Here is a 121,896-nt window from a genome sequence, read left to right as displayed (position 1 = left end):
ATACAATCAACTTTCACTTTCAAGCACCAAATGGGTTCTCTTTAGTCCACTTAAAAGTGCTGCCACCCGTGGATTCTAGAGATCATTCTCTGTTCAAAGCCTAGCCGTGGTGGCACAGTGTGCCAAACTGTACAAATGCAGGAAAGCCGAATGAACCTTCAGATGGATTAGAACAATTTACGTTTGGGAGGACAGAATTTGACCCATGGCATCAATGGAGAAGGCCATCAATCTAAGCATGCAATAGGGGATTCTACTGATTTGTTTGAGGACCTGCTGAACAGTGGTACAAAATACAAAAAAGTCCACGTTATTTGTTTTCTTTTTATTTATTTGTTAAATCAAACAGCAACCAAGCTTTATTCTCTGTAAATCTTGTTATGTATCTATATAGAACAAAGAAAACATTTAGGAAATCATAGACCTGTGATGTTCTTGGGCCAGGGTGTACCTTCAGGCAACAAAAAAGGAAAAAGGCAACAAAAGCAACAAAGGAAGAAGGCACAAAGGAAGATCTGGGGTGCTGTGGAGGGACTGATTTGGTCAGCAGGGGAGAAGGTGCATGGGTGGGTCTGCTTACACTAAGGTGTAGCCTAGAGTGACAGCTACACCTTAGTTTAACAGGAGCTGGGTAACATGGATCAGAGATAATCCTGCCCTGGAGTACCATAACTTTGAACTATCTAATGAGTGGTTAAAACTAATTTCAGGTGCTAATGTGCAGCCGATCCAGGTGTTAAGAGCTCCAGGAGCCGCCCAAAATTACCATGTAGCAAGGCCCTTAGTTGTCTGTGCAAAGCATTTTTCATTTGTAAATAAAAATAGAAAGTCTCCATGGGATTTTTACAAACATCCCAGCAGTTTTGCTAACATGTTATGCCAGTTTCTTTTGATCCTGATTCTATGCCTTCCCCCTAGAGGAACTCAGATCCACTTTTTCTTCTTTTTTTTTTTCCTTCTGAGGTGAAAAGTGTTTTTCATTAGAGAAAACAGATGCATCCCATCATGGATGGCTGAAGTCTGCAGATTCACATCCTCCTTTCATTCCAAAAAAGGCAAATTCACAATGCCACTCCTACTTCTATTGAAGAGTCAGTCAGCTTGCCTGCACAAACATCAATGTTAAGTCAAGTTACTGCCTTCCTGATTTCTTATGTAGAGTACTGTATATTTGTTCCTCTTAAATCAATTGCCTTACAAATGAGGCAAGAAAAGAACACACCCACCTGGTAGAACACTCTCAATATTGTTAAAAAGTTTTTAAAAAAAGCCAAGACAGGTTTGTGTGATCACTGATCAGTACGTTCAGCTAATGATGAAAAACTGCCCCTCATTTCTACAAAATTTGTACAATGCCCATTTCCACTCCCCTCTAACCACACACAGACTTGTAACCACTTGCACTGCCACAGTTCATATTTGACTTGTAACTTTCTAACCTATGGAATATAGAAGTTCATTTTAGCGTTTAATCAAGAAAAAAATACTTCTTTAATCCTCAAGCATTATTTATGCCAGGAGTGTTATATCTGTAGCTTGTAATGGCTTTCCAAGTGCAATGCAAACCAGATATGATAGTAGAAAAATTCATTAAAACACAAGTTAATAAGAAAAACGTTAGTGCACATCCTCAATGCTCATTCAGACCATTTATCAGTCTGACTTCCTTAAGAAGAACTGTACTCAATTAGTTATCATATCAGAAACATAGTCATGCAAAATCAATTTTTAGAGGTTTCTTCCCCTTCCACTTTGCTTGAACTGTCATGATAAGAAATAGAAAAACCTGCAAAATATCAACTCTGTAGTTTTCAGACAATTATAATTCACAGGAAGGAAACAAAAAGCTTTTTTGGCTCCTATTAATATTGTCATTTCAAGGCTATATTTTAAATACTTTTTTTCCTCCAAATTAAACACTTTTCCCTAGAGAAAATATACCAATTATTTCGAAACTCGGCAAAGTAAAAACACAGAAGTCAACTGTCCAAAATTAACATTTAAAAACTTGTCAAAGAAAGAAACCACAAGCATTTAATAAGCACATAACTGAAATTATTCATCACCATCACGAGGTGTTAAATAAGAAGCTGAAACAAGAAACTAGTTAAATTCCATTCTGAAAACATTCACTGTGAGTTTGCATAAATCCCCCTTTATTTCCTTGTGAAGTTTTTTAAGGTTTTTTTTCCCCTTGCTAGGAGCCTGATGAAACTGAAATGTCAAGTGAGGGTTGCTTTATATCATGTTCTGTCAATCAAAGTAAGGGAGGCTTTATGCATCTGTTGCTAGTATATTGGCACTTTTTGAAGAGTGTTTCGGTGGGAGCGAGAATAAATAAAGATCCTTCAGGCACTTTCTCATTTATGGATGAGGAATCAAAGCAGTCTGAAACTTCATTTTCAGCCTGATACCCTGAAGATTGTTGGCTGATAATTCTGGATGGAACAGCTTATCTGGGAGGATTAGGGAGAACATGGGCTTCCTATTACTGCTGGCTTCAGCCTATTCAGCTGGGCAGACTTTGTCACACAGTATCTGTGCCTTTACATATGTCACTAATCTTATCTATATCTTTTCAGCTCCTCCTGTTGGAGCTGTGGTTTCCCGTGCCTAAACCTCCCATTTCTTCATTATACCAGCTGTATAGGCATTAGCCTTCTCTAACAGCCTTTCTGCACCATGTCATTCAGTAATGGCTAGTAATGCAAAGGTATGAGAAGGTAATGGTAGTGCTTTATCTCAGATCTTACAGGTCTCACATCAGTATATTAAATGCTTACCACCTTTCCCTCCCTGCACCAAAAAAATCTCACATTTAAGACCAAATCCGCTTAACAAAATGAAATCATCTCAAAAATAGGATATCTTTGTAAACATTAGAAATAATGAAAATGTATGATTTAGGGCAATGCTTTTGCCTTGCACTATAAAGTGTGTATAGTATACAGGCTATACTAGTTTTTAAGTTAGAAAACAAATCCATCATCAGGACCAACGCTCATTTTGAAGAGCCACATTTTTTTCAACATCCTCCAAAATACAAACTTTGTTAGTTAATGGGTCAAATTATGCTCATCTCTTTCATGTGAAAAGTCACAATCAGGTTAACAGAGAGGCCAGTCTGGACTTCCCTACATTACATAGACCTTAGTAAAGAAAAAGCCTCTTATTATTGCCACCCTATTACAGGGACAGGGAGCTGCACTAGTTTGGCCCTGCCATGACACCTGGGCTAATAAAAGTAGAACAGCTATACCTAAGAGATTTCTTGTTGCTCTCCCTGTCTGTTGTTTTAGAGAAAAATCCTGTCCGTTCAGCCATGGAAATCTATTTCAGAGGTACCAGTTCCCATCTGCCCTCACTTCTCCAAGCCACATGTGCTGAGGGAAGCAGAGCAGTGTCATAACATTGGTTACTCTCTTCCTTTTCTTTCTCTGTACTGATCTTTACCTGTCATTCCCTCTTTCTTCAGTCCCTTTCTCCAAAATAAAGTATAAAATAAATGAACACATAAAAAAGAAGATATGGAACTAACAAGGCATGACCCCCAGTTATTTTTCCTGTACATTGTGTCCCTTCTTTAGGTCTTTCTAATTTGCCTTTTTGAGCTTTACATTTTATGTTTTCATTTCTACCTAGAAGAAATTTTACATTCTGTGCTCTCCCCTATGCCTGATGAAGGGTGTGCCAGAAAGCTTGCAAATAAATAAAATAATTTGTTTGCAAATATCTAGTTGATCTAATAAAAGATATCACCTCCTGCACAAGTTTTGATTCCTTGAGCTTTACAAAGCACCTAACAAAATGGACCCCTGTCTCCTTATCTTGATAGAGTCCTATAGTGATATCACAATACAAATAAGAAGAATACTCATCACTGAACTCTAATTAATAACTGGATGGAACAATCTGACTCATTATTTGCAACAAGTCAGTCAATCAGCTCTATGTGCTACTAATTTAAAATTCCATAAAACCTTCCCCTTTTTTGTTTTTTCTTTTCTTCCCCCTTTATTTTTTAAAAACTGCCCAGACTTTTGTTTTATTTTAAATTGCTGAGTTATTAAGGATCTTTATCATGTCTGTTCCCTCAAGGTTGAAACAATAAGCTTTATCTGAAACAGACAAACATAATTTCTCTTCTTCATAAATGAATGCCTTGAATGTCATGCTTTCCCCACCCCACAACTGCTAGCCCAGTCAGGGCCGTGTCATTTAGCATAGGCCTATTTTTTATTCTGTGACAAGCAGGAGCAACAAGAAGTATAACCTATATCCCAAAGCTGTACAAGTGCTGCTGAATTGGGGACAGCCCAAGAATGCCATGGTTTTTTTGCCTGCAACCTGAGGAACCTCAGTGCTGGGAACTGCAGGAAATAATGTTACAGTAATGGAAGGTTTCCTTGACTACTTGCAGGACTTCTGAGATTTCCAAAACCCCTTACTGTGGGCCCTGCAAGTAATAGTTCATTTCCGCTGTACATAGGACATTCATGATCACTCAAGGACTTGGAGAAGACAGTTTTAGATTATCTATATACTGTACATCTATATCTATATATTTGCCATTTGACTCCAGTTGATTAGTTTATCCCTTATCTCTTGTGCATGAACATTTTCAAAACATAGTGAGCCAAAATGAACCCTGATGATAGCATGCAACTGTTCTACTTCAGAAGCCACCCTACAGAGGAACTGTAACTCAGGAAGTCACAGCTGTTCCACAGAGTGTGTTCTATTGATTTCAATGGGATTGGGGTCAGGCTGCACACCACAGCACCTCTTGAAAAGTGAAGTTTACTTTGTGCCTCTGACTCAGTCAGTTATTCTGCTACTGAAGAGAGGGCATAAAACCAAGCAAGCATTCAGCTAAGTAAGCATCTACCTCTATGCCATCCTCCTCATAGCTGTGAGCATCCAGAGAACAGGGTTTGCACTTGGTACCAGGCTTACACTATGAATCGAGTTCTAAGAAAATCTTGCAAGGGAAGAGAGATATAGGGCTTTATTCCTCTGCTTAGCCACTTCAAATAAAGGCATAATCTAGCCCAGAATGGTACATATAAACACAGACAAAGGAGTAGAAAAAATTAAGTAGTTATGGGAAACCATCTTGTAATCTGACCTAGCCTAGAAAAATTTCTCAGATGAAAGCACTTCATGGAGCTGCCATGTATTCTAAGAACTGACTAAGAATTGTGAGGTAGGATTTTTGATTCTTTTCCTACACTGCTACTAATTTTCTATGTGATCTTGCACAAATCACTTAACCTTTCTATGGCTCATTTATGTATTGATAGAAAGGCAATCAGATGTTAATCTAACTCACAGCAGGATGGTGCAAATTAATTCTGCACTGCCTGGCATCTTTTGCAACTATTTACACTGAAGTAAAATGAATGTAAAATGCTTTGTAGCATTATTTAGCCTCACTTTGCACAGATTACCTATAAGGCAGCAGAGACCCTTGGGCTAGGGACAGACATTAAAAAATCCTGAGCCTGAATTGATTCAATCTTTGCAGGTTAGTCTAACCTTGCTAGGCTAAACCAGCTTGTACCCATGAGGCATGGACTGAAAAAATGCAGGCACATGTCTGCATTCGCTCAGGCTAGAAGCCAGGGGGCACTAGAGCAGCCCTCTTGCCCCTTCTACAATGCTGAGCTGAGGAGGGATGTAGCCAGGCCCTGGCAGGACACTCTGATTAGGGAGCATTCCACCTCCCCCCCACCTCCCTCCTGACCAGTCCAGCAGGGAATTGATAACACAGTGTTTATGACCCCTAACTTAGTGTTTGTCACCCCATTAAGAAAACAACAGAGGAATATTGCCAGCTACCTGTTGATTCTGCCTTTGTCCCATCTGCCACAGCACAGAGCGTAGCCAGCATGTGGTCTGCTAGCTAATGCTGTGTGTCAATGTAAGGCAGATGGAACAGGACAATCCTTGGTTGGGGGCGGGGGGAACAGAAGCCAGGCAGATGCCTGCAGTCTCTGCCAGAGCTGAGCCAGGGAGCAGAGGGCCTGCCCTTCAGCAGGATCAGAGAGCCCTGCCCAGCCCAGAGAGCATGCTGGGATGCTGGGGGAGTCTGATTTAACTTAAACCAGCAAGGGGTCTGGGATAGACATTGCATAAACCAGTTTGACTCAAATCAGTTAAGTCTGATAGTACATTCAACCAGGTTTATCGCAAACCGGTTTCAGCCATTTTCAAACAGGTTTATGTGCACTGAACATCTGTTCTGTTACATGTTTAAACCAGTTTCTAATCACGTAAACCAGTTTATGTGTAATGTCTGTTCCTACCCTTAAAGTGCAAATTAGTTCATCATTAACAAAAGCTGCATATCAGGATGTAGAGATGACAGCAAAAACTTTCAGCTATTCTTAGCAATTTTATTATTGTCAAAATTTCAAAATGGGAGGCCTGTGCAAAAATAAAGACCCAGTTTTGTATATGTCAATGAAAACTGGGTGCATGTATGCAGAAATATTGATTAACTGCCTAACTAGGTACAGGTGAACTGAGTCACTTCCTTTACAATAACTGTGTGCGCATATGCAGGGGAACAACTGCATGCATATGGTATACAATACCCCCAGTTTTGAATATCTGTCCTTAACACTAGTTCTTTCAAGAATAAATCAATGTGGATTTTAGGGCAATTTTCCATTAAAAACTTGAGTTTGAAGTATAACATCATGCCATTTAGTACTATATAGTTTAATTTTAGAGGGTATGACTTCATTTTGCATCACATAGAGCTATGAAGTGTATGATATGATATGTTTAGCTCAGTATTGGACAGATCTAGTAATCAGAATGAGAAAATACTAGTCAAGAGACCAAGGTTTCCTTCCTCACTAGATTGCTGTATGACTTAAAAAACCCTAACTGTGTACTTATTCCATATCTATCTACAACTGAAGAAATTCCTAAATCAGTTATTATATTCACTTGTCAAAGACTATCCTAACTTATATGTCTATGCATTTGTATACATAGATTTACATTCACAATGAACATTTAAACAGCAGAATGGGTAAGCAAAAGTACAGGTGTCTCTTTGTATATGCAAAGGACAGGTTTTGCAAGCTGGTATACAGAGACTGGCACAGGAGTCTCTCAGAAAACATAGCCTAGAGAATAAAAAAATGATGGGTAATAATTAGAAAATTTTGCAAAGAAACAGTGACATACTGAGTACTTGTAAAGTATTTAATGCCAACCTTTTAGGATGATCAAAGAACATGGAGATGAAATTATGTACTAACATATTATTTTTAGGCTGGTACCCTCAACAGGATGACTCTTTTTCTATGAGATATTTTTATTCTTGTTCAGAATCTCATGCAGTGCTAAGGGGTCACACATTCCAGTCACTGAAGCTGATGAACTCAAGCCAACAGAGCAAACTGGCATTGTCATACAACAAAAGACACCAATCTTGTCTGTTTGTCTGAGTCACATAATGACTTCATCCTGTACTAACAGCAAAATGTCCACCAATTAATAGTAAGGCTGTGCGAAGCTTTGGGTGTTAATTCGATTCGGAGGAGATTTGGTCTGATTCAGCAGCTGAATCTCTGAATCCAAATTGAATCAGGAGACCAATAAAAAGGTCTGAATTGATTCAGAAAAGATTCAGACAACTTTGGAGATTCAGGCAGTCCCCACTTGCCACCGCAGGGAGCTGGATCTGGACTCCAAACTGGTAAGTAGGGGGAAGGATGGGGGTGGCTGAAGGAGAGGGGAGGGGACCATGGGGGGACCCCCGCCAGGCCCCATCCCCTGCCTGCTCCCCCAGCCTCCCCAAGTGCCACTCGACCCCTGCCGCACCCCATGGCTGCCCTGCCCGGCCCCCACTTCCAGTTCTTTAAAAAAACAAAAAAACCCCACTCACCAGCTCCTGACAGGTGGGTGTCAATCCCTGCTGCCCCCCACTACCCTGCGCTGCATGGGTGGGGACTCTGCCATGAGCCCCCATCCCCCACCTGCTTTCCCAGCCCTGTCAATGTCTGCTCCGCCTGGCCCCAGAGTCCCAGCTCTTTAAAAAAAAAAAGCCCCACACTCATCGGCTGCTGCCATCAGGCCTTGTGGGGGCTCATGGAACAACCCTCCCATGCAGCACAGGGCAATGGGGGGCAGCAGGGTTCACCCCCTCTCCTGGAAGGAGCTGGTGAGTGGGGGCTTTTTTCTTTTTTAAAGAGTTGTAAGATGAGGCTGGAAGAGCAGGTGGGGGATGGGGACTCATGATAGAGCCCCCCACACAGCATGGAGCAGTGCGGGACAGTGGGGATCGTCCACCCGCCTGGCAGCTAGCTAGTGAGTGCTGGGCTTTTTTTTTTTAAAGAGCTGGGATGCTGGGGCCAGGTGAGGCAGCCATTGACACAGCTGTGAGAGTGGGAGGGGGATAGGGCCTGTTGGATTAGGAGATTCAGCTGATTTGGCAGCAGCCGAATCCCCGAATCAGATTTGGCTGAATCAATTCAGGACAGTGATTCGAATCACCAAATCAAATCACTGTCCCTCAAATTGGCTGAATTCAAATCCAAAATGTATACTAGCTGCTTCACATAGGCCTAATTAATAGCTCAAGATTAGATCTTTTATGTTTTAGGAACCATGGGGGAGGGTGATATGCCCAACTGCCTTTTCAAATGAACCTCAGAAACTTTATCACCAGGAATAATTCATTTTTTATAAGATGGAAATGATTAAATATAAATGTTCAAAGCCAAGTGATAGTTTGTGGTGGGGACCTTTTTTACCTCTAAGATGCTTTAAAACTCTGATGAATTAGGAAGAAAACAAACAGAACAAGTACTTCTTTCTTTTTAGTTTGCTTTTGCAAACCATTCCAGAACATTTATCTGTAAAACCTCCATACTTTTAAATGATCAAAGCAGCATGTGATCCAATCAGGTCAACAACTGCAACAAGCCAGAACAACACAAATACACTTAAACTCCCTGTTTACTAAAGATGTTCACTGAAGATAATGATGCACAAGTCCCAAGACATTTGAAGAAAAATAAATAACTAGAAAGTAAGGCAGCTTGATTATGCCTATAATAAGTAAGATCTTTCTTCTTCTCTGTCTTTTTGTGTTTCATAAGGACTAAGCTACTTTGAGGGGCAGAGGGCTCTGGAATTTAATTTCTGCTTTAAAGGTCTGGTTACCAGCATGAAAGTCTAGCTTGGTTTTGTTGAAACTTTAGACACCTTTAACACTATTCCAGGAAACTTCTTTTGCTTGCTGCTAAAATCCTTACATATTTATATTAATGTTAACTTAGCTGTAGCCCATGCTAGAAAAGACTAGATGCTGTCAGAATATCTTAGCTCTGAGTTTATTATCATTTGAGTCAGAAAAAATAAATGTGTTTAATGGAAAAACATGAAAATAATAGTGATGATGATAATGATGATAAAAAAGGCATTGTTGAATTTATTTCTAAAGAGGACAAATAAAGCTACTATATAATATTTTGGGATTTCATTGGCTTGTTGGCCAAAAGTTAAACATGTACTTAAGTGACTTGGGTCCTATATCACCAATATGGCCCATTTCTCCTCAGATTAAATAGGGTTCCTGTTGTAGTTTAAGGTCTGATGAAAGCTTTAATGGCATTTTACTGCTCATTCAAGTCCTAGAACCATCACTAACAGTGAACAGTTTGTAGTGCATTGAAATATGACTGATTAAAGGAAATGGTTTTTGTATCACAAAATAAATAAAACTAAAGAGGTGTTCATATAAACATTGCTTGATTTGTGTAGGGTATGTTTTGAAAGATAACCTTTCCTACAAACAGAAAAGGCAACTTTTTATCTGCTTGACCATGAAGCCTTTAGAAATAGCATAGAAAGACCTCCTAGCTATCCGTCATCCAACATATATCTTCCACATACAGCAAATGTAATCTTTTTACCCTCTCAATGACTAAACCTTCAAGGCAATGAATTTCATGTCTTTCAGCACCTTACAGAATAAAGAAGCAAGTGCAGTTAGTGCCAAATATACCTTGAAATTTCTTACATTTAACTTAAAATATTTTTCTAGTCCTGCTAGAATGGTTCAGCTCCAATGATAACAAATCTCACACCCACATATATTGGGTGGGTCCCTAGAATCTCACATTTATAAATAAAAATTAATCTGTATGTCATCAGCTCCAGTCTTCAATGGCATCTGCATAAGTGTGGTTTACAATTTTTTACCATCATAATGCAAGTAAAAAAAAACCTTAGATGATGGAATAGAGTAAAAATAACTATTCAGTGAATATTTCAGATCCCAAAATACCAGTCAGTATTTGTTTGTTTGTTTTGTTCAGTGATAGTGGGTTTAATTAATTTTACTGCTTGGGAAAATAAAAGACCAGCAACTGATCTAGAATGTCATGTGAGCTAACTAGAGTGAAATTCACTTCTTCTGTTCAAGGGAAGCCAGGCATAGGCATAAATATCACTTAAGTGCAACTTAAGTCTTCAAAAGAGTGTGTAAGTAGTGCTTAGACCTTGTGCTGATCTTCTGCACAAAATTCAGACTCTTTGGATTAGTCTGTAAGGTGCAAATCTGCCCTGCTCAATTGCAGATAAACATAGCTGGCTACCTCTAGGGAAAAGTGTGCAAAAATGCCCCATTCTGAATAGAAAAGGCTGTCAAGACCTGCTCAAATGTATGTAACCCTACTGATTACATAGCTACAACAACTAAAAAAAAGTTTCCTCAACACTCGAAGTTCTGGATTTTAAGGGCTGGTCCAGCTCCCACTGAAGTCAATGGCAAAATTCTCATTCATTTCAGTGAGGTAAGACTGACCTCTGTTTGCACCCACTAAGGTCACACAGAGGATGAGTATCTCCAACTTGGCAGTCTCTGCAACCTTTATTTATATTTAGTTTCCCCCCCACATGCTTACAAATTTCCAGGTGAAATCTTCCCCACCTCCTCCCTGCATATATTCTCTCTCTCATACATACACACATGTCTAAATATATCTAGTCTTGGCAACACACAATTTTCAGCCAGTAAAGCATGAAGATAAACACAGGATGAAAATGTTTGCACTATTTTGTTGTGTTTTTTAATTTGTAAGTTATAGTAAAATTCAGTTGCATTCATACTAAAAGTTTTCAATGTATCATCAGAGTGCATAATTTGTTTTTTTCTTACTGAAGAACTTTTTTCAGGGTACTCTTATATATTTCTTTACTAGCAGCAATGCTAGCAAACAAATGCTAGTGACCCTCAAACCCTATTTACTATACTATCAAATGGCATTCCCTTATGTAGAAATTTAGAAAAATGACTTGGCCATTTTTTAAAGAACTTTTGCTGTAGGGGATATATATATGTATCAGATTCCACTTTAAAGCTATTAAAATAGTAGCATCTATCTATCTATCTATCTATCTATCTATCTATCTATAGATAGATGGATGCTGTTGTAGATCTAGAACTTCAGCATTTTTGTATTCTAATAGCTTTAAAGTGGAATCTGATACAAATCTTTACACAAATTGGTAAGCCTATTTGTCTCAATGCTTTATTATTTGTGTAGTTAAGACTGTACATGAGACCAGTTCCCAGATAATGTTATGAATTTAAGGTTCAGCACCTTTGGATAAATTCTCTTCCATATAGAAGGCCAACACAAACTCCTGGCAATATTCATATATAGCTTCAGTTGCCAAAATAGGGCTTAACTGAGACTTAGGTGGAACATACGCCTTGGAATAGTCCTCTACAAAGGTGAACTTCATCTGAAAAAGATTAAGACATACTTTGCATAAATATTAATAGCTACAGACTGCCTGTCTTCTCCTTGACCATTGTTTATTGAATCTGAGTAAGAGTTTGAGACTCTGATTATATTTTGCTGGTTTTTTTCTTTTCATTTCACTGAAGTGCAAATACAGTTGTGAAGGACTATGCAGCATTAGATATATGAAATACAAGCGTCTTGGCAATGAACAATAAAAAGAGAAAGGACTTCAGAATCAGATCTACTCATCTACTTCTCAATGGTCTCCTCTGGCTTCCAAAGTCATTAATATATTTCCATGGGGAGAAATAGTACCAATGAAAATATCTGTGCATGTGTGTAATGTATATACAAGTATATTGTATGTACATACATGCACACACACATGCCTTCCCTGGCAAGTTTTGTTGAATGCTTGATAAGTTTAGAAATACCGTATCTTAATACTTACTACAGTTTGGGACAAACAAATAATTCACAATGAATATTTAATTGATGATGTTGTTTCATTTTCACAAATAGAATACCTGAGAACAGATTGCAATTTCCTCAGAATCATCTGTTATTCGAAATTACTTTAAACATTTAACCCTGTAGATTAATCAAGAATGGTTACCTGCAAATATTTAATATTTGAGTTGGGTTGGTTTGTTGTGATAAGACAGATAAGTCACAAGGTATTGTTTCTATTCACTCATTGGAACAACAGGCAAATACTTCTGGCAGAAATATTTACACATGAGAATGTAACATTTAGTTTCAATGAATACCCATGCATGTGATATTGAAGTTTGCTTTCTGTGACCATTTGTACCAGTAAAAGTCAATCATTCAAATGCTTCTAGAAAGCAAACACAAAAGGGGATTGTGATTATGATTATCATGTAGCCACAACAAAATATAATCACATTTTTAAACAGTGGAATGAATTAACAATATGCCATTTGTAGGGGTGGTAAGAGAAGTCAAGGTCATAAAGACAAGGCAAAATAGTAGATAATTTGCATGCTACTTCCCCCCCCCACCTTTATTTATTTTAATTTTTTTTACAGTTAGAAACTTCTACTAATGTGAGAAAAGCCCTTACAAAATTACAGAATAGACCTCCCACAGTAGCAACAAACAGGATCCAACAATATTAGGCACTCTAGCTCACTTTAGCAAGGATAGAAGTTAATTAGACCTCTATTTTTCCTGTTTTATTTCATTACACATTTCAATAAGAGATCATATTGAAGCTTCAACTGTTTTGGAGGAACTATAACAGTTACTCATAAAAGTATTGAATAGATTTTGCCTACAGAGTATGAAATTTTTAGGAACTTGGGCATAGGTGGTTGGGAAACGTCACCTGATAATTGGGCAAAGTCCAGGGACTATGGTCAGAGGGAGCCAGAAGTCAAAACTAGGGTCACGGTAAGCCAGGAGTTGAGACCAGGTACCTGAACTGAAGCAAGGATGAGCTAATAGTTATAGACAGAGTTCAAAAAGCAAGTCAGGGAAGCACAGAGGGGTCAGGAGCAAGTTCCAAAGTCTCCCTAGACATTGAACTGCTGGCCAGGACAGGTAGGATTGATTGCCCTAATTGTCCAGTTAGGACCAAGAAGGAGGCCTAGGGCTCTGATCTGGTCTTGCTGCAGGTGGGGCCTCTTTCTCTGCAGCCTCAGGAGTTGGGTTGTCATGATCATTCAGTTGGGACCAGCTGGGCCCTGATCTAAGCTTGTTATAACACCAGTCCTAGGCACTGACTCTGGGTGGGGGTGTGAAAAGAATAGGAGACATGCTGCTGGCACTGATACAACTATTCTGGCTGTGGCACAGCCACTGATGCTGCCCTGTGCACAACTGCTGCCCAAAACACTGAAGCAACCAGTTACATCTCTGAGCTTAGAGACACAGGCTGCCTATACAATTTTTAAATGGCCGTGAGAGCACTTTATCTAAATCTCATCGAATGAACTTTAGATAAAGCAACCCACAGCCATTTTAAAATGTGAAGCCATTTAATACATGTGATGGTGACATGTTTTAATTAGAGTAGTTGTCTGGGAATGGCTCTAATTAAAACAACCCACCCCACCTGCTCCATCTCTGAGCATGTGTATAGGCCACCACAGTGGCAGAACCCTGTCTCCTGTCTTGCTATGTCTTCAGAGGCATGAGTTGGAGTACTGCAACACACTTCTGCCAAGCCAGTTGGCCCAGCTTTAAATGAATATCTAGTTTTTCAGGCTGGGGAATCAAAGGGACTCAGATGCAATTCTAGCCACATCATTCCATTGTAGACTGTTGGTTATAGGAACTGGAGTGCCAAAACCATGTTGGTTTGATGAGTTACTGGGTTCAGAAGGACCTTTACCCTTGACTGCATAGCTAGGCACAGAAGAAAAACAGAAGCAGATGGAATGATACCCACATGGAAAGAAAAAGCAGCAAGACCTAGCTCTTCTGTGTAGCTACTGATAAAATATATAACTTTATTTTTATGCATATAGGGCTGTGGCCACATGGAGTAGGTAGGAGAGAGGGAACCAAGTCTTCAAAGGGGAAACCTTTGCAATGTGTGCATCTTTCTTATTGGCTTAATTCCTTTTCAGTGAGCCGTAATGCACCACTATTACTGCCGAAGTGTAACTTACTCTTCTTGGATGTCTCACGTGCATGTACCAGCCAGCTAGGAAGCCAAAAGCAATCAGAAAAGGAGCTAGCTATGTTCCCAGTCCATGTTCATGGAGATGGACCCTGAAAAAAATGTAGAGGTACATCTGGTATACACAAAAAATCTATGAGGACTACATTTTCCCATAGATGATGTGGGAACATCTAGTTTATATGAGGAAAACAGTGTCTTGTGTGACATCACCCTAGTGGACTCTACACCACTACCAGCTTCACATCTAAGAGTTTTTGTGGCAGAATTCTCTACATATTCACACTTCTGTTTTTTTGAGGAAGTGTGATTTTTAAAACTAAGATTTTATATTTTTTTCCCCCCTGCCATACCTCTTCACACACTTTGGGGTGAATACAGGTCCTGGAAAAGTGGTCTGATGAATATATCAGATTATGAAAGTTCAAATTGGTGCCAATTAACCATTCAGACCTGAACACTCACATTGTATGGGTGGATTAAAACTAAAATTGAGTCTAGAGCTGTTCCTGGGCTCCCCCTACACTAGCAAGTAACAAGCTCCTGCAGTTACAAGTTGCAGTTACACCAGCTGATGGGACTTGCAGCCATGGCAACTGGGATCCAGAATCTGCAGCTGGATGGACTCTTGCTATCAGCAGCAGCAGAGCACTGCCAAGACCCAGAGTCTATAGCCATGGGGCACTGATGGGGCTAAAAGTCCCCTCAGCTATGGGACTACCAGGCCGGGCTACGTGTGCTGCACTCCTGTGGCTGGGAGCCCTGTTAGCTGACAGGCCTCACACCCACAGGGACAAACCCTGCTATATGTGCAAATTAAAGCTGGATAGAAACCAGCTATAAAGTTACTACACACTTTCCAACAATAACTTTATAGCTGGCTGGGCCTTTTTAAGGTGCAATAGTGAAACTTGCGTGAGTAGCTGGTCTAAATTAATTGCACAATTAACCTGGTAATTGTATGATACATGTAACATGTAAAGGGAGCCTTTACAGAAAGGAATCCTCCACTGGCTGGATCCAACAAGTTTACAAACCCCTCCCTCCCCCTCTCCTTTTAGCCATTAAACCAGTGATTCTCAATGAGGGTGCCATGGAGGGATGCCCTGAGATTCTTTCAAGGGTGCCCAGCAATGTTAGTACTGTTAGGTATGCAAACATGATTCACAAGATAAATCCAGAGATTTCAAATAGAAATCCATGCTGTTAAAAACACTCTGATCCATGGTGGTCTTTCTGAATTCTTTGCAAAAGCAAGACTATATTATTTTTCCATACTCAAAAAATATTAAAAAAGAACAAGTGTAAACTAAGAGCTAGCATTTTATAAGGGGTGCCTTGAGTCTAAAAATGTTGACAACTACTGCATTAGATGGATGCAAAATGGCTGTAGCATGGCTGAGAATTTGGCCCATATTTTCCTATGCTGTAGGACTGTGCTCAGACAGGTATACCATTTACGAAGCTTGTGAAAAATTAGACACTTCCCCCAGCAGTAGTTGTTCTTGCCTTCGTTTTGTGCTATGGGATCCTCTCTCCATTTCTGGACTGGCTTCCCCTTCAGTATTCTGTTAACTGCAGTTAGGACCTGACAGCTAGTTTTGTTTATTCCTTACGATCATACTGAAATCAAAGGATGTCCCATAAAACACCACCTGAGAGTATGCAGAGACAGCCAATCAACAGCAGTGATTAGCAAGTCAACAGCATTTTAGCAATGTCACTAACCCATCAAAAGCAATTTTGCTGATGCAGTTTTCCTGCGCTCTGTCCTACAAATGCTGCCTGTTTCTGTTTCTCAAACTTTGTCCAATGCAGGATTTAAAGTGTAATATTAACACGTTAGATAATAAATGCTGGCTACATCTACACATTTATTGTGTAGATGTAGCCAGTATTTAACTGCCTAATTAGCTCTGCAGTGAAGTTTCAGTAGTTACACATGCCTGCTGTAGCTCTGTGTGGCCCTGTTAGGCCACAGGAAACCAATTAACTCTGCTGTAGGTTAGTACTTGTAAACACAAGTGCTATCCTATTACGGCATTCTTCAGCGTGCAGCAAGGCACGTGTATATGCTGATGGGGCTGGTTGGGGCATGAGGGTGCTTCAGTGCAGGGATGCCTGCTGGCTAGCCTTGCCCTGAAGCACCCTTGTGCCCCAGCCAGCCCCTCTGCAGCATGTTGAGCAGGGTCAGAGCAGCCCCAGGCTGGCAGGCTGTCCTCCTCACTCCTACTAGCTGGGGCTGCTCCAATGCAGCTCAGCGTATTGCGGTCCCAGGTGAACATGTAAACACAGTGCCTGGCAGCAATAAACTCCAGTGCAATATGTACCAAAGTTTATTGCATCACATTAATTTCACGTGTAGATGCGCCCGCTAACATATTTTAAAAGTCCATTGTCCAGAAGGCACCAAAATTCAGATTAACAACATTAATTAGGTGTTGGATAAACCTCACCCAGATTTGACCTCAATGAATTACGTGCCTAACCTGCTTAGGCATTTAGGCAAATCCTAATAGCTACCTATATTTCTAAACATAATCCGTGTCTACCCCAACCCCATACTGTTGGAGGGAACATTTAAAAATGCAACCTGAGCACGCCCAGTGGAATGATGAGCAGTGAGACCCTCTTAAACATGCTGAGTATAGAAATGGTGATAGCTGGCAGCCATGTTGGATGTAGGGAGACATAGTTAGCCATGTTAGTCTGAAGTCAAGTAGATGGCAGAGTAGATTTGCACCTTATAAACTAACCAAAGTATCTATCTATCTATCTATCTATCTATCTATCTATCTATCTATCTATCTATCTATCTATCTATCTATCTATCTATCTATCTATCTATCTATCTATCTATCTATCTATCTATCGCACACGCTTTCATGAGCTGTAGCTCACTTCATCAGATGCTGTGAAAGGATGTGCAGAAAGCAGAGTATAAGAAGGATACATATTAGAATACAAAAGACAAGCAGGGGGAAAAGGCAGATATAGGCAGGAGAGGGAGATGGGGGCAATGCTGGGAGAGACAAGCAAACAGATGTTAAGCTCTTAAGAACAAAGGAGTCATCAAAGTTAACCCAGGTAATGGGATATGAATCCATGGGCTAGGAATAGACATTACACATAAACCTGTTTAGGTGATCAGAAACTGGTTTAAACCTGTAACAGAACAGATGTTCAGTGCATATAAACTGGTTTGAAAATGGCGGAAATTGGTTTAAGATAAACCTAGTTGAATGTAGTATCAGACTTAACTGATTTGGGTCAAACCGGTTTATACAATATCTGTCCCAGGTCCCTTGCTGGTTTAAGATAAATCAGACACCCCTTGCATCCCAGCATGTTCTTTGGGCTGGGCGGAGATCTCTGCTCCACAGCAGGTACTCTCTGCTTCTCCCCTCTGCTCTAGGGCAGGATCTCTCTGCTCCTCCCCTCTGCTCCCTGGCTGGAGCTCCAGAGACTGCAGGCTGCTTCTCTCCTCCCCTCACCACTCCCTGCTAAACAGGAATTCCCCCTTCCCCTCTGTCTTGCTGAGGAGTTGTCTGTGTAGCTAGCAGACCACATGCTGGCTATGGTCTGTCCTGAATCAACAGGTAGACTCAACAGGCAGAACCAACAAGTAGCTGGTAATGTCCCTCTGTTGTTTTCTTAATGGGGTGATAAACAGTGTTATCAATTCCCTAGCGGGATAATCAGAGCTCCTGCCGGAGCCTGGCCAGACCCCCCTCAGTTCCATGCTGTGGAAGGGAGGGCTGCTCTAGCGCCCCGCGGCTTCTAGCCTCAGCCACTACAGGTATGTGCCTGCATTTCTGGGATGTTTGTTCAATTACAAAACTGATTTAGCCTAACCAGGTTAGACTAACCTGCAATGATTGAATCAATTCAGGCCCAGGCTTTTTGAATGTCTATTCCTAGCCATAGTATCTATTTAAGCTATGCTTAACACAAACCAGTCTGTAGATGATTTCTTATGCTGCAATTTCCCATTCAAATTAGTTTTTAAAAGTTTACTGTCTGAGAACAGCTACCCTCAGATCAGCAATGGAGTGTCTAAGGAGGTTAAAGTGTTCTGCCACAGACTGGAGTGTCTTTCTGCAGCTGATGTCAGAGTGGTGTTCATTCATTCTGTAGCATAGAAATCATCCAGTCTGTCCAAAGTAGACAGCAGAGGGACACTATAAGTAGGTGATAGCATATATGACATTGGCGGGTTACAAGTGAACAAAACTCGTACGTTATCATCCATGTTATTTGGTCCAGTGATTATGTGGTCTGTATTGGTGTTGTGGCACAGAAGGCATTTGGGTCCATTGCGAGGCCTGGTGTCTTGCTGAGACTGAGTTAGGTAGTATATTGCTTGAGAGATGCTGTTTTAGGTTGTGGGGCTGTCTGTAAGCCAGGACAGGTTTGTTCCCCATAACTACTTTGAGATGGTCATTCTTTTGAAGGAGGAGTTGGAGATCAATATGTGTATCATATCATAATGTTCAATCCAGGGGTTGCAGCTGACCCCCAGAGAGACTCTGTTGTTCTTGTCTCAGGATTAGTACTGTAGTAGGTCAGAGCAGAGTCTGAGCCTGGCTTTGCAAGTTTGAGTGACCACAGTTTTGGGGTTGTATTGTAATTGTAGGAATCCTTGCTCCAGATTCTGAACAGCCTCATTGGGTATACCACACATTTCCAGCAAACAGCTCCTATAAGTACATGGGAGAAAGATAAGCTCAGTTCTACTGGAAGCCTCCATGAAAAGGGGAGCAGCTTTCTGGAAGCTTTCTGCCACTGACCACAGCAAGAAGCTTATCTGTTCACTCTTTGTTGTTTATAAGCTGCTAATAGCAATTATTGTGGAACCAAGTATAATATTTGGGTCACATATATGTTAATATTGTAGGTACTATTATTTATAATAATGTATGCTGAGTGCTGTGGCTGGGTTCCTGAGATCCACCCTTACAAGAATACTAAACTGTAACTCCTGGTTTTATTATCCAAGTTGTGGGTAAACCTTGTGGCAGCTGAGGGCTAGAGTCGAGTTTTGCCAGAAGCCTCTGTGAAGAAGGGAGCAGTTTTCTGCCAAGGGGTGACCACAGCAGGAACTTATCTGTTTATTCTTTGTTGTTTATAGAGTAATAAGACCTGAAACCAGAGTAGAGGTATCCAGGAGCAGTTGCTTTTCCTGTTTCCCCGTCACGGACACAGAATACTAGAAGGGTGCCTGTAGACATGCTGCGGAGCTGCTCCAGTGCGCTGCAATTACACTTGAATAATTGAGTCTGCTGGAGCTTGGTAATTACTGTGCTCCAATCAGCCTCCATATCTTGTATATTAGCATCCCTGTGCTTTAAAATGGTGACAGGGCTACTTGAACTAAACCTCATCAAACAAACTTTAGTTCACATGCCCCCTCTGCCATTCTGAAGCAGGGGGATATTAATGCATAAGATGCTGGGGCACTTTAATTAGAGTGGCTCTTGGAGCTGCTATAATTAAATTGCCCCCTCCCCCACCTCCAGAGCACGTGTAAAAGTGCCTGAAGTTCTCAAGGACTTTACATTCCTGGCTTATAGTGTATTCTCCACAAAGAAATAATATAACATTGTCACAGGGCACCTCAGTGCTCCTGCTCCTAGAGAGGAGAAGCTGCCAGGGAGAAAGAGAGCCCTGGCAGAACATAACGAGCACAGCTGCGGGTTGCCAGGGCAACTAATGTGAGTCAGCTGGCCAGAAGGGGGCAGGGCCTGGCCCTTTTAAAGCCCAGGGCTGAGGCCAAGCTGGCAGTTCCCTGCCAGCAGTCAGAGGGGCAGGAGCTCCTGCAGTTAGGATGGGAGGACAAGCCTAACAGCAAGTATAGCTTGCGAGAGCTCCAGAGGCTGGAGCAATGATATGGAGTTATAGCCAGGAGGCTCGAGTTTATGTTCAGGCTTTGATATTACACCGGTGGTTTGGGCGAGGCTGTAGGGGTTGGAGGAGGCCTCATAGGGGGCTCATGGTAAAGTGAGGACCCCGGCGCCAGTGAGGACACATTAGGCCCTGAGAGTTGCAGGGCAGAGTTGTGGGGTCAGTTAAGCTCAGAGAGGAGCGGCTGAACCTCATAGGGACCCACAGAGGGTGGGGCCCTAGCGCCAGTGAGGGTGCAGGTTTCTCAGGGGGAACCCCAGTGGTATGGGAACCCCAGTGCCAGTGAAGGCACAGCACCAGTGAAGGTGCAGTTTGCGGTAATGAGCGCAACTAGTGGGTTGCGGGCGGGGAACATAGACCCTGGGTTGTGTGCGGGGTACGTAGACCCCAGCCCCAGAGAGGAGCCGCTTTGAGATGCCCAGTGCGGGCACGATGAGCCCCAGAGAGGGGGCCAGATTATTAGGAAGCCCAGTAGGGGCACAGCAAGCCTCAGAGAGAGGGGGCCATATTATTAGGAAGCCCAGTGCGGGCACGGTGAGCCTCTGAAACAGGGCTAGCGCTGCAGAAAACCCCGGAGCAGGGTGGAGTGCTGCGGTTGCCCCAGTGAGAGGGGGTAGTGGCACGGGGAGCCCTGGAAGAAGGGGGTAGCAGCGCGGTGGGCCCGAGAGTCGGGGGCGTTACCGAGAAGTCCCCAGAGTGGGCGCAGAAAGCCCCAGACGGGGGGCTGTATTTTAGAAGCCTGAGTTCGGGCGACACTACAGAGAAGGCCCCAGAGAGGGGCAACGTTATAGGGAGGCCCCGAGTGGGCTCGAAGAGCCCAAGAGAGGGCAGCACAGAAGAGGAGGCCCCAGAGAGTGGGGCGAGAGTACATAGAGGAGGCCCGAGAGACGGGCCGTGTACATATAGAGAGACATACCAGCGTCTATCCCATCAGCAAGGCTTGGGGCATGGTATTAGGGGTTGGTAGGAGCCACGCGTAGCCCATAAGGCTAGGGTGCCTGGGGAGCACCCATCATACCAGGAGACCCCCAGGGGGTCCAGGAACCCACAGGGACAGAGGTCCCAGCTAACCGTGCCCAGGGAGTCGTAAGGCAGCCTCCCAACTTTATCTAACCACCAAAGACGTGGCGGGCGAGAATTTGAGGGTGCCCTTGGGCCGACTTGGCACGGTGAGGGGGCCGTAAGGAGATCACAGCCCTCCTGAAGGACCCCACCATGACAAACATATATATTCTGATTCTCCATATTTCCTTTATAGAATTTTCATTTATTACCTGTTATCCATTTGTCACTATAGGAAAAGAAGTTGTCAATTTTAGACAATTTCTTGTTTCATTATTAGTCACTGAGGCAACTTTAATCACTAGGACCCTACAATAGATGCTGTTGGTCCATATAGTGAACCCAGAGAGTTGGGCATTCTACACTGTAGAATATTTTAATATTATAAAATCCTGTCTGTCTGTCCATAACACTTTATTCATGCTCTGATTGGCTGACAGAAACAGCCAATCAGGGTGCTCCAAGCATGGGGGAGTGCCACCATTATTCCGAAGCAGTGCTAAGGACTGGACAGAGGGTGGGGGGGCCTCTCCCTGCAAGAGGCAGAACAGGAGCAGCATGGGGCAGTAGGTGGCACCATTCCATCCCAGCCACCTCCCCTCTTCCACCCTCTGTCATTCTTGATGGACAATTGGCTAGTCTTTATATAAACACCAAAATATCTTTGTAAATCCAATTCACAGACTTTAAACGAGGGACCATTGGTTTTTAACACAGCTAGTATACATTAAAGGCATTGTGCCTTGTCTACATGAGACATTTCAAACACGTTAGTTAGCACGGTTTAACTAACACATGCTTCAATCATCTTAAATTATAGTCTACCCAAGGCATTAAAAGCTAATGGAATTTTCCTCTTGAGTAATTATATGACATGCTCATTTAGGTTCTCCAGGAAAAAAAGAAATAGAAACCACAAAGCCTATCCCCAACCACACGGATATAGTGATTCTTTTTGGCCATAACTGAAATCCACTCTCAAATATGTGGTTGGGTAAGCTGTACCCAGACTTGACTGTATAATGCTTATTTTGGGATTTCTTCATAATGACTATTGTGTTGACCACCCAGCCTGCATAGACAAAGTGCATAAATCTGAAAAATATTCCCATTTACAGTCAAACCCACTGCCCCTGCTTGGACTCCGCCCTCCTATGACTCCTCCTCAACCAATTCTAAAAGGTTGGCTATCAATTAATTCCTTAAAAACATACAAAAATAATAAAAAAGCATCTGCAGCACTCATATGGCATAAGCAGTTTACTAAGGCATTACAGTACTGTGTCATGCAGGCTGTTAAAGAAAATCTGGTAGTCTGGTGATAATGTGTATATTCATTCAGTGTAAATGACTAAGTTCAAAAAACCATACAATGAATCATGGTTGCAAGGCCAGACTTGCTTTGATTAACTACACTGGTATAATGAAATCCAACAGAGCAATCACTGAAACATTTAGCTCCAAATGTAAATCTTCTTGAACTCTGAAAAAAGCATGTTAGGCAATAAGAGGTGGTGTATAATACAGCCATATTTCATATAATGAAAAGTGGAGGCAGTTGTAAAGAAAAGGGAATGTTAAAAAGTTGTTATGCTGTGTTTGGCAAGAATGAGTCATTTTAAATGTGTCAATCATGATAATCCAACATATTTTTAATCTAAAGGTCAATAGAAGCAGTTTCTATACTGGTACAATAGTTATGCCAAATATGAAAGCAAGCATTTATAAGATGATTTCAAGTATTAATACAGTACCATAATGTGTCTTGGAGAATTAATCTCAGCTTTAAATTGAAGGGCATAGATTGATCAAGGTAAGAGAATTTTATTAAAAAATGTACTGATATAACCTGTGACACTTTCATTTCAGCAAGGCTGCCGTGTTGAATTCCCATATCTCAGGCACGTCTTACTATATAGATGAAGGCTGTTCATTTCTACCAGGATACAGAGTTGCTTTGTCTGTAAGAAATCTAGGTTCCACCTTCAAAGCTTAATCTATGAAAGTTTCTTCATATGGCCACTGGCCAGGTATCTGGACATGATGGTCTATGTTTTTTTCCATGAAGACACATGTGCTTTTTACTGTTAATAAGAGATTACATGCATCAAGAGGAATCTGGTCTCCAAGGAGCTCCTTTCAACATACAAATTAAAACAGGAAAGGTTTTTGTGTTATTATTTCTTTACTCTTCTGACCCTCTCAGCCTTGCACTTATCTAGAGGACAAGAAAATAGCTATTTCTTTTAATAATTAGTCAAATTATTATTATTATTTGGGAATGAATTTTACAGTGAAACTTTTGGAACCGTTTGGTTTTGGATTGCATACTTATGAACGATTTCACAAATTTTATATTGAGACATAACATTGCTAGAAGGCAAATCCTGCCCCCCGCCATTACTGCAACAGGAAAGCATGTTTATTATACAATGAGAAATCAAAGCTATACAATAAACCCTCAGCATGGTGTGCAGACTTTCTCCAGAGGCTCCTTATGTAGCCCAATACAGGGAGAACCTGGACTGCAAGCCCGGGGTGTGGAAGACTGGAGGAAATAGCTCTGTTCAGAGAATTTTTCTCCCTATTTCAGCTGGTAGGTAAGGGGCTTGCTCAGACCCAGTTTATACTGCCTCCTTGCCCAGATTATGACTGCTCCTGGGAAAGAAGTCCTGGCCACGTGCTCCCACATTGCATGCACCCAGCAACTGATAGCTGGCTTAGAGCTCTAGTACTACTCTCATGTCCTACCTCAGAGGAGACACTCAAAGTAATGCAGAGGTGAGTAGTTGGGACCATTCTAAGCTATTTATACGGCTTACCTGCCAGGCTTTGGCACAGAGTAAGAGTTAGTGGGTGAGGTTTGTTTCTCCGTGGTGGTCCTACTCCTGATATTCTGTAGAGTGCACCAGCTGCCAGGACCTGGATTCCTGCAAAGAATTCTTCTTTCCTACCAATCTCTCCAAAATCCTACTAAAATATTCAGTTACAGGATTTGCCCCAGTGTGAAACAATTGCTGCATTCACACCCAGTACATGATGAAGTTAGTAAAGTTATAACCATTTACACTGGGAACAAATATTGCTGCTATGCTATATGGAGCATACATATCACTTAGATATTTAAATTGACATCGAACATGATGGGCTGAAAATGCATACATAAAAGATGTCACAGAACATTATAACAATCACTGCAGTATCTATAGTGTGATCTGGAGTGTTTGGGATCACTTCTGTAAAATACTCTGGCATTTATTTTAAAATAGAGCTCACAACCTGAATGGAATCTTCTTTCAAAATGGGCTCATTTTAAGAAATGGACACTGGAGATAAATGTATCAGTACCCTATGAATTAAAATGTTCTGTTCTACATGCCAGGCTGACCATGTAGGGTAGCAATGCTAGGACCAAGTCAATTGATTTCAGTGGGAATGTGCATGCTAATTTATGTTGTAACAATTCTATATCCATTGTATTGAGTCCAAAGGACCTGACACATCACCAACAGAAGAGCCTCACACATAGTGTAGCATATGAATTAAGACATTGAATCAAAATGGTTCCAGTGACATTGTGCTGTGTTTGAATGAGTGGTGGTCTTGACAGCGTGTCAATAGGAGGGTGGGAATTTTTAAAATGAACATTTCTCTGAATTAAATAGGCATTCTATCACTAACCTCCTTTGTTACAATTAAGCATTATAACACACTCAGGACAAAGGACCATTTTGTTTTACAAATTGTGGCCAAAGTTTTCAAAATTGGGTACCTAAAGTTAGTCACTTGGATCCATACTTACCAATCTAAACAAGCAGCCTGGTTTTTCGGAGGTACCTATGTTCTGTTGATTTCCCCAAGAGCTCAAGGAAATCAGAGTCTACGCTATACAGTTTGCTGCTAAAATACTGTACACACAATTCCCTCTCAAATTTTGTTTCCCTATCAATATAGAACTTGCTACTAGTCAATAGGGAGATTAAGGGGAACTTTGATTTCAGTGTCCTTTCTAACAAACATCTGGGCTGCACAACTTTCCATTTTTCATTTTAATTATTTGCAAATGTGCTGCAGCACTTACTTTGTAATCACCAAGTTCTTTGCTGAGTTTAGCCCCTAGTCCTTCGTTACCAACTATCAATGCTATTCTGACCCTTCCTGTTACACCCTGATTCTGCAGTTACTGTTGTATTGGCATGGAACCCCAGTGAGCAGAGTCCCTAGGCTCACCCATTTAATCTGTATCTACTGAAGGTATGTACATACATTTGGACAGCAAGATGAGACTTAAGGGTCTTATTTAAGACAACCAAGTGCTTCTAGAAAAGCTGTGTGAGAGTGTACAGGATTCCCTACATACATTTAATTGCTAGAACAGAGCATTTTCTTGAAGACATCAGAGGACAAAATTTCCAATTCAGAAAAGCATGTTAGCTTAAGCTGGAGTCTGTCCCTGGTTAGAAAAAAATTTAAGCATGTCCTTAATTTTAAGCACATGCTTAAGTCTAACTAAAGCCATGGGACTTTAGCACATACAGTGAGGATGGGCCAGATCGAGGCCTGCATTTTATTTTACTAAATAAATGCCATAGGCACATGACTTTTTCTTATTAAAACCAAAAAACAAACCAACTCAGCCATCCCATCTCAATAACTTGATTAGTCTACTTCTTAACACTAAAGGATGTCCTCACCTGCCTCTAATTTGTATAAATGGTAGCATGTGATGAAACTGAGCAGCCTCCAAGCGACAAATACAGCTCATTTGAAATGTGTATCATGAGCATGTTTTGCTCTTCCCTCTGGCACAACACAGACAGAAAAGCAGGGACCGCACAGAAGGGGTGTAACATGCACCTCCAGCAGTAGTGAGGGTAACAGAGACCTCTACTGGTTAAGAATGGAAAGCCATGCTTGTATGACTTCTAGTCTGGGGTCTACTGGCTTATTGTGAACTCTTTTCAGAGCAACACTTCTGCTTTCTTATGAACATCTAACATATTTTTATGGTGAGGCACTTCTCTCTCCCCTGTCTCAATAGGATGCTGCTTCTTCCAAATCATGATGGTTACTTTAGGTATGACTGAAGTTGTTGATAACGGATTCCTCTAGAACACAAGTTTTCATAAATCCCATTCTGTCATGTGGATCAGGTGGATTATAGCTGTTATACATTTAGTTTGACCAATGAACAGTGAAAATGTGTCAACATTCTAAAATTAAAAAAAATATTAGGAGGTTTAGATCAGAGGATTGCAGCAATACAGAGGTAGAGTACAGTAAAATGAATTACTGCTTTCCTGTCTTATAGTGACAGCAGATTAGAGCAGTGGAAAAAAGTACAAATCCCAGCAGAATAACATATCTGTGATAAACCTCCAAGAGCCCCAATGGTGGAATAATCTCAGATCAGGCACCAATTTATGGGGTAAATTTAACAGGCCTTGGAATCTGCAATGGGAAAAATCAGCATGAGCAGCAGCTAAGTAGGTAACAGTGACTTCTGCCAGTTGTAATGATGTGTATATGCCCCTCAGGTCCCTTAAGTGATTATGCCAATATCTGCAGCATTAGGGTTGGACACCTATTAATCAGAATGAACAAACCTTCAGATCTTTACTGTGAAGAATCATGAACTGGGGGACTAAATATAGGCAAACAAATCCAATAACTTTATCCTTACAGCGGAGTGACATAAGCAAATATAAATCCCACTTGTGTTATTATAATGCCTGCCAAGCTAATTGAGAACACATTCATTTCTTTAACTAAATTAATTACTGTTACAATTATATGACCCCAAGGTCATCTCCTTTAAGAGATGCCCAGCACTTGAATTAACTATTCAACTCTTCACAGTAAGTGGCCTCAGCCAATCAATGCCAGATAAATACTGTTGAAATATGCATTTAATTATCCTAGCACTTTAGCTTTTAACATCTTTTCTTTGCAAGCAGTTTTTATTTGCTAATTTATTCAGGGTGTGTGAGGCATTTCTTGGTTTAGTTAGGTCATATTCTAAAATAACAAAATTTTGATCCTCAAGGAGAATCACAGCCGCCCTTGCAGTCAAACTGTGTTACGACCAGCCTGTTCTCTTGCTGTAAAAGGGCTGCACTCTGCAGAGTAGGTTTTTACCCACATCCTTTTTTCCCCTCTTTTTGACAGCAGAAAGCTAACACTGCCAGCTAATTTGAAGCAGTTCAAAAACTGCCTCTCTTTGATATTGTTTACAGCTCTAGCTACTAACAAAATGCCTACCCAATGAAGGATACACATTTTTCCAAGCCATGAAATTCCATTAGAGGATCAAAATAACATGCAAAATGTCAACAAAATCCCCATCAACTGTTTTTATAAACTGTTTTCTTTTGAAATGCTGAGATTTCATTTACCAGATCCTCCTTCCCTTAGAAGACAACTGCCCCCTGCAACTAAGGACCACAGACCAGATTCTGTCAGCCTTACTTGGCTGAAATTCACTCTTGCGCAGACAGCTACTACAACATCTACGCACCATATAAACCCAGTTTAAGTCACATATGCCAACCTTGTGTTCGATCTCTGCCCAAGAGGAAATTTCCCATCAGCTAAAAAACACAGTGGGTACATCTATACGAAATATTTACTGCAGAGCTGTCTAATTAGCTCTGCAGTAAAGTCTCAGCATCTATACATGTGGCCCCATTAGGCTACAGGAAACTAATTAACTCCACCATAGGTAAGTACTTATAAACACAAGTACTATGACAGTACCTATGACAGTGTTCTTTGGTGCGCAGCAATGCACGAGTGGATGCTGATGGGGCTTGCTGGGCATGAGAGTGGCTCAGTGCGGGGGCTGCCTGCTGGCTAGCCCCACGCTGGAGCACACTCACGCCCCAAGTCAGCTCCTCTGCAGAACAGTGAACCAGGTTGGAGGAGCCCCAGGCTTGCAGGTTGACTCCTAGGACCCCCTGCCAGCTGTGGCTGCTACAATGTGGCTCAGTATGCTGTGGTTTTGGGCACATGTGTAAACACAGTGCTTGGGAGCAATAAACTCAGGTGCAGTATGCACTGGAGTTCACTGTAGCACATTAATTTCACATGTAGATGTGCCCAATGAATTTTTACTCTTCTTGATGCTACTCGCTGTAAGAATGGCAGAATCTAGCTCTTAGCTATATATTAGTGTGAAGCTGGGGTAGAGACAGAGTCACCAATTATCTACATCAGGATAAGTAAGACAGCAAATTGGCCCCACATTCAAAACAATTCTAGCAAAACTGCAAATTACATTCTTTTATCAATGTCCTGCTTTTGGCTCATATATGTAAATAAACAAATACATACATAAATTGTAATATATAAAAAAAGACCCACATTCTGCAATTATTTGGAATCTAATTTGCATGAATATTAATTCTTTTAAACAAGAGAATAAAAATGATGACACCCTGCAGACTAGCAGGCTTCCTACCTTCAGAAAAGAAATGGTTCATTAATTTTTAAACAAGAGACATTCATTATTATGCTTTCTGTGACAAGACTTTGATTTTTTTTATAAATGATGACCATAATTAAGCTTCTCATAATGAACATTGCTATTACTAAACAGAACAATTTATATAATGTCTTCACTCTATGAGACTTAAGTTTTCTTACTGAAGAGAAAAATCAGATAAATGACTGAGTTTACAGGATAATGCTATTACATGTAACAATATTTCATATATGGGCCATATTCATTTTCAGACAAAGCTTAAGTCAGCCAGTAGTGGCTCTTTCTAAAGAACCTAAGGATTTAGGCCTAAGTTTATTCACAAAGAAGAAAATGGCAAGAAATACAGAAATTAAGGACCCCAATCCTGAAAACCTTTATACTTAAGTAACAACTTCATATATATAAATAATTTGAAGGAATTCAAAGCACCTAATCTGGGCTCAGTAGGATTTCTCAATCTGTAAAGTTGCGTGTCTGTTGTTTATGGCATCAGATCTTAAGGTTCCTACTAGCAACAGTCAAATAACCATATTAAAGGCTAGGAACAGACACTTCATTTGTCTTGGGACAAGTTGTGCTTGTTTATCTCAGAACAGAAATGTCCTAGGATTGGCATGTACACATATCACCTTTCTAATCAGAGTTTAGTAAGTGACAGTGGACATCTGCTTTTCTGCTTTTGATTCAATGATACAACCCCAGGAGAAGCATTCAGACACATTTTGAGACAAACTGTTAGCACCTTCTATCCCATGAACCATTTGAGGGAAAAAACAAACATACATGTCTGAATGATTGCACCTTGTCCCAGGATAAAATCATTTACCCTAGGACAAATGTGACTTCTGTTTGTTGCCACAGTGACAATTATTTATGAATATGAGGTTTTGATTCAAGTACTATTAAAGCCTTTAGTGTCTGTGTAGAGCTTTGGAGGTAGCCTGCCTGAACTAACCATGTACACACATTTGCTATGAAAGAAAAGTATTCAATCTGTAAGTGCTTTCTCCAAACTTTGGTTTCTCTAGTCATATACAAGAATGTGGATGTGTGTAGACCACCACCTGAGAACCAAACCCCAACACATGAAATTTCATGAACACTCCAGAAACTGCTGATTATTTGCTCACACTATCTGTTGAATATATTCAGCTTGGCTCACAAGTGTTTAATGAAACTTAAAAAAAACGGCAAATTTTGCTGATTTTAGTAATTACTAAATATTATTCAACCAACTCCTGTTCTCAGAGAACTGCTGATTAGTTATATTGCACACATGTGGCACATTCTGTTGCTGTTTTTCTGATTAAATATGTGGCTTAATATTACTGTTTATGTTGTTAAATGTTTCACAAAATAATAGCAGGTGAAATTTTTAATAGTGCCTATGTGACTTAGGTGTGTGACAGGATCAGGGTTCAGGGGTGGCCACCATGCTCCCTGGTGGTCACTTGACCACTGTCCCCACTCAGGCTCCCCAAGGTACCCTCCCTTTCTACCTTTCCTGCCACACGTTGATGTTATTTGTAAGGTTTTGGGAAACTGCCATCAGGGCCCCAGAGTGATCCCAGTTTAGCTGTATTCTGCCCCTCAGGCATTACGCAATGGCACTCGTGGCCCAATTAGTGCCTCAAGGCACCAGTTGCCTTATGAGCTATTCATGGTCTCCTTCCAGCCCTGTAGTCATGTCCATACCTCATAGAAGTTGCTTTAAGTTGTCCACTGGGCCCCCTGGCCCATACATTACACTCCAGTCTGCCTGCCAAGCCTCTGATCCTGGCAAGGCTCTCTTCCCTGGGCCGCTGGCCCTAATTCCTATCAGCCTGCCATGCACCTGGCCATGGTGATACTTTCCTCTTTCCCTGGGTCCCTATCCCTAGTTTAGCTTCTGCCCCTTCCACCAGGTTTTAGCAGCTTAAGCCAGCTATGATTTCTGTGCCACTGCCATGGCCTTGAGCCCTCCTGGCCTTGGCCTAGTTCCCCCAGCTTTCCATGGTGCCTGACTCCAGGCTGGGCTGCTGTGGTGGACTCCCAGCCCCCTGGGGTCCCTGACCTCAGGCTGGGCTGCTTATAATGCCCCCAGCCTTCAGGACCCCGGATCCTGGGCTGGGCTGCTCTCAGTGCTCGAGTCCTCAGCTCTCTGGGTCCCTAACCCCAGGCCAGGCTGCTCACCGTGCCCCTAGCCCTCAGCCTTCTGAGGCCCCAACCCCAGGCTGGACTACCTGGCATTAGCCTTAGGTCTCTCAGCTTCAGCCCAACTTGTCTCAGCCCTCTGGGTGCCTGATCTCAAGCTAAGTTGCTTGCTACTGAATGCCCCACAGGCATGGTCTCCACACCTCCCCCATAGCCCAGTAATCCGGTTAGCCTAAGAATGTAAACACAAACACAACAGCTATACAAAAACCCTCCCCACACTGGGTCACTCTTTCCCCACAGGCTAGGGACAGAAGTTATGCATAAACCAGTTTAAGTCATCAGAAACTGGTTTAAACCTGTAACAGGGAAAGGCAGCAGAGTGGAGATCCCTGAGCACACAGTGAGCAGCCTACTCCTGCCCTGTGCACAACTCAGGGGGGGACACATGCCTCCCATGCCTTCCCTGGGGGGTAAGCGCAGCAGTGGGGAACTACTCCCCCCACCTCGCACCCTGGATGAGCCACCTGAGGCTTTGTCCCGCTCCGTACCCCAGCCCCGGGTCCCATGCACCACCCAAACTGGGCAGCGCCCCCAGTCCCTTCCACTGCCCTTCTCCCTCCATCCCCACTGGGGCCTCGATCTGGCCCCCACATGCCTCTTCCCTCCCCCATGCCCCTTCCTTATTTACCTGCAGGGAGCTGCTCTTCATGCTGCCCAGTTGTATTCCTGGCTACATGCATCTTGGTGCCTCAAGCGGGACCCCTTGAAGGTGAGAATGCTGCTTGCCTGCAAAGGGAAATCCACTATTTCCTGAGGGAACCCAGGCATCTGGGGAGTCCCTGATTGGCATGGGCCTTTGGGCCCGGACCCCGGGTGTTAATCTACCTACGCATTTTAGAATAAGAAGCATTTTCCAGAAATCATGTTCGCTTATACAAAGGGCATATTCACTCATACAGTTACAGTTGTAGGTCCTCTGGCTTTGAAAGAAAGTTTTAGCAAGTGTTTGGAAGTAAGACTGAAAACACACAAGCCTGCCACAATCTGTTATTGTTGGTAACAAGAACTTTATTTTACAGAATGTCCTACACTGAGGGTATGACCAGAATAAGGTTTTTCACAACCATTTTGCCCACAGATTAAAATCCTGATTTAGACAGGACAGAACAAGATGTACTTCAACACAAGTTTGCTGATTAGCATAAACTGTAGAAGGAAGGCTATGCTTTATCTCCACACATCTGAACCTATTTACACTAGGATTTTCAAAATGTGTTAAAAACACCTTGCCTAGATGTGCTCAAAATTTTCTTTGTCCCTGGACAGATGATCACATACCTCAGTTCAATGCACTTCACTTTTGTATGCCAATGTAAATTAAATTAGGATCAGAAACAGACAGACACGTATCTATCCCAGGTTGAAGAGCATAGTAGAGATGGGTATTGTCTAGCCTCCCCACTGGATTGCGGGGAAATAATTTACCATTTAGCAGTCACCATGGGTGACACAGACAGATGAAACCTAGTTTGGTATACTTTACACTACATGAGTTTTACTCCTGATTCATTCAAGGGTAATCCTACACTGAGGGAGGTGAGGTACCTGTGTTAGTGCTTTATGTCATCTCTCTGCTGCTTTTTTATGCTGGAGAAATGCCAATTATGCTAGCATAAATTCATTGTCTCTCCAGTATCATATTACATTTTTACAAAACTGTGAAGGCTTGTGATAATATTTTGAAAAAAAAATCATAGTTTTACCTTAACAAAGTGTTTTTAGATCCCACTGATGTCAATGAAATTATAGGGTACTTTGCAGTCTTCCATTGGGATTTAACAAAGACAGAAAGCAAGCATCTGGAATAAGGAAACAAACAGTGTGACAAGTGAAAGAAACATTTGGAAATGCTCTCAGTACCCACAGTCTAGGTATTAGTGACTGGGAGCTCAACCCAGATAAAGTTCAAAAGCAAAGAAAGCATGACTCAAAATCAGATGAACCAATGTTTCCTTAAGCAGTTTGATAGTGTTTTTGGGACCCATCATGCCTCAGCTTGTATAGTGATGGAGGAAAATAAGGGGCCTTAAGACACCCTCCTACCTCATTTGTGGGCTACTCATACCACAAGTACCTGTGGAAGTGGAAGCAGTTTCTGCTTCAGTCATTACCTTACCCAGTACAAATTGGCAGAGCTACCAATTCAGGGGTCAGAATACCTGGGGCTAGGTGCTAAGGAAAGTAGTCTAACTCAAAGACAGGCCAGGCACAGGATATTTTCCCTACTGCCAGAGCAAAGTGGGACTAAAAGGCAAATTATGATGCCAAGTCAGCACAGCCATTTTATTAGGGATCCAGGCAAAAACCATGATTCATCCCTTTGAGATGGAACTTTGAATAAGATTTTGCTTGATCATTTTTTCTAGCAATTATAAGAGTGGGACACGTGAAGAGTCAGTGGATACGGGGTGGATACAAACAAAAAATAAACTTGTCCACTTAGCATCGGTTTTCAGATGGTAGCACAGAGTTTTTGTCATTTGTCAAATGTAATGTTCAGAAGATAACTCAGGGTGAAGAAACAGCACAGATTTTGAAATCTCCTAACACTGATTAAAAATTAAGCAAAAACTGAGGCACCACAGTGGCTTACTGTGTTTAACCAAAAGGAAGTGGTTCACATTGACATCTTTGTGTGCGTTAGGCAGGATAGTCCACACGGTAATATTTTAAGTGTACTGTTTTGGCTTAGTTGACAAATAGGCAAAACCCTATTCGTTGTGGCTAGTACAGCCACCAGCAGCATCAAAAACTATGGTATGATTGAGTCAAATGGGAACGGCTTGAAAACAAGAATATATATTTAGACTATTAATTTAGACAATTATTCTGGCCTCACTAGTGGAATAATACAGCACAGTTAAAGAGTTCTTGGGTAGAGAACATTTGTTAAATACTCTTGTGACTGTTGCTGCCACTCAGTCTACTATATCAGCTATACTGCAAAAGTACATCTGCTCCAATTTCTGAGAACTTTAGGATGCTACTTTATTCATAGAACAACAAGCAGTCTTTTAATTGCAGCAAAACTGTATAAATTGTCTGAAAGCAATTTATAATAAGCCAACTACTGGTGCACTGATGTCCCTGACAGAGGCTGAGTCTATTACGGATCTAATTTAACAAATATACAAAAGGTTCATTTTATTAATAGAGTTATACTTGTGCTACTAGGATGAAATGTTTAAATGAAGAGTGACCAAGAGGAAGAAAAATGTTAGTGGCCAAAAAGCTTTAAGTGTTGTTTATCAGAAAGGATAATCTTGCTTTGGTGATATTATTTTTTAAAAACATCAAGGAGTCAATTCATTTTTTCAGCTGGTAATGTTGACATTGTTGTGACAAACCATACTGAATGGTACAGCAAATAAGTACCAGAAAACAGATGTTTAATTCTATCAAAGAATTCAGAATTATAATGATCATACTAGCTTGTATGGGTGAAACGCAATACTCTTACACAAAGCCATGTAACAGAGCTTTCTGTTAGGCACTAAGCTAGAAACCTGGTGGGATTTCCAACTTCACTCTGTGCAAGGCAGCTCCAAATACCATTAAATATGAATAGGAACAGACCCTATTTCCCCTCCTTATCTTGTCCTTATCCTTGAAGATAACAGTTATCAAATCTGTGCTTGGGCATAGCTCAGCACCAAAGATGTTGAGGATTTTTTCCCTGAAACAGTTTTCACTGGAAAATGTCAGCTTGACAAAACTGAAACGTTTAATAAGAGCGTATCATTAGGAACCAAACTTTTGCCCAGAAAGTCTTTGCAGGTCTAAACCAGAAAATCCAAAATAAAATCCTAAACAGAAAATGATCCCGTGGTTAGGCCGCCTGAGTGGGATACTGATGACCTATGTCCAAGTTCTGCTCCAAATCATGCAAAGCAGGAAGATGAACACTGGTTCACCAACACATGAATTGAGGTTCCCTGACCATTAGCTCTTCTAGGATGGCTTCTCTTGTTAGTCAGTGGGCCAAGGTTCAGTGGCTAGGGCATTCTCTAGGCATGTAGGAGACTCAGGCCCCCTCTACACATTATATCTATAAGCTTCTTAACTGTGCAATAAATTTAGACTGGCTACACACGTAAATTAGCTATGGCAGTTTAAAAACATCCAACCAGCTATAAAGTTATTGCTCAAAAAAAAAAAAAAAAAAAAGTGTATATCATGCAATGTACTTTATAGCCGCTTTCTATCCAGCTTAAATTTGCATGTGTAGGCAGTCTGTAGCTGAGACTGTGGAGTGCAACACTAAGGTTGGAAGATCACAGCTGCTACGATTTCCCAGATGCAGGGGTTCTCCATGTAGTGGCTTGGCAATCGTAGCAGCTGTGATCTCCAAACCATTGTGATCTCCGCACCACAGGGTGCTCCACACACCCTCCCTGGGCTGGGAGATTGCAGCAGCACCCCACAGCTGCTGGGACTGAGTCCTGCAGCTGATGGGACTGTCAGCCTTGGCTGCATGTGGTCCCTGTGGTTGGTAGCCCCATCAGCAGAGGGCACTCCCAGCCACAGGAGTCTGTTTCTTGCCCATGGAGGGAGAGTCTAGGATCAGGCTTCCCCTGAACTTGCAATAAGGCACAATGGGATCTAATGTGTGATCCCACAATAATGCCTCCTGCCATGCATGTGTAGAGGGGGCCTCAGAGTCAAGACCATGGCCTGAATTAAGATAATAAGGCCTTGAACCTGGGCCTTCTCGGTCTTTGGGGACTGCTGTGATATTTCCTACTTTCTCCAGTTTTAAGAAAAAGAAATAAAAAAGTGTTGGCATCATCCTGATATGCAGTTTCCAAAAGTTGGATGAGATGCAAAAGTGGATTCCTACCCAGTTTTCTCCACACCGTCATCCAGGGATAGTACTGCTCCTCTTTGTGTGGGCATGCAGACCTGCTGCATGTCTGAAGCTTGTCACAGGAGTCTGTGTTTGCACCAGAGGTGAATTTTGATAAAAGGAAACAGCTAAGAGCACTGTAATAAAGCTAATAGGGAAAGAACAAGACAGCATCAAATCAGAAACCTTCCAACAGGAATAGACAAAAATAATTCTTTTACATGACTGGAAATAAAATAAACTGACATTGTTGTGCCTCATTCCTTTATTTCTGTCCAGGAGAAAGCAAAATGCCAAGAAAGTCAAAATGTACTTGTCTAAATCTATTGAACTCTTAGAACACAGAGGGAGGTATACTAGCTTTTAAAACCTATGCTTTACAAACAATGGGCTTTTCATTCCAGGCTTTCATTTTGCTACTCAGCCCACAAAGCACTCTGCTGATTAACAAGATTATCATTTGTTGCCATGGTTGGGAGGTCCTCTGTGTGGAAGCCCCCAAACCCAGCCACTTTAACCTCACTGCAGTGAGGTCCTAAACAACAAAGACAAGATAGAAACCTAGCTCTCTTCTTCTGGGCCAAGAGGTTTCCTTTTAGGGAAGTGAGCAGTATGTAGGCCCTCCAAGCCTGTATACTTTAGCTGCACAGCACTTCTACCATCTTCTGGCCAAGGAGAGTAACTAAGTAGTGGGGAAAGTGAGATGGGGCAAAGCACACAAAACATCAGAATGCCCAAGTGCTGCCCCCGAGGCAGACGTGCTCACTCCTGTGCTCCCAACCCCTAGATGCCACCAGCCCTCTTCCCTTCCACCCACCAAATCCTCCCTCCATTGAGAAGACTCCTTCCCTGAGTGTGCATCCTTCCCTTGTCTGCCTGTCTACATACCCAAACCCTTTTACACAGGTGCAGAAAAAAAGAATCAGCTGATCTGTGTCAAAAGCCAGACCTCAGCCTGCCTCCTGGAATTGGCTTAAAGCTGTGGCTGGCTGACTGGCAGGGTAGGAAGGTGAGTAAAATCCACCTGATTTGCTCTCGAAGCTTGGGGTGGAAGGGCCAGATGGAGCTCCAGGACACCTCTCACTGCTCAGCAGGTGGGCAGAGCAGCACCTAATGGCAAGGGAATAAAATTGTAGCTGCTTCCTCCCCAGCCAGGTTAGCCCAAGATGCTAGTAAGGTCCTTATTTAGCAAAGCACTTAAGCATATGCTTTTCTTTAAGCATCGAGGAATCTTATCCATATTCAGCAAAGATCAAAGTTTACATTTTAAGCATGCTTTTAGGTTCCATTGAAGTTAAGGGGTTTAAGCACTTGCTTCAGCATTTTGCTGTTGGGGATGGGATTACGACTTAAAACCAAGCCTGTGCTTTAGAACAGCACAATAGGATTTTTGCCTTTGAGATTATTACCTAGCAGTCAAACATATTCAAGTAGTTCTTCACCAGGAATTTCTACAGATTTCTACAAATTCTGCTGAAAAACAGGATGAATAAAACCTGGAATACAGGGAGGTACTCAATTATTATTACTGTAGAAAAGCACATTCAAAAACAGGTTTGACATTATTCCAGGTTTGTGATCATGTGAATTTTGTGGGAGGGAGGAAAGGAATGGAATTAAATAACGCACACCTGCAGGTTTTACAAAACCTCATAGTTTACAAAAAGAAAAACATGTTTTGCCATTGAAAAGTCTTCCATTTAATTAATGCTTGTAAATAAATCACTTTGAAGGTAGGAAGTGGTATATGCAGTGGTGCAAATTAAAGGTGAAATTCAGTCCTCTGCAGAATGGCTATATAAGGCTTTTGCACAAAGAGCTCAAAACAGGGAAGAAATGGGACTTAAATGGCAGGTGAGACTTGTATGAAACCTCTTCAAGGGGGTAAACGGTATCCTAAAAGTATAATGCTACATTATTGCTCCAGGCTTATAAATGTTGGCTTGCTTTATTTTACTAAAACCAAGACTATTCTACATTTCTCACTCTGTTTAGTTTTGAAAACACTGATTGTTCACTCCAGTTGAACTAATAAAAGCACATCCTTCAGCAGTACACACAGTCTTTCCAGGAAGGAAGTTAATTATTTGGAGAACCCCAGGCTGGAGTTAGAGAAAAACCCCAACCTCATAGTGTCCCCTACTATACTTATGCTTGGAATATTGAAGCAGTGAATTGTTACCTAACCTATTTTCATGCTCTTTATATTAGTGGGTTGTCATTTGGTCCTGTATATTCTGCTACTTCAGGTTCTTTTTTCTCAATACCTCATACATAACAAGCTCAAAGGGTCTACCTTATATATAAAGTCTTTTAATGAAGAAATATTTTTAAATTTCCCTAACAGTAAGTTCAGAAATACATCAGGAAAAAAACCCTTTTAGATAAAAAAAAATTCCAGAAAGAAGAAAACATGTCAGGGTTAAAAAGAAAAAGTAACTCACATAATCTTTAATTTTCAATGAGTTGTACAGCTAGTTATAAGCACAGGCCTGCAAACATAGCCATGCAAACATAACTCTGCATGGTAATATGGAACTTTATTTCAGCAAAAATCCCCGAATAGAAAGACTGTAGGACTAAGCCCATAAACAGACTTAGTCCTACAGTCTATTTAAGAAGACTGCACTTCTTAAATATATATACATTCAGAACAGGTTTAACCAGAACTGAATATATTAATACATTCTTCCAGGAAGGAGAGGAAAACAGTAAGGAAGTCAATCTGGTGCCACAAGTTTATCTTCACATTAGAAGGCCTTTGCTTTGCCGATTTCCCTCGTTCTGTAACAGTTTAACATGATAATTCTGTTATTTGTTAATATTTGACCCCCCGGTAAGAAAATTCCTGTTCCCCCTATATTTCTTTTACATTTCATTAAAATATGTCTTTGTGACCAGCCATGTTGTTTTAAGACTCACTTGAGGCATAGATGTTATCCTTGCTAAGTATATGTGGGACAAATGCACATACTGACGAACTGCCAAGTCATTAAGGCTGAAAACCCTAATCATACACTGAGAAAAGGAAGTACTTTATTGACTATGATATCATGAATCAGTGATTCGAACCATGTTCTGTGGGCTGCTATTGGTTCGAAAACTATTCCTAGTGGTCTGACAGATGAAATAATTTTAGAACCAAATAATTGACTGTTTGGAGTTGGACAGGGAGGCAGTCCAAGAGGGTATTTTAGTATGTATTTGTAAGAGTAAAAAGATTAACTATAGATACATGGAGCAATTATATTTATATCTACCTAACTTTGGTCTAAGTGCCAAACTGTACATATGTTCAGGGACTTTAGATTGGGCAAAATAGCTAGCCCAATCTAACTTAGTTCATCTGAGGAGGTACATTACATAGATTGGGTTAACCTATGCCCTATCTAACCTAGTGTGTGTACATGTTCAGAGTGAATCCCTGGGGCTGGGAAAGCCCAGCTGCTCAGCTCAACCCTGGGGCTTCACTTTTCCTACCCCCCTGCCTACCCTGACTGGGCTATTGCTAGACCCATGACTCCCTACCACTGGGCACACAACCCCACCCCTCCTCCAACCCACATTGATCCACCAGCCCCTCCTGATCCCACCTAAATCCCTCCACCCCCCAGACCCGCCTACCCAAACTGATCCTACCCTCTCCTCCCCCCTATCCCAACTGACTTAGATTGTGTTCTAGGTGTGGCTCCCAGCATTGGCTAACATGTGCACAAGCAGAGACCTGATATACATCATTCAACTTGCTTTCCTGTAAACACATGGATGTATGTGTTCTTAGATAAGTACATGACAGTATTGGTTTTAGTGCTGGAACAAGAAGGAGCTATTAGCAAAGCAATGTGTTCACATCGGTCTTTTTTTACTTTTGAGATGCACTTTCATAGATTCATAGATGTTAGGGTCAGAAGGGACCTCAATAGATTATCGAGTCCGACCCCCTGCATGGCAGGAAAGAGTGCTGGGTTTAGATGACCCCAGCTAGATGCCTCTTGAAGACCCCCAGGGTAGGGGAGAGCATTACCTCCCTTGGGAGCCCATTCCAGACTTTGGCCATTGTAACTGAGAAGTTCTTCCTAATGTCTAGTCTAAATCTGCTCTCTGTTAGATTGTGGCCATTATTTCTCGTAACCCCCGGGGGCGCCTTGGTGAGTAAAGCCTCACCAATTCCCTTCTGTGCCCCCATGATGAACTTATAGGCAGCCACAAGGTCTCCTCTCAACCTTCTCTTGCAGAGGCTGAAGAGGTCCAGGTGCCCTAGTCTCTCCTCATAGGACTTGGCCTGCAAGCCCTTAACCATACGAGTGGCCCTTCTCTGGACCCTCTCCAGGTTATCCACATCCCTCTTGAAGTGCGGCGCCCAAAATTGCACGCAGTATTCCAACTGCGGTCTGACCAGTGCCCGATAGAGGGGAAGTATCACCTCCTTGGTTCTGTTCGTCATGCATCTGCTGATGCACGATAAAGTGCCATTAGCTTTCCTGATGACTTTGTCACACTGCCGACTCATGTGCATCTTGGAGTCCACTAGGACTCCAAGATCCTTTTCCATTTCCATGCCACCAAGCAGGTCATTTCCTAGGCAGTAGGTATGCTGGACATTTTTCCTCCCTAGGTGCAGCACTTTGCATTTCTCCTTGTTGAATTGCATTCTGTTGTTTTCTGCCCATATGTCCAACCTATCCAGGTCTGCTTGTAGTTGTTCCCTGCCCTCCAGTGTGTCCACTTCTCCCCACAGTTTTGTGTCATCTGCAGACTTGGACAGAGTACACTTCACTCCCTCGTCCAAGTTGCTGATGAAGACTTTCATCCTATCAGTCCTAGGACTGAGCCCTGCGGGACCCCACTGCCCACACCCTTCCAGGTCGATACCGACCCTTCCACTACGACTCTCTGGGTACGACCCTCTAGCCAATTCGCCACCCACCAGACCGTGCAGTCATCCAAGTCACAGACTCTTAACTTGTTCACCAGTATGGTGTGGGATACTGTATCGAAGGCCTTCCTGAAGTCTAAGTAAACAACATCTACCCCAACTCCTGCATCCAGGTGTTTTGTAACCTGGTCATAAAAAGAGACTAGATTAGTCAGGCATGATCTATCTGCTACGAACCCATGCTGGTTTCCCCTCAGCATAATTTTTCCTGCCGGGCTCTCGCAAATGTGAGCCTTGATAATTTTTTTAAAGACTTTGCCAAGGATGGAGGTGGCCTATAGTTGCCTGGGTCCTCCTTCCTCCCCTTCTTGAAAATGGGAACCACATTGGTCCTTTTCCAGTCCTCCGGGACCTGGCCCGTGCGCCATGAGTGCTCAAATATTCCTGCCAGTGGCTGTGCAATAACGTCAGCCAGTGCCTTCAGTACCCTCGGATGGAGCTCATCCGGGCCTGCCAACTTAAACGCATCCAGTTCCTTCAAGTACCTCTGCACCATCTCAGGGTCTATGCTTGGTAGTCTGGCGCCCTGCTGCTGCCTCTCTACAATCCCAGTGAGAGACTTGTCTTGCCCCTCGTTTAGGAACACAGAGGCAAAGAACTCATTGAGGAGTTCAGCCTTGTCCCCCCTGTCCGTCACCAATTGCTTATGCCCATCTAGTAGGGGTCCTATTCCACCCTGGGCCTTCCTTTTACTCCCTATATATCTAAAAAACAAAACATTGTTGCATATGGAATAATTATTTCCATATGAAGGAAATCCAACATGATGATATGCCCTCACTCAAAAAGATAATGTGATATCATTTTAAAAATGATATGACCTCAGTCAGAATCTTGGGTCTAAGTTATAAGGCTCTTCATAGTTTGAGAGTTGACCATGTCATCAGCTCTCTAAAACATACATCTGACATAGAAAAAGACAAATAAGCTATTAATTGCAGATGGGAACACCTAGGACAAAAATTTAAAAGAAATAAGTTATATTTGCTTTTTACATTTCCTGAAACAGGAGTGTAACCTTCTGTGCCTCCTTCCCCAAGCGTTGCACATCTGGGTTTCTTTCGAACCTTTCCATAGTCTCTTCGGCTGCATGGCCAGGCTACTGAGAGTAGCCTTGGGTCAGCTCCCCAGGGGTCTTGTCTGCCATGTTTTTGATGGTAAATGGTATTCTAGTGGGAGGATGGTGTCTGGTCCCATCTCCCCTGGTACTCTTCCTTGGTCATCCTCGAGGCTATTGCTTCTTGGGGCTCCACCTCCCCTACACCCCATCTAATGCAACCATGATGTTGTCCGTCGGGGTTGGTGTTCTGGCCCTCACTGACGCTTGGTTTCGTAGGGGCTGCAGCCTTGGGCTACAGGTGGTACTTGTACCAAGTGTCTGCTTAGGCCCTTCTGTGCTTCCCAGTTCACGTGGTGCCTGACTTCGCTTGGGCCTCAAACCGCCTCATCATGTTGTTTCCTCCCCGGGTTTGGTAGCTGGCATCTGGCGTCCACATCCAAGTTCCATCTCCGTCTGCTGGTGTCCCGGTCACTGTTGTTGCTGGCTTCAGTCCACGTCAGCCTTGTAAGCAACTCCTTCAGCCCCCACTGGCCTGGCTTGCTGTCTGTGCTCCCCTCTCTGGGACACCATGTTCCCTCCTCTTCAGGGTCCTCTGGGCTCTGTGGGCCAGCTGGGGATGCTACTTCCCCACAGCTTCCTTCCTGCCAGGCTTTTTATCCCAGGGCTGGGTGGCCACCCAGCCAATCACCCCCGGCATGCTTTTACAAAGCGAGCCCAAACAGACGCAGGAGCCGTTCCTGGCTCCTCCTGGCTCCCTGCAGGTTTTTCCTTTGATCTTTGTCTGTGGTGGCTCCAGCCACTGCAGTTTCACTTTCACCACTATCGGCTGCCAATGCAGTGTCCTGCCACCTCTCTCCTGCCTCCAGTAAGTTTCTTCCACAAGAAGAAATAGAAAAATACCTTTCTAGGCATTTTCAGTAGCTGTTGTTTAGCACATAGATACAAAGCACCTTTAAGATAGAAATGTGTCTGGGTTTAATTTTAGAATATGAAAATGTAGCACTTGTACTGTTGAAACATGTGGGGATGATTCTGCTACCACTTACTTCAGCATTCTCTCTTACACTGGCATAAGTCAGGGAGAACATAACAGTAGAAATCAACTGAGTTACATCAAGGTAAAACTTATGCTAATCAGGTCTCCTGGCTTTCCATCGTCTTATTATAGGATGATAAGCAACTCTATTCGTGCTATAATCCCTTCCTCTCCCATAACACAAAATTGTGCCCTTAGATACCAGAAAGAAACTGTGCCTTTGTCAATAAGACCATATGCAGGAGGCTTATGGAAGGATTTGACCCAACATTCTCAGTTCTGTTTTTACTTACCCATACAATTCAGAATGATTTTTATTGCAAAAGTAACTGTTCATTCACTTCCCTCATTCTGTTCTTGAGCTAACTTGTTAAATTAATCCTGTCTTCATTTATTTTATAGTGTCTTCATGTTTAAATGCTGATTTTGTGAACATCTGTTTCAATCACAGTTGCAAACCAATTACTTTTATGAGCCGTACATATTTTAGATAGATTTACTATTGACCTTTGTTGGGAAATTGAATGTTTTTGTTGTTACTAACATTTCTATAATTGATACTGTTGTTACTGCCACCAGGGTACTTCTTTTAAATGAAATATTGTGTCTTGGCTGATGTTCTCACTTAAACATATTAAATCAGATAAATATTATTTAACTTCTCTTGGCTTTGAAACAAAAAGTATGATTAAACCCTTCAGTACAAGGCAAATATAAAGTGCCCCTCAGTTCAAATCCACAGCCACAGTTTAAGTTCTTTATTTTCTTAAATCATATTATTTCTTCACTTTACTTGTCATTAAAAATACTACTAATAAATTACATCATTTATCTTCTTAAGTAACTGTTGACAAATCCAACAATCAAACTAAGAGCAGCCAAATTTCTACTCACTTTAAATTGTTCTTCTCCAGGCTCAGGAAAACAGTGCTGAAGAATTTGACCTCCAGTGTCTAGAGAAATTATTTGATTCACTCCCAGTGTGACAAATATATAGTTAAAAGTGAAGATTTTGTTTCATAGTGTAGTCTGACAACAGTGAGAAAATGTTCAAAATGCCTCCAAATGTAATGAGCAGGTTGGATGAATTTATCTCTTCATCCTGGAGCAGGCTGATGGTTTGACCAATCTACAAAGTTTTATGAAGAAACCAATTGGCTAACAGCACTAACTATTACTTAAGTTGCCTGACCTTTTAGATTGTAAAACCAAGTTTTCAGTTGCTTGGAAAAGTTGCCAAACTTTAAGCTGAAATTTTACATGATAGGTCCTATTTAACCTTGATTTTTTTGAAAACTTTCAGACTAAATAATTCAGGTTTTTCCAAGAAGGAGTACAAGGAAAAAATAGGCTCTTTTTTCCATGTTAAAAATTCTGGAAACACTAGACTTTGAAGCAAGGTCTTGAAATTTGGCTGTATGAAAGCCTTTGTGTCAGGGATGTGTTTTGCCATCCTCATAAAAAATCCATCTAATTTTGGTACATACTTAGTAGAGACTTCTTTAAGCTTAGAAGCTTACATTTACAACTATCCTGAAGTCACTGAACTTCCCTGAGGCTAGAGGCATAGTGAACTCCTTTGGTGCCCTAGGGAGAGATGGAAGGGGAATGGGGAAATTATGTCAATATTAAGAAAGCAAGGGGGAGACTTGGGTTCTTTGTACTCCAGCAGCCGCTGCTACTGCTATGGCTTTTGCTGTGGTAGTGAAGGCTTGGGTTGCTGTGGCTGTGCTTGGCCTCACCAAACACTGATACAGCAGCTTGCAGTGTAGGCTGCCAGTCTGGCACCCCTTCTAAATTAGTACCTAGGGCTGGAGTCCACTTACCCACCCCTATGCTCACTGCTGCTTGAGGTTCTCAGAGCTCCTAGTGGTGATCAGCCTATGCCTATAGAGTAGTGGCCCATGTTTCAACCCCTCACGTGCGACCACAAGTGTACTTGTAACATCCCATCACTTGGGCACGAAATTATGTTGTAAAGGGGGGATGTTGTCTGTAGAACCCTTGCCTCATTGACTGCAGAAGTTTAAAGGTATAAAGACAATGAGGCATGGAACAGCAGGAGGAGAAAGGAGTGTCATGATCAAAGCAGCTGTGTGCTGCTCTGAAGAAACAGTGGGTAACAAATGAGTGTCCCCGGGCTGGTTGAGTTGTTGGCCGGCCCACTTGTCTCTGGGCTAACCGCCTGCCTACCTCTCCTGCCATGCCTTTGATGCAACAATTGAAAGTTGATAACAAGGTGGGAGGCTGCCCATTTGCTTTCACTGATACTAAGGGCCTATACAGAGCTCCAAACCTCCCCTTACACCATGTCCCATGCCTTGCAGATGGCATCCATGACCTAACAACCAGCCTATGATCCAGTGCCCCACACTAGGGTTCTCATTCCCATGCCCTCACTCCATTGCCTCAGGTCAGGACTCTCACTCCCTCACACTGGAGCTAGCAATCCCTTTGCCTGCACGTTGGAACTCTCAATCCCTGTGTCCTCGCACTGGGCTCTCAATCTCACTTCCACTCGGGGCTCCCATCCCCTGCCTTTTCCCCGAGTTCCTTACCTGGCTTGGGACCCTCTTGGTCCCCTCATGACCCCACGCTGGGGCCTCCCCCCCTGCCCAACAGTGGGCCTCAATCCCCTTTGCCCCTGTAGCCTCACATCCAGCTACTTCTTGGAACTCAGAACCCCACCCCCTTGGAGCCTCACACATGGATCCCTTAGTGTGCCTCAGGCCTCACTGTGGACCTGGGCTGTCTCTGGCCCCTTCACATGACCAGGACCCTGCCTCAGGCTCCACACAGTAATCTGGGCCCTTGCTTTGTTCTTGGGGTACGCTCCCCATGTCTTTCCCCTCCACGGGGTAACCGACAAGGCAATGGGGGCTGAGGCTTTTTGGTGCTCCATACTCACCCTTCACTGGGGAGGCATGCGCGTGGCATTTTCTGGACACTGCCCCACCACCGGCAGTCCCACCACACCATCCAGCTCCAGCAGGGTGTAGTTTTAGGTCATGCTCTAGGACCAGGAACCTCCTGCCATCCCCATAGTTCCTGCCCTGTACCTCCAAGATGTTACATGAGCAGCAGCTCCAGCTTGGTGATGTCCTCCCCTTGGCTACTAACAGTAAACTGCTGGCTCCATGGCTCAGGGCCTGCTTTTATCACAAACAGCTGGGCCCTATTCCCAATCAGGCAGTTGTGCCTCATTGGGACAGCAGCCACCTGCAGGCTGCTCTGCTGTTTGCTTATACTCCTGTGAGTAACAGAGCACAACTCAGGCTCTATTTTTCCCTGTCATTGCCATGGCATTCCTAGGTCATAACAGTGAATTCAATTAGTCCTCATTGATAGTTATGAGTCACATGTTCATGATTTGCTGAGTGGATAATTTGAGATTTGAAGAAATGCTAAACATTTACAACTGCAACCAATGTCAAAGTGATGTACTTGGAGCATATCGAGTGCCATATAAAGCCAACTATTATGAAAAATTAAGGGGAACAGTACCAGAGTTAAAGTTGATCTCTACAGCATAAATTTGGACCTGGTTCTAGATTCATGCCCAAGCCCTGCCCTCCCCCCATGTATCCAACTATAAATTGTTATTCACCTAAGGTGTCAAAATCAGCTGGACATGATGCTGGTCACATCATTCCATAGTTCTTCCACAACTAGACAAATTGGTATGCCTTATTTACACTACCCCAAAGGGCAGATAGTCTTAGAAAATCATTTCATCTTTTTGACTCTCAAAAAAAAATGAAAATCAAGTCTTGGTTTCTGAAATCAGGCACCCAAAATTAGTCAGTAGTTTTACTTTAATCTCTGTAGCATAAGAAAGTTCCCCATCTGTAAAATGGGGATAATATCTCCTTGGAAGTATGTGTTAAGACACAAAAGAATAATATTTTGAAACTTTCAGAATCTATAGTGATGAGCACCATAGAAAACTCCATGCAGAAATAATTCCTGAACAGTTTTCAGATTAGTTTCAGATTTATCAGGACTCATGAACTAAATATTCTCCTTGGTTCACCAGCCCCCAGGTATGTGAACCTTCTCAATGAATTGTAAAATTCATCTATCAATAGGTATTTGGGAAAGGAATTGGGAGGTGAATAGGTCAGTTGAAGGATATGGAACTGAAAGATATCTGGATATAGGTTGATTAGTATTACTTGTATTACTGAGCACTTAAATATAAGGAATGACAAATTATTTTATACCTAGTTTATTTGTTAATTTAAAAATTATTGTGCATTTCACTTTTTGAAAAAAAAGTACTTAAAAATGGATATTTTGCTATATTTCCAATTAAACAATTGCCCTTGGCAGATGTTACATTTTATGACAAGATGTATAACCAGAACAAAACTGACAACATGCCATGCATTCAGCAAATTTATGGAGCTAAAAAGATGTTCTACATTATATGTGGAACATCTTTGTAGTGGTTTGTATGGTGCCTTAAATCCAACATGTAGCATACCCCTCTCCATGCCAACAGTCAGTTGGCCCAGTCCAATTGTCAGAATAGCTATTGGAGCAGCCCAGGGTCTTCAACTGGAGCTGTCCAGGGATCTGCAAGAGCTATGTGGGTGACTCTAATGGCTCCCTCTGCTCAGAAAGTTCAAAGCTGTGTGATGGAGTCCTGCATGTGGGGTGCCAGTGGGCTTTGAACTTTCTGGTGCAAGTGGAACTTAGGATCATGATCCTGGGCTCCATCTCTGCTGGCAAATAGAAAGGACACAATTGGAATCTGATCCTTGATCTCAAAGTCGCACATCCTGTCACGCACATAATGTTGGGATTGGAGATCAGATGTCCCACTCCATCCTTCAGCAATGCAGGAAATGGTCCCTCTAGTATATTTGCAAATGCTTTGTTCCATTTAATTTTAGAAATCAAAAGAGGAATGTCTGAAGCCAATGTTAGGGAAACTATATCACAGCTTAATACATAACTCACTGCCCATATGATTTTTAACTGAATTTAGTTTTTCCCTTTCTGAATTGTATCTTCTTAATGGTGGTTATTCCTCCTAAATAAGTTGTTTATCAAATATATACTGTGAAAATGCCTCTTGAATCCATTCCTGAATCTTTCACACTGCTTGAGAATTCTCAAACTTCAGTTTGATCATTTTTGCTGCTCTTCTCTGAACTTTCTCCAAATCAAGTATACTTTTATTAATGAGATGCCAATGCTGGATGTGATATTCTAGATATAGTTGTACGCAGCTTTACAGCATCAGGTCTATATTCATGCACAAATTATGTCCTAGTCAATACTGCAGTCATATTGCTTTTAAAAATGCACAGCTACATTGCTCATAACTGATTAAATCAATTGATGGCTATAACTTTCTCCCTGAAAGCTGTGTCTCTTCAGATTTTGCTGAAAAGAAATGGGGGACAGAGTCTCAACTACTATTAATTGGGGTAGTCTTCAGTTGAAATGTGTTGGTTTGCACTAGGTAAGAATCTATTTCTGAGAGAAAATGCAGCTTTCACTTTATAATTTGATGTCATTAAGTTCTCACAAGTATGTGAGCAAGCAGCATAGCATAAAATATGCACCTATATATGTTCAGAGGTAATGAGTAACAGTTTAATTATAAAAGAAACCCGTTTGAAAATGTATTGTCAATAATACACATCAAGTAAGACTTTTGATTTCCTGATTGCATAAACTAAAAATATCCTAAAACATGCTAAATATACACTATAGTAAGTTGCATTAAGAAAAAATTCTTGGCGAGGTATCATAAGGCATACATGAGCATAAAATCTAATAAAATATATAAATAAAAAGTCCAATACTTGAAATGATCCCTTGTAATTTTAAAGCACATATGAATTAAAATGTAAGGCCACTGTAATAAAGAATTTACACTGGAACAACTAAATATTTTTAACTGGTGATAACAGTAGCAACAGAAATTCACTAGCAGTAACACAGCTGTTACAGACTTTTTAAAGAGATTTTTAGAATACTTGAAACACTACTCATGATCAAGCCTAGATAGGATACAGAATGCATGCAAATGTCAGTTAGGATACCTATACATGTGCTTGGGGGTGAGTAGTTGGGGGAGCGTTTTAGATAGAACGGTTCCTAGAGAGCTGCTCTAATTAAAATGCCTCACTGTCATGTGTATTAGGCCCCTGTGGGTTTGAAAATGGCAGTGGGATGCTTTATTTAAAACTCATTCAATGAGGTTTAGATAAAGTATCCCAGTGGTCATTTTTAAACCCACAAGGGCTTATACACATGACAACGAAGCCACGCTGGAGCATTCTAATTAGAACATGGAGCAGATTCAATTAATCGAGTCGCTCTGATGTGTTCTAATTAGAACATGAACCAGCATGTGTATAGGCAGCCTTAATGACCAATCAGTTGGTACAGACTTAGCAATGTTGCTAGGGCCAGATTAATGTGTAGGCAAACTAGGCACTTGCCTAGGGCCCTAAGTGAAGAAGGGGCCCAGTTGTGTTTATTTTACATATTATAATTATGAAAAAAAGTAGGGGCCCATGAGTTTATCTGCCTAGGGCCCACTAAAGTGTTAATTCAGCCCTGAAAGTTGCAGTTGTGGTTCCCAAATAACACCCAAGGAAACACTTGGATTTTATTCCCATCTGCTGCTATGCAGTAGTTTAAAAAGAAGTCAACTAAGTTTAGTAGAGTTTAGTAGAAATTAAGTTTCAGGTAATTTTATATAATCCACTAGAAGACACTGCAGTAATCTGAGAAGGCAAAGGGTATTCTCAGAATTCTATTATTCCAAAAAAGGGAAAGGCATTTATAAATGTATTACCATAATTCAAAAAACTAAGTTCTCATCCAAGAAGAAGCCAAGTGCCTCTGGAAGAGTGCTGAGCACTCTCTATACACACTGAGGGTTTGTGGTCTCCTCAGAACCTGGCTTCTACTGTGATGCAGGGTCCATGAGGGCTTTCATTCCAGGTCCACCTCTAATTTGGTGCCCAGAGCTTGTGCCTCATCTGCCCACCCCTAGTTAAGTTACTAGCGTACATCAAAATCACTTAGATATTTTGCCTGGGGAGTGAGGGGCAAACCATAACACCATGTTTGACTGGTACCACCTTAGTTGGGGAGGCATGTGCACCCCCAGTTAGCAACTGGGGGGGGTTCCCCCACAGCCAATCTCAGTGACTGGGTGGGGGAGTCCCGCGGTTGATTGCTAGATGGCCGATCTCTGTGCCTGATTGTTGCAGCTGCTTCTGCGAGTGGCTGCAGCCACTTCTGGAAGTGCAATGGCACTCCACTCCCCAGCTGGCACTTGCAGAGGGGGCACCAGTGCTCTCGCCTGCCCGCCTGCCCCCCTGCCCATTGCCTAAGTGGCGAGTGTGGCCAATCAGGGGGTGAACCGGTGCTCTCAGGGGGTGCATATGCACCCGCTATGCATTGCCACTGCATAACACACCTTTTTAGGATTAAAAGTCCTGTATGCGTTCTTGAAGTGTTGTTTCATTTCTGGTTTTAACAACCACAACAACAACAAGACAGCCTTCAAAAAATCTGACAAAACAACAATAAAGAGCACTACCACATAATTAAAGAAGCTGAATAATATAAATCCTGATAAATAATACAGGAAAAATAAAACTTGGCAGCAACAGTTACCAGACAGGCAGTGAGTTAGGTTAATTTTAATATAGCGGAGATTTTTTCCTTAGTCCAGGAGAACTCTATTTCCCTTCTAATAACTGGCCAGTTGCTTTTAAACCAATAGGGATGGAGAGAAGACTAAAAATAGAGAATTTTTACATAATGTACATTATAAGATAAAACAAATCAATAATACTTAGCTCCCTGAGTATGATCCAATGGATATACATTAAAATTTAAAAGATGGTAGTTAAAAATCATACTCACGGAGATCAAATTATCTCCATGACCTTAAACATTCTTTGACCAAAAAGCATAAAGGCAAATATGGGAAAACCATTAAAAATGTGTTGAATTAGCAGCGATAGAACATTTCAAAACATCAGGTTTAAAGAGAGTAAGAATAATTCTCCTTGGAAGGTGAATGAGAGAAAATGGAAAGGTTCCAGAGTAGAGTCTGGTATGCAGCTGAATCAGAGAGACAAGGAGTGCCTCTTCATGAAGTTACTTCAAAGCAATAAACTCCAGAGCTGCAGTAAACTGCACCTGGGATCAGCGTCTACACGTGTGCCCAGGACAGCAGCAATTTGAGTCAGGGTCAAGCAATTTATACCAGGGCTAGGGGCATGGGTGGGGGGGTTAGCTCTGGACTCCAGGTAGTGGTGTTGGGTGGCATCGAGGCTGGCTGAGGCATGAGGGTATTAAGTGTGGAGCCATGTGACCAGGGGAAGACAGAAATCTGACCCTATGCTAGCTGGGCTGACTAGATGCAATTTATGCCCACAGTCAGCATCTATATGTGCATTTAATCAAAGTTAATTATCTTGCAATAAAATAGTACTGTCTCCACTGTAAGATAGTACATTTTATGGTGGTGTTAATTAGTTTACTGTAGCCGAACAGCATTGCAGGTGTAGACGGTGACGCTTTACTCCGCAGCTAATTAGTCTACTCTGCAGTTAAGCACACATGTAGACACTGCTGATGAAGCTGAGATCTTCAAAGCTGCTTTAGAGACTTAGGCATTGAATTCCCGTTTATTTAACTGGGTGTCCCTAACCAGTCCCCTAATCAGTTTTGAATACCTCAGGCTATATAAATTTCAATTACTGATTCCTTGCATCCCAGACACATTGATAGCTGATTAGACAGCTCCTTCCAGAATATTTTTCAAAATGACAGTGAATAAAGGCATATAACTTTTACAACAAACATAAAACATGTTGCAAGCAAGACAGTGATGCTGGCTATAATTTATTTTCCCCTCAAACAAAAACCACCATGTTATACCCTCCATTTTTTCAGGTCACTGATGTTTTGATAAGACTGTGGTTTATTTTCAGTTTAACCCAAGAAATCAAGATCTCAGCAACAAAATTATAAACATCATGAGCTAAATTCTGAGACCATGAGAATGAGGATACTATCCCATTTCCCACAGCTGTCTCCATATAGGCAGACACCTATGCCTATTAGGAGCTAATTTCGGTATGTGGATATTGTGCGGGCCAGGCCCCGATCCCGCCCTCGTCGCCATGCGCGGCAGTGATTCCGATCCCATTCTGGCCTCCATGGGCAAGCCGGGGGCGAACCGGGGTCTTACCGGACCCGTCTCCGGTGCACAAGGGCTGTGGCCGGCAGCCCGGACACGCGGGGTGGGAGAGAGCCGCGGAGCGGTTTAGCGCACGCGAGTTAGAATTAGTCACGGAGGCGTAACGGTTGATTGAAAAGATTGTTTACTTACACCCAAAGATGGTATCGGTGTAGGCTGGACAAGTTTCCAGGCACAGCTCCCGCTTGAACCCTCGTTGGAGGACTCTGACAAAACGATTGCTCCCACGGAGTTTGCTAGGCTCCGTGGGTCCGGTTAAGTTGGGTTTGAAAAGCTTCCCCGGAGTTATTCAGGCTCCGCGGGTCCGATACGTTTTTCCCCCGGAGTTTGCTAGGCTCTGCGGGGTCCGAAATTACAGGAAAGGGATACGTCTAGGATTGCGCTCGGCGACGGGGAGAGGCGAGAAGCGAAAGCTCCGTAGGCTCAGTTCTATTGCCTCTCTCTGCCTGCTTAGGGGAGGCGCGCCAGGTCCGCGAGGGTCCACAGCGCTTGGAGATCTTCACACAGAATCTCTCTCTCTTCCTCCCTCCTCCGGCTTGGGCGGAAACTACCCAAGCCTTTTGTACGGCTAGCAAGCCAATCGCTAACCGCCACGTGTGCCTAAATTAGGAATCGGCCAATAACATGGCGCGGATCCTAATACAAATGGCGGGAACTTCTTTGCAACATGTATCACTACAGTGCAAGAAAGAGATGCACACTGCAAAGAAGCTGCAATCCAGCGGGAAATCCCCCGCTGCACCAGAGTTCTCTCTAGCAGCAGAGAACTCTACCGTGCAAAGAAAGCGACAAATTTGGCGGGAAATAATTTAGCGGTGCCGAAGCGCGCACACAGACAAAAAAATCACAACTTTGGGTTGTGACAGATATAACTTAAGCTTACTTAAACAGCCTATCCCTCTCCACAACTAAAAAACAGCCATCAGACAGAGAAGCAACAGCCTGTTGGCATGGAGTCATGCAAACAGGAAAGAGAACAGAAGCTGTAGAACCACCCATTTTCAGGTCTCAGCTAAGCCACAAAGGTAAGTTGTAGAAGCCTTGAAGCACTGTGTCAAGAAACATCAGTTTGCTCTCTACCCATCCTAGAATTAAACAGAATTGTATGCCTTCTTCACACCAGCCAGCTCCACAGATGATATTCTCTCTGTCCTACCCTTAGGATCTCAGAGGGAAAGGAAGCGGAGAACAAGCAGTCTTAACCAATTTTTACATGATGGGAGAGTACAATAGGGAGCCCCAACAGCTCTGCTCCCTTCTTGCCAAAACCTCCTATGAAAAAGTTTAGCTGGCTCCTCTCTGCTCCTCTCACTTCAAGTCTAGACCAAAAAATTGAGACAGAAATGCCCCTGTGGCTGGATCTTCCCTTGTCTGGCAGAAGGATGACCTAAAGGATTAGTGTAGCTGTTTTAGGTGTAATGCATGTGGCTGAAGGGTGCTGAGTTTGAGGTAAGGGAAAAGATGTGCATTTAGAGGAAACACGAGCTAGCTGTTTTGGGGTCGAGTGCTGTCAAATTTGGATTAGAGAAGGTGCACAAAAGTAACAGAGGTGAAGTTCACCGGGTTACAGCTAACTAATGTGGAACCAGGAAGTACATAATTAATTGAAGCTGGGGTCTTTAGGTGAATAAATTAATTGATGTGAGACTCAGAGACAGGTACATTTGGCTCTAGAGGGGCCCAGAATTAATTAACTGAGATTTGAGGAAAATCTGAGCCCTTCAGTTCATCATCCAGTACTTTTTAAACTCAAATATATGCAAACTTAACAAACTGAAGGTGTTACATGAAAAATACTGGGGACCGCAACACCTCAAGACACAGGTTACAATTCCCACTACAAACCATCTCAGACAGAAGGGAGTCTAAACGTGCTTTCCATTTCCAAACCATGCTGCTCTGCTCTTCAGTGAAGCTTTGCCAGCTATGTTACAGTACAGTGACAAGGACATCAAGCACACTTGCTATATCCCAGCATCAGATGCAAACCCCAATTATCTGACTGGCCTTCTAAATCACAGAGTACAATTTGCACATGTAATTCATTCTGTGGGTGTAAAACTGAAGAGGTAAATGAGGGAGGTCAGGCCTCAACCCTTTAGAAGAAAAAACCCAGAAAGTAAATTATCATTGCAAAAATTAGTAAGATTAAAAAGGAAATACAGCTGAGGGAAAATGCCAATCTTTTTAATTATGCAAAATGAAGTAATATAAAATGACAGTGTAGTTTAGACTACTCTACATAGTATTTTCTGCATAATAACTAAAACCATAATGGTTACTGTGGTAATTAAATGAATGTTTTGTATCACTAAAATGAGGAGCATCTCTAACTATGCCTATTCAAGAATTTCTCAGAAGCAGGATATTGCTATTTGGGTTCCTTCTCCATACTAGATTGCCTCACTGCATTTACACTCCTGTGCAGTCATCCTCCTCCAGTTTTCTTTCTGTTTGAAACTAGACTCAGCTTATTCCAGCCATATCTCTGCCTTAGTCACCAATTCCTCCATGGAGTCAGATCCTCTCTCACCATGGAGAATGAAGTAGGGAACATCAGTCCCAGGTCAGGTATTGGCTCAGCTGACCTCATGCAAACTCCAGGCACAAATTCCCTGGGGCCTGTCCTTCCTTGGTCTTCCAGAGTCAACATATACCTCATTTTCCTTCCCTAGAAGCAACTCTGTCATGTCAGGGTCTTCAACATCACCTCTACCTGGGAAGACTCTCTCCCCTTTATGGGAGCTGTCCAACTCTGCATCAGCTAGCTGGGAAGTACCTACTGCCTGAGGTTCCTGAAAAAGACTGACTCTCCCTCCCTGGTTTGCAATCTTTTTAGTCCCCAGGAGGGTGGAGATGGAAGTTTTGAAAGGTCCACTACCTGCTTTGCTGATGTAAGTCTTCTGTTACAAGGAAGGGTTTTCTAACTCTGCCACAAGTAGAAGCCTTCAGTCACCTCCTAAAGTTCATACAAAGACCATATTTTTCTTTCCTTGTTATAAATCTAAGACTATTCCATTTTTCCAGCTGCTAGAATGACATATCCATGGTTTTATGAGTATTTTAAATGCATACCTACTGTCATTCAGGCTTTCTTAAGGTTTCCCTGAATACATGGTTTGCATGAATCAGGCAAGCTGTGAATAAGGTTTATCATTACCATTTCCTGTGCTCTGGAAATAAAGAGATGAAATTATAAAATTATTTCAAATCTTTGAAATACTACAGTCTGAAATATAGTTGTTAGCTGGAGGCCTAATGCAAAGTCCTTTGAAATCCATGGGGCTGGATCAGGCCCTGAAAAAAGAAAGGAGGAAAAGAATTAATTGATGAGAAAGACAACTTGTAGAAAAAGAAAGCAAATCAAAGAACAAAATGGAAATTCAGAGCTCAATTATATTGTCAATTACATCCATGTAAATCTAGACTGACTATTAATTTGAATGTCCTCTGTCCTCATTCTGCTCTTCAGCCTGGTATCTTACTACCAATGATTTGTTCAGAAGTAAGTATGTTTTGTGTCTACACAACCTTTCCATCTCACTAAATTCACCAGGTCACGCTAACTCATTGCCCTTAAAGATGAGTTCCCTGGCCTCCTCCATCTCCTGTTTCTCACCTGCCATGACTTAATGTTGCATTAAGGGAGGCTTCTCATAGGGGCTGGGCGATTTATTCCTTGGTAGCTTTTACTTCTTTGCCCTCACCCTATGGGTGTACCCCCTCTTTAAGAGGGTCTTAGTTGCCTTAGGGGCTACAATTGTAATATCTAGACATCCCCATAGTCATGCCCATGCCTTGCAGATGACTCATTTGCCCCTTGTAGGGGAATCTCTCAATCCCAAATAGACACTGGTCCCCTTAGACTCCAACCCTTGTTGAGACTTCAGTCTTCTCAGACTCTTCCCCTTTTATCTGATTGAGCCCCCTCAGCCCAGGTCCACTGCCTCAGACTCTGGATTCCTGGGCCCCAGCCCTACACATCTCTGACCAGCGCTAGTCTCACAAGCATGGAGTATCCCTGGCACCCTGCTCCATTTCTCCCACACCTCCCCTATAGCCGCAATAAACACACAAAGGGTTAAACAACTGGTTCTAACTCAAACTCAACCTCCTCAGGGCCATAACTACTGTCAGCTTCATAAGGAGTGGCCTTGATTCCTCCGGCCCAAGAATACCACATTTCCCCTGGCAACCAGCTCTGTCTGCCATCTTCCCCTACAGGTCTGGACTGCTTGTTATGTAAGCTCAGAAACTGGGTTTATATGCAGCAAAGCCCTGCCCCTTCTGGTCAACTGACTGTTCCTCCTAGAGATGTTCCCAGCAGTTCCTACTCAGTTTAATGAGTTCTTGGGCTATTCTTGCTCTACAGCCTTCCCAAGGTTTTTAGCAGGCCCAGGCCTCATGGCTGGGGGTCTTGTTGGGACTTGCTGTTGCAGCAGTCTGTCCCCACAATTGCAATTAACAGGATTGGTTTTACAGCCACAAAGATGGCATGAAATGTTCATTCAAGGGCCCATTGTCTAGAGTACCCATGCATAAACAAGGTCAATCAACTAACTACATACATGAGGAGCATCTCCATGACCATTCAAGAGTTTCCCAGACACAGGATATTGCTGTTTGAGTTCCATACCAGCCTGCCTGGCTGTGCTTGCACTCCTCATTCATCCTCCTCAATTAACTGCATACTTGAATCCTACAGCTCTCTAGGTATCAGTGCTTTAAAAAAAAGTTTTTACTTGCGTTAAACTAACAGTTCACTTGTTTGGTTGATTTTAGTAGATCATCTATATTATGTATATTAGAAAACAATGGTACAGGCCCAAACACGTCTATATAAATTTAACCCACCCCAGTTTTCTGATCTCAGTGAGCACATCTATACATAGCAGCTGGGACAGGTCTCCCAGCCATGTAGAGATTGGGATGTGTCCTGATCTTCATGTGGCTGGGAGGCAGGGTCCTGCTGTCCCAGGATAGCTCTCCCTGCCCCTTGTGGCCTTTTGCTGCCTAGGCTTACAGGGAGTAATTTGCTCCTGGTCAGCATCTACATGTACATTTTGGCAAATTAGTTTAATGTGCCAATTTCTAGTACTTGTATCTACAGGTACTAGAAAATGGTGCATTAGATGGTGCATTACTAATTGCTGCGCATGTGTAGATAGTGGTGCTTTACCATGCCTTAGATTTGTTTAATGCACAGTGAAGTGTGATGCACCCAGTATGATTTACTTAAGCAACAAGTCAGACATATTGGAACTACTCTCATAACTGGCCAAAAACAGTTCTAACTTAAATCCATCACTCACCTATGAAACTTCTCTGAGGTCAGATTCTATACAATTCTAGACTCACCAGACTGTTGTTTTTGTTTTTTAACAATTTGGCATCTGCTTCATATTTTTATAAGTTTAGTGAGCATTTCTATAATTTAAATATCAAACTCTCATTGATTCCCATGTTTGCTTTAATAGCCGTAGAACATGACTCTCCCTTAAAAGTAATTCAAATTCAAAGAACCAAAGGTCTAAAGACCTTTTAAGGTATTAAAGACCACCTGTAGCTTAAAAAAAGGTGGCTAACATGATATTTGCAGATGAAAGAGAGGAAGAATGATTTAGAGGCAAAGGCATGGGGCTGGGATTCAAGATATCTCTTCTGTTCAATTCCCAGCTCTGCCACACGCTTTCAGTAAGGCTTCTAAAAAGTCATTTATTTTCTCTTTCCTTCAGCTGCCCTCACCTTGTCTGGAAAAAGTGAACAACTTTTTGTTTCTCTTATCCTTTGTCTGTCTTGTCTATTTAGACTGTAAGCTATTCAGGGCATGGACTATATTATAGTCCATATACTATACTATAGTCCGATATACTATATATTATATCCTACTATATGTATGTACAGCGCCTAACACAATAGTATGGTGAACTTGGTGAAATCTTTAGATGCTACTATGTTATATACATAACAGCAATAATAAATGGTAATTAGCATACATAAGCCTAGTTGGATCTGGGATTCTTTTCTTTTCTTGTTAGTTAGTTGGGAAATTAACCATCAGAGTATGGATTATTCTTTTTTTTCCAACATATGTTTTGATATATCGATAAAAATTATGTTAAAAGAGCAATATTCAAGTTGTTCAGTCAAATGCTCAGAAGTTAGGAAACACCCAATAAAAGGTTCCCTGCTCCCTGTGAAATGCATTATGATGCCATATTTGTGTGATTAGGTGCTATTCATTAAGGCTGGCCAGAAAATAAGAACTTAATTCCATGAAAAATGGTGAGGTTTTTCTCATAATTTTTTCTTCTGTCTCAGAAGAAAAAGAAACTAGAACTTGGGAATGTTTCCCTCAATGAGAGAGGGAGGTCAGGAGGTCATCACATCCAACCCCCCTCAAAGCATCCCCATCTAGGCCATCCCAGCCCAGCTTTGTCCAGCTGGGTCTTATAAACTTCCAAGGATGGAGATTCCACAACTTGTCTGGGCAATCTGTTCCAGTTCTTTACTAGCCTGTTCATGAGAGTTTTCCCTAATATCTAATCTAAATTTCCCTTACTGCAAGTTGAGACCATTGCTCCTTGTTATGTGATCCACCATCAGTGAGAACAGTCTAGCTCCAGTGAAGGCACTGTGCATGCTGAATGTAAAGGAATCTTTGAAGAATTTAGCTGCAATGCCCCACTAATCTGAGCATTTGTAAAGTAGTTTGGGGCAGTTTTTACGGGGAAAAAGCAGAAGGCATGTCAATGGTACACAAGCAGAACTTTTTCTTCATCTTATTCTCAGGCCCCTGATGGATGTTTCACTTAAGACATAATTAACTGGTTAATCACCAGGGATCTGGGTTTTCTGTTTTCCACAGAAAAACAGAGTAAACCATGGATTTTACCTTTTACCGGAGGCAAATGTAGATTTCTTGTTTTACCAGAGAAACCCACAGATTTTGCAGTTTTGCAATGAGCTCCCTGCAGGCTGGCAGAGTTTCAGCCTGCAGGGAGCTGGGAGGGAACAGGAGGAGGGCGGTCAGGCAGGTGGCACCATGTGCATATGTATATACATAGCCCCAGGAAGCCTGGAAAGCAGCTCCCACAGGTAAGTGTGTGTGTGCAGCGGGAAAGGGGGTGGAGAGGGGGATTGAGGCCCCTTTAGGGAAGGACGGAGGGAGATGTTGCCCAGCTGGGCGGTGCATGGGGCTTGGGGACGCAACGCACGGCTGCAGGGCCCAGTGGGGAGCAGGACGGGGCCGCGGGTGGCTCATCCAAGGGAGGGGGAGGACCAACTCCCTGCTGCTGCATGCACTCCCAAGGGGCAGGGGGAACCCACATGCCCCAGACCTGTGTGCAGGGTGGGCACAGGCTGCACATTCAGGTTCCCACCCTGCTTCCTTCCCTCGGGGTCTCCACAGCCCAGCAGGCATGGCTTGTTATGGCAGGGAACAGTGGAGCTTCGCGGGGATCTCCTTGCTGCTGCAAACTCTGTGCTGCCCTGGCGATGTGCCCTCTGTGGGGCTGGGGGAGCCCTGGCAGCTGGAGGTCCCCTCCAATGGGGCTGGGGGATCAGGGGCTGTGGGGCCTGTGCGGGGAAGTGAGAGGCATGAGCAGGGCCAGGCGGGTGTGGGTGGGGAGTGAAGGGAACCAGCAGGGCCGGGGGTAGGGCTGTGGGGGGCCTTCAATTTTAATAACAGATTTTGGGGGTTTATTAGAGAACGTGTGGTTTTTTATTGGAGACTTTGTGATTTTTGTATCAGGGAAAACCAGGATCCCTGTTAAACATATCTTAACTAGTGACCCGACCACACATTCATTCAATTAATGGTGTGATAAAACAAGGAAGAAGTCACAAATTATTACACTAAATATGCATCATAAACTTTGTGGCTGGTTCCCACCATGCCTTAAATTAAACTTGTGGCCAGTGCTCCCAGCCTTGGGAGTACATCAGACCCCTCAAGACTCTCCCAGCTGGGAGCCCCAATCAGCTGACTGAGGCTCCTAGCCAGAGGAGCATGTCAGAGACTCCCCTATGCTCCCATGGCTAGAAACCCTGATCAGCTGGCCTGGACTCTCAGCTGCCAGAGCACACAGGAGCCACCCTTGTGACATGCTGGTATAGGGGGAGTCCAGAGGCACAATCTTTGGGAACACACATCAGACCCCATCACACCTTTAACATCTGTCAGCAGCCTCAGAAGTAGCTGAACCATTTTTGCTAAAACTTTCTTCTTAAAAATGTGTGTGTGTGGGGGGGGGGGAGAGGTATTGGTGGTGAGGAGCGGGGCATCAGCCTGAGTTAGACACCTGCAAGGAAACTTTTAGTTCAAACATCTAAAGTGTATCAAACTTTAAGCCAGTAGAAACAAGGTCTTCATTTAAACTAAGTAAAAATAGGGTCTTATAAGGGAAGTGTCAGCCAAGCTAAAATACGAGTGCTGCTACCTACTCTGCAGCTAATAAATAGGACTCCATGACAGCAATGCCTGTTCCAGAAGGAAAGAGGACTTTCAGCAAGCCCGTTTTGTCATTTCAACTATCCCTATTAAACAGCTGCACTCCTATGCTACTGCTGTGATGTTCTTACAGAGTAGCAAAAGCTAATCATAATTACACAATGTTATTTCCCCCACTTCTTTCACCTTACTGGCACTTGAGGCATCGAGAGTATTATCTGTGCCAACCTCCAAGAATCCTAAAATTATATCCTAACCGGCATCCTTCTTTTGGCAACTGGCCGGGCCAGTTAATTTGCCTTCTAAAAACGGATCCCTTACAACTGTAGCTATGCCCGTCTCCTATTCATCTTTCAGCTTTAGATAGATGAGTGAGAATGTAGAAGACACATAGTTAGCACAGATACATGTTGTAGATATGCCTCTCAATAAATTGCTTTAACAATTTTGCTTTATCTGTGGGCCACACAATCTTGCCAGATATAGAACTTATCTCTGATAGATAAGAATAACAGAGATGTTAAGACCCTCTTGACTGCATTTATAATGTAAAATAGTTTCTATTTTTCAGACACCAATAACCTTTTATACTTCCTATTAGCAATTTCTTGTTCACCCCCCCCATCCCTTTAAATGGAAACACAAGTCTGCCATTTAATAAAACCCCAATAATGATTCTGCTTTAAAGGACAAGGGCTAATCACTTGCTGCTTAACATTCCAGCCACATGACAGTGGAGAAGAATAAATCAGTTAAACAGCAAGATGCAACACAACTAATTTTCATGTAAAAGGGGGTGATTGCCTTTTTTTTTAAACCATTGTGATGTTTTTTTAAGCTGTTAAAGCCCAAACATCCTCGTCTATCAGTTTATGAATTATTAATAAAAAAAGAGAGAAAAGAGGCTTTCTTTTTCTAAATATCATCTGCTAAGCCACCACAGACTGAAGTGCCTCACACTGATTCCTGATTTACATAGTCCCAGTTGGAAGTTAATGAAGACTGCTGAGCCACCTTTCAACATGCAGATAAACCTTCATGTATTTAAAAGCAGGGAATATGTGCTTGTTGCTGGCAAATTATTCATCTAAGATCTGAAGTTTCTGACACCGCCTGCGTCAGATAAACTGTCACCCAAATTGCAAACTAATTAGTGATTCAAACATTTTCGAGCTGATTGATGACAGAATAATTTACGCTTGTTTCTCAGTTTCCAGCTGGCACAGGCTGCTGACTGGAGCCCTAATTAACGCTAGTACATCAGTCATGTTCTGCCAAGGCAGCACATACAATTAAAAGGCAGTTTAAATGGAATATCACATTAAAAAGGCTGGTAGATGCAAATGTGAGGAAACAGCACTTTAGGAAGAAATGACAACAGAACCCCACAAACCAAAACAGAATGGAACAGGATTTTTTTTTTTTAAATGGAGAAATAAATTGTATGCCATATAGGATATTTAACAAAATAAAACAATGGAAGAGGCAGAATATGCATCTTAAATGGGTTGTTTTCTAAAGAATTTATACCAAGATATGTACCTAATACCTTTCCTTCTCATAATCAGTAGGACAATGAATATACACTGGTATTTTGGCCAGATGAATTTAAAACACGTACGCATAAAGCAGAAGGTGATGGAAGCAGCTCCACTGGATATTTAGTAGGTTGTTATAAGACAGTACATTGGCCTCATTCCAAGTTCTTGTAAAGGTATTATATTATGGTAGCCTTTAAACTTGCCTTATGTAACTAAAGGCCTGATCCAAAGTCCAGTGAAGTCAATAGGGTTTATCATTATAAATAAAAAGGGAAAAACAGCAAAAATTCATGTAACATTATCTATTTAGTTAAAACCAACACATTTTTAAAAGATATGGTAATGTCGCATAGTGAGTATTGAATGGTTTCTGTGGCATTCCTCCAAGCAAGTGCAAAATACCTTTAGGGGAGCTGGACGTTCCATGGCAATTCTATAAAGGACCGTCATTGCTATGTAGATACAGCTTGGGGCCTGAATCTGCATCAAATGCTGTTGGCAATCAGATGTTGTAGAAAATCGCAGCCTTCTGTGGCTCTGAAGCCAGGCATTGCTTTTATTTAATTAGGCCTATATCATCATATCTGTGCTAGAAGCAAAGTACCTGTATATCAGTTATTCTCAATCTATCAGCAGGCAGATCTATAGCTCTAGGAAGAAATACAATTTGCCATCTCAGTAATGAGAAATGATGACAGGTATAATCTCTGTTTTTATTTACATTTGAACTAGAACTGTGCTAACAGTTTGGCTGCATTGCATTTTGTTTTAAACTGATGATCAAGCTGAGGACAAAAACAGTACTTCCCGACAAAATGCAGAATCGGTGTTAAAACCACAGTGCCAGACCATCATTGTAATGTATGATATGTATTTGATGACGCTGGTTTATCTTACTCCAATGTGACCTCCGCGGTGGGGGTAGACAGTGGTGGTGGTGAAGTTTTCATGAATATAAACAGCCTTGGGGTTTGTACCTTGTCTGCTAAGGTGTTTTTGAGATTATCTATAGAACATGACAGATGAGCCCTTGACTCTTACAGCACTCAAACACAGAACAAAGAGGAGTCACTGTAGTAACCACAAATAGGATGTAAGATGGAAGATGTGTTAAGCACTCCAATTTGTTTCCAGAAGTAGAGCAGATTGAAAGCTCATATCATTCAACATAGTTCCATTCTGCTGTCAAATGATGTTTTGTAATGCCGCATGTTTGCCCTTTTTTAACAAAATGTAGGTGAGGTAATAATTATCATCGTTAATATAAATTAACAGGTAGAATTTGGGTTTGTGTGGCATCTTGCAGAGCTGCAACATCTCTGGAGCTTTACAAACCAGTGAGATACAGACAAGGAGCCAAATTCACCACTGATGTGACTGCATTTCTACTGACTTCTCTAGAATTGAACCAAATGGGGTCAACAGGGTGGAACAGAGCCTGAGTACCCAATGCATGGCTCTCCAATATTTACTCTGGGTTGGATCAAATAAAAGACTTAGGCACCTAAATTCTGTTATTGCAAGACTGCAACACTCAGCATTATAGGAACCTGTGTTAGGGGCCGAGGCTCCTTATACAGGCGACCCTGCCATTCATGGGGGATACGTTCTCGTATCCCCCACGAATGATGAAATCCACGAATAAGGCACCAAGTTCATGAATGCTGTCTGTGTTCATGAACTCAGCGTCCCCAGCGGCTGGTGGGGGGGCAGGGCCCAACTGCCCTAGTGACTGTTGGGGCACAGCGGTGGAAGTGTGGCAGCAGTGGTGGGAGCCCAGTGGTGAAAAGTGTGGAGCTCCTGAGGAGCTACTTTAAGTGTATTTAAGAAGTGGGTTTGGCATTTGCAAATATTTGAAACAGCAAATGCTGAACCCATGAATAGTGAGGGTTTCCTGTTTAGTAAATAGTTGCCTCAGGTGGGATTCAGTAAGAATGTACTTAGCCTTCTCTGTTTCAGGATGAAGAGGCCCAAGAGGGTACTTGGTAGCAGCTACTACATCAGAGGAATACATTAAGAGCTCGGTGAACTACTGTTCACCAGGGCATCCTTGGAGAAAACCAGGAGTAATGGCCACAAACTCCTGGAAGACCGATTCAGGCTTAACACTATGAAAAAACGTCTTCACAGTCAGGGTGTCCAGACTGTGGAATAAACTCCCTCCAGAGGTGGTGTGATAACCTACCCTGGAGATCTTCAAGAGGAGACTGGACCTCACTGGGGTCACCTGACCCCCAGTTGTCTTTCCTGCCTAGCGTAGGTGGGGGCTGGACCCGATGACCTTACGAGGTCCCTTCCAGCCCCTAAAAATGTATGAATCTATGTTCAGCAGGGAGTTGCCTATGTCACTGTATTGAGCATGCAGCTGCCAAGACCTAGCCAAAAAGAAACACTGAGAATTTGAGACCTCTCTAGAGTCCATCTCTGAGACTCTGGTGCCTCATCACAGGGTTTCAAGAAAGCACTTCTCTTCCTTCAGGATCCACAGTCTGAAGACAGGCATCTATGCCCTCTCTTTCAAAAAGAGATCATACTTTTGTTTTAAAAGACGTTTGGAGGAGGCAGTGGCACCCAGTACCTTTGTATAAAATAGCTTAATGGCTTGATCACTGACCCAGGAAGTGGGAGAACTGGATTCAATTCCCTTCTCTGACTCAGGGATTCAGACTTGCAGCTCCCACTTCACAGGAATATGTCTTAAACCACCAGGAAGTAGGCTATTTTGAGTGAGGGAGTGAGAATTCTCCATATTTATCTGTACCACTGTGCAAAGTATTCAAGATTTACCTTATCAGAGACAGCATGCATACAGAAGGGTGTCTGACTCTGTAGCCTAGCAGTTAATGCACTCAGCTGGAAGACAGGACTTGGTTCTAGTCCCTGCTCCAAAGAAGGCTGTTATAGTTTATCCAATAACTGTTTAGTGTAGGGTGCATAAACACACCTTTGGAATGGGGATTGAAACCCAGGTCTTTTTCTTCCTGCTTAATGCACTAAGAATCATGCTTCTTGCTTGCTCTCTCTCTGTCTGCCCCAGTGTGTCATGAATTCTTTGCTATACACTGACAGAGCTTTGACAGGATGGGAAGCAAGTACATCCACCTAGCTTAACCCTTAGCTCTGATGATTGGGATACTTTACTGGGAGGTAGGTTTAAGCCCCCTCAGGCTCAGGAGAGAAATTAACCTGGGTCTCCCAGTTCCTGGGCAACCACTCTAACCACAACTTCTCCAGCCATTTTTTAAAAGCAAATGAAACCCATAGATGTATTTTGTAAAGAACCTGATCCCTTGGGTTAGGCATGCTCTGAGAATGCCTATCAGATCTGTCCCCTAGGGTATTTATGTGGTGGAATGCTTACTTCTGGATCCTGACCAGTCTTGGGACAACAGGGAAATGAGCTACTCAGTTCTGTCAAGATGGGTCCAGTTCTGGGAATGCACAGAAACACAACTCTGACCTTTTTTAGATCCATCTTTCTGAGTTTCATATGTAGTCATTGAAGGCAGAAATATTCCTTCTGAGCTGGAAAACAGCCTAGGACAGGGATGGGTAAAATGCAGCCCACCAGGCCATTCTATCTGGCCCACAGGGCCCCTAAAACATTTAGAAAATTAATATTTATCTGCCCCTGGATGCCTGTCATGTGGCCCTCGATGGCTTGCCAAGAGTCAGTAAGCGGCCATCCGCCCGAAATAATTGCCCACCCCTGGTTTAGGACAACAAGATTACCTTCTACTTCTCCCCTCCCTCCCTCCCTCCCCCCCCCCCCCAAAAAAAAGTTTCATAAGTAGTACTAGCACCAGAGCAAACAGAGATGGGCAAGAATGGACACTTGTTCCACAATTGAGATTTTAATAATATACCAAATTAAACTGCCTTTCAGTAGGAATGGTCACTGCATATTTGAGAGTTGATTTTGTTGCTTTCTGACAGTTTTTATGGCAAGCAATCACTTTACTTATTGTAGATATACAAAGTGCCAGTTGTTCACCCCAAACTTTTTATGTAAGTAAGTAGAGTGCAGAATTACTTATTTTTTCTTCTGTTGCTTCCAACTAGCTAAGGAACGCAGTAGTGGCTTGCTACATCTCTATACAGTGTAGCAGTTCCATAAATGAAGGAATGTGGAACTCCCTATAGAAACTGAAACTTCTAATGTGCTGTGTAAATACAGCACGTGTTAGCCAGTTTGTGTTTATAACATATTAGCCATGTGCAATATCACCTCCCCAGTGGGGAACCCATAAGAGCTTGCCTGCTCAGAAGAGAAATGTCTCTGTCTAATGTTGAACATATGCAAATCTTTCCTGGTAAGAAATGTGCTTTTCTTTCCTTGTTAACATTCTTCAGGTTTCCTAAGGCAAGGGATCTCTTTCTTGCTTTGGCAGCAGTAAAGCCTCCACAAGTTAACATACAAATAAAACACAGTTTGATTCTCTATCCCCTATGATTGGCAAGCATAGGTAAAACACAAATAACTTAGATCCTTCCTACCAAGAGATTACTTAATATTGTCTAAGGTTAGAAAGAAAGTTCAACTCATAACAGTTAAGAAATGGGTGATATAATAGGGACTGAAGGTAAAGAAAGTTTTGTCCTTAATGCCTTGGACCGGAGATCTTGTGGATCTAAATTCAATTCTTAGTTCTGCCACAAACTTCCTTTTGTGTTCTTGGACATATCACAATCTAACTGTGTCCCATTTCCCAATCTGTAAAATAGGGGGATAATCCTTCTCAAGTTATTTGATCTTGAGAAGAATTATTTGTATGCCTAACTTCAAGTTAAAGGGATGGGATTCCTGGAGTTTGCAGTTAAGTGTGCCTAGGAGCCTTTGCACAAGCAGAGCTTGAGATCATTAAAGAAAGAAAAAAAACTCTCTTACCAAGTATAAGTGCAATACCCAGGAAGAGACCCTGATCACAAATAACATACAACAAAATGAAAGTGTTGAAAAGTAAAAAAAAAAAAAAAATGAAGCAGTCAAACCATTGCACTTGTTTTATGAACATTTTATTTCTCAAGCCACTCTATCATATTCTGTTACTCAAGATCATTCAAGGTTGAGGTCCCTTTCAAGCTTAATTTTCTATGCTTCTATTTCTGAAGCTTTGGAGAAGAAAAATGGTAAATGAGGTATGGGTTTTTTGTCTGGTTGGTTGGTTGCAGGGTGGGGGGTTGTCTTAGTTTTTGCATTGGGAAGTTTATATACACATCCCACATAAAGACAGACTTTTAAAAATAATTTCCCTGGACACAAAGAGTACTCCTCTCAGAGAACTATATTTATGCTAGAGTGAGAAGTAATTCAAAATGATTCTATTCAAATAAGCATTCAACAACTGGGAAGCCTTTTTTCATGATCTTCAAGCACTCCTGTTCTTACCACCTTCCAGTGGCTTCCTGCCTTCAACCCAGGTCCCTTCATTTTTCTGTTAGACTACAGGCCTTTATTTTACTTATCTGAGAACATTCATTGAGATGCTTTAACTTTAAATACTTTCTTCCACAGGTTCATCAGCATTAACATCTTCTCTAAACATGTCAGCCACTGACATTTTCTGGCAAAATGGCTACTAGAAATGCTGAAGCTCATAATGTGATCTTTGGAAATAAGGAATAAGAAAGCCATGTAATGGGGAAAGTGATGCAACATTGGCTGAGGAGCCGGTAAAGACCAAAGGAGATATGTTCTACCAGGAAAGTCTGAGGTTGGAAAGGAGACCATCAGAGGGCTGCAGGGATGGATGATGGAAGTCCTGAGCTGCTCTGGAACATTGTAAGAGATGGAGGCCAAGGCCTATAAAAAGGCAGCTGGGAAGAGGATTAAAAGAGAGGTGCTACTCCAACCTGAAGAGAAACATTTAGGTTCAAGTCAATTTAGGGATGACCAAAATTTCAGGTGGTTCATTTGTATTCCCATGTCTGTTTGACCTTGGTAGAACCACACGTTAACACTTAATTAGCCTATATATTACAGGTCACTACTTGCCTTGCCTACCAAAAAAATCATTCAATCAGTGAAACAATAAAATAAATATATCAGCTGTTAAGGCAATATTAACATCTCTACTTCTCACTGTTCCCTAATCACTACACACAAAAACACTCACGGATTCTGCAGATCCACAAAATCACCTTTTTTTTTTTTTATAGTACAAAGCCTTCCAAGAAGGCATACACTCTTCCTAACAGATGTACTCAAACCTTAATTCACACCTTAGCAAAATTAAGACATTTTACTAACAGACAAATTATCCACCTCAAAAAGGGGATGTTCTACTTCCAACTACTTATGGAATTGCACATTTGCAGCAATGAGGAACTGGATATGTGTAAAGTTCAACACATTTAAAGCTTTAAAGCTGTTATTCTTTTCAACTTCTATCATAAAATTTAAAATTATTTTTGCTAAACTCAGTCTGAGCTGCCCATCTTCATTTATGAGAAAAAAAGTACAAAAGTGTTTTGTGTACTAAATTCTCTCTCCCTCCCTTTCACTGCCTAAGGAAACAGAAACAAATAAAGCACTTCATAATTAAAATAAGAATATAATGATATGTATTATTTTAGTAGTCCCATTCTTTCCAGTGCTTAGCACTGTTTAAATCTCCTATTAACATGATAGTTTGGGCTTTTTCTTTTTTTTTTTTTGTTTAATAAAACTCATTCTTCACTGGGCATATTAAGGTGTGTAATGAAGTGTGCAGCTAACAGGTCACAAGCAAATAGCCCATGAGCTTGGAGGGGCTCATTCATCAAAGTCCTTGTTGTTGATAAACCATCTACTTCAGTAACACTTCGAGTAGCCTGGAAGTGCAAAACATAGGCCACTTAACTGCAACTCTCCACAACTTAATGGTAAAACACAAAGAGATACACCAAGAACCTGCAGCAGTGAATCTTTGAGTTGAATAGGAGCAGGCATTAACAATCATAATAGAAGTAACAAGTAGCCAGGAAGCTTATTATAGATAATAAGAAGCTCAAGGAGCAAAAATATTCTTCCTTCATAGAAAGAAGGCTATTTCTAACACTCTGTGAACAAACTATGTAATTCTGCTTCAGTAACGTAGTTTATACAGTAGTGTAGCTGAGAACAGGATTGGAACCTGGAGTCTTCTTGGGAACAATATTATATTTATTTTAAAATATAAATATGAATGTACAAATGACTATGTTGTCTCACATGCAGTGTGCCCCAGAATAAGATATACACTTTGTTTTTGAAAGGCAGAATGAAGGGAAAAAAATCTTTCCTTGTAGTAACGGAGGAGCAGCAGGTAGGGAGCCAAGCCTCTCAATTGTTCAGCTCCTTGTGGATCATGTGCAGAGTTTACTTTTACTTTTGCCTGGTAAGCAACAGATACTTCTCTTACTATGTTTCTCACATATAGTTCACACTTAATGGGACAGTTGGGGGGAGGGGGGGGGAAGATGCACATTGTATACAAGAAAATTTGGTAAATATATGGGTATGGAAACAGCTGTAAAATAAGTAGTTTGTGGATATGTGCAAAAACTAGGAGGGATGTCCTCCTCCATGAATGTCTTTCCCATCTCCCTTGAGTCCTCCTATTTCTTCTATCTTTTAATCCATTGCTCCTGGAGGCAACATGAATAACACCATTCTCCTCAAAGGGCTTTGCAATGACTACCAATTACCTTGTCTATAAAGTTGCTCAAATGCTCTCATCCCATCAGATTATTTCATCCCTTGAAAGGGCAAATGCTCTGAAAAAAGTATCCCCTTTACTCCCATTTGAAACTTAGTAACAGTCGCTTAGTGCAACTCTTTCCCAAGATCAGAATCAAAAGCAATGGACTTTACATGCCAGACATCATGTAGTTACCAAGCTTTTGAAGCAGCTTTGCAATAACACAAACCACTTTAAAAGTCATAATATTAACTGAGCATATTCTCCATGGACACATTCAATGAAATTAGGCTCTCTTTTTTCCTCCCCCTTGCTCAAATATTTTATTTCTATTGGGTTGCAGGCAAATAGCCTATCATTGATTCAGCAAGGCAGACCCTAAAATACTGGGAAGCAATGACATACAATACATTTCATAACCAAAACTAATTCATGCCTGAAGTATGTCAGACTTTTTTGGTCTCCCAGTTTAATAGAAAATCTGTTGAAGAAAAAAAAAAATCATACACAATTATGTAGCAGAACAGATGATTTTGTATCATACCCATACACATGTAAGAGAAAAAAAAAAGTGTGTGCATACATGTGCAAGCATATGTCCAGATACTCATCTGGTATAAACTGGTGTTGTTCTGCTGACTTTAGTAGAGTAATATTGATTTACACAAGCTGAGAAACTTGTATTTATGTTGTAGTTCTATGATATTTTACTCATCTTTATTGAAAAACAAGCCAAAAGGTGTAGTGTAGAACACTACAATACTCTTTAATGTCTTCATCAGCGACTTGGATGGGGGAGTGAAGTGTACTCTGTCCAAGTTTGCGGATGACACAAAACTGTGGGGAGAAGTGGACAAGCCGGAGGGCAGGGAACAGCTGCAAACAGACCTGGATAGGTTGGACAAGTGGGCAGAAAACAGAATGCAATTCAACAAGCAGAAATGCAAAGTGCTGCATCTAGGGAGGAAAAATGTCCAGCATACCTGCTGCCTTGGAAATGACCTGCTGGGTGGCATGGAAGTGGAAAGGGATCTTGGAGTCCTAGTGGACTCCAAGATGAACATGAGTTGGCAGTGTGACGAAGCCATCAGAAAAGCTAATGGCACTTTATCGTGCATCAGCAGATGCATGACTAATAGATCCAAAGAGGTGATACTTCCCCTCTATCGGGCGCTGGTCAGACCGCAGTTGGAATACTCCGTGCAATTCTGGGAACTGCACTTCAAGAGGGATGCGGATAACCTGGAGAGGGTCCAGAGAAGGGCCACTCGTATGGTTAAGGGCTTGCAGGCCAAGCCCTACGAGGAGAGACTAAAGAACCTGGACCTTTTCAGCCTCCGCAAGAGAAGGTTGAGAGGCAACCTTGTGGCTGCCTATAAGTTCATCATGGGGGCAAAGAAGGAAATTGGTGAGGTTTTATTCACCAAGGTGCCCCCAGGGGTTACAAGAAATAATGGCCACAAGCTAGCAGAGAGCAGATTTAGATTGGACATTAGGAAGAACTTCTTCACAGTTCGAGTGGCCAAGGTCTGGAATGGGCTCCCAAGGGAGGTGGTGCTCTCCCCTACCCTGGGGGTCTTCAAGAGGAGGTTGGATATGCATCTAGCTGGGGTCATCTAGACCCAGCACTCTTTCCTGCCTATGCAGGGGGTTGGACTCGATGATCTATTGAGGTCCGTTCCAACTCTAACATCTTTGAATCTATGAAACTACTCATTAACGTAAATGTAAATATGTTACCGGTATTGTTATAAACGTATAACATCTACACTTCTAAAATATGCTGCTTTCCAACTATTCCTATTGGTCAGTCCATTTTCCCTCCTAAAATTAGAAAGAACAGTTGGCTCAATACTGGAGTTATAAAAAAAAGCTTAAAACAAAAAGGAATTCCTTCCATTTCTAATAATAAAAACTGATTGCCTATTCAACCAAACTACTAGATTGGCACTCTGGCCCTCAGATGAGGCCACAGCTGATCATTCGTCAGAACCAATTAGAGCTATGAAATCCCAAAGCTGGACAAATAGTGCAGTATTCATCCAAAATTTATCCAAATTGTAGTCTCTGTGCTTGTATCTGCTTTCATTTTGTGTTCGTATTCTGGCAAACATGTTTACCAGGTAGAATATTAATGGAGACAGTAAATTAAATTAACGATGCAGAATGTTAACAATTTTTGAAAAAAAAAGTTTGAACTACAAATCTAATCTTAGATTTGTGCTTACTTCATCAGGGAAGATGCTTCACCTGGCCTACATATGCAATCAGAACTAGTCAATACAGATCATATTTAAAATTCAGGAACCCTGAAGAGAACCTGTTGTGAAAGTCCAATAAAAGCAGTTCCCAAACTGTGGGGCCATAGATTGTCAATCACCTGAAGAGCATTGGTTTTTCATTTGCTTTCTAGTTGGCTGGTCACAGGGTCCCACCACCTTCTAACTGTGTCCATAAACTAGAACAAACTAGATTAAAGTAGTAACCTCCCCTCTGTCCCAAAGAAAAACATTATTTAATGTATTTAAAAAAAATATTTTTATATATATATATAAAATTTGATTACCAGCAAAATGGTTGTCAGTTCCCAATGAAGGTATCTAGAATTCTATCTACGAAAATGGCAAATAAGTGTAGAAAGCTCTGAGAAACATTGGCTTCTAATAAAGAAAAAATGTATTCCTAGAAATTGTTTAGGACTGAATTTGAGAATTGCTTAGGCCAACTGGTGAGCAGTTACTTGAATCAATAGTCCCCAATTAAATGAATGGGAGAAATATGAAGCAACAAATGCATTTCAGAAAGTCCTGACCTGTTTAAAGACCATTCTCCAAAGAAAGGCAAAATTCAAGCAAAATGCAAGACACCTAGTTTTATTTTCCTCTCACAGCATTAGTATCATATGCAATAGCATAACTAGGGCACCAGCACCAGCACTCTGCACCCTGTCTCCCCACTCTGGACTGCACCCTCACTGCTCTCCAGCCCTCAGCATTACTGCCTTTTCTCCTCCTCCTCACTTTCTGCCTAGGGTGCTGAAATTGCCAATTATACCTCTACATATTAGGGCTGTGTGAAACGGCACCCTTCCATTTCAACCAGTGTTTCAACATTTTGACAGAACAGCATTTCGTTTTGATTCAAAACCGCTGTTCCGTTTCATTTCATTGCAACGATTTCGCTGTTTCAATGTTTCGTCCATGGGCTATAATGGGGAAGTTCAAAACAGCCTATAACTTTGTCATTTCTGGTCTGATTTAGATGAACCTTGCAGAAATGGTAGCCCCTTCTGAGGGCATGAAGGCTGCCTAGTTTCTACGAGATAGGTATAGGGGGTTTGGAGAAACTGCAACTCAAAGTCTTGAAAGTAAAACTCATGTCATGTGTATGTGTTAAGCCACAGTGGGGTCAAAACTTCAGGGGTGGTGGCCCCTGCTGAGGCCACAAAGCCTGCCAAGTTTTAAGGAGATAGGTGCAGGGATTTGGGGAAAACTACACCTCAAGCTGTGGACAAGCAAAACTTGTGACATGGGTGACACTGTGTGTTAAGGAGCAGCAGAGTGAAAACTGCAGCCATGCTAGCCCCTGCTGAGGCCACGAAGCCTGCTAGGTTTCAAGGAGAGAGGTGCAGGGGCTCTGGGTTCTGGGGCCCTGCACCTCTGGCTTCTGACAGGTAAAACTCGTGACATGTGTGCCTGTGGGACTGTGTCTGTCTTGGGGCAGAGGGGGGTAAAAACTGCAGGCCTGCTAGTCCCTGTTGTGGCCACGAAGCCTGCCCACTGTTAAGGAGATAGGTGCAGGGGGAGTCTGGGTTCTGGGGCCCTACACCCTTAGCTGCTGAGAGGTAAAACTCGTGGCATGGGTGGGTGACACTTTGTGTGTGTTAAGGTGCACCCTCACTCAACTGACACCAAGGCAGAAAGCAGGGCAGTTCTAACAATGCAGCCTTCTTTGAAGTTTTTCCATCCCTCCCCTAGAGCACTGGGATTGGAAGAGACCTCAGGAAAGGATGACAGTCACTGGTCAGCTACACGGTCAATAATGAAAGCACTCCTTCCCCACCTTCTCCTTAATTTAGTTTCTGTTTCCCTGCAGGCAAGTCCAGCTTGAGCTTCAAAACTCAAAACGTTTTGAAAAATTTTGAAATGTTTCAACTTGCCTCATTTTGTTTCAAGGCTGTTTCAAAGCTCTCCGTTTCATTTTGAGCTCAAAACAGCATTGAAATGAAACTGCCAGTGAAATTTCGCACAGCCCTACTACATATATGTTCACAATACTCATTACTGTTATCCATGGGAGATATCTGTCCAAAGTACACATCTACCATATTTTAATTAGAGTCCTTTCCTTCCTCAAATGCCCTTTCAAAAACAGGATATAAAATATTCTGGTTTTATCTTGCCTAATAACAATTCCTTGATAATGTAAAAATAGATATTTAATTCTCTATTTGCCAACTTGTGTACAAGACAACTTTTAGTCTGGTCCACAGAAACAATTCATGGTGAATTCATCAATATTTCCCCAGCAAAAATGAAGGACAACTGAAAAGGGCACATTTTTAAAGAACTTCTATGTGACTATCATTGATTAAGTTGGGGTCACAAGGGCAAAAAAATCACAAGCAATGTTTTGAGATTTTTTTTTTGCCTACATATCCACAGCAACCCAAATTTTCCTTAACTGTGTAAATGTCAGAGTCAAATATTTCAGAGAGATGAAAATATTTGTCCAATAAAGATACATGCAATTCGATCTGCTTGCCTCAGTTACTTATACATCAACTCTAAAATTTGAGTGAGGATTTGCTAAAGAATGTTTGCAACATGTTGCCAAGTCTGATGTGCCATAGAGAGATTTGTCTGACATAACATGGCAAGCAGTCTGGTCCATTTAGTCCAGTACCTATCTCTGACAGTGGTCAGTGCCAACTACTTCAGAGAAAGAAACCCTGAAGAAAGCAACCATGATACCCTACCCCCCCCCCCGGTTAAGTTTTCTCCTTTATCACCTATAAAGATTGATTTATAATCTGAAACTTTAAGGTTTTTATCTCTTCCAGAGATCCTGACTCTGCATGTGTGCATGTGCTCTAATATGTGCTATTATCTGTACATTCCAGTTATTGATGTAATACTTGATGATTTTTTGAATCCAGCTAAGCTTTTGTCTCCATGTAAAATGTGACAATATATTCCACAGGCTGATTGTGTTCAAGAAACCATTTTCTCCTAACAGGTGCAAATTTGTCATCTTTCAGCTAAATTCCTGATTGTTTTTGTGTCACCAGAAATGGTGAACAGAATTTCCAGGTGTAGCCTCTCTATTCATTGTCTTGTACATGTTTATCATATCCCTTCCCATTCATCTTCTTTATATAGTTAAACAGGTCTAATCTTTTCATTGTCTTGATACAAGAGATTTCCCATACCCTGATTAATCAATTCTTGATGCCAGCCTCTGAACTCTTTTTTGTTAGATCAATTTTGAGACAGGGGCCACATCCAGATGAGCAAACACGTGCCTATTGTGGCATCTAAAAGCAATATGAGATGCCACAAGAGGCATGCTAGGAACATAAAAATGTTCACACAAACTCTAAATTTGATACCAGGAAATCCCAGTATCAAAACCAAAACAAAACCCCATGCCAGAAAAAAGCGGCACAGACCAGACTCCTGAAGCATATCCAGAAGCAACCAGAGGCTGGGTCCTTCAAGGAGATGTTCTAGCACCTTGCCAGAGTGTTTCTATGGCTGCCCCATGCTTCTGCTGCTCCAGTATGCTGCCTCAGTGTGCTGGGGCAAATAGGAGTCCAATAAGGCTGCAGTAGCGGCTTGGACCTGGGCTCTGTCCCAGGTAAGCAGGGACGTGGGGGTGGTGGTGGGGCTGTGGAGTGGGGGGACTGCTTGGGAGGGGTGGTTCCCACACCCACCCCCCTGCATGGTACACAGCTCCCTTGCAGCAGCAGCCATGACCATCGGGGTGCTAATGGCCCACTGCTGCCACAGATTCTCGGTGGCACTGCACCGCCTCAGACTTGGTGGCTGCAGAGGGCACACAGCACTGGCCTGGCCCACTAGCACATGTCCTCGAGCAGGACCTGGCTGCTTTTGCTGTCACATGGGGCTCCCAGTGCCATGTGCCTTGGGGCCAGGCTGGGTCCTGCCTCCCCATGCTCCGCACCCCATTGGGCTAGGCTGGCTCCATGCAAACACAACTGGGCCTGACCTGATAGCGCACAGCTCATGCCTGTGGTGCCAGGAGTCATGGATGACAGCAAGAGAAACCTGATCCTGCCTAAAGGAATGAACCAGTGGCCAGGCCAGTGCCATGTGCAGCCACTGGGCCTGAGGCAGTACTGTGCTGCTGGGGGTCTCTGCCAAAAGCCAAAAGTGCCCCAATGGCTCTGCTACTGGGGGGTGAGGGGCTGTGCGCTGTGCAGGGGGTGGGTGGGGTATCACCTCTCCTGAGCAGCCTGCCCACCCCTACAGTCCCCCTATACAATACAGTCCTTCCACACCCACAACCCCCCTCACAACCCACCCACAAACCCCAAAACCACAACCCCCCCACCCACAAACCCCCTCGCAAGCCACCCACAAACCGTACACCCACTCAAACCTCTGCACAAGCCCTACCCCCCACAAACCTCACCCCCACAAACCCTACCCCCACCCACAAATCCCTCCACACCCCTTTCTCCTTCCCCTGCATGCCCAGCTCCCAGATGGGATGGGATCTGCTGGTAAGAGCCATGGCTGCAGGGGCAACTGCCACACTGCAGCCCTGCCCCATGCCCACACCAGTGCTGGGACATGTGGCCCCATCCTGGAGGGCTCCTGGTCCCAGGAACTACTTGGGGGGTATGATGGGTGGGGGAAGGGGTGGAGGTGGCAGCAGGGGTGAGAGAGAGAGAGAGAGAGTGAGAGAGGTGGAGGTCAGGGATGGGAGAGTGCTCCAGGTAGGCAAGGCCTTCAGAGCCAGGCTCACAGCTGCCCTGCCATCTTATAGCAGCCTGTGCAGGGGAAGGCTGGCCTGGAAGGGAAGAAGCTTGCCCAGCCCAGTCCCTGAGTCCCAGTCAAGGGCTTCCCAGAAACAGCATGGGAGTCACTGAGGTCTGGTCACAGGCACAGGGATCAGAACAGTAAGAGATAGCACTATTCAGTGCCACAAAGCAGCAGGTAGAACAGCTGCAGCTGGACTCATGTCCTGGTGTTGGAATAGAGATGCAGCCTGGAGGGAGCTAGTAGGGGAAAGCAGGGGCCTAGGGTCAGGGGCACTAGTGGGGCTGTGGGTTGGGAGTGAGGAGTAAGGGTAGGAACAGGGCACCAGCATATCAGTGCTGCTCAGCACTCCACATCCTAGCAAGAGAAGGAGACAGAGGCAGCTCTGATTTTTCTATGATAAAAAAGCCAAAAGCAAATGCTAAAGTGTATAGATATTTAGAACAGATCCAAAGATATTACTGACCTTATACACTTCATCCTCACACACACCAATTTCACTCTTAATAACCACCACTTCCTCCAGACTATGGGCACAGCTATGGGCCGCAAAATGGCCCCACAGTAAGCCAACCTTTTTATGAGCCACCTAGATGAAGAATTCTTCAAGGGCTGCACCATCAAACCCTTGCTATACTTAAGATATATCAATGACATCATCATTTGGACTGAAAACCTGCAATCTGATTGAGTTCCACCAGAAATTCAATAATCATCATCCCTCCATCTGACTATCTCTTGAATACTCCAGCACCAACATCTCCTTTTTAGACACAATGATCAGTATCCAGAATGGTAAAATACAGACCATGTTATACAAGAAACCCACAGACAAACGTATCTGCACAAAACTAGCAATCACTCTAAACACACCAAGAAAGCCGTGATATACAGCCAAGCCCTCAGATACCACTGAATTTGCACTGAGAACACCCGGGATTGCCACCTCACTAATCTTAAAAAGGCTTTCACCCAACAAGATCACTCCTCCAGAGATAAATCACATGTTTGAAAGAGCCACCCAGATACCATGTGAAGAATTGCTGCAGCACAGAAGGAAAACCCCCACGAATCGCACACCACTGGTCATGACATATCACCCCTCCCTCAAACCCATACAGAAAATCCTCAAACAATTGCAATCCATAATAGAAGAAGATGCTATTCTTAAAAAGATCTTCCCAGAACCACCCATCCTAGCCTTCAAACAAGCACCAAACCTCACTAACCTCATCACCAGAAGCAAACTTCCTACAGCCCAGAACACACCAAATGGATCCAGGCCATGCCACGAAAAGAAATGCAAAACCTGCCAACATATCTCCACCACCCCCACAGTTACTACACCCCACAACAGAGCCATCAGCATCCCAGGATCTTACAGCTGCACCTCCAGAAATGTAATATACCTCATCCAATGCACCAAATGCCCTAATGGAAAATATGTAGGAGACCAAACAACAACTGTGCACAGGAATACCCAATTACCTGTGGGGGCACATTTCTCACAAGAAAACCACTCCCTCTCCAATCTCTCAGTTCTAATCCTCAAAGGGAACTTACAAAACACTTTTCACAGCTGAGCCTATGAACTTAACTTTATCAATCTCCTGGATACAAAAAATCTTGGACTAAATATAGACATTGGATTTATGACACATTATAACCTGCCTAACATCTGATTCCCCAGGTACCTCTCCACTATTTACCTGCTACATCGGGGCAGTCAATTATTTTGGGCAGAGAGCCGCTTACTGAATTTTGGCAAGCCATTGAGGGCCGCATGAAAGGCAGCCAGGGGCAGATAAATATTAATTTTCTAAATTTTGGGGAGGCCCTGTGGGCCTGATAGAATGGCCTGGCAGGCCACATCTGGCCCACGGGCTGAATTTTGCCCACCCCTGTGCTACATTCATCCCCCTTCTCTCCCTCCCCACCTTGCCCATCCTGTTTCGCACCCACTGACCCTTCAGTTTACATCTTCACTGACTGCCTGTCTTGCATACATACCAGCCCAGCCTCTGGCTTTTTTTACTATTCATTCCATCCAGGAAGAGCACACACTAACTGCAAAGACTTCCTCAGCCTGACAAAGGGTTTTTAAACCTGAAAGCTTGCTAAACAAATTTTTTCCAACTATTTAAGTTGGTCTAATAAAAGATATCAGATTCACCCAAAGAACCTTGTCTGCCTATGTCCTTAGACCAGCATGGCTATACCTACACCCCTGTAGATATTTAGAATTCATTTTATTATGATGATACAGGCACTGGTAGGCTTCCAAATTGCTTTAAATTGTATATATATCAATAAAAAAATTGCTGAACTGATCTCTCTATAAAGAGTGGCATTTCATTTTAAACATGGAAGAACACAGATTTTGGGTATTTTAATAAGAGAATTTGTTTTTTTTTTATTCAAGAAATTGCAATTTTTAAGCAGGGAACATGAGGATCTCTGCTAGTGAAGCAAGTGGCAGGGCCTGGGAAGAGGAGACTGCCCAGGGCCAGCTGGAGGGCACATGAGGAGGCTGACCTCCTAGCCATTTGGGGCCAGGAACACATGCTTCGACAGTTCAAAGTGGGCTAATGCAATGAGCACATCTTCTGGGCAATAGCTGCCCAGGTGGCAGAGCAGGGACACCAGAAGACATGACAGCAGTACCACCCAAAGGCCAACTGTGCAGCCATGGCCTACTGGCAGTTAACCCTGAGGGGCAGGTGGCTCTGCTGCAGTGCTCATACCACAGCCCAGGCAGCCATGCGGTCCCCACTTGGGTGTGGCAGGCATGCAGCCATGGGGCTGCAGGTCCAAGGGAGCAGATTCTGTGACAGATGGCAGGAGGTCAAAGCCAGGCAGCAGCCCCCACTGCCAGACTGCTGCAGTGGGTAGAGGGTGCAGGGGCCACTCCAGGTTAGGGCTGCTTCAGCAGTTCAGCTGGCACAAGGGGCTAGAGTTCCCAGATACCACCAGGCTAGGTCTCAGAAGCTCCTGAGGGCAGGCAGTCCTGACCTGCTTGCCAGGGAAAGTTTTTGTACTGCTGGGGCCAGCACAGGTGCTTGCCCCAGCCTCTAGCTCCTCCTGGGAGGAGCTGGGCAGGGTCAGTTTGCCCCAAGTGGCACAACTTGCCCCACACCAAAGTGCATGTTCAGGCCTGTGTGTTGAGGCACAAATCTCTGGCACAGATTTGTGCCACTGCTATTTGAGCTGCTGCAAGGGGCACCTCCACAGATGTAGGCATGGAATTTTTATTCATTCTTAGTGTGCCTTTTGCAGTGTCTCAAACTGCTTTGAGATGCTGCAACAGGCACGTGCTCTCTCGTCTGCACATAGCCAAGGTGACTAAAATTAGCAGAGTCTTCCATGGAGGATATGCCACTGATTTATATGCTGTCATCATCATATTTGATGCTTTATTTTCCATACCCTTCGTTATTTTTCTTAACATTTTGTTTGCACCACCTACATGAATGACATAGAGAAACTGTTGTCATGAAAAACAGGACAAGGAATTAAACACAAAACATGAGCACATGCACTCTGTTAAAATTGCAAACTATAAAATGTCAGCTATGACCATACACTATCATCCCCTGCCCCAAATAAAAAAGAATGTGCGGGCAGTTGTGTGCTGTTGTAGGACTAATTGTCAAAATACTAGAGGAATGAAATCTTTTGCAAATTTATCAATCAAAAATGAAATACTAAATATGTAGCTACGCTGATCTAGTCCATGGCAGAGCTAACAAGAGTATGCTGGTTTTTTCCTCTGTTTGCTGTAAGATTCTCATGAAACAACGATTGACAACAACCCCGTCAAGAAAAATAAGAATCGGATAACTACAGATTCTCTTAAAAGAAAAAAAAAAAAAAAGCACCTTGAACCTGTAACGTATGAATAGCTTGAAATCACATTATACCCCAGGCTTTCCAAAGTGAGAACTGCCAACATTATTGTCACTAACAAAAATTCTTCTTTTCAGTTGGACTCTGGCAGAGAACGAGACTGGGGCGGGGGGTGTTGGGAGTTTTTTTGGGGAGGGGTGTTGCTGGGTTTTATTTGCATCTTAGAGAAATGGCCTCAATATTTCAAGAACCAATGTCCGTCAAGGAGAAATTGGTGATAAAATAGACACTGAACCAAAAATTGTATAGGATGGAAGTAAACAATGTAGCTATAAGTAAAGATTATGACCTTAAGATATATATAACCTGGAGATAACAGTACTGTTCTTCCATTGTACAGTAGCAATTTTAAAATTTTTAGCTTTTCAGGACAAGGGTAATGCTTTCCCTTATGTTTGTATCGAATTCATAAAATAGAATTTTATTGACACTGAGTGTCAATAAAAGCAAAGAAAAATCCCATTCATTACACACAGAATTTTTGCTGTGTAATATCCCACTGGGAACTCCCCATATGGTACCAATATTCATAATCTCTAGAGAAAATTATGATCATTGCTTAAATGATGTGGGCATTGTTGTCCTACTATGGCTATCTGTAGTCCTTTAGTGGTATCCAGACACTATGCACACCTGTATAAATCCCATATATCTACACTGTTGCCACAACAGCTTGGTGTAGAGCAGGGATGGACAAAATACAGCCCATGGGCCACATCTGGCATGCCAGGCCATTCTATCAAGCTTGTGGGGCCCCTAAATTTTTTATGAAATTAATTTTTATTTGCCCTTGGTGCCAGCCTCTAGGGGCACCCACCCTGGTGTGGGTTGCAGTTGGACCCAGCTGGAGCTGGTGGCAGGATCCAGTAGCTGAGCAGCAAGGCGTGCCCAGCTCCACCCCATCCCCAGGCCCCCATGCCCCTTCCCATCCCCAGCCCCAAACCAGAAGCTCTGTGGCTTCTGGCCTGGTGACCTTGAGGCTGTTCCCCACCCTCCCTCCATTTGAATGGAAAGGCAGATAAGATTGGATGGATGGGGGATGAGGGGAAACCCTGACAACCATGTGGTGTTTGCCAGGCTGGGCTGAAGCTAGAGCAGGAAGTGGCAGCAATGAGGGGAGCAGTGGGGGGGTGCAGTGCAAGTGTAAGGTTTGACCTAGAAACTACTATGCAAAGCCTAAGCAAAAGTGAATGTTATGTGTCGAATGTCTGCTCCTTATCATTGCAGGTGGGCAGTCTTAGATAGAGGAAACCTGAAAACAAAAAACAGAATCAGAGGTACTGGAACAAAGGGCTCATTATAATACTAAAAATTATACCCCGAGGCGGGGAAGATATATGCTAATGGAACATATATGTACGTTAATGAGATACATAGCTAAAACACAGGTATAGAGACATGCTCAGTAAAGAACTCCTTGCGTCATTCCTTTATAACCAATTAGCAAACAAGGATGCTTATGAAGATTCAACCTCTGGTATATAAGGGGCTCAGTATTGAATGTGCTTGTGCTTGTCTTGTGAAATTATTCCGCTTGCACCTTTTGTTGCTAGCAATAAATCTTTTTTATACTTTCACCCCTGGTATCTTCATTGGCCTTTGCATACCGGGCACGAACCCAGACTTGAGCTGGGGCCTAACAGTTTTTGGCACCCCAGATGGGACTGCCGTAGATAGCTTTGCCCGGACTAACTGACGACCAGCTTATCTGCTTTTTCTTATCAAAAGTCGAGCGCGCCCCGGGATTTCTTTTCCCGGTGAGACTTTTGTTTCAGGAGGAGCTGGATCGCTGAGGCGGCAGTAGCCTAACGGTGCAACGCCATAGAGTGAAAGTATCAGTAACAGGCACCTGGGTGAGAGGGTAGAAAGGGCATAAGGCCTACCGTCAGTACGTCTGCCTGGGATTATCTCTGTAAGTATTCTGTCTGGCCCGAGTCCAAGACCAGTGATTTTTTCTCCTGTGAGGACAAGGACTAAAAACAGATCCCTGGATCCCAGGTAAGTCGGACGGTCAGAACTGGGAAGGCAGTCCTGAAATGGGTACTATTAACAGTAAGGTTAGGAAATGTACCCCCCTCTCTTGTGTATTGAGACATTGGGCAGAGTTGGTGAGGATGATATGACTAAGAAGAAAGCTAAATTCTTCTGTGAAACTGTGTGGCCACGCTATCAGCTAGATGATAAAGAATATTGGCCTCGGGAGGGAAGTGTTAATTATAATACCATCTTACAATTGATTTTGTTCTGCCGGCAGAATGGTAAATGGGAGGAATTGATGTATGCTCAAGCGTTTATGTCTCTTTGTAGAGATAAAAAAGTTTTGGAGGAATGTGGATTGGGGGAGGGGGTTGGGATCTGTGAGATGGCTGTGGCTCGACCAGCTGCAAATCCTGTCCTGGACTGTCCGGAGCCGGAGGCTCTTCCCCCTGTGTTGCCTTTACCTTATCCTCTTCCTCCTCCTCCTGATTCATCTGATTCCTCGTTGGCATCTGCTCTTCCTGCTTCTTCCCCCCCTGAGGCAGAAGTTGTAAATACTCCCTGACATAGAGATCTGGAACAGCGCCAACCATGGCCATCAGGTGTTTGGCAATCTCCAAACTCCCCGACTTCTCCTGATATAAGCCCGGGAGGAGTTAGAAGCAGACTCCGGGGTTAAGGGAAAATATCACAGGGAATCTGATTCTGGCCGTGGGAAGGGAAATGGGGTATTTCCCCTAAGAGAACAAGTGGTACCCGGGCCTCTCGAAGATGACGGTGAGCCAACCTACCGTCGAACCTTTGTGCATGTTCCTTTTAATACCTCAGATTTGTATAATTGGAAGAACAATAACCCCAGCTTGAGAGAGAATCCTGAAAAGGTACAGAACCAGTTTAAAACAATTTTCAAAACCCATAACCCAACTTGGGCAGATGTTCAGTCTCTTCTAGATATCCTGTTGACACCAGAGGAAAGGAGAATGGTAGTGAACAAAGCTCGTGAGTACATGGAAAAGGAAATTACTGCAGGGAACCTGCAAGGAAATAGAGACGATCATGTCCCCATCCAGGAGCCAGATTGGAAACCAGACCAAGATATGACCTCCATCCGTGCCTATTGAGAATATATCCTCCAAGGATTGAGAGATGCTGTGAAAAAACCTCAAAATCTCAGTAAGTTGTATGAGATTTGACAGGAGACTAATGAGACCCCGAGTGCTTTTTTGGAAAGAATTTACACTACTTTCAGGCAATACACTCGTGAGGATCCGGAGGATGCATCGAACGCTCACATGGTAAATATGATCTTTATGGGTCAGAGTGCACCAGACATTAGAAAGAAATTGCAGAAGGCAGACGGAGCAACAGGTATGCCTATTTCCCAACTAGTAGACATTGCTTACCAAGTATTTACTAACCGAGAAAGTGTTCAGGAAAAGAAACAGGACAACAAAGAGGAGAGAAAGATGAAAATGCGGGCAGCCCTAGTGGCAGCTGCAATCACGAGAAAACCTAGAGATGAGGGATCCTGGAGACAGCCGCTGAGACGGGGTCCATTAGAGAAAGATCAATGTGCCTTTTGCAAACGAAAAGGACATTGGAAGTGGGAATGCCCTTATCGAAAAGTTGGGGAAGGTGAAAAGAAGAAAGAGGAGAGCAGTGGATTGTTCGCTTTTGGAAGGGATTCAGATTGAAGGGGACCGGAGGCCCGGGAGGGAAAGATAACCCAGATCCCAGTGTCCCCTGACGAGCCTCTGGTTAAAATGCAACTAGGGGACAGAGATGAATTGGTAGATTTTCTCGTCAATACAGGTGCTGCCCATTCTGTCTTAACTCAAAAACTGAAACCTTTAAGTAAAAAGACTGTGCCGGTGGTAGGGGTTACAGGGAAGGCAGTAACACGACCTTTCCTACAGCCAATGACCTGTAATCTTGGGCAGGCCGAAGTTACCCATCAATTCTTGTACATGCCAAACTGCCCCATTCCCCTTTTAGGGATAGACCTCCTCTGTCAACTGCAAGCTACGTTGTCGTTCCAGGATGGGCAAATGTTTTTAACAGTGCCTCCTGAAAAGGGGTGGCATTTACAGGCTTGCCTTCTCGGCCTTCTCCAAGAGGAGAGTACACCGGATATTCCTCAACCCCTGCTCGATGCTGTTGTTCCATGGGTATGGGCAGGTCCCCGACCCGGGAAGGCTAAAAATGCTGACCCTGTGAAGGTTCAACTTTTGCCAGGGGCCCAGCCTCCATGTGTGAAACAATATCCAATGCGGATGGAAGCCAGGAAAGGACTGAAGCCGTTAGTTGAACGGTTCCTGGAGTATGGCCTTCTCCGTGAATGTACATCAGCTTTTAACACACCCATCTTGCCTGTGAAGAAGCCTAAGAGTAATGAATATTGTTTCGTCCAAGACTTGAGAGCTGTAAATAAAGTGGTTGTGAGTATATACCCGGCCGTGCCTAATCCGTACACCTTGCTATCTGCTTTGAACCCAGATCATAACTGGTTTACGGTTATTGATTTAAAAGATGCTTTCTTCTGTATACCGGTAGAGAGGGGATCTCAGGAAATATTTGCATTTGAATGGAAGACCCAGATACTAGCATTAAGACTCAGTTGTGCTGGACTGTTTTACCCCAAGGATTTAAAAACAGCCCAACCCTATTCGGTAATGCATTAAGCAAGGATTTACACAGGCTAAAATTGCCACTGTCCTGTGCTCTTTTGCAATATGTAGATGACTTGCTTTTAACAGCCACAACTGAAGCAAGCTGCCTGGAAGGAACAATATGCCTCCTTAGTTTTCTGGGTCAACAAGGGTATCGCGATTCCAGGAAAAAAAAATGCAGCCCATATCCCAGAAAGTAACATACTTAGGATTTGAATTACAGCCTGGCCACAGAGCCCTGTTGCCTGAAAGAAAAGAAGCTATATGCCAGCTGGCACCCCCAATAACAAAGAAACAACTACAAGGATTTTTAGGTACAGTAGGTTTTTGCAGGATTTGGATTCCAAATTTTGGGGTTATTGCAAAACCTCTATATGAGGCAACACACGGAGATGAAAAGGTACTCGAATGGACTGAAGAGTTTGAGCAAGCATTCTGCCAGTTAAAGCAGGCTCTCATTGAAGCACCTGCCTTAGGACTACCGGACATGAGTAAGCCTTTTTCCCTTTTTGTGCATGACCGAGGTGGGGTAGCCGTGGGAGTCTTAACACAGAAATTGGGTAGCTGGCAACGACCAGTGGCATATTTTTCAAAAAAATTAGACTTTGTGTCATGTGGATGGCCTGCTTGTCTCCGGGCTGTTGCTGCTACCTGTCTGCTAATACAAGAAGCTGAAAAATTAACCCTAGGCCATGAAATGATAGTATATATTCCTCATGCGGTACTTACAGTCTTGGAACAGAAAGGAGGGAACTGGTTAACTCCGGGACGAATGGCTCGATATCAGGCCATCCTCCTAGATAAGCCTGAAATAAAATTAGCCATTTCTCGCCATGTAAATCCAGCAACACTGTTGCCATCTATGGGTGACACACCAGATCTTGTGCATGACTGTTTGCAAACATTGGAAACTGTTTATTCTTCAAGACCAAATTTGAGAGACAGACCTCTTGAAAAAGCTGACCTGGAGTTCTACACTGATGGCAGCTCGAGTATAGAGAATGGAATTTGAAAATCCGGATACGCTATCGTGACTGCACAGAATGTGATAGAAGCAGGACCTTTAAACCCATCTGTTTCAGCTCAAAAGGCTGAACTCATTGCTATGACTCGGGCTTTGCAATTGGCGGCCAACAAAACTGTCAATATTTATACTGACTCTAAATATGTTTTCCTTGTTTTACATGCTCACGGAGCGCTATGGAAAGAGCGAGGTCTACTTGATTCAAAAGGAACAGGCATTAAGCATAGCAAGCAGATAAAAGCCCTCCTTAAGGCAGTCTGGGAACCAAAAGAGGTAGCGATAATGCATTGCAAAGCTCATCAAAAGAAAAATGATGATTCATCCACAAAAGGTAATCGATTTGCTGACGCTACAGCAAAGAAAGCAGCTAAAAAACCTCAGACAGACTTGCTGCCCGAAGTAAGTAATCTGTTACCTCTCCTCCCAGACTTATATCAGCCTGTGACACCACAGTACGGGGAAAGAGACAAACAATTGATAAGAGAGTTTCAAGCAAAGAAGGGGGAGCACGGGTGGCTAGTAGCAAAGGATGGCCGCATTATCATCGCAGCTGCCTGGGTTCATATGCTAGTGAAGAGAGCTCATCATGGCACCCACTATGGACCCAGGGCCCTGATAAGGTGGATCAGTCACTATGTAACTGGAGTGGGATTGAGAGAGGCTGCCAAGAAGGTATCAGAGACATGTGAGGTCTGCCAGAGAAATAACCCAAAAGGAGGGAGAAAAGAAACTTCAGGACATCAGAGAATAGGCAATGGGCCAGGAGAAAAATGGCAGGTGGATTTTACTGAGTTACCCCGGTAACAGGGGATGAGATATCTCCTTGTCTTTGTGGACACTTTCTCTAATTGGGTTGAGTGCTTCCCATGTCGGACTGCCCAAGCCCGAGAGGTGGTCAAGGCACTCCTACGAGAAATCATACCTCGCTTCGGACTTCCAAAAGGAATAGGGTCAGACAATGGCCCACATTTCATTGCACAAATTACTCAGAAGGTTGCTGAGTTCCTGGGAATCAGCTGGCATTTACACACCCCTTGGAGACCCCAGTCCAGTGGAAAAGTGGAACTTATGAATCAGACCTTAAAAAGACACCTTGCAAAGATTTGCCAAGAAGCTCGACTCAAATGGCCAGAGGCCCTACCCTTGGCCCTGTTGCGAGTAAGGGTCGCACCACATTCTAAATTGGGATTAAGCCCATTTGAGATAATGTATGGTAAGCCTTACCCTCTGAGTCTGCCCATGGGTACTGAACAACAGTTACATGTTTTAGGAGAGGGAATGATTAGAGAATATGTATGGTCTTTGGTTTCTGTTTTGTCTTCCATCCATCAGCAGGTACGGGACGTGCTGCAGACACAGAACCAGTCTCCTGCCCCGGAAAATCGATTATTACCTGGAGGTTACGCTCTTGTGAAAGATTGGAACGAGGAACCACTTCGAGCCAGATGGAAGGGCCCGTATAGAGTACTTTTAACGAACCCAACGGCAGCAAAGCTCGAAGGAATCAAGACTTGGATACATTCCAGTCGCCTAAAGCCGGTGGCTGAACCAGAACAAGAAGAAACTCCTGCAAACTCCGGGACCGGAGGCAGAGAACAGTGGAAGGTGGAGCCAATAAGGGACTTAAAATTCCTATTCAAAAGAAAGGAACTTTGAAAAATTTGTCAATCTTTGATCAAGTTTTACAAGCCTTATTATGTGAAATTGTTCAAGGTTTTAGTGTGGGGCACCCTGATTTGTCCACTCCTACTTATAGGAGGGGAAAATCTTTTCCCACAAGAATTTGACCCTCAGGAAAATGTCTGGATTTATCTGGCCCGGGAAATATTAAATAGAACAGACTTCTGCTTGGCAGGAGGGATCAATGCTCATCTGGTTTTTACCTCATGCTTAATTGCAGTACCTACCCCTTTGAAAATTTTACAGAATTAGACTATGCTGAAAGATGTAGAGAAGGAAAATACATATCAGGATATATATAAGTGGGGGACTATTGTAAAAGAGAAAAGCAGAGACATGTTTTCTGTACGGGTTCAGGCAACAGCTAATGCTTCTGAATGTTTCTTAATAGTGAATTGTACCAATAATTGCTTTGAATTGGACCAAGGTAGAAAAATCTTCTGTAATAAGACCAGTCAAATATCCTATGTATATACACATACCATCCTTCCTCGAGGATGGTTTCTGGCCTGCGGGAGAATGATATATTCATACCTTCCAGCAAATGCTACTGGGGGACCATGCACCATTGCCCGGGTAACTGCAGCTCTTCCAAGGAAGTCTGACCTAATGCACACTGAACAAACCCCTCTTGGTGGGAGGTTTAAACGAGCATACACTACTCTCACTGCTGATTGTGACGAGAATGATTCCCCTGGACTATTATCTAAGGCAGAATACATAGCATTAGCTGCATCTATGGTGGGGGTTCCGGGTCTTGCTGTAAGTAATAGCAGAAATCTTAATGCAGTAGCCTGTGTTTTAGCAAAAGGACTAAATGCTACATCTCGAGCGCTCTCAGCCTTGAATGCTGAACAAAAACAACTAAGGGACGCTGTCTTAGAGAATAGAGCCGCTATTGATTATCTCTTGTTACGACACAATCTGGGGTGTGAAACCTTAAAAGGAATATGCTGCTTCAACCTCACTGATAATTCTGTGCTAATTGAAGACAAAATTGGTGCCTTACAACGATTGACACAGACATTGAAAGAAACATCTGGCTTAGACTTTTCCTGGTTAACTTCCTGGCTTCCCAGTTTTGGATGGTTGAAGCAGTTGTTTTGTATGATTATTCTGTTTTGTTTTATAGGGATTATGATCTGTTTCTGTATCCACTGTATACCGGTTTGTATCGCATCTATCTTCAGGCCTAAGGTAAATCAAATGATTTTGCAAACAAAGAAAGCTGAGAATACTAGATTTGTGTTAAGTCAAATTGAATGGAGCAATCATAATTAATAATAATTATAAATGCTCCAGATGAGGGAAATGTAAGGTTTGACCTAGAAACTACTCTGCAAAGCCTAAGCAAAAGTGAATGTTATGTGTCGAATGCCCATCTGCAATGATAAGGAGCAGACAGTCTTAGATAGAGGAAGCTTGAAAACAAAAAACAGAATCAGAGGCACTGGAACATAGAGCTCATTATAATACTAAAAAAAAAAATCACACCCCGAGGCGGAGAAGATATATGCTAATGGAACATATATGTACGTTAATGAGATACATAGCTAAAACACAGGTATAGAGACATGCTCAGTAAAGAACTCCTTGCGTCATTCCTTTAAAACCAATTAGCAAACAAGGATGCTTATGAAGATTCAACCTCTGGTATATAAGGGGCTCAGTATTGAATGTGCTTGTCTTGTGAAATTATTCCACTTGCACCTTTTATTGCTAGCAATAAATCTTTTTTATATTTTCACCCCTGGTATCTTTATTGGCCTTTGCATACCGGGCACGAACCCAGACTTGAGCTGGGGCCTAACACAAGGAGAAGTGGGGGCCATAAGGAGTGGTGGGGGCTGTGGAAAGCGGCGGTGGCGTGGGGAGCAGTGGAGGGGCCGCAGAGAGTGGTGGCAGTGGGGAGAGCTGTGGCAGGGTGGGGGGGTATGGAAAGCAAATGTCAGCATGGGGAGCTGCAGGGGAGCTTTGGGAAGTGGCAGTGGGGAGGGGAGTATTGGAGGCCACAGAGAACAGCATGGGGAGTGGTAGGGGGGCACAGAAAGCAGTGGTGGGCAGGTGTATGGGAGAGAAAGCAGGGAAACAGTGGGAGAGAGTGGCAGTGATGGGTCGGAGCACAGAGCCAATGCTGGTACCCTGGGGCTGGAAGGTACCCAGGGTGGGGTGGCAGAAGCGTGGATCCTGGCTGCCAGGTCTGCCTGGCTTCACTGCGTGAGGCTTGTCTCTCTCTCTTTCCGTCCCACTACATCCACCATAACCCCACACCCTCCCACAGCCCCTACCCCAACCACATACCCTTACACCCCTCCACCATACCCATAGTCCACCACATACACACACTTCTCAATCCCCCCCCCCACATACATTCCCTTACTGCCCACACACAATAGACAGGAGTAGGACAGTATTTTGAGCTATTTTGCAAATCACCTGTAGATACACTTCACAAACATAAATCAGTACAAAAATATTTTTAAATAAAATTAAGATAAGTAATAGTAGATTTGTAATTTTTTTTGAATATGATTTGGTTGTTTTTTTTCCCCGTTTCAAGATTGCAGCACTCTCCCTCCCCAGAGGAGTACTTCCACAGCAAGAGGAGAGACTTCTGGTGGCAAAGGCTAGGGGCTGGAGGCAGGAATTTTGATTTCAAGATGGTGACTGGGGTTGGGGCAACTGTTAAGGGGTGGGGCTACCCACGTGGCCTCTGACTGCTCACCAAAACTTGTTTAGTGGCCCTTCACCCAAAATAATTTTCCTCCCCTCGTATAGAGATACCCGAGCTGGCTCCTGTGACAGTAGGAGTTTAGCCAGGGATTGATGTGGGCTATTTCAAAGTGCTTCTCAACATGCATGTGGACCAATCAACATTCTGTTATTATTTTGTTCCTATGAAGAGCTGAAGACACCAACTCTTCCATTCATGATTTGTTTCCTTTTCCACAGTACAGAGTTAGGGCTGGTAAAAACAAAATTCATACCTCTGTAAATTCCTTTCAGCTTGAGATCCATTAGCTATAATCTTTGAGACTCAACATGTAGTCTTTGCTATATAAAGTTTCTTTGACGTATCTGATGAGGAAGGTGGAGAGGAAGCCTATGTAATCTGATCAGAATTGTATAAGTGTGTAACCAAGGGAAGGTTTGCTCTCAAACAGGAGGTGAAGTGAAACTCTGATGTGAGCTAGAATGTGAAAATAATGGCAGAGACATCCTGGATCCCCAGGGAGTGCAAGCTATTATCCCCATAGAGCTCTCAGCAGGAAGCAGCTTGTACTCCTCACCATGATGCATTGAAGCATGGGCAGTAACTATCAGACTAGATTTTAACCTGTTCCAGGGAGTGGGCCAGAAGCTCCTGAGGCAGCAGGTTTGGCAATACTGTCTGAACAGGCCTGCCAGCTAAGGGCACTGATACTGCACCAGTCCTGAAAAATTGGCTGAATAATTTGTGTGTGAAGTACAAAGTGCCAAGTTGAACAAAGATGATGTAAAGTTCAGACATCAGATTCTATTGCTGAAGGCAACTTAAGCTTTCATGTTCATGCTGGGGCATCTTGCAGTCCAGAGACCAAACTTGGAAAAAAGGATGGGGATAGAAGGGGGATTAGTCCAGACAGTAGGATAGGTAGAGACAAGCAAGGGTCGTGTAAGAAAAAAAGAGGGTAGCAAGTTCAGAAAATAAATCATGCTTAAAAGACACAGATGAAAGGTTCTGGAGAAAGATGTTAAAATGTAAACATTTTAATAGTGAAATTACAGTAACTTACTCTGAGGACAGAGAAAGAGAATGTGGAAGACTTGAATCAAAGAAACACATACACGCAAAAGGGAAAATAAGCATCTTTTCCAAAACATTTCTATCCATACAAATGTTATAACATATCCATTATTAATGGCACTTATGCACCAGACCTGACTCTGAGTTCACTTACACAGCATAAATCAAAAGCATCTTTGTCCAAGTCAAAAGAATTACACCAATGCATGTGAAATGAGAATTGGGCATTATATATTTTCCTTGCTTTTTGTCTATTATGGACATGGGCAGGAAATAGGGTGGTTTGCAAACAGTTTGCTGAAGCAAGATGAGGAAGGGGAAGAAGAAGAGCCAGGCATCAGGCACCAGATCCTGCTTCAGGAAAGTAAGTGAGCCAGGGCTTCCTGTGTGTGGCTTACCCAGTGTTTGTTTTGTGGGCTGCTGCTAGCTGAGTGACTGCTGGGTGATTGCTGTCTGTCAGACTGTCATGGGGCACTATTGGTACTGGTACCTCCTTGTTGTCAGACCCTAAATTTTCTTCTGCCACTGTGTTTCACCCACCATGTCTTGATGATTTTATCGGAGGCTAGAGAAAAGTTGCATCTCAGAATGACTGATCAGGTGTTTTGCATGTGGTGCTGACCCTGCCCAGGGCTCCTCCTACACCCTGGTCTGTCTCTCACCCTTTGATCTTAATGATACGGGCATCCAAGTTACAGTCCTCTGCTCTCTCTTTTGTATATCCAATATGTCACAATCAGGATCGGGGCATGGCTAGTGGCAGTTCATTGGCTCCCCACTTGAAATCATAAAAACTGAAAAATAAGTGTAATGACCCAGGGTGAGCAAGCCGATACTCTCAGTCATTTCCCTTTTTCCTTTTGGGCACTCTGAACTGAGCAGACCTTCATTACATCATCCATGGGGTCCTCTGGCCTTATATTTACAAATTAAATTGAGATAAACAAAAGATCACAGGCATGACTCTGTCAGTCCCTGGTCAATGAGGGTCTCCCCTGCTTTTGTAGATGCTCTGGCTGTAGAGGGCCACTGAGCTCAGATCTTTACCAATTGCTAGGATGTCCCTTTGGCTCTTCCAAAGAAAGAAAGAAAGAGACCTTTATTCCCCGGAGGGTGATGACTCGGAGCCAGTCAAAAGCATGTACAAGGATGCCCGAAGCTCTGGGCCTCATAGACAAGGCCTGGGCTCGTGGCCTGCAAGGCCTGCCCGTACACTCTAGACAAAAAAAAAAACAACCAACCAATACAACGAACATAAGGACTATTTACAGTATTTACAGTTCTGCCAGCAGGGACACCCATGGAGGCCTCAGGGGTCGACCCGCACGAGCAAAAGTCCAGGGCCTCGGTCCGCTTGACGCGTCTCTGCGGCTTGAGCAGCCGGTGGCATCATAGAGCGAGGATCAGGCGTCCCGCCTCGACCCGGCACAGCACCCCCTCGAGGGCCCAGCGCTCCTCAAAGGCGGGCACCGTCCGCCGGAGGACGGCATGCTCAAACTTGAGCGAGAGGCGGGCCCGCACCAGCAGGCGGAAGAGCTGCAGGGCGTCGACCATCCCGGTGCCGCTGAGCTGGTTTCGCCGGCTCTTCAGGGTGGCCATCTTGGCCTGGCCCAGCAGGAAGTTGGCCAGGCTGACCGTGGCCCGCTCGGCCGCCCAGTATGGAAAGGAGTGGACGTAGGCGTCTTCGGAGAAGTCTCGGCCCAGTACCCGAAGCAGTGCGCCCAGGGCGGCAAAGAGAGGCTGCAGCCGGGGGCAGTCGAGGAAGGCGTGGAAAATGTCCTCGTCCAGCACCCCCGGGGCAGAAGGGGCAGGCCGCCGAGGCCACTGGGTCCAAGTGACGCACAAAGGTGCCGGTGGCCAGGATGCCGTGCACGAGCCGCCACTGCAGGTCGCCGGTCTTCTTGGCGATGGGCGCCTTATACAGCGTGCGCCACGCCGGGGTCCCGGGCCGCGCCAGGCGCCGCCGCCACGCGGTGTCAGGGCGGCCGGCGAGCACCTGGGCGTGCCGGGTGCGCACCACCCACATGTAGAGGCCCTTGCGGGGCAGGGTGCCAAAAGGGCAGCCCGTATTGCTGCTGGGGGGCACCGGGAGCCTGAGCAGCGTGTTGGGCCGCTCGGCCAGCTCGCCGGGTACCGCTGGGATGACGGGTAGCGGTGGGAAGGCGTCTTCTGCGGCGTCTGCGGTGGGGAGGGGCCGGCGAGTCTGGAGATGGGCTTCCAGGGCGGTCGCTGCCTCCGTCGGGAGGGCGGCCCTAACGGCCCGCAGAAGCCGCCCCACGGTGCGGACGGAGCGCATCGCCAGCCGGGCAGCCAGGGCCTCGGGTGACAGCCAGTCCGACCGAGCGGGGTCCAGGAGGTGCTCCAGGCGGGTGGAGCGCGCCTCGACGAGAGCTGCCGTGAGGCTGGCGGAGGCCAGGCTCGGCACGACACGGTGCAGGGCCGGGTTGTGGACCAAGGGCTCTCGAAGGAGCTGCGGGAACCGCAGGTGCCTGGCCTGGGGACAGAGATGGAAGGCCGCCCGCCAGGCCCGCACCACGCTGCGGTAGAACGGGGGAAGGACCGCCCCGTTCAGGAAGGTGAGGTCCAGTTGAAACAGCTCCCGGTCAAAGCCGAGGCCCCCCACTCACCACAGGAATCGGCACGCCAGCTGTCGCCACGGGAGGTGGCCGTCGGTGTACAGGAGCCGCTGGAGGGCCTGCAGCCGATAGGCGGCCACCCTGCTGGCCAGATCGATCAGGCCCTGGCCCCCCTCGCCGGTGGGCAGGTAGAGGGCAGCTCGTGGGAGCCAGTGGCGTCCGTCCCACAGGAAATCAACCAGGAGCCGCTGCAATCTCTCCAGTAGCTCCGGCGGAGGGTCCAGCACCGCGCAGCGGTGCCACAGGGTGGCCGCCGCCAGGTTATTGATGACGAGGACGCGCCCCCGGTAGGAAAGGCTGGGCAGGCGCCAGCGCCACCGCTGCAGGCGGGCCTCCACTCCCTCCTCGAGGCCGTCCCAGTTGCGCGCCATGAAGGTCGTCGGTCCCAGGAACACGCCCAAGACCTTGAGGCCCTCGCGGTGCCAGGCGAGGCCCCCTGGCAAGTCCGGCGGAGGCCTGCCAGTCCATGTGCCAAGCAGCAGAGTGTCACTCTTGCCCCAGTTGATGCGGGCGGAGGAGGCGCGCTCGTAGGCCCGCTGGCAATCTGCCAGAGCCCGCACGTCTTCCTGGGTGGCGAGGAAGACGGCGACGTCATCCGCATAGGCCGACAGCCGGAGACGAGGGCCAGCGGACGGGCCCGTGGCCGATGGCAGGGCCACCCCACTCAGGCAGCGGCACAGCGCGTGCAACAGCGGCTCGATGGCCAGGGCGTAGAGCATGCCCGACGGCGGACAGCCCTGGCGAATGCCCCTGCGCGCGGGGAACAGAGCGCAAAGCACCCCGTTCACCTTGAGCAGGCTGGAAATGTCCCGGTACAAGACCCGGAGGGCCCCGGTGAAGAGGGGCCCAAAGCCAAAGGCCTCCAGCGTGCGGAAAAGGTAGGCGTGGCCCACGCGGTCAAAGGCCTTCTCCTGGTCGAGAGAGAGGAGGCCGACATCGAGGCCAAAGAGCTCGCTAACCGTGAGCAGGTCCCGCAGCAGGAACAGGTTGTCTTGTATGGTCCTGCCCGGCACGCAGTAGCTCTGCTCGGGCCCGGTGAGAGAGGCCATGACCGCGCGGAGGCGGGTGGCCAGCGCTTTGGCCAGAATCTTGTAGTCCGCGCACAGCAGGGAGACCGGCCGCCAGTTCTTCATGTAGCCCAGGTCTCCCTTCTTGGGCAGCAGGGTCAGCACCGCTCGGCGGCAGCTGATCGGCAAGACCTTGTCGGCGAGGCTCTCCTGGAAAACGCGCAGGAGGCTGGGGCCGAGGAGAGGCCAGAAGGTCTTGTAGAACTCGGCAGGCAGCCCGTCGAGGCCCGGGGCTTTGCCGGAAGCGAGGCCGGCCGTGGCGGCCGCCAGCTCTTCCAGGGACAAGTCCCGCTCCAGCTCGCCGGCCGCCAGGGCATCGAGATGCGGTAGGCCCTCGTGGAGTTCCCGCGTGGCCTCGGGGCACGACGGCTCGGCCGCGAACAGGTCGCGATAGAAGGCGACGGCACGTTCGCGGACTTCGCCCGGCTCTGTAATGACCCGGCCCTCAGGAGTCTTGAGATGGTCCAAGACTTTGCTCGCTGCCCGCCGCCGCTCCAGGTCGAAAAAGAAGCGGGTCGGGGCGTCGGTTTCCACCAGCTCCTGGCAGCGGGCGCGGATCCTCGCGCCGCGGGCCGCGCTCTCCGCCAAGTCACGCAGGCATTTCCTGCGGAGCCGGAGGCTCTCGCTCAGTGCCGCGTCGCTGCCAGCGGCCAGCAGAGCAGCCTCGAGCTCCGCCACGTCCTCCTCCAACTCCCGGATACGGCGGCGCGTCTCGTTCGCGGCCAGCTGGGTGTACTGCTGGCAGAAGGCTCGGGTCTGGACCTTGCCCACGTCCCACCACAGCTTCCAGGAGGAGTGGCTCGGTCTCGCAGCCTCCCACCTCCGCCAAAAGTGGGCAAAGCAGTCCCGGAAATAAGAGTCCTGGAGCAGACTAATGTTCAAACACCAATACGGTGCCCGTGCACAGGCTCTCCCCGGCAGGCTCAGTTCGCCGAAGGCCAGGCCATGATCTGATAGACCCGAGGGAGCGATGCGGCTGCTGCGCAGGAGTGGCAGGTGGTGCCTCGTGATATAAAGGCGGTCGAGGCGAGCCATGGTGAGACTGCCGGCGCTCGTCTTGGCCCAGGTGTACTGGCGCGCATCGGGATGCAGGGCTCGCCACACGTCCACGAGCTCTGCCCCCTCCAGGGCAGCTTGCAGCTTGCGAGCGGAGGGCAGGTGGGGCTCAGGCCCTGTGCGGTCGAGGCGCGGGGCAGTGGTGCAATTGAAATCGCCCCCGAGGAGGAGCAGGTCATCATCCTCGCTAGCGTCGTGCAGGAGGGCAGCCAAGCTCTCAAAGAAAGCGACCCTCTCCTGGCCATCGGAGGGCGCGTAGATGTTGACGAGCAGCAGACGGTGTTGCGCGAGGGTGACGCGGACGGTCAGCAGGCGGCCGGGGACGACCTCCCGCGGCACCGCCGCGTCAAGCTGCAGCTGCGGCGATAAGAGTGTCGCGACCCCCGCGCGGAGGTTGGTGCCGTGGCTCAGGAACACCTGTCCTCGCCAGGCAGCCCGCCAGGCCACCTGGTTGAACCTGTCAGAGTGGGTCTCTTGTAGGAAGGCGATGGCCAGCCTCTTCTGCCGCAGGAGCTCCAGGACGGCCTCGCGCTTCACTGCGTCTCGACAGCCGTTGACGTTGAAGGTGCCAATGGTTGTGGCTGCCATGGGGGTGGGTGTGGGAGAGGAGGAGCAAAGCAGAGTGCGGGTGGAAGAGCGAGCACCCAAGAGCAGAGCAAGGCAATACAGACAGGTCAGGGAAGGCCTACTGTGCCCTACTCTAGTCGAGGGACCCGCCCAGGCCCCACTGCACTCTCACCCTCTGGGCAAGCTTGTCCAGACGGTAGGCCATCTGACGTGTGCCCCGATCTTGCTTCATGAGCTTGACTGCTGCCCTGGCAGCCTTGACAAACACTTTGGGGTCCGCACACCACTGGGTGATGTGCCCCGCTACATTTTTCTGCCCCTTGGTTAGCTTCAGCAAGGACAGGAGTCCCCCATAGTCAGGAGAGACCCAGGGGGGCTCCGCCAGCTTGGGGTGGATGTTGCCTACGGAAGAGCGGCGAGGCCGCACCCCCGGCGGGAGCTCGCCCGCAACTGCGGCGTCGACCCCCTCGATGTCCAGGCACATCAGCCGCCTCTCGTCGTCCGAGTCGAGGACCGGCTCCGCGAGGACATTCCCTGTCTTCTTGGGGGGGGAGGGGCCATCCCGCTCACGACGTCTCTTGCGAGACTCCGAGAGCTGGATCTCCATCTCGCTAACGTCCCCATCTGCTCCGGTAGGCTGGGGCGTGACCAAAGGGGCAGCGGGCTCTCCCGCCACCCCCGGGGCCAGGCCACCGGAAGAGAGACATTCGCCACTATCCCTGCTGCCGCCTGACTCCGGAGACTGGGGCACAGGCGAGGGGAGGGGGACCCCTGAAGGCCCCTCCCCCCCACCCGCTAAGTCTGCCTCGTCCGTGGCTACATCCGACGGGGCGGGTGGTGTGGCAGCCGGAACGGGGTCCGGCTCTGTAGTGGGGGGGTCCTCGGCACTGGCCGAGGAGGGGTCTGTCAGGGATGGGGTGTCCTGAGAGGCCCCCCTCATCTCCCTCTCTTTTTCGGGTGGTAGGGAGGATGCCCGAGCCCCATCATCCGATGAGGCTCCAGCACCGCAGTCCCCGGCCACCCCAGCCACTTCGGCCGGGGCAGGCAGGGGGCAAGGGGAGGCGTCCGCCTCTCCACCTGGTGGGGCTGCCGCACCGAGGGCAGGGGGCGCCACAGACGGGGGAGGGGGCAGTGGGGCCACGGTAGTAGCACCAGCCCCTCGGCTGGACGATGGCTTCCCACTGGAGACCCCGGTCCCCTGAGATGGAATGGGGGGGGAAGGAGGTCGGGAGGAAGAGCTCCCAGCCTCCCTGGGCCTGCCGCGTGCCCCAGAGGTCGACGCGCCATCTCTCGGCGCTGCCGCAGGCGGCGATGGTCCGGCCGCCTTGCTCCGAGGGCACTGTGCGGCCAGGTGGGAGGAGCCCCCGCACTTGAAGCACGTGGTCTCTCCCACAGATAGATAGATAATAAACCGCCGCCCCTCAAGCGTGAGGCTCAGGGAGTGAGGCAGCGACTGGGGGCCCTCCTTGAGGAGCATGAAGACCTGCCTCCGAAAGGACAGGACGTGCTTGCCCTGAGGGTTCTTGTTTCCCATCGGCAGGCGGCAAAAAGGACTCGCAGGAACCCCATAGGCCTCGAGTCCCCTGGCCAGCTCCCGATTGGAAACGTGCGGTGGGACGTTGGAAATCACCACCCTCACTGCCTGAGTCTCTAGGGGCGTGACAGGGTAGTGGATGCCCGCAATGTCCAGGCCCTCCGCATACACCCTGTCAACCAAGGCGGGCTTGCTCAAATAGATCATCGGGACCGTGTTCACGCGCCCCGCGTAGCGGATGGTACGCCATCCCAGGAGGGCGGCCAGAGCCTCCACGCAAGCCTCGAGCCCCACATGGAGAGGAGCATGAACCCTCAGGCCATGAGACAGTGGGAGGTCCTGAGAGACATCCTCATGCCAGCTGCCAGGCGTAGGAGCCGCCATTCCTCGTCAGGACAGGGATAAACTGCGAAGCGCAGCAAAAAAAAAAAAAAAAAAAGCCTCAGGCTGAGGCTGGGGGACTGGGACTGGGAGGGGGCTGAAAACGCCCCAAAAATCGGCCTGAGGGGGGGGGCAGAGCAACCCTGCAGGGGCTCAGGGCAAGCCCCAAGGCAGGGGCAGATGGCAGGGACCAAGGGAAGGGGCCCTGGGGGAGGGAGGCAGCAGAAATCAAAGGGAGAACTCAGGCGGGGGTGGGGGAGGGGCAGAGACAAACGAGGCTGCCAGAGCCCAGGGGAAAAAGGCTCAGAAAGTGGGGGGAAGGGGCGGGGGGGGGGGTCCCCAGGGACAGGAAAAGGGGAGCAGGGAGTGCGAGGCAACAAGCTGAAAGCACCTGAGCTGGAGGAGCTTAGAAGGGCTTCAGCTGTCGGCGGCCATCAAGACAGAAAGACAGAAAGACAGAAAGACAGAAAGACAGAAAGACAGAAAGACAGAAAGACAGAAAGACAGAAAGACAGAAAGACAGAAAGACAGAAAGACAGAAAGACAGCTTCACGAATTTGCGTGTCATCCTTGCGCAGGGGCCATGCTAAATCTTCTCTGTATCGTTCCAATTTTAATATACGCTATTGGAGCTGGTATTACCGCGGCTGCTGGCACCAGACTTGCCCTCCAATAGATCCTCGTTAAAGGATTTAAAGTGTACTCATTCCAATTACAGGGCCTCGAAAGAGTCCTGTATTGTTATTTTTCATCACTACCTCCCCGGGTCAGGAGTGGGTAATTTGCGCGCCTGCTGCCTTCCTTGGATGTGGAGAGCAGGAGAGTATGGACCTTGGACTTCAGAAAACCAGACTTTGACTCCATTAGGGAACTGATGGGCAGGAACCCCTGGAGGCTAGTCTGAGGGGGAAAGGAGTCTAGGAGAGTTGGTTGTATTTTAAAGAAACTTTACTGAGGGCACAGGAACAAATCATACCAATGTTCAGGAAGACTAGCAAATATGGCAGAAGACCAGCTTGGCTTAGTAGAGAACTCAGTGAGTTAATACACAAAAAGGAAGCTTACAAGAAGTGAAACAATGGACAAACAACCAGGGAGGAGTAGAAGAATATTACTTGGGCATGCAGGGTTGAAATAAAAGACGGCCAAAGTGCAGTTGGATTGGCAGCTAGCAAGGGATGTGAAGGGTTAACAAGAAGGGTTACTACAAGTATGTTAGCAAAAACAGGAAGATCAGGGAAAGTGTGGGTCCCTTATTGAATGCGGGAGGCAACTTAGTAACATGATGTGGAAAAAGCTGAAATACTCAATACCTTTTCTACTTCAGTCTTCACAGGTACTGCACCTGGCAGCACAGTATGGGCGGGAAGTGAGCAGGCAATAGTGATGAAAGAACAGAGTAGGGACTATTTAGAAGAGTTGAATATGTACAAGTTCCTGGGGCCAGACACAATACATCTAAAAGGTGCTGAGGGAGCTAGCTAATATGATTAAAGAGCTCCTGGCCATTATTTTTGAAAATTAATGGTATTAGGAGAGGACCTGGATGATCAGAAAAGAGAAAATATAGTGCCAATGTTTAAGGGAAGGAGGAGGATCTGGGGAACTACAGACTGGTTAGCCTCACCTCAGTCCCTGGAAAAATAATTATGGAGCAGGTCCTCAAATAATCCATTTCTAAGCACTTGCAGGAGAAGGCAATTAGGAACAGCTAGGATGGATTCAAAGGCAAGTCATGCCTGACCAATCTGATGACCTTCTGTAATGAGATGACCAACTCTGCAGATGTGGGAAAACAATGAAGGCGATATACCTTGACTTTAGCAAGGCTTTTGATACAGTCTCCCACAGCATTCTTGCAAGCAAGCTAAGGAAGTATGAGTGGGATGAATAGACTGTAAGGTGGATAGAAAACTGGCTGAAGCATTGGGCTCATAGGATAGTACTCAATGGCTTGATGTCTAGTTGGCAGCTGGTATGAAGTGAATTACCCCAGGGGTCAGTCCTGGGGCTGGTTTTGTTCACTATCTTCATCAATGACCTGGAAGATGGCACAGAGTGCACCCTCAGCAAGTTTGCAGATGGCACCAAGCTGGGGCAAGTAGTAGAGATGCTGGAGACTCAGAGACCTTGACAAAATTGGAGGATTGCACCAAAAGAAATGTCATGAGGTTCAATAAGGACAAGTGCAAAGTCCTGCACTTAGGATGGAACAATCCCATGTACCAGTACAGGCTGGGGATTGTCTGGTAAAGTAGCAGCTCTGAAGAAAAAGGCCTGGGGGTTGCAGTGGACAGTAATCTGAATATGAGCCAATGGTGTGCCCTTGTTGTGAAGAAGGCTAATGACATACTGGGCTGCAGGAGTGTTGCCAGTAGATTGAGGAAAGTGATTCTTCCTCTCTATTTGACACAGATGATGAGGCCACATTTGGAGTACTGCATCTAGTTTGGGGCCCCCCCCATGACAAAGGATATGAACAAATTGAAGACAGTCCAGTGAAGGACAAGAAAAGTGGTTAGGAGGCTGGGGCATATGACTTGAAGAGAGGGCGAGGAAACAGGGCTTGTTTAGTCTGGAGACAAGAAGACTGAGAGGGGATTAATAGTAGCTTTCAACTACCTGAAGGGAGGTTCCAAAGAGGATGGGGCTGGACTGTTCTCAGTGGTGCAGATGACAGAACAAGGAACAATGGTGTCAAGTTTCAGCAAGGGAAGTTTAGCTTAGATATTAGGAAAAATTCTCTCATTAAGAGGATAGTAAAGCACTGGAAAAGGTTACCCAGAGATGCTGTGGAATCTCTATCCTTGGAAGTTTAAGACCTGGCTACACAAAGCCTTGGCTGGGATCATATTGTTGGGGATGGTCCTGGTTTGAGCAGGGTTTGGTTTAAATGACCTCCTGAGGTCCCTTCCAACTCAATTTTTTAATGATTCTATAGTCACAAAGCTATGCTAGGTCCTTCTTCGCACTTTTCACTAAATCTACAGAGCTGTGAAATTGTTTTGTGTTCTTGTCCATTCTCAAATTAATTTCCTTCTGTTTTATGTTCACATTGATATAGTACTACATGTGTCCCCCATTTCTCTCTAACCTGACATTCTTCCATCCACAAAAGTGTGATGGAAATTTGAACAAAATTAAAAGAACGCTTTTGGCTGCTGTGATGTAGCTCCCAAAGTTAGGCAAGGCAAATTTGTGACTAAACTATTTTGTCATTAAAAAACAAACAAAAAAAAACAACCACCACAAACGTTGGTTACTGACGTTGGAGATAGGATTCATAGATTGTTAGGAGCTGGAAGGAACCTTGCAGATCATCGGGTCCAGCCCCAACACTCTAGGCAGGAAGACAACTGGGGTCAAATGACCCCAGTGAGATAACCATCCAGTCTCCTCTTGAAAACCTCCAGGGTAGGTGACTGCACCACCTCTGGAGGGACTTTATTCCACAGTCTGGACACCCTGACTGTGAAGGAGTTTTTCCTGGTATTAAGCCTGAAGTGGCCTTCCAGGAGTTTGTATCCATTAGTCCTGGTCTTCCCCAGGGGTGCCCTAGTGAACAGTTGTTCACTGAGCTCCTGATGCACTCCTCTGATATAGGAGTAAGCTGGTAAGGATCCTAGAAAGCAGGGCTGGAAGATACTATTTGAAGTGATCTAGTTTAGTCTCTTGTTCAAGGAAGGATCATCCCAGATTAAACCATCCCAGCCAAATGTCTGTCTAATCTGCTCCTGAAAATTTCCAGGGATGGAGAGTTTATAGTTCCTCTTAGTAGACTGTTCCAATGTTTAACAACCCTTACATTCAAAAAGTTCTTCCGACTCTCCCAACTAAATTTCCTCAATTGCTCTTCCCTTTTTTCTTACTCAGCATGGCATACCTTTAGACTGCCATACTTACAAACATGGAGAATACAACTCATCTTTTTAGGAGGGGAAAATCTGGGGACATAACTTTATTTAAATACAAAGATAAAAAATAACGTATACCTTGATTCCCAAAGATGAATTTTTATTTAAATATTAAACCAGAAGCAACATTAATCTTCAGTTACTTAATGTTGCCAAATCTGAACTGTTAAAGCAAATGCCAAGCCAGGCAATGGGTCACAGTACTTATCCTTACTAGTTTATCACCACACTCATGAGTTTACTAACAGAAGGAACAGTGTAATATAAAACATTAGCCAAAGAGTTTCTCCATTGACACTAACCAGATAAACAAGTGCATGCTTGTGTGTCAGCTGAGGATGGCACAAAAATCTTCCTTTTTGCAGTGACAAGCAGGATGCTAATATATTTGTGTAACATTTCATTGCCACTGTGAGTAAAAAAAAAATTCCTCATGTTTTGCAAGAGAACTAGAAGGACAAGGGTAATGAGTGGGTTGAGAGAATATTATTTCAGGTAATAATAGCCTGAGGAATCGAAGTGCGATTCCACTAGTTTCCACAGAATTATACCAGCTCATATCTATCTTGAATCTAGGCAGTTCAACAGACAAATAATTACAAAACCAGTACTACACTACTGTCAACACCAAACCTGGCCAACTGAGTACAACAGTATCAAAGTCCCACCCCATCCTCATTAAAAAAAAAAACAAAACTAGGTGACTGTGGCATTGATGCCTACATGGTCAGATGGATTGCAAATTGGCTGAAGGGTCGTACTCAGGGTGGTGGTGGACAGGTCATATTTGACCTGGGGGGAAGTGGGCAGCGGAGTCCCCCAGGGCTCGGTCCTTGGGCCCGCACTGTTCAATTTCTTTATCAGCAATTTGGACAACGGGGTGAAAAGCAACCTGTTCAAATTTGCTGATGATACCAAAATTTGGGGTGAGGTGGGCACGCTAGTAGGGAGGGAAAAACTGCAGAAAGGCCTGGATAGGTTGCACGGGTGGGCTAACAAAAACAGGATGCGTTTCAATACGGACAAGTGCACAGTGCTGCACTTGGGCAGTAGTAACCGGCAACACACTTATAAGATGGGAAACTTCCTTCTTGAGAGCACGGAGGCAGAGAGGAATTTTGGAGTCATCATTGACTCCAAGATGAACATGGGCCGACAATGCGAGGTCACGGTTGGCAGGGCTAACTGGGCCCTATTGTGCATCCACAGGTGCATCTCAAGTAGGGCCAAGGAGGTGATCCTCCCCCTCTACGCGACACTGGTCAGGCCACAGCTGGAATACTGTGTCCAGTTCTGGGCACCCCACTTCAAGAGGGATGTGGACAACATTGAGAGGGTCTAGAGGAGGGCCACCCGCATGATCTGGGGACAGCAGGGCAGACCCTACAATGAGGCTACTGGACCTGAACCTGTTCAGCCTTCACAAGAGAAGGCTGAAGGGGAACCTGGTGACCATCTATAAATGCACTAGGGGGGGACCAGAAGGGTTTGGGGGAGACCTTGTTTCCCCCAGCGCCCCCCAGGATAACAAGGAATAACGGCCACAAATTGTTGGAAAGTAGGTTCAGATTAGACATCCGTAGGAACTACTTCACAGTTAGGGCGGCTAGGATCCGAAACCAACTTCCAAGGGAAGTGGTGCTGGCTCCTACCCTGGGGGTCTTTAAGAAGCAGCTCGATGCCTACTTGGCTGGGGTCACTTGAGCCCAGTTTTCCTCCTGCCCAGGCAGGGGGTCGGACTTGAAGATCTACAAGGTCCCTTCCGACCCTACTTCTATGATTCTATGAAGTCAGGTTTGGGATTGCAGCTAATATAAGTATCATCTACAGTCTTTAGTCACTGACTTTCAGGAAGTAACTATATGTTCTTAAATGCATTGTATAGACATTGATTGATACTGGTAGATCTTTTCAAAAAAGATTTTGAAAAGCTTTTGGTTATATCATTGTTCAATACAGTGTGTAATTTTAATTTGTAGTTTTAATTTTTTTTTTTATTATATATACACACACACACACACACACACACACTTTTTGTTCAGAATGTACATTTTCTAAGCAAAAGGTAATCCCACAGGACTCAGTTCTGCCATCCTGACTGCCTAGTACTTTAAGTAATGTATGAAGGACAACTCAATAGAAAGCAAGTTTGGTCCCTAGTATTTAATAATACATGTTATAGAAAGCTGTCAAACACAAACCATATATTGTGAATAATAAAAAAAAATATTTTATCTCACAAATGTCTCTGTAGGTTTTCCCTTTAGTTGTAGCAAACCTTTTTAATCTGACAACTTTTTTTTTTTTTTTAATTCTCTGTATACGCTACTCATTTATTTGTGGAGTTGTGAATGAAGTTTAAAAGTTGACAACAGCGATAGAAAATGGGTAACATAGTTTATGAAGAGCCAAATTAAATCTCATAGGTCATAGATCTAGTTTTACTTTCCAAGGTGTAGCTCATCTGTATTTAAACTGTAGTGAGTTCATTGTTTCTTTCCTTTGGGAGACAGAGAAGGGTGCAGTGTGCAGAAGGATATGAATCTCCCAAAACTGGGAGTGTGTCCTAGGTGTCTTTTTAGCTCTTTTACATTTTCACACTGTATGCAAATTTCATTCTTAAACTTAAATTTGGCATGTTGAGAAGTCACAATTTTTCAAAATGCCTGGAAACAAAAAAATGTGTATCAATGACCAACCCCCCCCCCCCCACCCACACAGTAAAATATTGGGAATCATTAAGAAGGAAAATTGAAAACAAATTGAGACTCAGTCATGAAACAATTGCCATACCAGGAAAGACTAAAAAGGGTTGGACTCCAGTTTGGAACCGAGGCAGCTGGTGGGGGCTAGAGGCGGGGAGGGAAGATGAATGACAGAGGCCTATAACATCATGAAGGATGTGGACCAAGTGAACAGGGAACTCTTGTTCATCAAGTCCCAGAATACAAGAACTAGGAGACACCCCCTGAAAGTACTAGGAGCCTGATCCATGACTCAAAGCTACTTGAGTCTTTAATTAAAGACTCAGAAGGAGATGAAGCTATAATCCAGATCTCACCTTTGTTGATACCAATATAGAAGTTATGTGCAAAAAAGACATGTTGGAACCCATTCCCCACACAGCACAGACCAATTGCTATCAATGTCACAGCAGCCATAGCTCCAAATATAGTACAAATACATAGATCCTTCAATTTTAAGAAAGCAGACTGGGGAGGCTTTTCTGATGACCCTAACAAAAAAAGTGACACACATCAAACCAGTCTTGGATAACTATGACCTATTTATGAATGCACTGCACAAAACCTCCAAGAGGTATATACCTCAAGGATGCAGAACTGAGTGTATATCAAGGCTTGCTTCCGTACTAGCAGCTGAATACAAAAAAAATACCAGGAAATGTTTCCAAGATCCTTTCTCTGAAGACACTATTGCAGTGGAGACAGCCCTAACTAATAAGCTCCAAGACGAAGGGTGCTGGAAATGGAAAGAACTGATTAAAGCTATGACCCACAATATCAGAAAAGCATTGTTAATCTTTTGCAAGTTGAGTAACAACTCAAAGAAAGTACAGCAACACCACAGCATCACATCATCTGGGTGGCTCACCAATTTCTGCTAAACAGTAAAGCTTCCAACAAACAGCCTAAACTTTGAATTACAGGGCAAACTGATCTGGAGGAGAATCATTTTAGCATGCCATACACAATGGCTGAACTTGACACTGGAATATGTCACTTGAAGAAAGGCAAACTAGCTGGACTCTTCATATGCATAGAGCAGATCAAACACTTTGGTCCTGCAACCCACTTATGGGTATTATGCCTTTTCAACAATTGTTCATCAACCCTTAGAGTCTCCCTCAGTTATGGAGACAAGCCCATGTAATAGCTCAATTAAAACCAGGGAAGGATGCCTCTGGCCCAGATAACTTTAGGCCAGTGTCACTTGTGTGCCATCTTTATAAGCTTTATGAATGCCTTATTCTCTATTGCCTTTCACCTCTTATCAAATAAGATCTAACACCAGAACAAGCTGGATTTACACCAGGCAAGTCCTGCACTAGCCAAATACTAAACATCATCCAGCATATACAAGATGGATTTGAGAAAGGGATGATAGCAGGTGCTGTGTTTGTAGACCTATCCATTGCATATGACACAGTCAACCACCAAAACCTGCTTGTCAAAATCTACAATATGATGCACAATTACCACCTAATGCAGCTCATCTGATCTATTTTGGAGAACAGATATTTTTTATGTACAACTGTGCAAGAAACAGAGCTGCTGGAGACAACAATGAAACTGCCCCCCACAGAGTAATGTGCTTGCACCCATCCTTTTTAACATATATACCAATGAACAACGCATACAGAATAACCTGAGGATCTTCATATATGCTGATGATCTCTGCATCACATCACAAGACAAGGACTTTGCCACTGTTGAGAACAGATTGACATGCACTGAGCAACCTTTCAGATTACAATAAGAACCAGCTTCACATCAACCCAGCCAAGACGCAGCTCACAGCTTTTCACCTACGCCACAGAGAAGCCAAGCGGAAATAAAACATCACCTGGGATGGAATCCTACCGACTAATCACCCAAATTTTTGTACTTGGGGGTTACATTGGACTGAACACTTAGCTTCACAGCACATATAGAGAAGACAAAAGAGAAAAAGTCAGGCCCACAACAACATACTTTGAAAGTTGGTCACCTCAAAATGGGGAGTGAACCCAGCTACATTATGAACCACTGCTATTGCTTTGTGATACTCCACTGCAGAGTATGTATGTCCAGCATGGGAACAATCAGTTCATGCCAAGAAAATAGACCTAGATCTAAATGGCAGCTGTTTTGAAATACCAAGATGTGTAAAGCCAACACCAAAGGATAGCCACTACTTACTGGCTGGCATTGCACCACCTGATATCAGAAGAAAGGTAGCAAGCCAAACAAGATTATAGCAGACAGAAGATCCCAGGCATCCACTCTATTGTCACCCAGAAGTACCTAAAAAGCTTAAAATGTGAAAGAGTTTTGTGACCAGTGTTGCATCATTGGACATGATGGCTGACAGATACAATTAAAGTTATAAAAGGAAAGATTAGGTGTAATGAGGTGCTCTGAAAAAGACCTGGAACCCAGGAGGACCTTTCTAAAGGTGTGGATCTACATACTAGCAGCTGGCCAACATGGTGATGCCCAATTTGCCTGTGCACGCAAACTGGAAGATCAAAAAAAACCCCCAAGATCAAATGGGGCTACACTAATAGCACAAATACATGCCAGTGTGGTCAAGTGCAGACTCTAGAGCACATGCTCATTTGCTGACTCTTTGGTGAGACCTGTATGAACAAGAACCTCACTGCAGCAATGGAGAGAGCCATCACTTGTGCACAATTCTGGGAAACGTAGTATGTGACAAGGAAGCTAGAAGAAGAGCTAGGAGACCGGTTTAAAACCAACAAGAGAAAGTACTTTTCAATGCAATGCCTAGTTAACTTGTGGAATGCATTGTCACAGGAGGTGGTAGAGGCAGATAGCATAGCTGGGTGCAAAAAAAGGAATAAGTAAATTCATGGATAATATAACTATTAATAGCTGCTGAAAAGAATGGTTGGAGATGTTTCCTTTGGAATCTCTTAACCAATAACTTTGGATGCCAGGGAGGGAAATCAAATAGTGGATACATCAATTTAGATATATATGGTTCAATCCTCTCCATCTATAGCAGTGATTTTCAACCTGTGGTCCATGGACCCCTGGGAGTCATCAGACTATGTCTAAGGGTTGTACAGAAAATGACTATGATCAATCAAAAGTATCTGAATAATCACACTTTGAATTGTAAAGGGTCTGCACCCCCATTTAAAATTTCCAAAGGCATCCGTACCTCCATTTGGAAATTTTTAGGGGTCAGCAAATGAAAAAGGGTGGAAGACTACAGCTCTATAGCATCCATTTCTGCCACCTTTTGAGGTAGGTAGATGGACCATTGATTTGACTCAGTGGGCATGCCTTTTGGAAGTACTAAATGAGGGTGCAGTAACAGCCTGTATTGCACCATGTCAGAGGTGCCCGGTTATTTTTAGCCACTACATCACTGTAGCAACATGCTATAGCAAGGGAGCATGTTGCTACCACAATGTAGCCGCAGCATCATGGTTTGTGCCTGCCAACGCTATGTCACTGTAGTGATGTAGTGTCTTGTGTAGACATACCCAGTATGGCACTAATTATGTTCTAAACTTCACTGATCTATTGGACACTGGGAACCAGGGACTTAACATAGACCAGTGGGAACCAACCTTTTTGGTAGACATGCCATAAATTAACCCACATTTTCTCCCCAAGTGTCATGTTGATCCCCTTCCCCTGCCCAATCTGCTCTCTGCCTAATTTACTGTTCTAACTAGATAGCCTGCAAATAAAGAAAAAAATTTGCATCTTTCAGGCTCACATGCCCTGCCTCAACAAAGGAGAATGTGAAGATTGTAAAATTTCTCCCAGGTAGAAATGAAGCTTCATATAGTATGAACTTTTGCATTCTCCTTTGCCTGAGGAAGGGTTCGTGAGCCCAAAAGCTTGCAACTAAAATAAATTTTTCTGCAGCTATCTAGTTGGTCTAATAGAAGATATCACCTCTACCACACTGACTGCTTTTGCTTTTAGACTAACATGGCTACAACCTTTATCTCTGATACATGGAAGATATTGTAATTAGCCATTTTAAAATGAAAACTTCATAATTTTTACAAGAAAGAAGCAAAATTCAACACCCTGAGACCTGGAGGCTAAAACTGCTGCTCCAGCCCTTTATTTTGTGCCAAATTTGCGTACTTGCAGAGCAGCCTCACCACAACAAAACCTCCTTGCTCAGGAGAAACTTTCTATTCACCAGTCTTCCTGTGAAACATCTTAACAAGAAAGAAGCAAAATTCAACATCCTGCTTGCCATCAGACACCTCTTAGGTAAATAGACTGCTCCAATTTGTATCCGAGCCTAATTTGCATAAAATCAACTTTTCCGCACAGGAGAATTTATATCACCTTCTAGGTCTCCTGTGCAATATAAAGTTTGATTTCTACCTGGGAGAAGTTTTACAATCTTTGCATTCTCCTTTGCCCAAGGAAAGGCATGTGAGCCCAAAAGCTTGCAAATATATATATTTTTTTTTTGCAACTACATAGCTGGTCTAATAAAAGATGTCTCTTCTACTACACTGACTGCTTTTGCTTTTAGATTGACATGGCTACAACCTTCATCCCTAATTTACTGCTTTGCTTTCTGCTGACTGCCATCTGCTGCTGTGCTGCCTACCCCCTCCCTTATTTGCCATGTCTCATACACAGAGATTATTTGTGGACATGTAGCAAGTGTACTTCAGGTTGGCCATCTCTGACATAGATAGTGACTACATGGCCCATTATAATCTACCCGATACTTGCTAAACTCTACACTTCATAGGCAATGATAACCCTCCTGAATTATCCTGCTCTTTAATAATCAGGTTTTCACCACATTTCTCTTGTCTGCTGGCTACCTAATAACTTCTTTTACATCCAGTTTTTATTTACATACGAGTTTTACACAAGCCTTTGTTCCATCTGCTATTTAGCAGGCGTGTGCAAACAGGGAAGTATTCAATTTGGATTTGGATTTGGCTGATTCATTGGACAGTGATTTGATTCAGAGATTCAGCTCGCTGTCCTGAACAGATTTGGCCAAATCATTTGGAATATTTGGAGAGATTGGATGATTCGGATTGGCTGGGGAGAGGCAGGCACAGCTGGGCAGTTGCATGTTCTCGTGCTGCTCCTCTGGCTGTGCCTGCCTCTACCTGGGCAGAGGGAACCACAGGAGAAGTCCCCATGGCTTCCTTGCCAGGCCCCATCCCCCACCTGGGCCCAGCCTCCTGGCACTTCATAATTAAAAAAAAAAAAAAAAAAAAAAAAAAAAAAAAAGAAAAAAGCCACACTGGCTGCAGCAGCAATCAGGGCCTCTGGGCACTTGTGGCAGAGCCCCCCCATGCAGCATGGATCACCCCTTCCCCACCTGGCAGCCGTGCGGCAATTGCCTCATGGCGCAGGTGCACTGTGGCTCGACAGGTCACTGCACACTTTCTGGGAGCTGGGGCCACTGTGGCCGAGCTGTGTCAGGCTCCAGCTGACACATGGAGCTGCTCCAGCTCCCAGGAAAATCAAACAGGGAGCTGGGGAATTGAGCTGGTTCAATTCCCCAGCTCCCTGTTTGAATCACTTTGGAGCTGGGGCTGCCCCCCCCCCCCCCCCGTGTCACCTGCAGCCCGGCACCACTCAGCCCCAGTGGCCCCATATCCCAAACAGTGCACAATATCCTGCTGAGCCATGCTGCACCTGTGGCAAGGGGTGCTGCAGCATAGGTGCCAAGTGGTTGGGGGGTAATCCCCGCACTGCCCCACACTGCACAGGGGGGCTCTACCATGAGCACCTAGAGGCCTCAGTCACCACTCCTGCAGTCAGTGAGCGCAGGGCATTTTTTTTTTTGTTTAAGTGCTGGGAGGCCACGGCCAGGCAGGGAATGGGGCTGAGTACGGCAGCAGTGGGGACTTCTCCCATGGCTGCCCCAGCTGTGCCTGCCTCTGTCCCAGCAGGGGGAGCCACAGGGGCTCTTCCTTGTTGCTGCTTGCCCAGCCAGTGTGGGGCAGGGCATGATGCAGGCACGGCTCACTCTGGCTGGCAGCAGGACATAGCCCCTGCTCCCAGCGCTGGGAGTAGGGACTCTGCCCTGCTTCCACTTACCAGCTGGCACAGGGGGCATGGGATGCGGGCACAGCAACACTGGGAGTGGGGGCTATGACCTGTTGCCGCTTGCCCCCTTCCACCTGGAGCTAGCCATGCCTGCATCCTGGCCCCACTTGCCTTGGCTAGGTGCAGTGGCATGGCATCCTCAAGGATGGCCGTGATCTCCTAAGGCCCCTCAACTGTGCCAATTTGGCCCAATGGCCACCCTCAGTTCTCGCCCGCCATGTCTTTGATGGAAAATATAAATAGGGAGGCTGCCTTTAAGTCCGCTTGGACATAATTTGATGGACTTTCTGAACCCCATGGGTTCCCAGACTGCTTGTAGGTCCTATTTCACAATGGGTGTTTCAGGGGTATCTGGACCACCCCTTTACCATGCCCCAAGCCTTGCAGATGGTACTGGCATTCTCGTTTCTAGGCCTCATTATAATTCAGCCCCTTGTCCTCACTGGGCTCTCTGCAGCCCATAGCCCAGTGCCGAGGGGCGCAGGGACATCTGCAGCCCGTGTCTCTGCACCCCTACTCCCCTTGGCGCTGCAGCCCATGTCTCTGCGCCCTCTCTGGTGCCAGGGTCTGTGCATCCCAGATGCCGTGCCCACTCTGGCACCGGGGTCCCCACTGTACTGTGGGCCCCCAATGAGGCCTCCTCCTTTCCCAAATAGCATCCAAACCACCAGTCTTGTAAAGCAGCATACAAAACATAAGCTCCTGGGCTATAACATAACACAAGCTACATAAGGTGTGCTCAGCCCCTTTACCTTAGTAGACCTTAGTCAGGCTTCTTCCCGTCACATGCTTCAGGAGGGCTCCTTCTCCCTTGGCTACCAGCAGAGAACTGCCTCCTAGTCCCCATCCTGGAGTTTATATGGGCCCAGGGCTCTGCCCCTTCCGGCCAGCTGACCAGCTGCAGGTGCAGGCTAATTTCCTTATTAGCTGGTTGCCATGGCAACCTGCACCTGGGCTCCTGTGTGGCCCTTTGGGCTCTTCCCAGGCAGTTTCTGGTCTTTTAGGAGTAGGCAGCTAAGTGCCCTGAGACACCAGGTAAGCATCAGCAGGGCATAGCCCCCACTCCCAGTACTGCCATGCTCACATCCCGCGCCCAACCCCCCACTCCCTTCTCTGAGTAATGCGCTCCCATCCTAGCTGGGCAGCCAACCCAGCCCCAATTCCTCTTTTCCCTGCACCCGTTCCCTCCCCACTGCCTCAACCCCAACAGACTTACCAGCTGGAGGCAGCTGTCAGCTACCCATTTAGTCTGTGGCTGAATCTGTGAATCAGCCAAATCTTTTTCTGAAGCTTTTCTGAATCGATTCAGATGCTTCTAATTGATCATCAAAGCATCCGAGCTTTTACTTGGTCTCCCCAATTCGGGCCAAATCTCCTCTGAATCAAATCAGCTACCAAAGCTTCACACAGCCCTACTATTTAGCTCTGCTGTGCTTGCTTCTCTCCCACAGGCTAGAGGAAAGGTACTGTGATAGCCAAAACCTTGTCTGAGTCTATCCTAATCATGCAGTTGGTCCAATAAAAGATATCACCCATAAAAATTCTTGCCTCTCCCCTTTTCCTGCAGCACCACAGCTACAACACCACATCAATGCTACCATAAAAAGTGAAAACCTTCAACAGATTTTATACATACAACATGTCAGTGTGAAATTATTTTGGAAACTTGCAAATGGTTGATTATTGCTATATGAACAGCACAGTCCAAAATCAGCCTGCTGTAAGAAGGTGCAACACCAATGACTTTCATAGAGATGCTTGTCATTACCACATGGCTGGATTTGGTCCCATATATAATATTTAATAAAATAAATACAGTTATAACTAAAGATTCTACCTTTTGCATCTTTTTCAACAGAAACCTAAATAAATAACTGAAGTGATATATATATACATATATATGTATCCACAAAGGCCTATTCTTGTTAATTTTGTTAGCCCAGTCACTACTTAAAGCTGACTTTCACAGGAATGTGTGTATTTGCAGGTCGAGTTCATCAAACATTCATTGTTCAATACTGTGACAGCTGGTAGCAGACATACATACTCTTCCCTTGTTTGGTTTTCTGATAGAAACTGTCAAGTACTGGTTGACTGTAACTGAATTTGTCACCCTCTCAGCAAGGTTATCTCTCTTCTTACTATCAAATAAAACAATAAAGAAATGCTATACAGACTCTGAGACTATTTTTTAACTTGACTAGCAATGCAATAGCATGGATTTTACCCAAACAGCTGCTAACAAACAGTCAGAGTTCATTTTTGATGAATAATTCTAACAGATTTTAAAATCTGAAGATCATACTTGTGAGAGCACTTACATGTACAGCATATAAAACACAAGGAGTTACAGGCAGGAAAAAGTATCTGCATTCATGTAGGGTTCTGAACCAGAGGTTGTGAAAGCCTGCCAAAATTCACCTACCATGATAAGATAGCGTAGGTAAGTACTCTTCTCCCTACCCCTCCAAACATGACTTGACTTTTTAAAAAACAAAATAAAAAAATTACTACTAAGTGTTTTAGCCACCCTAATGATGATGATCAAGTCTGGATAATTAAAACAAATAAAGCATCTGGTTTTTTTCATTGCTGGGAAGAGGAATTAAGGAGCAGGGAATTTGGTATCGTTTGAATCTTCAAATACAAAAGAAAGGGTTGTTATAAAGTCAATGGCAGTCAACTCCTCTCTGTGCCCACAGGGGACAGGACAAGATATAATGGGTATAAATTTCAACAAGGCATGTTTTGATTGGGTATTAGGGTGAGTGGTTAGGTTAGGTACTGGAGCAGGTTACCTGGAAGAGCTAAGTTATTTCCATTACTGGACACTCTAAGCATGAGTTAGACAAACACTTGGCTAGAATGGTTAAGACCAAGATGTTCCTTCCTGGAGTAGAAGGTGGAACTATGTGGTTTCTTATGTCGTTTCCATTCCTACTTTTATGATTCTATGAATGGAAAAAAACCAAACAAACCCTGGTGTAATCACCACAGGATAAAAATGAAAGACAAAACTATGAAATTTGACACTCAAGAGGGGTGCCCAAATAATGGGAAAAATGTGGTTATGAAAAATGTATTTGAAGAGAGTTGCCAAATCAATTGGATTAGCACTTTTCAAGGAAGTTTCAAAAACAGGTTTTAGTCTGACTGACTGATTTAGCAAGGTACATAAATGCATGTATAGCAGGCTTGCCTTTTGGAGCTTGGATTGAGTCCCAGGCTTGAAATCTTGCTGTTTTGATTGGCAGCAAGAGGAGTGAAGCCACACCCCTTTCATGAGGGGCGGGGAAGAGGAGTTCTCCACCCCCTTGGACCTGATTGAAGACTGCAACACTCAGGTCTGGAAGACTTCAGGGGCGGAGCCCTGGGGAGTATAAAAGGAGCTGTGTGCCCAGCTCAAGGGAACACATCCTGGACAGAGAAGAGAGAAGAGCGGGGCTTAGAAGAGCTAGGGAGACCTGCTCAGCAGGGTGAAGCAGTAGCCCAGAAGCACCCCTGAAGACTTCCATCAGCAGGGAATGGCAGACGGCTCCAGCAGCTAGGCTCTCGGTGTGCAGCATGGCGCATGACGTCCAGACCCTGAGAGATGCGTGAAGTGGCTCAGGTCTGCAACCTCTGGCGTGCAGCCAGGGACACGGTGCACAGGCTGGTGCATGGAGTAGTACCTTTAAAGTTCTTGGACAGCTCAGGTCCCCAATCCCCAGAATGAGGCTGGGAGCTCAGTGCAGGAGGCACTGCACAGGGGGTCCGGGAGTGGACTGAGCCTGGTACTGCATGAGGCAGCCCAGGCCTCCAACCTATTGCAAAAGGCTGCGTCCAGGGAGCCAGACAGTGCACAGGCTACTGAGCCAGCCAACAGGGCCAAGCCAGAGGCCCCAGAAGCCCTGCATAGAGGAGCCCTGTTCCAGGGAACAGCGACCCATGCGAAGCCCACTGCAGGCGAGAGAGCAGCTTGGCACAGAGGACGAGGGCCACCCTCCAGGCCTGGGAGCCATGAATTGCAGGGAAAAGAGGATTTCCACAGGGGAGTGGGAGCCCCCCTGGTTAGTTAAGGGCTCTTGAAAGTGGAGGTCCCACTGGGAGGGCCACCCTAAAGTTATCAGCTTCCTTGTAGGGCTTGGGAAAAGCTCAAGGGCATTGGGGTTTCCCCTGGGGTTGAAGTTTATCTTTGGGGTTCTTGCGCCATAAGTGGTGTGATGTCATGCCTTACATTGTGAACTCTCATGTTTGTAAATTAGTAGTTGAGTAGAGTCCTAGCACTTTGCTGGGACCCCCTGTTGCTATTATTTCACCTGTTGTTTATTTGTATTTACTTGTGGCTTATTTATTGTTCACCCATGCTTATCTATAGTTTATCTGTTAGCTTTCTATGTTTATTTTGGGGTTTATCTGTTTCAGGTCAGATACTCACCTGTGACTTAACCTGTATCTGGAGCACTGGTATAAGGTTTTATGGCATTTACCCAGAGGATATTGTTTATGTTATTTATTTAGATAACTTATATATATTACATATGTTTATATTCATGTTTCTTTTCTTTGGGATAAGTTAATGTAAATAAATTTGTATATAGTTAAGTCCCCTGGCTTGGTTCTATAGGGATGGAGGGAAACTGAGCGGTCTGCAGTTCCCACCCCACAGCACACCTGCCAGATAACAATCCCCTTCAATTGGAAAAGGGGAGTATTTACCCAAGTTACCTGGGCTACACATGCTTAGCTTTCAGCAGGAGCAGTCCCATATTAAGCACGGGTTAAGCATGAGTTATGAATTTAAGTGTTGTGCTGGATCAGGGTCACACCAAGCAAATCCTAAACCAATGTCTGATGACACGAACACCAACAAATCCACTATTTTAAAGAAACAGCTTTTAGATACCCCTCAAACCTAGTAGGGATGCATATTTATTTGCATGACCTAGTATTTATGTTTAAAAATCTTGGACCATCTTCACTGTTGACTGAAATTATGTTAGTGGGAGCTGCATCTGCTTATATCAGGCCTGACTTTGGGTCCATGGTTTTTAAACCCAAGTTTGGCACTGGCCCACACAGACCAGTCACAGACCAACTTCATCTTGTTCAAAAATCCATGTTCTTTTAACAAGATTGTTTGATCAATTGATATAAGGCCTTTCTGAACCTGTTAGACTCTGTTCCAGAGATACATGTCTGACTACACCTTTATATAGTCTTTCTGTGGAGAAGAGTTGTAGATAAAGGGCATGATTAGATTACGTACACACACACTCCTTTTTTGAAAAATAAGGAATAAAATGAAAGGGGAAAATAAAGGAACAGTTATGTAAAGCACATGAAAGACCACAGACTATTTATAGCAAGTCAGCTTGTCAAGATGCTGAACAGCACCCAGAATTGTTAGGACAGAGATGTGCCAACATATCCTGTTCCCTCTCACAACCATCTTGTCAGCCCTACAGACAGGATCTGCTCATACAAGTTGCTTGCTCCACTTAAATAAGTAATTATTTTAACAATGCTAACCAGGATGCCAAATATGGCCAGTGAGTAGTTTCACAGTTTAACCCACAGAACACTGGTATTTTCCATACTGATACCCAAAGCAAGGATGTGAAGGAGAATACAAATATATGGCCAGTCAAAGACTTTAAAGCATATTCAAATAATGCTTAATAGCATAATGGGATCAATCAGTTGTAGTTTCTCAAATCAAGGCATCATGTGATATGCTATGATGCACCATATTCTGACAGAAACCACCATATAACATCCATCATAAGTATACTAGCAAGTCATTGCCTATAGGAAAGAAACCTCTCAATTATAAAAACTACCAAAACAAGCAAGCCATTAATGTCTGACCTGTGTTCCTCACAGTCCAATTATTAAACATCATATCATCACAAAAGGATTTCAGCAAATCCACCCAGAAAAAACAAGCTTGCTTTCACAAATGGAAATTACCTTTTTTTATTGGTATTATGGGCCACATTGTCTACTGTATGATAAATAAGCCCATGTGTGTAAATACTCATTACAAGCTAGTTTGAAATAAAAGCAGCCCCAAAATTCCTTCCACTCCTTCAGTTCCAGATGGGTGTGGATCCAGTTAAGATCCAGTTAAGATCCAGTTAGGGAAAGGTCACTATTTACCTAGAAGCTATAAGCTGAGACACATCTGTACTACCCAAAGACTTAATTTACAACAGTTTGTAATCTGGTTTGCTTTGACAAATCACAATTAAACTAGGCAACCACAGGGTAAGTCAACAGATCACAGCAGCTCAAAAATGGACTAAGACATATGCAGAATAAAGATCATAGCAGCCTGGTGGAAGTTTCTAAACTAATGCAGTAGTCAAGTGTGTTAGGGGGTATATCAAGGTATATGAGCTAGTGCCTCTACTGACAGTAATATTTCATGTCACTTCAGAGCACAGTATAAATTCCCAATATTGTTGTATTGCATGTTCTTTATCAAGGGTGTCAAAGTGGCAGCCAGCAAGTGGTTAACATGCAGTTAGCCCATGGGCCCCTGCAGCCACCTTACTGAGTGCTGTGTGGTAGGGGAAGGCCTAACACGGCACAGATGGGGAAATACTGGGTGCTGCCTGTTCAGCCTGTGTGGTGGCATGGGGAGGAGGGGAACAGAAGGATCTTGGGGAGTTGTCCCCCAACAGCATAGGAGTCACATGGAAGTTGAACAGCCGTGCTCTACAGCAAATATAGAAGTGCTTCATAATAATGATATAACTTACAGCAGATGTAAGATCAAATTTATGAAAAAAGTTAAGTGCTTACAGATTTAGAAGTACCTGCTAAGATTTGCAAAAATGCCTAACTCCTAATGAAATCAGGGAGAAGTAGGTACCTAAGCTGCTTATGGGCTTTGTAAATCATCCCAGACAACTATCAGACTCCTTAGACACCTAAATCTCTTCATAAATATGACCTATAGTATTTTGGTCCAGTGTTCTACAATAATATATATCATATTGTAGAACATTGGGCATATTGATGTAGAACATATATGTGTGTGTGTGTATATATATGTATATACACATACACACATACATACTCATTACTTGGTGGGGGTGGGGGGTGCGTGCATGTGCACATCCCCCTCTCCACCAAGGAATGTAACAATGTGGATAGAACAAGTTTAGAAATAGGAATATCTTTAGTATGATATATGAAAGTCACCATTAGATATATCATACAAACTGTGCAGCACAGCCAGAGAAAGGTGTTTTCACATGGATTATTATACATCAATACTTAGTAACCAATTACCTTATTACCAGTGCCAGCCTTGGGGGTGGATGATGTTGACAGGGGGGCACCCTACACGTGCGCGCGCACGCACGCACACACACATGCACGCACACACACACACGGGTGAGCAGCCCATGTTCACATCAGTGCTCTACTCCCGCCCAACCCTAGCTGATCCCCACCCCAAACAGGAGTGATGCCCAGCCCAGCCTGCCCCCCTGCCTTCAGCCAGTATACAAGAGGAGCCACTCTGCCTGCCTGCTGTTCTGCACCCTGTGTCCCTACCCACCTGCGTCTGCAGTGCCACTGACTTTGAGGGGTGGGGAGGGGCACCAAATGGAAGTTCTCCCAGGGTGCCATTTTCCCTAAAGGCAGCTTTGCTTATTACCAGGAGGTAAACTACAAGTTATAAGAAGAATTAATCAAAGGCAGAGGGATTCAACAGTTTCCAAGTCACAACTGAAGAAAAATTACAGGCGTTCAAAAACTTGAAGGACCAACCAAACAGATGCAACTGGTCTGCACAATGCTGACCAAACCTAAACCTAGGCCCTCCTTGTCTACAACTTCTCTGGACCATGGTAGGACATGGCATAGTGAAGACTGGTATGACCAGTATGTACTTTCACACCTCAAAATGGATGTAATGTAGTTGCCTTAGTGTGTCACTAAGAATGCAATTATAATCTATCTCAGGCATGCTTCACTTCAGGGCTTCCTACTATGGCCTAGTGGCAGTGGAGACAGTCCCTGCTGTAACTGCACAGAAGCACCCTTAACAACCATATTCACATCATCTGAAAAGGGGAATGAGAAATTTAATGGTACTTCTTTAATTTGATCACTGTATCTGCCTTCTTTATGCTTCTCTGTGAGGGTAGGATATGGAGGAAGAAAAGTGGCTTTAGTTTCTCAAGTCCATGACAGCTTTTTGGCAGAGTTCTCCAAGATCTGTGAAACTAACTCCTAACATCAAAAAAGGAAAGACAACCCCTCATACTTCCACTAATAAATAAGATGACAAGGACAATGGACAACAATAATTTTGGGAAATTTTCTTTGCTGATATTCACAGAACATTTATTTTTGATTCTGTGGCCATTAAAGTTCATGCCTAAACTTAGTTGGTATTGGAGTGATGGTGTAGCCATGATGGTTCAAGAATTCTGCCAGAGGCAAGGCTTTCTGTGGGTGATAGCTTTTATTGGACTGATTGCACGGTTGGGATAAAATTAGACAAGCTTCTGGATGTAAGGCATTCTGAAGAATCCTGGCCCTGCCATGAATTAAAAAGCTTGTCTAACTTTATCTCAAGCATGCAGTCAGTCCAAAAAGATATCACCCACAAAAAGCCTTGCCTCATGCCTAAGCTTTAAGCATTATTTCCAGTTAAATGGAACTTCACATAAGCTTGAAGTGAGGTGTGTGCTTATGCACCTTAATAAGCCAGGGTTTTGGTATTCCTTAGTATAATGGATAATGATAACAGATGTGTTTAGGATGGTTTGGATAGGTATGATCCTGCCTCTGGCAGGGGGTTGGGCTAGATGACCTCTGGAGGTCCCTTCCAACTCTACTTTTCTATCATTTCCTATGATAAAACTCATAGGACAATTTTTCCCTTTTTTGTACCATGATTTAGGCCTAAAAGTAAAAGCTATTGCCCTCTGCAAGTCCATACTTCACTCAATTTCCACACGTGAAGCCTACTTGAAAAGTTGTTCACTTTGTAGTCTCATCCTTGAGGGTCAAATGCAGCTTTCACTTATAACAGTGCCATTGTCTTTTTGAACTACTTGAACAATTATTCTTCTAAGCTCCACTCCACAAGCTAGAGAGACGCCAATGAAAAAATATAAGAGAGCCGTGCTAAACTTTGAAACCTTCACAGAGCACCAATATCATCACAGAATTATTCAGAATTCTGTTTCAGAACCCGAACGTAAAGCTCCGACGGCATACCCACAGAATTCCAATTACTGCATTAGGTTTAAATACCATCCCTGTTGAGATTATTGTTGAAAGTATCTCTGCTACATCCTGAGAGTCAAAGATGACTTGCGAGGTACCATAATATGTGCCATAATAACCATTCCCCCATGTCTCGTACTGTATGCAGAGAAACAAATGTGTTCATGTTTGATCTCTTCAAGAACAATTCCTGTCTGAGCAAAGAAAGAGAAAGATTTTTACCTCCTGTAAGAAAGATATGAAAGCAAAGCAGGTGAGTTTTACAAGGTCTGAACTGCATTTTATTTTTGAGCATTCACTGCTCTAGCCAGACTTAGATTATGATAAGAACTGACTGCGCCACCAAAGCATTTTCATGACCTACAAATTACCTCGGGTTTAAGAGCTGGTGTATCCTACTCCGCAAGAGATTCTGAGGGAAGTGTGCCTACAAGAGACATCCAGGCATTTTTATAAACTCTTTAGGCTTCTGGTGTCTTGTGGTATCATATGTGAACAATCAAATCAGTTCTGATTTGAACGCTGTCACTTGGATTAGGGTTTATCTATCGCATGGTAGCACTGAGTTAGCAGGCCGCGGAGATGAATAGGAGTACTGATTGCTGAACTGACAGCCTTGAAGATGAGTAGCATTATTTTATCACATCCTTCTTTGCAGCATGTGCCAGTGGGTTTTAGCTGTCACATTTTTTTAAATTATCAAGCCTCAGAGTAACATTGCTGGCTCTTTAGTGCATAAGAGTCCCCCTTTCTCCTGCTGATCTTATCAAAGCTACTGTCTTTTATTTTGTTAAGTGTTATA

At 44.3% G+C, this 121,896-nt stretch overlaps 1 long non-coding RNA gene across 1 annotated transcript; it reads right to left on the bottom strand.

Moving 5' to 3' along the window:
- Nucleotides 1-351: 351 nt before the first annotated feature.
- On the bottom strand, nt 352-112,674 carry LOC132249137 (uncharacterized). Its single transcript, XR_009460544.1, has 5 exons — nt 112,613-112,674; nt 35,913-36,066; nt 32,776-32,871; nt 31,701-31,798; nt 352-1,105 (listed from the first exon to the last, which is right to left on the bottom strand). It is a non-coding gene; the product is annotated as an uncharacterized LOC132249137 (long non-coding RNA).
- Nucleotides 112,675-121,896: the final 9,222 nt, after the last annotated feature.

The sequence above is a fragment of the Alligator mississippiensis genome, chromosome 3 (genome assembly GCF_030867095.1).
Source record: "Alligator mississippiensis isolate rAllMis1 chromosome 3, rAllMis1, whole genome shotgun sequence".
Taxonomy (NCBI): Eukaryota; Metazoa; Chordata; order Crocodylia; family Alligatoridae; genus Alligator; species Alligator mississippiensis.
The sequence above is the reverse complement of the archived record's forward strand: the minus strand, read 5'-3'. Positions and strand labels throughout refer to the sequence as shown.